Raw genomic sequence first — 103,215 nt, 5'->3', positions numbered from 1 at the left:
TTATGGCCAAAAAAATATGCACACAAGATCAGAAACCTTTTGAAATCTTTCATACTCAGAATGTCAAATCAAGTCAAGGAGGCTTTATCGTTATTTTAACCATATACAGTGCAGTACACAGTGAAGCGTTTCTCCAGGATCAACCCATATGATAAAAAAAATATTTTAAAATATATTAAAAACAATTTTTTTACCACTTTTTTGTATATTTCAAAAAATAATTAATTATATATATTATATATAATGTATTATTATTATAAATAATATATAGAGATTTATATATATATATATATATATATATATATATATATATATATATATATATATAATGTATATATATATATATTTAACTTCAACAAAAACTGGTTCTGAAAGTTTTGGGAATTTATTTAAGCACTTTTGGACTGAAAATGAGGCCAGCGGTGCTAAAAACAGTCGCTGTAGCAAATTCCCATACGGTAAACATATATATATATATATATATATATATATATATATATATATATATATATATATATATATATATATGTTTACCGTATGGGAATTTTCTACAGCGACATAAATGGAAAAGATACACAAGGAATTACACATAACTCAAAATTGCCATTACCAACAATAGGATTCAAAAAGCAGCCTCTTAAACATGCCAGAATTAAAAAACTAATCGGTAAAAAAACCATGTCCCAAAGTAGAAGAACCCTTAGTATGGACAAATAAAATAAATAATTTAAGATAAAAAAAAAAACAATGATTTGTTTTAAATTGGAATCGGAATCAGAATCAGTTTTATTGGCCAAGTGGGTTAACGCACACAAAGAATTTAGTTCCAGCTCTTTAGTGACTCAAAGTACAGACATAAATAAAACTATACATTCAGCTTGGTCTATACAAGACAAAAACAGACAATGTGAGACAATATAAACAGTATGAGTATTAAATAAAGATAGCTTTGAATTGATGCACCTCTCAGTCTCAGCAAAATCTTTATTTAACTTCAACAAAAACTGGTTCTGAAAGTTTTGGGAATTTATTTAAGCACTTTTTGGACTGAAAATGAGGCCAGCGGTGCTAAAAAACAGTCACAGGCAGCAGATGCGGGAAGGTGTTACGTTTTGAGTTTTAATCTTTAACAGAGTTGAATATATACTTATATATTGTACATATAATTAAATCATAAATGAAGTTGAGTAGAGAGGAAAAGTTGCTTAAATTTTGATACTCAGTAAAAGAAATATTTGAGTATTTACTCAAATACTTTACACCACTGCCAAGGCCTATAATATACTATACTATACTATACTATAATATGCTATTCGATACTATACTATACTATACTATACTATACTATACTATACTATACTATACTATACTATAATATACTATACTATACTATACTATACTATACTATACTATACTATACTATACTATACTATACTATATATCAGTCTAGTAAGTTAAAAGCAACAGACAACAGAAGCTCAGTCTCCCTGCATTCCATCTCCATCCATCCACTACATGCATTAGCGTTTGGTCCAGATTCTTCTTCTAAAAAACGTTCAACCTACTGTTAACCGGTAATTCAGCTCGCTCAGCTCGGAAACATGCCAACGATGCGATACATTAAATATACATACGGTGTAAACACATACTGCCTTGGGTGGGTCCTTGAAATTCTGGAGTAAGAACGGGAGCTTTGAGGATTGAAGTTAATGTCAACAGTCTGCTACATTGACTCAGGACTACAGTTCGCTTCTGATCACCATCACTGTACCCCACAACATTGAATATCTGTAATAAATGGACATTCGGTGCAACCCAGATGAGGATGGGTTCCCTTTTGAGTCTGGTTCCTCTCAAAGTTTCTTCCTTAGGCCATCTCGGGGAGTTTTTTCTCGCCACAGTTGCCACTGGCTCACTCATCAGGGACAAACTTACTTATAAAGAACATATTCACTTTTTATCACCACATTATCTGTGTAAAGCTGCTCTGAGACAATGTTCATTGTTAAAAGCGCAATACAAATAAAATTGAGTTAAATTGAATTAAAACAGCTGCTGATTCGATATGGTTCACCAATATTACTATGCAATTTGATCCGATTTCAACTGATCTGTCTAACTTTATCAATTCATCGTTCATCCTTTGTACCCTTCATTGATGTAAATCCAGAACATTGCTGTAGGTGACCTGTTTTCAGTCTGCCCTTTCCATATGCTAATTTCCCACTAAGAGGCATGTGGCATTTATTTAATCACAGTGGGGTACAGAACCGATCATTAGTGTTGTGCATGGTTCATGCACCCCGTATATAACTGCTTATCTAATATTGTGCCACCAAAATAGTTCTGACCCGTCAAGGCCTGGACTCCAAAAACATCTGAATGTCTGCTGTGATTTTTTAAAAATTGGATCGGATTTGTTAGTCCAGATCATCCAACAGATGTTTGATGGGATTAAGGACCATCAATCAAAGTCACTCAGTTTCTTCTCATCACCCATTATTTCATCTTTCTATACATCACAATACTTTAAGAACTCACTTTTCACCAGTCACTAAAAGAGTTCATTGTAACAAGATAATCAATGCTATTCACTTCACCAAAAACAAACCCAAACGACTCATGAATGCTTCCTGAGGTAAATCAGTCATCAAAGTAGCTTGATAGCTTTGTAAAAGATGAACATCGGGATGTCCGTGTTTTTTCTTTTCTTATATTGTAGAATTACTTCATTACCCAATTTCTTTTGGTATTTTTTTCCAGAATGCAATTTGGAATCCACGGAAAAACTTCAACATCATGAGAACTAACAAGTACTGTATCCCCGTCCACAGCACATGCATTTGTGCTCCCATTTTCAGGGCTATTTCTGGATAGCACACTGAATCTTAGATTGGGAGGATATGCACACAATGGCCTTTACACAAATGTAAAAGGAGCCGTATCAAAAGCGCTCCAACAAAAATGCTCTCTTGAAAGCGATGCAAAGAGCCTGCATGAATTAGAGCTAATCTCGGTCCAATTATGTAAATGTATGCTAAAGGATAACAAGAAAGATCATGTTTGGGTGCGCTACGGCTACGACGCAGAGCCGAGACCATTTCACATGCTTGGCTTGGTAGCTTCTACACTTTAAAGCATGGCATAATGAAGTTTTTCGTTTTTGTCATCCATCCTTTCACTATACATTCTCATCCCAGGGCAGTCACAAAGCACAATCAGATACACACAAACACTGCGGACAATTCAGAAAAACAGAATCTTTAGCCAGGGAGGAGGACGCAAGAATGCCCAGAGGAAACAGGGTGAAGATGAAATTTAACCTATTAACCCCTGATATATACAAGCCTGTTCCTGTCTTGTGTTCCTGTTGTCTATTTGTTATTTACTTTTATTTTAGTCATAACTAAACTGAATTCAGAAACTATTCTGGAATACCATGTTCACACAATTTATTGTAACCAGTCCGACCACTGAAATGTATTTGGCAGATGGGAGGAAACCTAAGAATTAGAGAACAAAAAAGGGTAATAAGTGAACTATGTATATTTATCCCCAATTAGCAAGCACAGATGTAGGGAATTAAATTGTTCGGACACCACTACGAATGTGTAACACTCCATATGTAGAAGATCAGGAACGGTTTCAGACACAGCATTGGTCTCACAATGGTCTTTCGTGGCTGTTAGTTTAGATCATTCTTAAATTTATGTCATATACATTTACAATTGTGGCATTTGGCAGACACCACTATCATTCCTACAACTGAGAAGCTATGGGGTTGAGTGGCAGCTTAGTATGGATGGGATTTGAACTCAAAACCTTTGGATAGAAAATCCAATGCCCTGTTTTTTGTCTGTGTTTTATAATTTACAGTATTTAGTCTTTGCTCTTACGTTCTTTAGGTTTTTTTTATATGCTGAAATGAATCACAACAGCTGCTCACTCACTGTGTAGGAGCTGTTACTATAGAAACTACAACATATCAGAATGAGCGCATTAATACAGTCAGGATTATGCCAATGCCTGGACTATGTTCTCCAGCATCAACTACGCTACCATATTGGTCACATGACCATCGCAATCCAAACATAACGAGCCCTGGTGTTTAGTCGTCATCGTCATTGTCTTGTGATTAGTTGTTTTGGTTTGGTTGAGTTCCATTGTTGAAAAAAACATGCACTTGCACACGGTTCTGAACGAATTTGAGAATTCATGGCATAAAGATCGCTAATGATAATCATTAATGAGATTGCATAAATTCATCCATCTATTTTCTTCAATGCTTATCCCTTAAAACAGAAGAACCTAGAGCCCTGGACATATTGCCAGTTTATCACCAAGCACAATCACACTCTACAGACAATATGGAAATGTTTTTGGTTTAGAGAAGGAAACTGGAAAACCCTGAGGAAACCCCTTGAAGCATAATTATGCGCATATGGGATTGGGCACCGGTTTAACCCCTCAATTCCTGTGAGGCAAACATGTGAACGTGAACATGTAAACAATATGATTATAATTGAAATGTTAAATAGCTGTTTCTTCTTCTTCTTCTTTCGGCTGCTCCCATTAGGGGTCACCACAGCGGATCATCCATACCACCCTGTCCTTTACATCTGCCTCTTTTACACCAACTACCTGCATGTCTTTCCTCACCACATCCATGAACCTCCTCCTTGGCCTACCTGTTTTCCTCCTACCTGGTGGCTCCATCCTCAGCATTCTTCTACCAATATAATTCATGTCCCTCCTCTGCACATGTCCAAACCATCTCAATCTCGCCTCCCTCACCTTGTCACCAAAACATCCTACATGCGCTGTCCCTCTAATAAACTCATTTCTAATCTTATCCATCCTTGTCACTCCCAACGAAAACCTTAACATCTTCAGCTCTGCTACCTCCAGCTCCACCTCCTGTCTTTTACTCAATGCCACCGTCTCTAATCCATACAACATCGCAGGTCTCACCACAGTCCTATAAACTTTCCTTTCATTTTGCAGATACCCTACTATCACAAATCACTCCTGTCACTCTTCTCCACCCACTCCACCCTGCCTGCACTCTTTTCTTCACTTCTAACACACTCTCCATTACTTTGCACTGTTGACCCCAGGTACCTGAACTCCTCCACCTTCTCCAGCTCTTCTCCTGCAACCGCACCACCCACTGCCCTCCCTCTCATTCACACACATGTACTCTGTCTTACTTCTACTGAGTTTCATTCCCCTTCTCTCCAGCGCATACCTCCACCTCTCCAGGCTCTTCTCAACCTGCTCCCTACTCTCACCACAAATCACAATATCATCCGCAAACATCATAGTCCAGGAGACTCCTGTCTGACCTCGTCCGTCAACCTGTCCATCACCACTGCAAACAGGAAAGGGCTCAGGGCCGATCCTTGATGCAGTCCAACCTTCACCCTGAACCAGTCTGTCGTACCTACTGCACACTTCACTGCTGTCACACTGTCCTCATACATGTCCTGCACCACCCTCACATACTTCTCCGACACACCTGACTTCCTCATACAATACTACAACTCCTCTCTTGGCACCCTGTCGTACGCCTTCTCTAAATCCACAAATACACAATGCAATTCCTTCTGTCCTTCTCTATACTTCTCCATCAACATTCTCAAAGCAAACAAGGCATCTGTGGTGCTCTTCCTCGGCATGAAACCATACTGTTGCTCACAGATGGTCACCTCTTCTCTCAGCCTGGCTTCCACTACTCTTTCCCATAACTTCATGGTATGACTGATCAATTTAATTCCCCTGTAGTTACTGCAAGACTGCACATCTCCTTTATGCTTAAAGATCGGTACCAGCACACTTCTTCTCCATTCCTCAGGCATCTTCTCACCTTCCAAAATCCTGTTAAACAATCTGGTCAAAACTCCACTGCCATCTCTCCTAAACATCTCCACGCTTCTACCAGTATGTCATCTGGTCCAACCGACTTTCCACTCTTCATCCTCTTAATCGCTGCTCTCACTTCCTCCTTACTAATCCTATCCACTTCCTGCTTCACCAACTCCACATCATCCAACCTTCTCTCTCTGATTTTCCTCATTCATCAGCTGCTCAAAATACTCCTCCACCTTCTCAACACACTCTCCTCACTAGTCAATACATTTTCCTCTCCATCCTTCCCAGCTCGGTCCCTCTGCCTGGCCAATTGGTATAAATCCTTTTCTCCTTTCTTAGTGTCCAACCTCTCATACAGCTCCTCATATGCCTTTTCCTTGGCTTTCGCCACATCCCTCTTAACCTGCTGCCGCATCTCCTTGTACTCCTGCCTACTTTTCTCATCACTCTGTCTATCCCACTTCTGTTTTGCCAACCTGTTTCTCCTTATGCTCTCCTGCACTTCCTCATTGCACCACCACGTCTCCTTGTCTTGCTTTCTATTTCCAGAAGTCACACCAAGTACTTTTCTTGCTGCCTCCCTCATCACTACAGCAGTATTTGCCCAATCATCCAACACCTCCTTAACACCACCGAGCCCCTGTCTGACCTCTTCCCCGAACCTCACACTACACTCTTCCTCCTTCAGTTTCCACCATCTTATTCTTCTTTCAGTCCTCACTCTCCTCCTCTTCTTCTTCACCTCCAAAACCATCCTACAGACCACCATTCGATGCTGTCTAGCTACAATGTCCCCTGCCAACACCTTACAGTCTCCAATCTCCTTCAGGTTGCATCTCCTGCATAGCACATAGTCCACCTGTGTGCACTTTCCTCCACTCTTATCGTCACCCTATGATCCTCCTTCTTCTTAAAATAAGTGTTCACCACTGCCATTTCCATCCTTTTAGCAAAATCTACCACCATCTGCCCTTCCACATTCCTCTCCTTAAAACCATACCTTCCCATCACCTCCTCATCACCTCTGTTCCCTTCACCTACATGCCCATTAAAGTCTGCCCCAATCACCAATCGTTCTTTCCTAGGTACACCATCATCCCTTCAACTTCCACCTTCACGATCATCACCCTATCAGAAACTCTCTTCACCTCCACTACACTCTTACTGTACTCTTCCTTCAGAATCACCCCTACACCATTTCTCTTTCCATCCACACCATGATAAAACAGTTTAAATCCACCTCCAATGTTCCTGGCCTTACTCCCTTTTCACTTGGTCTACTGAACACACAGCATATCTACCTTTCTTCTCTCCATCATATCAGCTACCTCTCTCCCTTTACCCGTCATAGTACCAACATTTAAAGTACCAACCCGAACCTCCACTCTCCTGCACTGCTCCTTTCCCTGCCGTCTCTGTAGACGTCTTCCTCCTCTACTTCTCCTCCTTCGGCCAACAGTAGCCCAATTTCCACCGGTACCCTGTCGGCTAACGATACCTGTGGCGGTCGTTGTTAACCCGGGCGACCGATCCGGTATGAAATTCTCATTTGTGATCCGCATATTTGATTTGGCACATATTTTACGCTGGATGCCGTTCCTAACGCAACCCTCCCCATTTACCCGGGCTTGGGACCGGCACTAAGAGTGCACTGGCTTGTGCATCCATAATGGCTGGGTTTTAAATAACTGTTTATTTTTTATTTCTTTTTTTCTGCAATGGCTGTCAGAAGCTTCTGCTAATCAATGCTTATGCGAATGGTGCAGCTGTGGCTGCAGTAAAAGGAGACTTGTTGAATTGTGTTCATCAATTGTTTCTTCCTTTAGTAAAGCCAATAATTCTGGCTGTAGGAGATTCCGGCCTGTGATACAGCGCTCTGTTACACTGCGTTTCTCTACAATATTGATGCTTTCTATATGCCGTGGCATCGTAGTTATGGTATTAAGAGGTACTTAACTCACCATAATTGCAGAATAAGTAAAAGCCCTGAATCACATGTTACCTAAAGTGGGCCTGGATGATAAGAAACGACTGTTGCAATGAACTTATCATTTAAATAGGATTTACATTTATGGCATGTGACAGACGCCGTTATCCAGACTGACTTACAAAAAAGAGGCAGCCGTGGCAGCTTGGTGGTGCTGGGATTTAAACTCACAACCTTCTGATCCAGAATCCACTGCCTTAAAACCACTAAACTAGCATCCTTGGCATTTTCTTTTAAATTTAGCTTTCCTAATGATGTTTGTCTTGAAGCCTTCTGCAATTTCTGCTTTTTTTTTATTTTTTATTTTTTTTTTTACCTTTTCCAAAATCTTTCCCAGCCTTGTTTATCTGCAGTTTTCTTTGCTAGGGATAGCGTTTGGTCTTCATTTATCGATGCACAGAAAAAAAAAAATGCGGCTGAAACTAGTGCAGGGGGAAAATTGGCACAGGCAAAAATAACACAAAAGTCAGTAAAATGGAAAGAAAATAAATTTCAATCAGTCTTGAAAATAAAATCTGATACGGAACAATCCACGGAGAAGATCTCAATGTTTGAGCTCTGAAAGCGATATACGCTCGATTCAGCTGCGCAGAATGAAAAAAATACAGTTGTGTTCAAAATTATTCAACCCCCAATGCTGTAAATGGTTTTAGGGAATTTAGTGTACATTTGTAATTGTATTCAGAATGAAATCCTACAAGGACTTCTTAAAGAACCATATGCAACTAAAATGACATCAATTAGTTTTGTAATACAGTAGTAAATGTTTCTTTTGTGAATTCTTCATTGACATAATTATTCAACCCCTTAAAGACTACCACTCTGAAGAACAGAGGTTCAATGAAGTGTTTTCAATCAGGTATTGAAAACACCTGTGGATATCAGGGAGCAGCAATAAAGCCTAATAAGCACCAATTAGGCAGCTTTAAAATGACTGTGATACTCAGCTCCTTCTAGACATTTACTGGTGTGGTTACAAACATGGTGAGGTCAAGAGAATGGTCCAGGAAGACAAGAGAACAGGTGATTACTCTTCACAGGAAGGGCAATGGCTATAAGAAGATTGCAAAGATGTTAAACATACCAAGAGACACCATAGGAAGCATCATTCGCAAATTCAAGGCAAAGGGCACTGTTGAAACGCTACCTGGTCGTGGCAGAAAGAAGATCCTGACTTCGACTGCTGTGCGCTACCTGAAGCGGAAAAGTGGAGAAAAGTCCCCGTGTGACTGCTGAGGAACTGAGAAAAGATTTGTCAGATGTGGGTACTGAAGTTTCTGCTCAGACAATACGGCGCACCCTGCGTAATGAAGGCCTCCATGCCAGAACTCCCAGGCGCACCCCCTTGCTGTCCCCAAAGAATAAGAAGAGTTGACTGCAGTATGCCAAAAGTCATGTGGACAAACCACAGAAGTTTGGGGATAGTGTTCTGTGGACTGATGAAACAAAATTAGAACTGTTTGGGCCCATGGATCAACGCTATGTTTGGAGGAGGAAGAACAAGGCCTATGAAGAAAAGAACACCTTGCCTACTGTGAAGCATGGCGGGGGGTCAATCATGCTTTGGGGCTGTTTTGCTTCTGCAGGTACTGGGAAGCTTCAGCGTGTGCAAGGTACCATGAATTCTCTTCAGTACCAGGAGATATTGGATGACAATGTGATGCAGTCCGTCACAAACCTGAGGCTTGGAAGACGTTGGACCTTTCAACAGGACAATGATCCCAAGCATACCTCCAAGTCCACTAGAGCATGGTTGCAGATTAAAGGCTGGAACATTTTGAAGTGGCCATCGCAGTCACCAGACTTAAATCCGATTGAGAACCTCTGGTGGGACTTAAAGAAAGCAGTTGCAGTGCAAGCCTAAGAATGTGACTGAACTGGAGGCTTTTGCCCATGATGAATGGGCGAAGATACCCGTAGATCGCTGCAAGACACTTGTGTCAAGCTATGCTTCACGTTTAAAAGCTGTTATAACTGTAAAAGGATGTTGTACTAAGTACTAAGATTGAATGTCACTTGGGGGTTGAATAAAACTGATAATGATGTGAGCTCAGAAAAGACATTTGTGGTTATTTCATTATAAATGTTATGTTATATTTGTCTGACCTACATGTGCCTCTTTGATTTAATTGTAAGCAGGATGACTGAATGATCATAATCAATGTAAAACCAACCAAAACAATCAATTTCAGTGGGGGTTGAATAATTTTGAACACAACTGTAAATAAAAATAATGTGGACCTCAGGACAGTTTTAATTATTGGCAATCGATCTCCAGATTCAATTAAACCTAACTAAAACCATCGAAGCATATCAATGAGTTTCCTATAGGATGTGGGGGAAAAAACCCTGTGACTGTAGAGTAGGATCCGTGTTTATGAGCCGATTGGCGCTCCATAATGAGCGAGCCTGTGGATTTTACTGCGTGGAGATGAATACTGAGTGAGAAAGAGAGAGTGTGTGTGTGTGTGTGTGTGTGTGTGTGTGTGTGTGAGAGAGAGAGAGCGAGAGAGAGAGAAAGAGGATCGACATGGAACTGTAGCATCCTCCTCACATGCAACCCACCGTTCCTACGTTCAGGGTCTTCATGCAATCGCCAGACATCCATCCCGACCACTGGACAATGTCTGGGATAAAAATCAGCCTTTACCTTCTGATTTCTCAGCTGTTCATCATGCATTCAGCAGGTAAGAAGCTGTGCATCTGGAATATACAGAGGTGAAGACGCAGGATCTCTGCCTTCAGTTCAATACCTTCATGCATCATTGGATCCACTTATTATTATTATTATTATTATCATTATTATTATTATTATTGCAAAAACAAAAAAAATGTTGTGTAATGCAGCTTAATCTTCAAACCTTCCAATCTGACAGGTTTATTTTATTTTTCTTAAAATATCATGTTTCATTTATTTTTAAAATTTTTTAAACAATGACATTTGTCATATATATATATATATATATATATATATATATATATATATATATATAAAATCCTGGTTGCACATCTTTTCCAACTTGTGCACATGTTCTATGTATTTTTTCCATTCGTTCAAATCTCTAATGCGTTTATTTTTGTTACTTCTTTTTTTTTAATTAATTTTGGAAGCTTTTCATCTCGAGAACATCCTGTAATTGAACCTGAACATCTCAATATAACAGCTTCCAGGTTGTCCTCGAGATCTGCATCGCAAAGCTTTACTTGTTCACTCGAGAAATGACATCACTGTAAATAATCATGCTTCCACTACTACTGTACAACTGTTGTTGTTTTTTGTGTGTGTGTGTGTTTTATAAATGAGGCGGTGTGTGAAAGCCTCCACGCTGCTCTCACGCCTGTATCAAACTGTTTGCATTGTATGTTCTTAAGGTTTTCCAGCTGTTTAATGTGTGGGATTGAAATAAACCTGTTGTCTTTGCCAGTGTTATGGACTGTTGCATGCTCAAGGGGAAAATCTGAAGTCATTTTCAGGAAACAAATCTTTTCTCATTATTGGCAAAAAAAAAGTTGAAAAATCAGCATACGGATTTGTGTATAAAATGTAGTATTGGTGAGTGTGAGCTGTTTTGTGCACGAGCCGATGACGTCCTGTCCAGCTGGCCAAATGTCAGCCGAGCCGCCAGTTGTCCCCTGACTTATAAGTTCCCTGACTTTAATGTTACAGGCAGTGTTTCATTCCAATTCCAACGTGTGGGAATTCCCGGCCTGTTTGTGCACTTTTGTTAGCGGAGGAAACAGTTATCTCTGTTCAGATGGATGTGCAGGTTTTCATTTGGTCAGGTGGCAGCCTGGGTGACAGCAGTGTGACCAATGAGAAAATCGCTGTCCGGGTCTTAAACCTATTTGATTTAGTGGCAATGGTGTGTTTTATTTGCCTGGTGGCAGGATCTCATAGTGTTAATGCCATCTGCTGGAATGAAGTAAAGCATCTGCTACCATCTGCTCATTAGTGTCTGCTATTAACACTTGAATTAAAAAAAAAATTGTGTCGTCTGAGGAAAAAAATCAGGTCAGTAAGAATATTCCGCTATCCGGATGTCTCCATTCTCGGCTTACTGCTGATTTGCCTGGTGTGGAAGACTCCTGATGGCAGCTGTGCTCTCAGTGTGTGTTTTCGAGCTGTCACATGGTCCCACTGTGTACACGGCTGCAGATTTATTATTCAGTGAACCATCGATTACACGGCCGTAGGAAAAGTATGAGCGAGAAGTATAAGGGCTTGGAAGGCATCATGGAGCATCTGTCTCACTGAGCACAAATCATGCCATGTTGCATTAGCCTGACCTTTTCAAACATTTGATTTTAAAGAGGAACCTGGATAATTCAGTTTGGGCTTTACTGAATGGGTTGGAATGGGAAAACCGGAGAACCATAACATGGATTTATCAGTGGATGTGATCTAGCCGCAGTGTGGGAACAGTTTTTCCACAAAGTTTTAAAAAGTCTACTTAAAAAACTGTGAAAATCTACATTTTAGGCCTTTAGGTCTGACGTCCACATAACGCTGCCTCATTGAAACGCTTTCAAATGTTTTTGTTTTGTTAGTTTCCATGATTTTCTAGTTCGTTCTTTTAGCAAATATACTTTGCTGGATCATGACTACAAATGAGAGCAACGTTCAACAGCCAATCGGATTTCAAAGGGCCTTAAATTGAATTTTGTGAAACCTACAGAAACCCTAATAATGAATAATGCGCTTGTTGCAGCAGTAATTTGCAAGCACTTTTAATGAAGGTCACTTACCGATGCAGCTGAAATTCGTGAGGAACAATCTGGAGGTGAATGACCACCCGTTATGGAGTTCACTAGAATTCTGCTTTAAATCGTATTCCGAGGTGAAGTAGGGTCGTACAATTACTGTACATTTAATTTGAATAAATTTTAATAAATAGTTATTAAACAAAGAGCATGCCAAATATTGATCATTTGTTCAGTCTGCCGCTATCAGGCAAGCGCTTTGTCAAATCTGATCCGGCTTAGGAGGAGCTTCTTCCCACAAGCCATCAGATTTCTCAACACAAAACTATCCCATAATTCTTCACTCTGCATTTGCACACCTTACATTGTCATAATCATTGCTACTCCTTTTGCTAAATATTACCTTATCGCTAATATGATATATTTTTTTTTTATCTTCTCTAACGTCATTTTTTTCCTGATATTCTCTCAGATTTTTTACTTAACGCACAATTTCTAATCGGCCAATCGGATTTACGTTTCACCGCAAGTTGTATTCCGCGTATCACTGTTGTTTGTGACGAATGAAAATCTTGCAATTTACATTCTTTTTCTTAAAAGAATTTACAGGCTTTTGGTTACTGATCGGAAAGTCAGGGGTTCGAGCCCCAGTATCGCCAAGCTGCCACTCTTGGGCGTTTGACCAAGGACCTTAACCGTCTGTGCTCCAGGGGGCGCTGTGGCATGGCTGACCCTGCGCTCCTACCCAAGCTTCGTAAAATCTTTGAGATCACCTTTTTTGTAGCATTTGGTAGACGAAATCTCGCATTTCAAATCGTTAAGCACCAAGCGACCACCTCACATACAGTAATGTAAGTAAGTACTAGTAATAATGAAGCTGTTGGTGTTAACTCCTTGTGCCGCTTTTCATTCGATTTCCCATTTGAACAGCCTTATTAGTTCACCATATTAGTTATATACCATGCCAAACATTTTTACTAATGACTCTACGTTACTATGTTTACCGCTAAGGTAGTGCATTCGATTCGAATGGTGTTTTAATGAAGCTACTCCTTCCAGCCAATCAGAATCGAGAATTCAGTCTGCCCACTGTATACAGGGTGACGAACCAAGCTAAATTTGTCGCACTCGTATTGGAGCGTTTCTCTCAAAGAAAGAGGCCGGATCTGATAAAGAGATCGAAAACGAGTGCAGTTTTCTGGCCTTCACATGCTCCTAAATGCGTTTTGGCAGCATGAAGCGAACATTCGCAGCCTGAAATAAACTACATAAGGAGAGCTTACGGTCGTATTCGGCAAAAGCAAAACAGGGGATACGGGAGACTAAGCACCGAGAGCATAGTAGCTCGTCTTATTATTATTATTAGCCGGTGCGAGAATGACCTGCCTTTACAATCCATGTCACCTCAACAGAATTTGATCGTCAGCAGCTCCGCTTGTAGATTTTGGATTTGTGATGGAAAATCATAAGTTCCTCCTCTGATTGTTTGAATGTAAATTGAAGTTTTTCCAGCCACAAATGACTAAAATATTGGCAAACCATGTCAGTTCAACACACCAATGATAAATGCACATTGCTTAACCCGGGTTTGCGTTTCAGTCGAGCTTTGCATTTGATTTCCCACAGAAGAGGCTTTTTACCCCGGCACTAGAAGCTTCATGATACCGATGAAAACCGACGTGCACTACATCTGTTGCCTTGGCAGCATCAACCAGTGTTATGAAACATGCTCTTGAATTTTTTAAATGCCATATTCCACACTGAGCAGCATCTCTGGAAGACCTGACACGGACCTAAGGCAACCATTTTTTTCTTTCTTTCCTTTTTCCTTTCTTTTTTTATTCCGGAAAGCCTCGTGCGCACAACCCCTTGTCGCTGGTTTAAAGTGCAGCGACTTGACTAAAGATAATTTTTTTCCTGCCTGAGAAATACAATCTGTTTAAATGGGAGCGCTCAGTCCGAACAAAGCTGGACAAGCTCTAGAAAGGCCAGCGGTATTAAATTCAGCTTCTGGCATATTTCCAGAACTTTGCATGCAGGGAAATATAGAGAGTTTTTTTTTTTCGTACAGAAGGCGTTCGATACGGAAATCAATTACTGTATATTTAATTGTAGGGTCGGACAGTATGAAAGTATTTGTACACTGTGACTGTATGTAATATTTTCTATAGTATCTGTAGTAAATATTTATAATTTTGTTGAGCTTTTTCTTCACTCCATTTAAATTTGTAATAATTTACAGCATGATAAAAAAAGCTTACAGTTCCTCGCTTCTTCGGAGTAAAAACAGAGCGTTAAATAAGGAGCTGTGGCCCATTGTTGTGGTGTGTGTGGGTGTAGGGTAAGGGTTCTTACTGTGTGTGTGGGTGCAACAGTAGAAGACTCTCTCCTTATAAAGGTCTAATGAGCAGAAGAGTGGAGAACTGCAATTAATGATTCAACCAGAGTTCTAATAGATCACTACTTTCATTTCAATTCAATATAATTGACAGTGACTCAAAGCAGCTTTACACAGATATTAAAAGAATGTATACATTTGTTCCTTATAAGTGTCAGTTTGTCCCTAATGAGCGACTAGAGATGGCATGCGGAAGAAACCTCGAGAGGAACCAGACTCAAAACCAAAAAAACGTGTAAACAGGACGATGTCTTTTTGGCACACTGACTTATGAAGGTGCCACCTGTGACTGTGCGTGCAGCCAGTTCGCATGTTATAAAACATATAATAATATAATATATATATATATATATATATATATATATATATATATATATATATATATATATATATATATATGGCATAGGTGGTATATGATTGTTTACTTCAGTAACTGTAGTAACTCTTTCCTGCAGTGTGAGTCCTCCTCCTACGATGTCCGTCAAACCGAGAACCAATCGGAGCTCCGAAACTGAGCTCCGAAACTGATCATGCAAATAGCGGGACGACTTTAAACCATCTCAGAGAAAAAGTATTGAGTTATGGAGGGAAAAGGAGTGTTCCGTAGGACGTTTTTATGATCAAGGCATGCCATGAACTAAATAAGCACCACAGATTGTTTTTGTTTGCTGCTAGCTAACATTAGCTACAACAAATTAGAGACAACGTGCCGCGTTCAGTAGACCTTCAAACATTATGACAACTATTATTAAAAAACTTTCTGAGGTACCAGCGATCCTGTCTTTTTCTTTTTACGCCCAACCTGACCACTCACTGTACCTGAGGATAGTTCTACATGAACAGCCCTAAGATCCATGAGGATACTGTAGAGGGTTTACCTCAGGATTAAGGTAGATTTGGACTGTAGTCTGCTACAAATGAATAGGTCTACAGTTGTCATGAAGAGTTTGGATTCAGTGAACAGTTGATAAAAACTCAATGATGGAACTGCAATAAATGGTCATTCCGTGTCACCCAGATGACAATGGGTTCTCTTTTGGGTCTGGTTCCTCTCAAGGTTTCATCCTAATACCTGGCCACTGGGTCACTCATTAGGGATACACTTTTAAGTGATAAACTTCTACGGACTGATTTACAAACTTACAATGATAAGAAACGAACTTCCTTTAGTAGCACTTTATCATTGTTGAAAGCACTGTACAAATAAAAGCGATTGAATTTATACAGTAAATTATAAATCAATTTTTTTTATAAAGCTGAATTGGGACAATTTTCATTGTTAAAAGCACCATAAGAATAAACTCAATTGAATTAAAATGGAAAAAAGAATGACAATTACTAATAATAGGGTTTTTTTGTGCAAAATTCAATCTTCATTGCAATTTAAACGCTTGAATGCAAAAAAAAAAGAAAGTTATTGAGAGCTACTTGACTACAGGAAGTTGTTCTGTATCTAAGTTTAACTGCTGACTGCTTGTCTTTGAGCGCTTTGGCACGAGAGCCTGGCGGGGTTAATGTCAGGAAGGATCTAGACGGCGTCTGTAAATAAGGACGTGTCACAACCTGTTCTCTTTTTTTTTATTTATTGCTAAAGTGATGGTCAAAATAATGCCATTTCATGAATGTAGTGCTTTCAAAAGCAAAAAAAAAAAAAAGTGGCCGGGTCAGTGAGACGTGGCGAACAATAGGTCTGTTACTAAGTAGTGAACCCAAGTGGAGGGATAAAAGGAAATCACAGAGGGGGCTGTTCTTGTGACCATGGTGATGGACAAGGCAGTGGAGAAAGTTCCAGTGGCAAAGCGCCACAACCGACCCTGTGTGTTGTCAAGGAGTTTCCTTTGGCATGTCCTGCATGATGATTAGAGACCTGCTCCCTGTCGGATATGCTCTGATAAAAAAGTGTTAAAGATCATCTGGTGCTCTTAAGTGCTGGAAGGCTCACTGTATATATATACACACACACACACACACACACACACACACACACACACACACACACACACTACTTCCACATGCTGACATTTCGGATGGCTGTTTGCAGCGTCAACTTTTTTTCTCCTTCCTGGAACGAGATGTTAAAAACTGAAAGTTTACCCTAAATAACACTGAAAATGCCAGGCGCTTAATCAAGCGCTTCATATACAGTATTCAGAAAGAAAATACCCTTCTATACATGACAACTCGATTTTTTTCCAGGGTCTTTTTTTTATCCCCTTCAAATCCGCCACACGGGGCATGGGCAACACTCGAGCGCGTGATTTACAGGCTTTAAGCCGTGAGAGCGAATCTAATGTCATGGTTTTTGAGGTAAGGGATCATGGTGCTGTTTCTAAAAAGTCTCACAGCTGTTATTAGGCGTTATCACTTTCAGCACCTAGCACCGCTTTCTTGTGCTTATTGGCTGTCACATGACCTCTGACACTTATGCTAACAGCTGGTCTGTAACGCATAGCGGATGTACATACTCATTCTCAATAATTAAATCACATGGTCACTCGAAAGGCTATCCATAGCACTTTCTTTTACACACACACACACACACACACACACACACACACACACACACACGCATACTAGAAAGGTTTTTCGGTTCCTGTGATGTGAAGCTTTTAAGTCCTTAAGCCAAAAGGCCGGTCTGTTAACCCTAATCTTAGGACAGAGAGGGACAGACAGAAAGAGAGAGCGAGAAAAAAAGAGAGAACATAACACCTTTTTTATAAAAGTATAAGGTTGTTTATTGGTCACATACATCCTCATACCAAAGTGCAATGACAACCAATTCACGTCCCTTTAATTGTATTTGTAATTGCCATTTATATCGTTTTGAATGTATCTGCATCAGACAAAAAATGATTTATTTATATATGATCATTAGTAGCTGCGCTATACTTCTTATTCACAAAGTGACCAATTATTTATGACCAATATTTGATATGTAGATCGATTTCTCTTCGCTAAACCATTTCTCAATCGTGTTCTCTTAGCGCCACCGCTGCTACGTGAACATGACGCACCGCAACTGCTACTATACACAGTGGTACACAGTACACAGTAAAAAAAAAAACGATACAATGTTCCTCCAGAACCTTGGTGCTACATTAAACAACATAGAGCTACAACACATAACATAAAGCTACATAAAGTGCATCGAGTGCAACCGAGTGCAAACAGTGCAGACGAAAAACAGTACAGACAAACAGTACAGACAGACAGACAACAGTACAGACAGACAGACAGACAGACAACAGTACAGACAGACAGACAGACAACAGTACAGACAGACAGACAACAGTACAGATGAACAGACAGGCAGACAGACAGACAGACAACAGTACAGACAGGCAACAGTATAGACAGACAGACAGACAGACAACAGTACAGACAGACAGACAGACAACAGTACAGACAGACAGTACAGACAGACAGACAGACAGACAGACAGACAGACAACAGTACAGACAGACAGACAACGGGACAGACAGACAGATAGACAGACAACAGTACAGAAAGACAAACAGACAGACAGACAATAGTACAGACAGACAGACAACACAAGACAACACAAGACATGTGGGACAATACACATAACATAAGATAGCGCCGACCAGTAAACCTACTGTATACTCTGAATATAAAAGACTATGAAGTATATAAGTTTATGTAAACAAACACAATGCGGTGCAAAAAACAGCAGTAGCAACAGTCAAGAGGTGAAAAAAAAAGAATGTAAACAGTGTAATATGGTCAAGTATAAATAATAAATAAATGATGGTGGAATGGATTGAGATGAGTAATGAGTGTGTGTTAAGTTCAGGTTGTACAGTTCGGTAACACACATTTGAGTGAGTGTGTGTGTGTGTGTGTGTGTGTGTGTGTGTGTGTGTGTGTGTGTGTGTGTGTGTGTATGAGTTCCAATTCAGTTCTGTGTATTGTGAAGCCTGATGGCTTGCGGGAAAAAGCTGTTACACAGTCTGGATGTGACGGCCCGAATGCTTTGGAACCACTTTCCTGATGGCAGGAGGGTGAAGAGTGTGTGTGACGGGTGTGTGGGGTCGTCCACAATGCTGTTAGCTTTGCGGATGCAGCAAGAATACAGATTAACATGGCAGAGGTAGAGCTGCATCTTCCTGCAGACAGAACAGGAAGGTTTCGTTTCTTTTTTCTATACCATGTTGAATTGCGTAGCATCATATTTTTTCATCGCAAAAACAATCGCAAAAACATCGCAATTCAATTGCATTGAATCGCAAAAACCTTAGTGCTCCAAATCTGCCTCCCGCTATGGAAATCCCTAAAGAGAAAAAGAAAAACACAGACGGGGCTGCTGTGGAAAAAAAAAAAAAATCTTTTGTTCGTAAATGATTAGAGCCATAAAACTAATCTTTTGAAACAATGGCGTTCAAAGTTTAAATACCTGCGCTTACTTCCCCTTACTTCAGTTCGCTGTGATTGGTACTTTCCTGAATGAGCAGTAAAGACGGACATGCTATCAGAACCTGTTAGGATGCTGGGATGCAGTTCTGATGCTGGGTTTAGCAGCATTTCATTGTAACGCCAGAGTGATTTTCTGGAAAGGGGTTTCAATGAAGACATTTTCCACAGAGTCTTTTTACAGCTTCTTCTTCTTTTTAATTAAAACGGATAACCAAAATTCTTTGTGCTTGTATCCATTTCCAGCACATTTGTATATCCGAAAGTGTCCTTGTGTGCATGAAGGCTCTTTGCTCACTATTCATTAGGACAAAAAAAAAAAATTCGCTCATCTCATCACGTTCTCTTCACATTTCCCTTCTGGTTTACGTGAGTACACGTTATACATTTAGACGCATAGTAAACGTTACGATACATAAAAGATACATATACAGCAACTACCCATGCAATGGGGTACGATCCCACCCTGTTACGATGGGGTGCGATCCGATTTCGATCGAAATGCGTTTCGATGCAATGAAAAAAAAAAAAAAAACAGCAATTCACTTCAATATGGAACAGATGTTTCACTGTCCTTAAGTGCTTTCTGACTTCTAGCACATGACCCTTTTACAAACAGGCCTTTGTAGTACAAAAGAAAAAAGAAAAAAAACCTTCCTGTTCTGTCTCCAGGAAGATGCAGCTCTACCTCTGCCATGTTAATCTGTATTCTATGTGTAGGGATAGTGTAATTTGCTCTCCCTGCCTTTGGAGGGAACTGTGTGAAACGCCTCCGTCTCCATAATGTTGGTCTGACATTCACGAAGCAGCATTGGTGCTTTTTTTTTTTTCGATCTAAATAGAAAATACCGGTCATAAATTATTGGTCACTTTCTAAGTAATAAAAGTATAGTAGCATCTACTAATAATTGTATATAAATACATTTTATTTACGATGCAAATATGTTTTATTTTTTCAAATCGATGCGTCACATTCCTTCTTTTCTATATTTATAAATCAATCATGTTCAATCATCGATTTAAACAATTTTTTTATTTAATTGGATTCCTTTTTATTTTTTATTTTGTATTTGTGCCTCTGTTGTCGCATGAGACCCAGAAATCGTGTCGACTGTTGATACATTGTAAGAGATGCATCGCATAAACAGACAGATATTAAGACTCTTCAGGGTGGATGGATGGATAGAAATTGTCAAAAGTTTGGATTAAAACTCTTTTAGACAAATAAAAGCTAATTAACAATAAATGAAATATTTTGATTAAAAGCCATGCGATCATAAATATGATATATAAATAAATAGAATTCCTTAATGACTTTACATTGGTCAGGGAAATGATCAGGAATTAAAGAAATTGATCAAAGAAGTTAGTTTGGCATAGCTTTTCCAAAGTTTAAGCCTTGTGGCTGAATTTACAGGCAGAAAGAAGAGTCAGTGCTGTTTCATTTAACGTTGAAAAGCTTCATACATTTGATGTCATTGAAAAAAAGGTATAAACTTAGATATGTGTATTTCTAATATAACTTGAATTTCACTTGCAGGTTTTCCAATTAGCTTTATTTCTATGGCGCTTTTAAATCATTTTACTGCAGCAACGAACCAGTAAACGGAGGCGCAGGAAAATCTCGCGAGTGCGTTTAATATTGTTCTTGATCTTTTTTTCTGAACGATTTGTCTTGAATTGATATTCGGGGCATATTAACTGGTTAAAAGAGAGGAGATATGTATTGATTCGTTACATGATTCATAAACTAGCACAACCTTTTTGTCACAACAAAGGTTTTTCGGAACGAATTTAGAAAACATAATTCAATTAGCTTTGTGGAAGCGTAGAGCTTTTTGGTCGCCATGTACAACAGGTGTTTCCCACCAACAGTGACGAAGCTTAAGCCTTTGGGTCACGTGCGGTATGAAGTCTGTGATATTGAGAACACGGCTTTTTGTGACTAATCCACACAATTACTTTAAAGCGACTTTCCTTTGAACAGCAGCAACCAGGAGCTGACTCCAGACTGGCCTTGCATTTTTCCAGTTCTGGTTCTGGTTCATGTTCCTGTTTATACAGTATGTGATTCAGCAATTGAATTCGAAGTTAACTGGGATAATTTCACAATCTTTCTTGTAATAAATTGAAATTAGAATCAAATTAAATGCACACAATGATCCAATGTTTACACAATGCTCCAATTCGGTTCGATTTCACTGTCAATTTCATGTGTAATGTGTAAAGCACCTTTTACTATGAACATTGCTAAGCGTGCAAAGCAGCTTTACAGAGATAAATAGTTGAAGAAAAGTAATTGTAAATGAATAAATTTTCATCATTTTATAAATCTCTATACATTTATTCAATGGTGTAAAGTTTTGGACTAAATGGACTTTGTTACTGTACTGTACAAATTTTTCTTACTTTCTATTTTTACTAAGTAGCAAAGATATGAGCAACTTGAACTCGCACCTTGACTACATTTCCTCCACTGTATTTGAATTGACATGGACCAATTTTGCAATCAGCTCTGAATATTTGCATAATTACATGATACTGTAATTCTATTGGTTAATTGAAGATACTGTTTTAAAAGATCGCTTTACCATTTTGTCTTTTTGTTGACCGAATTGCTTCATTCCTACATGTGAAATAGGCTGTTGTGTTGATCTAAATGTTGTTAATACAGTGTTTTAGTTGTATAATTTGATTTGTGTTTCATAAATCAATAAAATGTATACAGTTGTATACGTTCGGTATGAGTCAAATACTTAAGTACTGTTCAAATCAGATACTCAAAGACTTGTAATAAGTCGTATTGGAATTGGTGACAGTTAGGTATCTACTCTGCTTTTACTCCAGTATTATTTTGAGGTAATCTTTACTCAGTATATTCAGTATACAGTAGTCCCATCATTGTTGCAACATTGCAACATAACCTGAACCTAGGCTGACCCTAGATTGCCCTAAGACGTTCAGCATCACTGGACCATGTAAGTGAGCAATTTACCGTGTTGTCGCAGTTGTTGATTTCCAAAAATATTTAATACATGACTTATTTCATAAATCTTCACAATGCTAGCTTGGGTTCAGTTAGATTGTGGAAAAAACTTACAGATTTTTTTTTGGGTGCCAGTCATTGCAAATTTCAGTCATTCAAACATAGCAAAGACAAAAAAATAATTTATTCTGAACTGGGAATTAATGCAATTTTTATTCCTAATAATAGTGTGATATGTGAGTTTCTGGGTACTGACAACTGTCTGGGAACAAAGAATTATTGCGTAGATTGTGGGCGGAGTCTCGCTTTGTGTCTTCGATCGTCTTAGAAATGAAGGTGAAGGAGGTCGAATATTCAGTTTCTAAATACTGCCGATATTTAGAAATCAAAGCAGTTTATAGCGGAGATATGATGCCGAATTTTTGGCCCGTAATGTTTAGCTGATTTTGTTTGTTCTTTTCTTCATCTCATAGAATGAAACAGTTCATTAATAAGATGTGATACAGAAAATTGCTTAAATTAAACATTTATTGAACAACACAAGCATCTCAAGTCAGTGCATTTGTTAGATGGTATTGGTTTTAGAGTCTATAGCTAGTTTAAGGATCGCTAACAATACAGTTCTTAAAAGTTACTCTCATTCCCTCTGCAAAACTAGCATTATATTTACCTTAAAGTCTTAAAGCCCTGGAAACACCAAATCGGTGTTCGGTTATGTGACAACGTCCGGTGATTTTTAAGTATCAGTCAGCTTTAGATTTATGTTTCGCACCGTTGGCTCTAGTCGGAGAGCGTCAACTGTATTTCGACCGCTTTTGCATTTTTAATTGGAGGCGGAGCCCGTCAGCGAGAAAGAAAATTGGCTATTCAGCTTAGCGCATCAGCACGCGCGAGAAAAAAATCCACGAAAGCAAACAACGGTGGGGTGAAAAGAGAACTCACAAACACGTTGTCATTCATGTTCTTGTCTGTGCAACTTAGCAGAAATGATTGAAAAGAAACAACAGGAATCTGTTAATAACAATCAAGGCAGGTGTAAAGATGGCGAATGCAGACTCCTGCCACCTGGTGGTATAGGAGAGTTACGTTCTCTCACACAAACGTTTTGTTGCGTTAGACGTGCCTGGCTAATAATCAGCCTAATTTGCAGTACAAAATAATTAAAAAAATTAAATCGATCGGTCGAGCTCTAGATGTAGTCACCACCATCAGATACTAAATACAACAACCAATCAGCTGTCTTTAAACATTTAGTCAGCGAATGACCAGAAAACTGTACCAAACTGTAATCTCTAAAACAGTTTTATTGGTGTAATTGTTTAAACATGTCTTTTTTCTTGGTAGATATGGATAACGATTAAGAATGTATAAATAATTTTGAACCGGAGATCGAAAGAACGGACATTTTCATGATCTGAACCAAAGATTTTGAAGCAGTGCTTTGCATTTACACCATTGCTCAGTGGCCGAGGAGTGGCAGCTTGGTGTGTCTGCGATTTAAACTGAGTACCTTTAGATCCAGACGCCGTAAAAACACAAGTTACTACCTCCTCATCATCTCGAAAGAGTCCTTTTTTCACCCTCTGGTATATAATTCATCTCAAATCGATTTACAATTGATGCCACAGATTTCAGAACGATTGTTCTTTGCCTTTTGATCTCCATTATTTAATTTCTTCTTTTCAGAGTATGTCTTTTGCAGTCTGTGTGTGTGTGTGTGTGTGTGTGTGTGTGTGTGTGTGTGCGGAGGGTGTATGTGAGTGTACATTGAATCTGACAGTGATGTGTTTTTTCTCTGTGAGCTCGAGGGAGAAAAAAAGCAACAGGTCTCGTGGAGAATTGAAATGATAACGATTCATATTCGGCGTGTTCGTTTACACAAGTAATTGAAGTGTTGCTGCTGGTGGGAAGGAGAAAAATAAACAACTACTGGAACAATCTGGTTGCTTATTGTAACAGAATAAAGGAGTTAAACCGTGCAGAGCAAACTAATGAGGATTTTGAAGCTTCTATGTATGAGCCATTCTTAATAGCCACATCTGTGTATGTATATATATATATATATACCAAACTGTAATCTCTAAAACATATATATATATACACACACACACACACACACACACACACACACACACACACACACACACACACACTGATGCGATGTGATTCACCCCATTATGGTGCAGTGAGTCCGATTTCAATTTGATTCAACACTTCAATGCAATAAGATGCAATGGAAAAAAAAAAGATTCTATGCAATTCAATGTGGTACATTTAGTTTGCGTTTATTTCTTTGGTTCATACAGCAAATCAGCAATTATTCTTAAGTGCTTTCTGACTTCTAACACATAGCCTTTTCACAAACATGCCTTTGTAGCACAAAAAAAAAAGAAAAAGAAAAAAGATTCAATAAAACCAGATGTTGTTTTTCCTGTTCTGTCTCCACTAAGACACAGCTCTACCTGTGCCATGGTAATCTAATATTCTATGTGACTCTCAAGACACGCCTCGGTAGCGGTTCTGAAATCTAAATAACATATTGCGATGCAAATATGTTTAAAAACGATGCACCAATGCCGGCTTGTATCCGATGCACTCTTTTGAACATCTATGTTGTGATGTTCTCATTAACTTGTATGCCGATGCACTAATGTGATTTGGTGATTATTATATATACACATACATTCACTCAAATTTTTTCTCTTTCTCCTCTAGTGGGCTTTAGCAGCAAATACCTGAGAGACCAGCACAGGTTTACCGATGACGTGGACTGGTCCTACACAGGTCAGTGCTCTGAGAACAAATCCTCTTAATATCTTTAATCTTTTTCTGTTCCCATTCAGTGTCACTTGTATCTGTACTGCCTTTTATAAATATTTCCACTGTGAACGGAGATGATTGGGGATTTAAAATCCCAGATGGACACGAATAAATTAGGATCAGTGCCATGGCTGCTCTCTGACTACCGACCGAATGTTTCGAATCAGCTCCAGTTCTTCCTGCACATAGGATTAGAAAAAAAAGCACTAGCCTTTAGCTAATTCACTGGCCTGTTTTGTAGTGCAATGACCAAGAAAATGACAACAAGCAAAAAAACAGTGGTTTGCAGTCTAATAATAGACCTTATTAGACACTTTAATTCAACTCTATATGATTTTCACCTGTTTTCTTGTTTTTTTCTTTTATTGTTATTTGTATGAGGCTAGTAATAGAAGCATGACCTAAGTGCTAACTAGCGTTTTGCATCTAAAAGCTACAGTAGGGAGGAAAAAAGCTTGAGAAAGACTATTATTTCTTCTCTAAACGTAGAAAAAGCAGTCAGGCATGTCTTGTTCTCGCACAACTGCAGTCTCAACTTTAGGTTTGAGAACAGGGCAAGTTTTTCCTGAGCTTTTTGATGCCCTTTTTAACCTTTTTTCCGCCGGAAAAACCGACAGCACATAAACAAATGCCGTCAATGCAAAATTTAGACTTTTAGTTCATTTGGATTGGATATATAAAAGAAAAAACTCCATGAGATGCTATGAGGACCGTGCCTATGTCTACACAAATCCGAACAAATAGATTAGAAAACGACATTTTCAACTAAAAATGCTCCACGTCCACACTGTAGTTTTCAGTTGTTTTCCAAAAGTTGCTCATACACGCTAAAAACTCTCACGTCAGTGTACTGCATGAGCAAATTGTAAGACGCTTCGACCCGCGTCAATTTCGCCTGCGTTTAGTTAATTTCCAGTTTGTTTAATTGTTGCGGCAATGGTAAAAAATGTGCTATTGTTTTCGAAAATCTCCATTTTCACAGTTTGCTCTGCGTTTTTAATGAGCTAAGTTTTGTTGACTGAAAACGCCGTCACAGTGCGTCCAAAAGAGTGACAGAAATATGTGCTTTCAAGCGAAAATCTATTGTGGACATGACCTGAGTCTCAAAAGGGAATCCATCCTCATCCTCAACAACAATTGTTGAGGTTATCAACTGTTGACTGATAGACACTTAAATGTAAAGCTGTAAAAACAGGCCTAAGTCTGTGTAGCAGAACGTTTAGATTAACAACGGTCTAAATCTATGTTCATGGTTCCTGAGTTGAACCTCCTTCAGTAACTTTATGGTTGTTTAAGCTGTTAGTGTGGAAACATCTTTAGCTGCACAGAGTGGTCTCCATTTAAAGAGACCCCTACCTATAGCGGCACCATTTTAAGGCATAGGCAAACAAAGCGGTTGACTAGTTGCCAGTGAGCGCCCCCTGCCCTGCCGCCATCACCCGTTTAAATGATTTACCTGTTTTCTGCTGAACTTTAATATACCGTATATGTTTAAATACTTGAATACAGGCAATCTTGTAATGATTATTTAATGTGTTTAAAAAAAAATTTGATTGTGGGAGTGAAGCATTGTGGTGGGAGGGTGGATCCATTGGGGATTGACAATAGAAATCTCGCCAAAGGGTCCCAAAAAACGGCTAGAAATGGCCATGACCCAGAAGAAGGATAGTGTTTTTTGCCAAGCTGACACACTTGGGCCCTTCAGACAGGCCCTTAATGAGCAAGGCCCTAAATTTGTGCCCTCAATTCACATCACTGGGATATGCGAAGAAAGAGTTTCACTGTAATGTACATGTGACAAGAATGTGACCGATAGGAAGGTTAGCGATAAAGTACATTGTTGCTGATTATTTAGTAAATGGTAATGAAATGCATAGAATAATCACAAATTGATACGTGAATAAAAATGACTACATTAAAAAAGCTTTAAATTATGTGAATTGGAGGTGTTTATGGTGTTACATATGATATGTTCAGAGAGTCTGGAACAACACATTCCTCATCCCTGATTTTTATGTGATATTCCTAAATCCTAGGCTGGAGTTTCATGTTTCACGTGTGACAAATGAATACGGAATTGGCAATTATAATAGAAACAGCTTAAAGATCCGTGAGATTATTGCGGCGGGTTAAACATAGCGCTCCAAAGATGGATTTGGACTGTAATTAGTATAAACAGTCTGCTACAATGGCTTAGGGCAAATTCCTGGAACATGGTTTGCATTCATGCGTCCGTCAGTAAACAGCTGAAATTCGTAACAATGATGGAACTATAATGAATGGACATCCTGGGTTACTCTGAAGGGAACAGGTTTCCTTTAAAGTCTGGGTCTTCTTGAGAATTCTTCGCCACTGGTTTATTAGTGCAACAATTAGGGACAAAGTGTTTTATTAAAAATTTCTATTCATGATCTGTTTATTTCTGCAAATACAATTCAAATCTTTACAAAAAAAAATTATATCAGCAAGACTTGTACTTTTGAATACATTTACTTTTTGAATACATTCCAGTAATGTTTTAGAAATGTTTCCCTCTTTCACCATTTAGTTAATTATTTATTTTATCAAATGTGAGTAGATCAGGTGAGATCAGGAGAGATCAGGTGAGTTCAGGTGATCAGGAGAGATCAGGTGAGTTCAGGTGATCAGGAGAGATCAGGTGAGATCAGGTGAGATCAGGAGAGATCAGGTGATCAGGAGAGATCAGGTGACTTCAGTTTAAGTTGCTGTTTTGTTTAAGTATATTTAGTAGTTTACTATGTGAATTGGATCCATGTGCATTACAGAATAATAATTTTTTTGTGTCAACTGTTTTGTGCAATTTTAATTATGAAATTAACTTTATTTACTCAATCACTTTTTCATTTATTCACTTACTCACTTTCCACTTACTAATGCATTTATACACTCACTCACTTAGTTATTAATGCATTCATTTACTCATTTTACTCATTTATTCACCCCTGGCTATCTAATTGATCCATTCACTCATTCATGCAAATACTTCACTCACTCATACATTTTGTCACTCATTCACTTACTATACCACTCACTCACACCTTCATTTACTCACTCACATGTTCATTTACTCACTCACTCACTCACTCACTCACTCACTCACTCACACATTTATTTACTCACTCACACATTCATTTACTCACTCACTCACTCACTCACTCACACATTCATTTACTCACTCCTCACTCACTCACACATTCATTTACTCACTCACTCACTCACTCACTCACTCACTCACTCACTCCTCACTCACTCACTCATTTTACTCACTCACTCACTCCTTACTCACTCACACATTCATTTACTCACTCACTCACTCATTCATTTACTCACTCACTCACTCACACATTAATTTACTCTCTCACTCACTCACTCACTCACTCACTCACTCACTCATTTTACTCACTCAGTCATTCATTTACTCACTCACTCACTCACACATTAATTTACTCTCTCACTCACTAACTCACTCACACATTCATTTACACAGTCACTCACTCACTCACTCACTCACTCACTCACTCACTCACTCACATTCATTTACTCACTCACACATTTATGTACTTAATCACTCACTCACTTAAACTATCCCACTCACTCACTCACTCACTCACTCACTCACTCACTCTTCCTCATTCTCTCATATGCCCATTTTGCTATCAGTAACCACTTTTTTCCAATTCATCTTAGGAATTGTCTAAAACTTTGCGAGCTTACAGATTTTCCTCACACAGCAGCACCACAGCAGAACAAACATCCAACAAACAACAATATTCATTTTAATACAGTTGACTTTTTTTTTTTTAGTTTTGCCCACTGGCCAATAGTGTTTAGATCTTTATACAGTTACCAAGAACAGAACAGTCAGCTGGAAGAGTGAAATGACATGAGTACCACAGACGCTTTTATATATATTTATATACCTTACACACGACGTCATAAAGTTATATGTAGCCTGGAAAGTGTAACCCTGCATACAGGCGACGTGCCTTGTTTGCAGTAATGCTTTAGGCAAAGCTACAGCTCATGAGAAGGGGGAATTCATTGTTTAAGATGTTGGATTTCTGAACAGAAGGGTATGAGTTTAAATTCCATCACCGGGTCCTTAAATGGAAATGGAAAAAAAGAGAGGGATGAAGATGCTTTTATGAGATTGCATAAGTCAAGTCAAGTCAAGTCAAGAGGCTTTTATTGTCATTTCTACTATACACAGTGGTACACAGTACACAGTAAAAACGAGAAAACGTTCCTCCGGAACCCTGGTGCTACACTAAACAACAACAAACAAAACAACATAGAGCTACAACACAAGTTACATAAAGTGCATCGAGTGCAACCTGGTGCAAACAGTGCAGACAGACAGTGCAGACAGACGACACAAGACAAGACACAAAACCCAATATAGCACCGACCAGTAAACCTACTGTATACTTGATTATAAAGTACTGTACGAGAAGACTGTAAAAACTATACAAACTAAAAACTATACCCCAGAAGTGAGTATAAACAGAACAATGAAGTGCAAAAATACAGCAGCAGTCGAAGGTGCAAAAAACAGCATATAAACAGTATAATACAGTGATGAATGATAAATGTGCAAAAAAAAAGCAGTTAAGAGTGTGGTACAGTTGAGAATAATAAATAATAAATAAATGAATGGTGGTGGAATGGATTGAGATGAGTGATAAGTGTGTGTTAAGTGTTAAGTCCAGGAAAAATTTTTACAGTTCGTTATACACATTTGAGTGAGTGTGTGTGTGTGTGTGTGTGTGTGTGTGTGTGTGTGTGTGTGTGTGAGAGAGTTCCGTTTCATTTCTGTGTATTAAGTAGCCTGATGGCTTGTGGAAAGAAACTGTTGCATAGTCTTGTTGTGGCGGCCCGTTTTCCTGATAGCAGGAGGGTAAAAAGTGTGTGTGACGGGTGTGTGTGGTCGTTCACAATGCCGTTGGCTTTGCGGAGGCAGCGTGTGGTGTAAATGTCCATGATAGAGGGGAGAGAGACTCCGATGATCTTCTCAGCTGTCCTCACTATCCTCTGTAGGGTCTTGCAGTCCGAGACAGTGCAGTTCCCAAACCAGGCAGTGATGCAGCTGCTCAAGATGCTCTCAATGGTCCCTTTGTAGAACATGGTCAGGATGGGGGGAGGGAGGTGGTTTTTCCTCAGCCTTCTCAGGAAGTAGAGATGCTGCTGGGCTTTCTTTGTGATGGAGCTGGTGTTGAGTGACCAGGTGAGGTTGTCTGCCAGATGAACACCAAGGAATTTGGTGCTCTTGGTCGCTCTGTGCTCTCCTGAAGTCTACAACCATCTCTTTCGTTTTGTCCACTTTCAGAGACAGGTTGTTTGCCCCACACCAGGCAGTTAACCGTTGCACCTCCTCTCTATATGCTGACTCGTCGTTCTTGCTGATTAGACCCACCACGGTCGTGTCATCAGCAAACTTGATGATGTGGTTCGAGTTGTGCATTGCTAAACAGTCGTGAGTCAGCAAAGTGAACAGCAGTGGGCTAAGCACACAGCCCTGGGGGGCCCCAGTGCTCAGTGTGGTGGTGCTGGAGATGCTGTTCCCGATCCTGACTGACTGAGGTCTCCCAGTCAGGAAGTCCAGGATCCAGTTACAGAGGGAGGTGTTCAGGCCCAGAAGGTTCAACTTCTCGATCAGGTGCTGAGGAATGATTGTGTTGAATGCTGAGCTGAAGTCAATGAACAGCATTTGTACATACGAGTCCTTGTTATACAGGTGGGTGAGGGCCAGATGGAGGGTTGTGGAGATAGCATCGTCCGTGGAACGGTTTGGACGATACGCATAAGTATTGCTGTTCCAGTACATTTAAAGTGTGCTATATATATATATATATAGAAGCCGGGGTATTTTGTCGCAGTGGGAAACTCTTTCACTGTGTTAAAAAAAGAAAGCTGTATGGCTGTTTTCACGAGCTGGAAAATCTGTTTTCTGGAGTGGTCTGGAGGAGGAGGGATGGCTACCAGTGTGTATGTGCACCGAGCTGTGAATAAATCTATTAACATGTGAAAGAGTAAGGGCAACACAAGGCTAAGCTTCAAGACTCCTAAAGAGCAAAGGGAGGTCCACATATTACTCCAAAGCACAATAAACCCCCCCCCATTCGCCAAGACCTGAAACACCTCCTAAGTGATTCATTCCTTTTTCTTTTTTTTCAAAATACTAAAAAAAAACAAAAACAACATTGCAGCACGAAGGCTGGATTTTTCTTTATTTCATTACAAAAAAATTTATATATACACAATAATATAGATATGTATATAATATAATCCTCTGCATGCTAGCCTCCCCCTAAATGCCATGGCCATTTGTAACCATAGCAGCGAAGACTGCGGCTGATTACAGCGTGTCATCGCAGGGGCCAGACGAGGCTACGTAGCGCTTTACCTTTCCATCACAGCTGGTTGTACTCGGTGCTTTCGATCTCTGCGAAATACACTGGGACCTATTAGCATTTCCACCTGATCCATTCCGGTCATTCCGGATAACGTCGACCTCACACAGCGTACAAGCTTTCAGCAGCCTGGGAATGTGTTTAGATATGCGCTAATTATCTGTCAGCTTGTGGGCAGATTTAAAGCAACAATGACCTCAAGGCAAATAATAATCACAAAGGGTGGGGGGAAAGTGGGGAAATCTTTAAATTACGCTAACGTTTTTTTATTATAATTATTAACATTTATGAACAATTTACACTTTTTGAAAGAATAAAAAAAAATGCCTGCTTGGTTAAAATAAAAATAATATATTAAAAAAATTGGCTTAATCAAATAATGCTATAATTTTTTTATTATATCAATTCAATTAAGTAATCAATTAAATAGGCACAAATTAAATATGTATAAATAAATGGACGTGTTCCATAGTTTCCATTTGTTAGACCCCATTTGGGTAATACAAATGTGTGTGTTTTTTTTTTTTTTTTTACAGTTAATATTACATTTTTTTAAAATATATTCTACTCAACTGTTCTACTTGTTTCAGTGTATTTCGACGAATGGCTTCATTTAAGAAACACACCAGAGATTTATTTATTCAATCGATGTATTTATTAATAAATTCATTCATTCCTTCCCTTCTTGATTCATTCATCCACTTCTTTCAATTTGTTTCCCCCTTTTTTTATGAAGAAATAAAATGCAAAAGAATCCAGATCGCTAGATTGTCATAAAAATGTTGGTGGTGACATGAAGCGGCAGCGATTTTTGCGCATGGGCAGAACAAAATCTGAATTTTTGCACAATTATTTTATACAAATTGCGTTTCCGGGTCGAATCGAGTTGCCACAGCGACTACAATTTGATTCAGGCTTGAAACGCTGTACTGTAAATCTAAGGGGAAATATTTGTAATAGTATATTTTTGATCCATTCAGCCAGTTTCTTAGATTATATTACAGTATAGTGAATATCCTCATCCTTTACTGCTGCATGCTTTTTTTTTTTTTATTCTCAACCACTGTAACTCTGGTTCCATCGTCTCTCAGGGTACCGAGGAAAACATGCTTCCAGATTCTTCTCTGTTCTGGTGGTGGAATAAACTGTTGAATCAGGGACAGCCTTTTCTGATTATTGATCCATTTTTATGGCTTTATCTTTGACTTCTGTGGAATGCTCATTGTTACAATTTTTCTTCAGACTGACCATTAATCTTTCATAAATGAAGTTTATTTAAAAAAAACAAAAGTGATACTAACTCCAGCTAGATGCCAATGTGTATTCTGGTCTTGTTATTAAGGCAATTTCAACATCAGTGGCAGCTAAATTTAATCACAGGGGCTGATTCACAGGGGTAAATTTTTACAAATAAACCAAAAAAAAGTGTCAATTTACAACGATTGATTTAAAACGAAATATCAAACAGAACGCGATTTCAATTCAGTTTGAGTCAAACCACGGTCTTTTAACCTTCACCTGGAAAGATTCGGCATAGTAAGATTTGCGCCTGAACTGTCCCAGGACCATCGTTCCCACAGAAAGATTCATCGTCTCTTGTGCAATTTCATGACACGTTATGGATCGATTATCCTGGGTCAGTCGTTCCACATGCAAAATGTTAACAGGAACGACTGCTGTGGACTTGGAACCACCACAACCGTGATCGTTGATGGCAGACGTACAGCCATTTTTGCAATCTTATTGCAGCTGAGCGCCTCATCACTGTGCTTGAAGTCTTGAGTAGATATCTGAGGGTTTCTCGTCTTCGTTCACAAGAAACTTCTTCACCACATGCTGTTCCATGCACATGAATGGGCTCTAAAAACTTTTGCAAAGCACTCCGTATTCTCTCCAAACTGTTTTTTAGACTGGCTGATTTTTTAGTCCGTGTCCTATTGAACCAGTATCAGGATGTATCCATTGACAGAGAGTCTCTCTGGATAAAGGCGTCTGCCAGAAACCATTTACGTAATTGTAAATATAAAATGAAAGATGATTGCTATCATTTTGTTGTTTACCCATATAGATTCCAGTTCAATTGAATCACCTGGTAAACAAATATTCCCTCAAATGTGTCTTCAAAACAAGAAGTAAGGATGATCAGTAGGTTCAGTTTAGCAACCAGTCAATTTCGCTCTCAGAAGGCAAAATACTGCACTTCCATACACTAGTTTATACATTTATCATTTTATTTTATTAGATTGTTCACTTCAGGATGATTACTACCGTATATATTTCATAAGTCATTTATATATTTGTCCTTATTGCATAAGCCCCCCAAGTCATTTACTAGGAATGGTCAAAGTAAGTGGTTCAAATTATATACAAAATTAAATTTTTTCTCAAAGATCTACATGATGTTGGTGTGATTATGAATTTATATTATAAAATGTAGCAGAAGAGATTGTTTTCATGATTTGTAATTTTTTTATGGTGTAATATGACCGATCACTTCGGATCACTATGGTTCTATTAAAATCGTTTTTTTTCCATCCAAATACATTTTCTTACGGCATTTTCTTTTCTTCCAAAGAAGCCATGCATAATTTTTTTTTTCCTTTCACATTTTCTCGTTATCACAACTTAATTTTCTCGTGATTGCAACATAAGCGTAGTATCTTCATGATCAGTAGTGTAATCAGGCTGACGAGACGTTCTGTAGACAGCATCGTCGCAGCGTCATGAATGATCTCATTCACTTTTTACTTTGATCAGGGACTCAAACTAGAGATAAAGTCCGTATTTGCTGCGAGAAATGTGTAACTTTATTACAGAGATTTCAACGTTTACTTAATGATATACACCAGAAACATTCGAAAAAATTTTCTTGATACAATTCTTGTGATAATGAGAAAACAACTTGTTTAAAGCATGAGAAAACCGAGTCACCAAAAACCAAAAACTAACACATTTTGTTTTATTTAAATACAGTATCTCCTGTTTATCACAGTGGTTATATTTCAAAACCGCCCGCGATAAAAGAAAACCACGATAAACGGATGCAACCCCAAAAAAAATTATTGATTGTACCGTATTTTCCGGACTATAAGCCGCTACTTTTTTCCCACGCTTTGAACCCCGCGGCTTAAACAACGAAGCGGCTTATTTATGGATTTTTCCTGGGTTTTTCCCGGGTCATAAGCTTCAAGCCAAAAAACTGAGCCCCATAACATTAGACCAATGAAATTGCAGAACGAGTTCAGGTGAACCAATAAAACTCTTAAATCAGATGCATCCCACTGAATCGGGCCGCACCACATCATAAATATGGATGATGTTCCTCTGACGTTTGACCTGCCGCTCACTCGGAATGTCTACAGGAAATGTGAATCATTCATCACGCTGAAAACAACCGGGCATGAAAACACACACTTCACCTGTGTTCTGAGCTGCACGGCATCGGGAGAAAAGCTTCACCGATGGTGATTTTTAAACGCACGGCGATGCCAAAAGATAAATTCTCAAGAGAAATTGTTGTGAAAGGAAGGAGGAAGACAGTGAACAATGACTTTCTTGGTAGGCTACTGTTTAGATACAAGTCGTGTAACAGACACTGTCTCTCATTAAAGCCTGTGTAAAGTTCATTAGTTTCAGTGTAGACACCTGCGTCTTATAGACAGGTGCGGCTTATTTATGTTCAAAATAAAAATCTTTGTAAAATTCAGTGGGTGTGGCTTATATTTGGGTGCGCTTAATAGTCCGGAAATTACGGTATACAGTACTGTATTAACATTTCACTTCATTTTATAATTAATAATTATATTTTTATTAATCCATTTCATTATTTCAACATAAAACTCCATAAAAACAATTTTCTATAAGCTTTTTGGTCTATGGTGCGAGAGACCGGGAAAATCAACCAAACACATTAGTTATGCGGCTAGTTGCGATTCTGCAATAAACCGGGGATGCGAGATTTGAAAAGTAGGGGATTATATATATATATATATATATATATATATATATATATATATATATATATATATATATACACACACAGTATACAGTGCCCTCCACAATTATTGGCACCCCTGTTTAAGATGTGGTCGTGGACTTCAAAAAATTCTCCTTTTTTTTAAAACAACATAGAACCCAAATGCAAAAAAAGAGAAAAATCCAACCTTTTATTTAAGTACATTACTTTGGTGGTAAAAAAAATCACACATTTAGAAAAAAAAAACTTGAAATCATGTGTGCCACAATTATTGGCACCCTGATGTTAATACTTTGTACAACCTCCTTTTGCCAACAAGACAGCACTTAATCTCCTCCTATAACATTTCACAAGATTGGAGAACACAGAGAGGATTTTGACCATTCTTCTTTGCACAATCTTTCTAGATCATCCAGTGTCCTGGGTCCTCTCTTATGCACTCTTCTCTTTAGCTCGCCCCACAGGTTTTCGATTGGGTTGAGGTCTGGGGACTGAGATGGCCATGGGAGGACCTTGAGTTTGTGACTGCTGAACCACTTTTGTGTAGATTTTGCCACATGTTTTGGATCATTATCCTGCTGAAAGACCCAATGACGACCCATCTTCAGCTTTCTGGCAGAGGCCATCATGTTTTTATTTAAAATATCCTGGTACTTCAAAGCGTTCATAATGCCATGCACCCTAACAAGGTTCCCAGGGCCTTTGGAAGAGAAACAGGCCCACAGCATCACAGATCCTCCACCATACTTCACGGTGGGCATGAGGTGCTTTTCGGCAGACTCATCTTTTGTTTTACGCCAGACCCACTTAGAGTGTTTGTTGCCAAAAAGCTCAATTTTAGTCTCATCTGACCAAAGCACACGATCCCAGTTGAAGTCCCAGTACCGCTTAGCAAACTCCAGGCGTTTACGTTTGTGAGTGTTAGTGAGAAAAGGCTTTTTCCTTGCATGCCTCCCAAACAGCTTGTTGGCATGTAGAGAGCGTCTGATGGTTGTTTTGGAGACTCTGTGACCCCAAGATGCCACTCTTTGATGCAATTCTGTGACGGTGAGCTTGGGAAATTTTTTTACTTCTCTTACCATCCTCCTCACTGTGCGTTGTGGCAAGATAAACTTGGGACCTCTTCCAGCCTTGTTTGTCACTGTTCCAGTTGTTTTAAACTTCTTAATGATTCCTCTGACTGTAGATACCGGCAAGTTAAGGCGGTGGCTATTTTCTTGTAGCCATTGCCTCACTTATGAAGGTCGACACACATCTGCCTTACTTGAATGGTGTGTTCTCTTGTCTTTGCCATGTTGACAAATGGGTAAGAGAATTAGGCCTCTGTGTCACGTCATATTTATACCCCAGGAAACAGGAAATCATGAATTACTAATTAAAAGTCCCTAGATACCCTGACCAACCTTAGCAACTACAGAAAATATATAAAAAAAACAATTAAATTTTTCAGAGGAATTGTTAGGGGTGCCAATAATTGTGGGACACATGATTTCAAGTTTTTTTTTTCTAAATGTATGATTTTTTACCACCAAAGTTATGTACTTAAATGAAAGGTTGGATTTTCTCTTTTTTGCATTTGGGTTCTATGTTGTTTTAAAAAGGAGAATTTTTAGAAGTCCACGACCACATCTTAAACAGGGGTGCCAATAATTGTGGAGGGCACTGTATATATATATATATATATATATATATATATATATATATATATATATATATATATATATATATATATATATATATATATATATATATATATATATATATATATAAAAATACATGGCCTCTTAGAACTTTTTTTCCTTGAGTCCGTTTGTATTTACTTTAGGGGCGTTTTTTTTGTTGTTGGTAAATTACTGTTCAGTTTGCATTTAAAACGTTTTTAGCTATACTATGTTTTAATATTATTCAAATAAAAAAAGAGCTGGCTTGATTTCTAGATTGATTTTCAATTGATCTCTAAAAATTAGACGTAAATCCTCTCGTTTGTCCCTAATTCAACTCATTGCTATATAGGTTTTGGTGAGTGGGGAAAATCCATACCTATGGTCTTTCCCTGTGAAGTGCTCAAAGTCTTATGGAAAAGAAGCAGCACAAAAAATGTATTCTGTACAGGAAGTTTGAACCAGCAGCACTGGGTGAAGAAGTACCGCTCCTGCAATGGTGCCAGGCAGTCACCCATCAACATTGAGGAGAGCTTTACCCAGGTTCAAGTGCAGTACCAGGATCTGCAGTTTGAGAACTGGGAGCAGCTCATGTTCGATTCTACCATCACCAATGATGGAAAAACAGGTTGGTTTATTTTTTTCAGGTTTAGAAGCATTTAAGATCAAGAAAACAACATTAGAACAACATGCTAGGTGTGATTTGGGTTACTTATTCAAAATAAAAATGTGTGAGACTGTAGGACGTCAATGGAATCCAATTCAAATGGGACCTAATCTCAGTCTCAACCAATATCAAGTTTCATTTCGAACAGATGCATATAAGTTTTTCCTGAACCCATAGACCTATGTCTCTGAAGACAATTCAATGAATTTTCCAGTAAAATCCGCTATAGATACAGAATACGAAATAGCTGGCAATCATTTTAGGTCCAGTTATAAATAAAGACACCATGTCTTTTCTCACAGGTATATAAGTACAGAGGCCTCAATAAAGTAACTTAATTGCAAGTGTAAATTTAAAAACCGTGAAAGTGAGCGCAATAATTCCTCAATGTGTGTGTGTGTGTGTGTGTGTTCCTGCACCATACATGTCTCAGTGGTTATCAGTGTGAATGGGCAGTTCTTCATCAGTGGAGAAGGACTCGGGTCACGGCTCAGAGTAGCCAGGATCACGTTCCACTGGGGCCGCTGCAACGCTTCGTCGGATGGTTCGGAACACAGCCTCAATGGCTACAAGTTTCCTCTAGAGGTAGGACTTGCATCAAGTCTTTGAGGTTCCCAAATGCAATGTAGGTCCAAGAGATCATAACAGAGCTTAATGCAGCAATCCACTGCAATCCGAATAAAAAAAAAAAAATCTTTGGCATGGAAAAGTGAGACCGAATTTCTATTTGAATAGGAATTTCCATTTGGAAACTTATGTCTCATAACTTGGTCTCAATATTTTGTCTGAATCGTCCAATAGTAACACACAAACAAAACCAACAGAATTCCTTTTGCATCCATGAAAAAATTTGATTTTTACGTTTGATTGTGTTTAAAAATGTTTAATTTTTTGAAACACGAAGTTTACATTTGAAGAAGCAGATTTTGCTTAGTCATGCATACATTTGAACGCAATAATATTCCAGACATATCCCAGTTTGGGAATGGGACCAGAGCAATACATTTTCCCAATATTACAGTGTCCCTGGAGCAAGTTAAGGGCATTGCTCAAATTCCAACTTAACTTCCTTATCTCTGTAAAGCTGCTAAAACAATGTCCATAAGTGACAAATATGGCAATATTTATGAATTTTGAGTACAATGGATCTGCATTATCCACTGGTAACTATCTAGCAATACAATATATTACAGTCTCTGATGGATGACAAAGACCATTTCAGTTTCCTGGGGATTTGAAATTGAGGAAATTATGTTTTAGTGCAAATTCTTGAGGAATGGATAGAAAAAAAAAACGCAAATGTATAAAAAGGTTCATAAAAAAGATTAACAAGTGTTTAAATTCCTTTTTTTCTACAAAATATTTTTTTAGAAAATCTACAAACACTTCCCCATAATGACAATGTAAAAGGTGTTTGTTTAAATTTATTTAAAAAATAAAATAAAAATAATCAATCTCATGTACATTAGTATTTACAGCATTTGCTCAATACTTTGTTGAAGCTCCTTTGGCACCAATTACAGCCTCAAGTCTTTTTGAGTTTGATCTTTGTAGAACCTCTCAAGCTCCATCAACGTATAATCAGGTTGAAGTCTGAGCGCTGGCTGGGCCACTCAAGGACTCTGTCATCCCTTAGCCACTCCTTTTTTATCTTAGCTGGGTGCTGAGGGTCACTGTCCTGTTGGAAGATGAACCGTCGCCCCGGTCTGAGGTCCAGAGCGCTCTGGGGCAGGTTTTCATCAAGGATGTCTCTCTAGTCTCCTAGTTCCTGCTGCTGACAAACATCCCCACAGCATGATGCTGCCACCACCATGCTTTAATGTAGGAATGGTATTGGCCAGTTGATGAGCAGCGCCTGGTTTTCTCCAGACATGACGCTTTGTCCGAGAGTCCTTTAGGTGCCTTTTGGCAAACGGCAGGCGGGCTGTCATGTGCCTTTTACTGAGGAGTGACCAATTTACCATACAGGCCTGATTGGTGGAGTGCAGCAGAGATGGATGTTCTTCTGGAAGGTTCTCCTCCCTCCACAAAGTAATGCTGGAGCTCATTCTGAGTGATCTTCCTGACTAAGGCGCTTCTTTCTCGATAGCTCAGTTTGGCCTGGCGGCTTAGAGTCCTGATAGTTTCAAACTTTTTCCATTTACGGATGATGGAGGTCACATTCAATATTACAGAAATCCATCTGTCCCCTTCCACAGATCTTAATTGTGGGACCTCATATAGACAGGTGTGCACCTTTTCAAATCATGTCCAATCAACTGAATTTACCACAGGTGAACTCCAATCAAGTTGTAGAAATATCTCAAGGAATCACCTCAGCCTAATTTTGAGTGTCATGGCTGTGAATACTTGTGTACATGTGATTTCTTTCATTTTTTATTTTACATACATTTGCAAAGATTTCAAACAAACTTCTTTCACTTTGTCATTATGAAGTTTTGTTTGTAGACTTTGAAGGAAAATGAATCCATTTTGGAATAAGGATGTAACATTAAATGTGGAAAAAGCTGAGAGAAACTTTATCTAATTATCCCCCAAATGCTGCCCCCCTCACAGATGCAAATATACTGTTATGAGGAAAACGAGTCATCTATAGATGATGCTCTGAGGCGGAATGGCAGAATCACTGCACTGGCCGTACTGTTTGAGGTGCGTCAATTCTTTTAAATTCAACAGCAGTATTTCTTTCTTTTTTTTTGTCTTGTAAATCAGAAATTTACATGGTTTCACAGGAGAGCTTTAGTGATAACGAGAACTACGCTGCCGTAATCGATGGGGTCAACGCCGTCAGCCGTTATGGTACGTGCCGTTATTCTTCTTTTGCACTCGTTCTTTTTCCACCCCTTGTGTTCATTTATTCACACTAGGTTACGTTCGTTTTTTGTTTTTGCTGTATCTTCGGCAAAAATTTTCTGTTCAATGCTTTTGGATCCATTAAATGAGGTTACTGTGCAGCTCAGGAACTATGAAGATGGATCTGGTCAATATTCAATATGTTAACAATGTTAACACGACAGTGACAGATTCGAATAATAATAATAATAATAATAATAATAAAAACTTCAATATTCGAAAATGAAAAGGCCTGCGAGTTCATAGTGTTGAAATATTTTTTATTGGCAAACATCAGTTTTCATTTTAAATTAAAAATATGATTGATTAATTATATGAATTAATTAATATATATGATTAATAATATGAATAATTGTTACAATAAAATCGTATCATCACAAAGAGACATGGGATTTCTGTTCCAATAAAAATAATACAATAAAAAAAAAAATAATAATAAGTTCAGAGTTGAAACGTAACAACTTACACTGACTTGTGTGGTAATGGAGTAGTTTTTGTGTACTTGTAAAGACATCTTTAGTATGTTTTGTTTTAAGTTCTGTAGTATTGTTTAAGTACATTCAAAATGTGTACATTTTCGTTCTTAATTGGACAGAACACAAATGCATGAATGTACACTATATTGCCAAAAGTATTGTGTCACCTGGTCATAAGTACGGTATGTGATTTCTGAGCATTACATTCCACATATAGTCCCAATTTACTCTAATTCCCTCCATTCTTCTGGGAAAATGTTCCACTAGATTTTGGAGTGTGCTTATGGATATTTATGTTCATCAGCCACAAGGGTGTTAATAAAAGGCAGGTTTTAGACCCAATACTTTTGGCAATATACTGTAGTGTAGCTTTAAATGAGCGATATATTATATGTTTTGTACCCTTCAATTTGATAAAGTAGCTACTCATAATTGATCAATGATTCAACTTTGTATTTGATTTCAACCTTAAATATGTAATTGTTTTACTTCCTGTTGGATATGAAGGTAAGAGTAGAATGCTCGAGGCCTTTTCTCTGCTCGGCCTACTTCCTGAGTCGACAGCCAAATATTACATCTACAACGGCTCCCTCACCGCGCCGCCCTGCACGGAGACAGTGAGGTGGATTGTGTTCCGAGACACGGTGCCAATTTCTGAAACGCAGGTCAGAGCTTTTCTGTTCTTGGTTCCATTTTACACACAAAATGTCTTCAATAACTGGGACACTGAAAATATGTCTTTTTATCCTTTTTGAATCAGTACATCATAATAGATTATAAAATGCTTTGTATATGGACAAACGTTTGTGGACACCTGACCTATGTGCTTTTTGAACATTCCATTCTAATCCCTATTTGCTGTTATAAGAACCTCCACTCTTCTGGGAAGATGTTTCACTGGAGTTTATGGAGATTTAAACCCATTCTGCCACAAGGGTGTTAGTAAAGCCAGGTACAGATGTAGGTGAAGTGAGGAGGCCTGTGGTGCCGTCAGCATTCCAACTTCGTATTTTTAATCGGGTTAAGGTCAAAGCTCTATAGCAGGCTGCTCGAAATCTTCCACTTCAACTCATATAAGCCATATCTTCATGGAGTTATGAGGTCATGCTGGAACGGGTTTGGGTCTCCGAGTTCAATTTTATGCTTCAGCATCCAAAGACATCCTATACAATTGTGTGCCTCCAGTTTTGTGGCGACAGTGTGGGCAAGAATCACATACATTTTTGTCCATATATTGTATTTCTAGAATGCCAAATTATTATTTAGGTAAAAAAGTCTCAAAAATTAAATTAACTATGTATGCTATAGAGGTTTATGCTGTAGTTGTGTATTAACAGAAAACTGAATAAAAATAAATAAATAAATAAATAAATGTCTGGTATTTGAAGAATCCTGTTGTTCAATATTGCTGGTGCGTATAAGGTGGTATTAAATAGTTTTGAGACTAACTGGTGCTATTCTGACTGTGTGCGTTACAACGTCCGAGGTTTCATCATGGACACCAGGTCAGAACAAAAAGCAAACATGAAATTCTGCATGAAATCCGGCAAAACCGCCAACAAAGACGTTTGACATGACATACATTTGACGTGCTACGACAAGTGGTCCGAGGTGTTTTGGAGTCGAGAGACGGGAGATCAGGAAGACCTTCAACGAGCCCAACCTCAAAAAATTAACACAGTGATCGTTGGAAAACAATCATGACATGATCGCTATTCCACACCCGCCCAACTGGCCGGATTTGGCTCCTGCTGACTTCGCCCTCTTTCCAAAGAGTCTCAAAGGTCGCCGTTTTGACACCTTTCAGGACACATTTCACAGTGACACAGGACACAGTGGCTGGAACGCTGGGAGCGCAGTATTGCTGTGCAAGGGAACTATTGTGAAGGTGATGGTGTGTAAACGTTGATAAATGAAGTATTAGCCCAGTAAACAGGGCTAATCTCTAAACTTTTTTATACCATTTTGTAAAGGACTGTCCTTGGATGGAAGAAGGAAGGAAGGAAGAAAGGAAGAAAGGAAGAAAGAAAGAAAGAAAGAAAGAAAGAAAGAAAGAAAGAAAGAAAGAAAGAAAGAAAGAAAGAAAGAAAGAAAGAAAAAAAGAAAGAAATATGGAGAGAGAGAATTTGCCATAGAGAACCATAATCTCATCTTCCAAGGGGACAACATAATTAAGAAGAAAGCATTAACCTTGCAAAACCTGTTGCACAGTGAAAGCTGTACTGCAGTGGTACATTTTTTTAGATTATGCCCATGAGGAGGAGAAACTCCTGGTAAAGTGCATTTGATGGTAGGGGCTGGGCGTCCACCCTGTCTGTAGATCAAGTTGATGCTGGTCACTACTCACCACTGGGCCACTACTCAATGGGCTCGTCTCTGCGTAGACAAGGCAACCGCTCCATTATAAACTGGCAGGACAATCCTGAGACTTTACAATAGGCGAAGCAAGCTAATGTCGAGTACGTGGCGCTAATCATTTGCTAGCAAAAAGACAGTTTTCAGACCATTTCTGATGCAGGCATCTTATTGCAGGCAAGAGGCATCTTATTCTGGCTTTACCAGAGACCAAAGATCCAGAAATTTCAATAATGTAACAATTGGACTTCTGATCAGAAGGTCTCAAGTTTAAAGCCCAGCACCATTGAACTGCCACTGCTGGGGCACTTGAGCATGGTCATTAACCCTCCAATCTCGACACATCAGGCATAACATTATGACATTATGAGCAGTGAAGTGAATAACACTAATTGATCGTGATGGCTACATGACTGGGTCAGAGGATCTTCAAAACTGCAGCTCTTGTGGGCTGGTCCAAGGAAGGAACAGTGGTGAACCGGCGACAGGGTCATTAGCGGCCGAGGTTCATAGACGCACATGGGGAGCAAAGGCCGACTCATGTGGCCCGATCCAACAGACGAGTTCTTGTAGCTCAAATTTCTCAAGGTAATGCTGTTAATGCTCAACAGGTCAGGACTGTTTTGACCAACGCAATATTAGGCAGGTGGTCATACAGTAATGTTATGCCTGATCATTATGGATAAATGAATAATGACAAGTCACTGGGTTAGAACAAGTCTCTATTATGTTGCCCCGGCATATACATCATTAATTTCAGCATGATGTCTAGCACCGGGGTCACTAATCTGCTATTTTGTGAGTATTTGGGACTCCATATGGCGTACATCTTCATGTGGTGGTCTGACGTGTAGGAGGTGAGAAGAAGAATGGCTGTTTACTATGTAACGTTAAATCTGTAAAAACAATGCCTACTGGGTCCTGCGATAAAATCCAAGCACTCGCAATACAGTTTAATTAAATTGGTGTGTATTCTCTATTTACATTTATGCCTATTTGTTCCTTTGCGCTCCTGCAGCTGGAGGTGTTCTGTGAGGTGATGACCATGCAGCAGGCTGGATATGTGATGCTTACAGATTACCTTCAGAACAATTACAGGGAGCAACAGCAGCAGTTCCTGGGGCAGGTTTTTTCATCATACACTGGCACCGAGGAAGTTCTTGCTCCTAGTGAGTATAACATGCATACACACACATATACATAAATACATACACTATATTACCAAAAGTATTGGGCATTCCACATTTAGTCCCAATTTGCCCTCCTAATTCCTTCCACTCTTCTGGGAAGATGTTTCACTAGATTTTGGAGTGTTAATGGATATTTGTGTTTATCAGTTATTCATTTATATTATTCATAGTGATGTAATGTGGGTGGTACTGAAGACATGGATGTGTGAAGTGGGTACAAGTGTGTGTTGAGTCCAGGTTGTACAGATCAGTCACACAGTTGTGTGTGTGTGTGAGTGAGTTTCAGTTCAGTTCTGTGTTGAGAAGCCTAATAGCTTGAGGGAAGAAACTGTTACACAGTCTGGATGTGACAGACTTCAGAACCGCTTCCCTGAAGGCAGAAGGGTGAAGAGTGTGTGTGAGGGGTGTGTGGGGTCGTCCACAATGCCGTTGGCTTTGCGGATGCAGCGTGTGGTGTAAATGTCCATGATAGAGGGGAGAGAGACTCTGAATATCTTCTCAGCTGTCCTCACTATCCTCTGTAGGGTCTTGCGATCCGAGACGGTGCAGTTCCCAAACCAGGCAGTGATGCAGCTGCTCAGGATGCTCTCAATAATCCCTCTGTAGAACGTGGTCAGGATGGGGGGAAGGGAGATGAGCTTTCCTCAGCCTTCTCAGAAAGTAGTCGCCCGGTATTCGCGCGTGTGTGTTTATTTATATATATATATATATATATATATATATATATATATATATATATATATATATGTGTGTGTGTGTGTGTGTGTGTGTGTGTGTGTGTGTGTGTGTGTGTGTGTGCATAATCTTTAGAGGTTTGCTTCAGTATCTCACACTCTGATGATGCTCTTCAATTGTATGAAAAAAAAACAAAAAACACTGGCAGCGAGTTAGGCGTTGCTAAGTAACATCTTTTCCCCTCAGCATGGCCCTTCCCTTTGTTCCCTTTTTCAAGTAGACTTGCACTGAACAAAAAAAAAAAGTTTGGTTGGTATGTGTATGGCTTTTCGGGTGCATCTCTCCCTTTTTTACATAAAAGACATTCCAAAATGTTTCATGATCTATTCAGCTACTAATACACACACACACACATACACACACACACACACACACACACACACACTTCAAATATGTCAAAACGGCATTTGCCGAACTTCCAATGTTTCATCGGAATTTCTAACGCGTGGTGGTGCATCTCCTCATGTCCTGTTTTACTGATTTTTTTCCCCCAAAGCTGTGGGGGTGGAGGGATCAGAGTTATTCAACTGCTAGAGGGCCTCGTTCTTTGAAACGCTCATCCACAAGCTCTCCCCCATTGTCCTGACACAAAACCCTCATTCAAACACAGCCATACTTTTCCCCATTGCATTTTTTCCCATTTCGTGTTCTTTGTGATATTGTTTTAATGAAAAGAGACCATAGCTATGTTGTTGTTTTTTTTTTTAAGTACTATATGAAAAAAGAACTCCATTATTAAAACAAAATATATGGAAAAACGTTTGTGGACACCTGACCATAAGACCACAAATGTGCTTTTTCACATTAGTCCCACATTATTATTATTATTATTATTATTATTATTATTATTATTATTATTATTATTATTATTAGCCTCCACTCTTGTGGGTAAATGTTCCAGTAGTTTTTGGAGTGTACTTATGGATATTTAAGCTGCAGTCAGCGTTCCAGTTCAGATGTTTGACAGGGATAAAGTAGGATCTTTCACTCCAACCCATGTAAAGCATATCTTCAAGGATCTGGATTTGTACACAGGGGGATTATCATTGAACAGGTTTAAGTCTTTCGATTTAAGTGATAGAGAAAATTTCATGCTGCTGCATCCAAAGACGTCCTATAAAATTGTTTGCCTGGAACTTTGTGGGAACCGTAATCAGAGCACAAGTTTAAATCCCAACACAAACAAGCTGCTACTGCCTGGCTCTTGAGCATGGCCCTTAACCCTCAACTGCTCAGTTGTAGGTTTCTCAGGATATGGGCGTCCCAATACTTTTGTCCACATAGATGTACAGATGTAACTGATTCTGATCAAACGTTCTTGTCCTCAGTGTGCACCTCGGAGCCAGAGAACGTTCAGGCGGATCCGCAAAACCACACCAGCATCATGGTCACGTGGGAAAGGCCGCGTGCCGTCTACGAAACCAGCATCGAGAGATATTCCGTCACTTACCAGAGTCTACAGGGCAAAAATGCTCCAAAGCGACAGTTCCTGACCGACGGGGACCAGGATGTTGTAAGTTGGGTGTGAAGTTGAAATGAACAATTATAGATGATTAGTTTGGATTCATAATATTAGTAATACTTAAATCAACAATACTTTATTAATCAAAAACAATGATTGAAGATAATATAGATATAGTTATAGATTTTCAAGCCACACTTAGATATTGTTATCTTGTGCAGTTATAAGCAATATTTTCAGTGCAATAATAATCTTTGTAGTCTGACTTTTTTGCCATCTGTTTTACTACTGCAACAAATTTCATTTAATTTAATATAAAACAATATGTAAATTTATTTAAATATTCTTTATTTTATTTTTTTCTTACATGAAACATTAACTTTTTTTTGACAAAAAAAGTTTAAAGAAATATAAAAAGAATGTAAATGTAGATATCAATTGTGAGAAAATACAAATATCTCCATCAAATGTTATTACTTGTTTTTTTGCTCTGGGCCACGTGAATTCCATTTGCACTTGTGTTTTGCTTTGTGTTACAGGGAGCCATTATTTACAACCTGCTGGCCAATAACAGCTACGTTGTCCAAGTGGTGGCGCTGTGCACCAACGGCTTGACCGGTCGCATGAGTGATCAGTTTATAGTGGACATGCCTCTGGAAGACCCCGGTAAACCCTCCTTGCTCACTAATTTACGCTTAGCACACGTCAGTGAAGTTTTACGCAGAAATGAATCGGGGAATCTTTAACGCTTATTCGACAGAAAACGATCCTGATCCATCGGCTGAATCAACCCAAGTAGAAGATTTTCCTGAGGTATGATTATTTGAAAACGAAAAAAACACATCTGTGATCGCGCCATGAGTGATTTTTTTTTGCTTATTTCAGGAGACCTCCCAGCCCACTGTATCTGCGAGTAGGACAAGCAGCAAACCAACAGTTTTGCCTGCCCAGACCTCTTATTTCAAGAGCGCCTTATATGACACCACATCCACCTACAATCAACCAGTAGCCCTTTTTCCAACAATCAAGCCAACCACATCACCACCACCACAACATAGGCTTACAGTAGAATCTCAAACTTTTTCTTCAGAACAGACAAGAAGCCATGAACAACCAACAAGCAGCCACATTTCTTCAGAGGACGAAGACACCATGCTGGTAACTGAAGTTCACTTGAAATCTAAGACGACTTCGTCCAGCCCGAATGAGGAGCAGCTCAGTCTGCCGACACTCATAACCAGAGGGGATCGAGATCAGGGGCAAGTGTGGTGGACCAAACCTCGCGTCACTTCTGTAACCTCAGCTCCAAATGCAGAGAGCAGAACCATCTACGTCACCAGTAACACTTTGTCCGTCTCGGTGAAGAATGTTAACGAACCCACTCGGCCGTTGTTTAACGGTAAGTATGAGAATATTTACAGTTTAAAAACACTAGGTTTCAGCAAACAAAAAAAACATGATCAAATTGGTTCTTTGGAATTGGACACAAAACATACCAAATGTAGAAATTCATTCAATATCTTACAAGCTACAAATAAATACACACTGGATACAATTCAAAAAGACAGAAAAGCAAAATTTTTCTATTCAGTGGTGGACGAAGTACCCAAACCATGTACTTGGGTTAAAGTAGAGAAACACACAAAAATTTTACCTCAGTAAAAGTGTCCCATAAAACAAACAAAAGTATTTGCCTTCAAAAATGTACTTAAGCCTCCAAAGTACTACGATTTATTATGGCTATAATGCTCCTATTATTATTTTTCTCACTCAGTTTATGTGAAAAGACTTCAAGCACAAGCAGCTATGAATAAAATGATATTAATGAGTCAAACACTGATTGAAATCAGTGTTAAAATATTAATATTATCATGAGCCCAAAACGTTCTTTTCAACTACTTCAGAAAAACCACGTAAACAAGGTCACAGGTGTTGTGGCGAGTTCAAGTCAGGAGTTTCTCCCATCATTTGTTCCTCTCAAAATGTTCTGCTTGCTGTTGAACTGGCGTTGAACCGTATGTTGGTGAAGTAGACACCACCAACACAATCCTGATTGATGGCGTGCTGCAAATTCGACCAGTTAAGTTTCATAGATAAATAAAAAAGGGCCGACTGATTTTGCAAAATGTAGTGGAGTTTAAAAGTACGAGATCTGATTTTGAAATGTAGTGAAGATAAAATCAAGGAAATACTTCTGTAAAGTTCCAAACTAAAAATCCCCCACAAGTATAACTCAGGTACCGAAGAATGGCAGGTCAGATAAAAGTCTACAATTCTTAATCTTCTTGGGAAGTTAGTTGAAGTTTGGAAGTTGGGAAGTTTGAATTATAGTAATACTTGGATGGATGAAGCACAATATCTTCATCTATGACATCAAGACTACACTCAACAACCAAATTATTAGGAATCATGCTGTAAATAGTAATTATTTGCAGTTTAAAATTAATTTTCATGGACACAAATGGTGGAATATTGTAACTCTTATAAAGTGGGGGGCACCCAAGGTGATTAATCTCCTTATCTTACATTTTGAGCAAATCTGACAAAACAATTTGATTATGTATCAATTTAATTCAAATCGTCTATGGAAGTTGAGAAAAGAAAAAAGAAAAACCTAAAAACTACCTCTTTAGGAAATGCAAAAAACTATTGAAAGAAGGTCATAACAGAAAATCAAGGCATAAAACTGAAACTTATACCAGGCAACCCAAAGAAAAGACAGGAGACTCGGGGACTGGACGATTTAACTCGAGCCAAAGACAGCCGCAAAAAGGGGACTTGAATACACAAAAGACTGACAGACACAGGTGGAAACAAAAGACGCTAATGAGGGCCTCTGGAAACACTCTGGTGACATCTAGTGGGAAAACACCAGGAAACACAAAGAAATTAAAAAAAAAAAAAAAAAAAAAAAAGCCTAGCTGGAAACCCCCCAGAACTTGACAGTTTTCCCACATGTTGTCTGCTAACGAATCCCTGTGTGGTGCTTGTTGAGGTGATATAGTATTTAGTTGCTTCCTGCTCCATCCTGATGCCCTGCTTCTGGATGAAGTAGACCATAAGCTGCTACTGGTTCCACATAAACAGCCTGAAAGATCCCTGTCTGCAGTGGTCAGGATCTATCAAAAGGAACAGTGGTGAACCGGTGACAGTGTCATGGATGTCCAAGGCTCACTGATGTTGATGTTGTAGCTCATATTCCTGAAGAAAAATCAACACAATATTAGTTGTTTTGTATTGGTGCAACTCCCCCTGCAGGGTATGCATTGTTGGTCATGTGCAATTTTCCTGGACCACTTGGAAATTGTACACCGAGCAAACAATTTCCGACTGGTACACGCTGATGAAAGAGCTAAGTGTGACATTGTAGAGATACAGATTTTTACCTTGAGAGGAAAAGCCATGTTGAGGGAGGAAGTACAGATTCTAGAAGTGCAGATTTTCCCTCGGGAGGAGGGTTAGAGGGATCCACGAACCTGTGAATCCCAGAATCTTTAAACCCAGTGTCGGATGTATTTCTGAATTTCTGAATTTATTTTGTGACTTCATTCTAATAATTCATATATGCAAATATTGCTATGTCCGAAAGTAGTAAATCATGGTGACTCATCTATGGAAATTTCATTCACGCAGTAAAAAAAAAAAAAAAAAGTCCAAAATCCGGACAGCAATACTCTGGCTTTAATCAAATTTGTGTTTTCTGGACAGAAGCGAGCAACAGCAGTCCACAGTCTCGAGTGGGAATGGTGGGAGGGACGGAGCGAGAAAAGAGGACAGTGGTGCCACTAGCGGTGGTGTCTACCCTTACTGCGATCTGCCTGCTGGTGCTGATTAGCATCCTCATCTATTGGAGGTAATACGAAACACACACATGTATACACACTTCAGTACTAAATGATACATTAGATGGCCAAATTCTACTTATATATTCAATTCAATTCAATTAATTTTTATTTGTATAGCGCTTTTAACAATGAACATTGTCTCAAAGCAGGTTTACACAGATAATGTGGTGATTAAAAGTAAATATGTTATTTTTAAGTAAGTTCGTCCCTGATGAGCAACTGGGGCAAGGAAAAACTCCCTGAGATGGCATAAGGAAGAAACCTTGAGAGGAACCAGACTCAAGAGGGAACCCATCCTCATCTGGGTTGCACCGAATGTCCATTTAAAGCAGATATACAATGTTGCAGGGTACAGTGATGATGATCAGAAGCAAACTGTATCCTGAGTCAGTGTAGCAAACCGTCCCAAGCTGCACAGAGTGGCCTCCAGTCGAAGAGAACACTATCCAGAGGCAGGCCTGGACGAAGTGGGAAGATCCACGGAGGGGAGAGGGCAGGAACAGTGGTCACTGAAACCTCAGGAGCATGTTTAACCCGACCGAGAGAGAGAGAGAGAGAGAGAGAGAGAGAGAGAGAGAGAGCAAAAGCGAGAGAGAGAGAGAGAGAAGAGGGTGACAGGAAGAGATGGATATGGATTATTAAGTGTCCTTATTGTTGTATGAAAGTAATGTCACTGTGCAGTTTGGACTCCGGCAAGACTCGCTATGGCAGCATAACTAAAAGGGAGAACCAGAAGGTAACACAGACATGAGATATATGTGCATATGTGCTCCTGAAGTGGATGATCTCAAGTGTCCTGCATAGAGATCTGACCTCCTCAACCATAGTACACGCATTTAGAACGAACTGGAACACTGACTGAACCCCCACCACCTCACAAAACATGTCTGATCTTACGAATGTCCTTGTATCTGAATGATTACTAATCATCCAGCAGTAGCTCAATAGTTAACGGTCTAGATTACTATTTGGTAGGTCAGTAGTTCGACCCCTATATGCTCTAAGGCAGCGGCCCCCAACCTTTTTGGCGCCACAGACCAGTTTAATGTCGGACAATATTTTCACAGACCGGCCATTAAGGTGTGGCGGATAAAAACACAATAAAATGATACAAGCATTAAAACGCTATTTTCTCAATATAATAATAAACGTGTATCCACTGTGTTGTTGTTTGTTCATTTTGTTTGCTTGGGGGTTTGAATTTAGCAGTAATGTATTTTGTGTTAGCTGCCGGAGCATTAAGAAGGTAGCGGATGGAGGTAAGACATGATCGAGGCATCATGACATGCATTAAGAGTGAGTCATAGACAGATGTGGTGGAGAGAATCCGGTAATTTCCTAAATAAATCATCGTTCAGAATCAGATAATAAATAAAACAGAAATAAGTTATGTATTCTTTCTGTGTGGCCAATTGACCCGGGGGGTGGGGACCACTGCTCTAGGCGGGCTGTATGTTGGCTGACCTGAACAAGCTGGGATATTAAAAATACTCTTATATTCCCACAGCAATCCCCAAAATCTAGATCAAAATCTTCCTAGAAGAGTGAAAAATTACTAAATTATGGAAACATTTATGGCATCGGTCTAGAAAAGACCCCCTTTTCTACTCACAACCGAGCATTTGAGGGTTAAGGGCTTTGCTCAAAGCCCCTACAGTGGAAGCATAATAGTACTGGGATTTGAACTTCTGACCCTCCAATCCAAAGTCCAATGCCTTAACCACTGAGCTGCCACCGAATTCATCCCGTTGTTTGTCAGTTTCACATCAATTAATGATTAAAAATAGGAAAATCGTTTGATTATTTATGTGAATTATTCAACAAACAATTGACAAATATGTTAAAATGCTGGTTTCGAAAGAAAAAAGCGTAGCAAAATTATCTTCCCTTTATAGTTTTATTTAAAAATGTACCTTGTATATCTTGTAATTTTTTATTATGATTATTACACTTCTCTAAAACAATTAAACTAAATAATTAATTTGTCAGGACAATCATCCACAACCTGATATATAAGGACTCATGATTTAGTATCTTAGTTGATATTACTCTTGGCTAGCCCTTGATTTCTGGATTTGTGATAATGCTGTGACTTAAATTTATCTCATTCATACAACTGAGCAGATGTGAAGTTAAGGGCCTTACTAAGGGGCCCAGGAGTGGCATTACATTCCCAGACATTACACTCATTCACATCACACACTCATTAATGATTTATGAGGTTCACGTGTAGTATCGTGCTATTCCCTTGGCTCACCTGTTACGAGAATGGATTGTGTCTGCTAAATGTTTGACTGTTATTTGGTTAGAATTCGTTTATCATTTGGAATCTTAATAACCATAGACTTTTACAGATAAGGATTTTGTTTAATTGGAAAAACAATGGAAGTCATAAGAGGCCTGCATTATAATCTATTTTTCTTTCTCGTTTTCTTGTGATCACAACATAATTTTTTGGCCGAAACAGAAGTTGTTATTTCATGATCACGACTTTTCTTGAGATCTCAACAGGAAATTGTATCGCTGGAAAATCTCGCACCTTGTGATTGTTTCTGGTGTATTGTATTTCACGAGTTACGCGTTGGTGTCTAAAATCTCTATTATAAAGTTGCTAATTTTCTGCAGCAAATATGGACTTTATCTCTCCATTGAGAGAGAAAGAGAGAGAGAGATCTCAGAGGAGACCATAGGAATGTAGTATGGAGGTTAAAAGCATTATTTGCCTTATTTCATTTATAAAGTCAAGACTAGTTGTCCCTCTGCTTCTGTCAGCCTTTGAATTTTTATCCACAAGTGTGAACACAACAATGGTCTCTGCAACTAGATTGGATGACATGGAAGGACCAAGGAAAGACCATGGAGTTGAAGAGAATGTGGCTCTTTCTTGTGTTTTCTATTGTTACAAATTTTACATCGAAGTCCATCCTTTTGAGTTCATGAATTTAGTAAAACCTTTATATATAAGGACCTCCATGCCTGAGGAGCTAGAAGCTAGAAGCTAACCCGGTGTTCTACATTGTTGATAGTTTTCATACTTCAGCTGTGAAAGGAACATTTTTAAGAGCTCAACACAACAGCAGAAGCCACTTTAGTTTTTGACTGTGAATATATTATTCAGCTTGTTTTGTTATTTATTTCAGAAATCCTTGTGATATATTCAGTTTGTGCTGGTCTGACTTTAATTAAATAGTGTTTAAAAATTACTCTGTGTTTAAGTCAGTTTTGTGTTTGTATAGACCATAACGCATAAAAGGGCATTAATGGGAACATTAAAGAAGGTTCTTTAAAAAAGTAACTAAAAAGTTGCTTTTAACAGTATTACTTTTTGGTGTAAGTAATCAACAAAGTAACGGAGTTACTTTTTGAATGAAGTAACGAGTAACTGGAACTAGTTACTATTTTTTAGTAACAAGCACAACACTGTATGTATATATATATATATATATATATATATATATATATATATATATATATATATATATATATATACTGTATATATAGTTGCTTATGTGACACATCAAATAAAGAAATCCAACTCAATATGAAGATATTACATATATTTGATTAAAATGTTGTGCTTTTGTGTGTGTGTGTGTGTGTGTGTGTGTGTGTGTGTGTGTGTGTGCAGGAAGTGCTTTCAAGCGACACATCTCTATGTAGAAGACAAAGCATCTCCCAGAGTCATAACAGCTCCATCAACACCTCTTCTCCTCAATACAGGTAACTGTATACACACACACACACACACACACACACAGTTTCTCTTAACATTTTTCAGCTGAAACAATGCACACTTTAAGTGCATATATATATTACACAGTCCTGAAATTTTCATGCTGTTGCAGAAGAACATGCAGCACTTCCAGTGAAAGAATTTGTCAAGCACGTCGCAGACCTTCACTCCAACAACACGTTCTCGAAGGAGTTCGAGGTACTCTGCGTTTTCTGTCCTTTTTGCTCCGACAGCTCACTTTACTAGATTCTACTTGAACTGTGAAATATAACAGGAAAGATTTCCACTGGAGCTGGACTTGGGCACGTGCAGGGATCGCACCCTGAGCATGCTCTGTGCAAGCAAATTCGTCTAGACGAGTCAGCAGCATGTTAGCAAGAACACACTGCGTCATGCTCGAATGGGTTTTACGATCAGCCCCTTTAAGAGTGGTGTGAAACATCTGAATAACCCTTTTGTGTGCCCGTATGCTGAGATCTTGAAATATTTCTGTCAAAAAAACAACTATTCCTTTTTGTTTTCTCAAATTTCTTTCAAATCCTGGGCTACATTTTATGCTTAATAAAGCTAGCGGCTTAGCAAGTTGCAGCTACAGTCGAAGCTACAGCTTTCCTGTCCTCAGAAGATACAGTATAAATATCATTCTTTGTCATTCCAATAACATTATGAGCACTGTAGCATCCTCTGTGTTTCCTCTCAAGTGTCCCACGTTCTGTCATATCCTGCCAGTAAGCTACTAGCTTAGCTACTAGCTGTTGCCAACATGTAATACTTTGTTTACTGATGAATTTGCTTTTCTTGGCTACGATTTGCAGCTCTTTGGTATGACATTCTCTTTACACAAATGTCTGCGTGTGGACGCATAGTCTACACTTTAAAAGTAGACAGTCACTACTGTATGTTTCATTTGTCCATTCTGGTACTGTCTGAGTCTTTAGGAAGACAATAATGAGAATAAGTTTAGTACCAATTAACTTGGAGCTCCCAGATTTTGACATCATTAGCATGTTGCAGCACGCCCCTGAATGCTATGAATGCTGTTGTTTGCATTTCAAGCCCTTTCTAGCTGCTACGTAGCATTGTTTCCGCAGGTCTATAACTGTCAGTATTCATACGGTTCATGGTTCACGGTCCACGACAAGGTTCTCTAGAAAGTTTGTGGAAGGACACATGTTGTGAATACTGCATCATTTAGTCTCATGTGCACGAAGGGTCATTCAGGTGTTACACACTTCTCTGAAAGCTGCTACAGGGTTCACAGAACCACAGTTACACAATAGCTAGCGCTTTATGTATCAGCACTGGCTGTTCACTGTTTGTCCTGGACTCTCATTCTTGTTATTTTTTTTCTGCATTTGTTTTTCTCACTTCCCCATCCCCCCCCGATTAGAGCTTGAAAGAGTCTTATGAGGTAAGACACCTCAGTCTTGTGTTCTGTCAGTCATTCTTCATTCTAACTATAGTTATGTAGTCTCGATAAAAGCACCATTGCACGCACGTTGCATGACTGATGTGTAAAATGTGATGACACCTACTGTAACCTACTAAACTTGGATTCGTTATATAATGTAATGTAGAAAAAGGGTCTTTTTTTCACACAAGTGTGTGGATTATTTACAGGAAATTCAGTCCTGCACTGTGGACATGGGGATTACGATGGACAGTTCAAACCATCCAGACAACAAAAACAAGAACCGATACATCAACATCCTGGCCTGTAAGAGAAGCAGTTATTCCTTACGACACAAACATGTTCATTTTGCAATTTTTCATAATTAATTTTTTTCCTCAGATGATCACAGTCGAGTCAAACTCAATCACAATGCAGAGAAAGATGGAAAGACTGGAGACTATATAAATGCCAGTTATGTGGATGTAAGTATAAGAAGTTTGCTCAATGCTCAATGTCTTTAAAATGTCTTTAAAATGTCGTAAAATCCTTCCCCAGGGGCCAGACCATTGATATTGATTTTTTCTGCCAGGTTTTAAGCCGTCCGAGGGAGGACATTTGGTACCACCTACAATTGTTTACAGCTTTTTACAGCTTGGGGTCAATCATTAGAGACTTATCATGTATTAGACAGGTTTTAAACTAATCAAGACCATAGCATATAGCATCTAAATCAAGACCATAGCCTACAGAGTCAGTAACAAGCATCTCAGCAACTACTTGGTACTGGTTGGAACATTCCCCTCAAGCAAGACTGACACTGTGTACTTTTTCTTTTGACATTGTTCTAGGGCTACAAACATTCTAAAGCTTACATTGCAGCCCAGGGTCCACTCAAGACAAGCCTGGAAGACTTCTGGAGGATGGTGTGGGAGCAGAATGTTAGCATCATCGTCATGATAACCAACCTGTTGGAGAAGGGTCGGGTGAGGGGATGCTATGCTTTATGATAAGATCGTTCTTAATATTAATCGGATTTGATGGAATTTAGATTTGAATGGAAACTATGGTGATGGTTGCCATTTTTTTTTCAATGTTCTCTAAGAAATGTTTGCCAAATATCAATGAAGAATAAAATCACAGGACAAAACAAAGTACATACAATACATATAACAAGTCTTCTTGCCCACAGAGAAAATGTGACCAGTACTGGCCAATGGAAAACCAGGAGGAGTATGGGAGTTTTCTGGTCACGCTGAAAAATACTGTAACCTTGGCCTACTACACTAAGAGGACCTTCACCCTGAGAAACATCAGCAACAAAAAGGTTCATCATCATCATCATTGGTTATCAGTCTAACCCTAAAAACTGTCGTATGTAAGAAAAAGACACAGTTTATTGTTTTTTGGTCTGTGATATAGGGCTCTCTGAAGACTCGAAGTCAGGAAAGAACCATCGATCAGTACCATTACACTCAGTGGCCAGACATGGGCGTTCCTGAGTACACACTTCCAGTGCTCAAATTTGTACAAAAGTCATCTGAGAACCAGAACGCTGACTCAGGCCCTGTGGTGGTGCACTGCAGGTAACTTACTGGACTCACCATAAAAAATCTGTGTGTGTGTTTATTAGGGATGGAAAGATTTGATTTAATACAATTTTGATTTGATTTAACACAACGCGATTCAACGCAATATGATGCAATGAAGAAGAAAAAATTCTATGCATTTTAATGTGGTACTTTTTTTTCTTTCATTTCTTTGTTTCGGACAAAAATCATACATTTTTACTTAAGTGCCTTCTGACTTCTAACACATGACCCTTTCACAAACGGGCCTTTGTATTGCAAAAAGAAAAAGAAAAACGATGTAATAAAACCAGATGTTCTTTACCTGTTCTGTCTCCAGAAAGACACAGCTCTACCTCTGCCATGTTAATCTAATATTCTGTGTGACTCTCAGGACACGCCTTGGTCTCAGTAGTGTTGTGATACGTCATATTCACGTAGAACGCGCTTAAGAACCAGTTAAGCATGGAGTGTAGCACATCTACTAATAATTATATATAAATTTATACCAAAACACACTTTTTAAATAAATGCACCAATGCGAATCTTACTATCCCTAATATACTCCTGTCAGCCAATCAGAGTTGAGTGTTCAGCCAATGCTATAAATACTATTACAGTCGAAATGATGTCTAGTTTATATGCTTTATGTATGTGTTTAGTGCTGGAGTGGGAAGAACAGGAACCTACATTGTGATAGACAGCATGTTGAAACAGATAAAGGCAGAGGGAACGGTGAACATCATGGGCTTCCTGAAGCACATCCGGAGCCAGAGAAACTATCTGGTGCAGACTGAGGTAGAGGCACCTTTCAGTACAAATCTATTCTGTTATACACTTGACCTCATGCCTCAATGTACCTGTCCAAAATTTGAGTAAAATTATGGGAGAAATTACAGAAAAATTATGAATGGTACATTTATGTTGTTCTGGAGAACAGAAATGGACATATATATAGAAAAACAACTTGATATTCATTGCATTGAAGTTTTAAACAAACAGACCACACTAGCTAAGGACTAACTTGGAAAATTTCTTTTTAAGAAATAGTATAAAAGTAGTAAAAGCAACAACAACAACAAAAAAAACCCCTCTGGATCAAATGATTTCATTGCTGGCTGAAAGAAGGAGTGAGATTTCCCAATTAACTTGATGAAATTTGGATTATTTGAAGGTAGACTGCTAATTAGTAATGGATGTACAGTACTTGATAATAAGGGAACTGATGTAACATGTGAGGAAACTGGAGAACCAAATCAACAAAAACTTTTAAACTTCTGAATCCAGATACAACCCCATTACCACAAATAGTCATCGATCTTCGATGCTGAACGATATATACAGGTTTTAGAGCAACAAATGCTTCCCTCTAGAAAGTTTATTTTTCAGGGAAAACCACGTTGACTGCATACAATAGCAAGACTTCGCAGTAGGGGTTCTAAACTGGTCTGCCTGCAGTCTAGAGCTTTCACCATTTGAAAACATTTGGCACATTATGAAACAAAAAATACAACAAAGAAAACCCAGAACTGTTGAGTAGCTAGAATTCTGTATCAGATACATATGGGACAACATTCCTCTCCCAAAACTTCAGCAATTGGTCTCCTCAGTTCCCAGATGTATACGGACAGAAGACCTGATTCTACAAAGTGGTAAACATAACCCTGTCCCAACTTTTTTAAGACCTTTTGCAGTCATGAAATTCAAAAATAAAATTTCCCTTAAAATGAAATAGATTTTCAGTTAAAACATTTCAGATGGTTTTTGTTTTATCGTGAATATGAATTTGTGAGATTTGCAAATGCAGTTTGTATTTTTCTACATTTTACCTAGTGTCCCAACATCTTTAAAATAGAATTGGCATTGTCCTTTCTAATTATACTGGTTTTAGTATTAATAATAATATCTCGTTAATAGTCCGCATTCTTCTTGCTCTTTGTTGTCAGGAACAATATGTTTTCATTCACGATGTCTTAGTAGAGGCCATCAGGACTAACGAGACACAAGTGTCAGCCAACCACGTTCATGCTTACGTCTCGCATCTTCTCACTCCCGGACCAACAGGCAAGACCCGTCTAGAGAAACAGTTTAAGGTAGGATGATAACGTTTGATGACTTTGCTTTTGGAAATCAAGGACCGAACAATGAGCTGATGTCTTTATTTTATTTTGTACTTTTGTTTATGCATTGAAGTTGACTAGCCAGAAGTGTGCAAATCAGGACGACTATGTAACAGCACTGAAAGAGTGTAACATACCAAAAAACAGGACTTCCGCCCTCCTGCCAGGTGAGTAGCACTGCGTTAAATGCCGTATCAAATTGAGAACTTCAGGAAGGTCACACAATATGATGTAACACTATTCACACTATGTATACCATTAAATGGCATAGAATAGTGCACGTACTGGTACTTGTACCATTTACCTTGCCATTTTTGTTGGTACCAGGTGGATTGGTTTGAGTATTTTTTGTCAACAGTCTGTACCCAGAATGGTAATGTGTAGTACAGAATGAGTTGCAGTTCTGCACTGCAAAAAATAAATGTCTAAATATAACAAATATATCCAGGGCAGATAATACACTTCAAGATAATTATACTTGAAATATAGATCAATAAAAAAAATCTTTAAATATGCATTAAAACAGTGGTCCCCAACCTTTTTTGCGCCACGAACCGGATTATGTCGGACAATATTTTCACGGACCGGCCTTTAAGGTGTGGCGGAGAAATACAACAAAATAAAATTATACGACCATAAAAACTGGTATTTTCTAAATATAATAATATAGGTGAATCCCCTGTGTTGTTTTTTGTTCATTTCGCTCGCTTGGGGGTCTGAATTTAGTGCTATTGTATTATGTGTTAGCGGCTGGAGCCCCTTTAAGAAGGTAGGGGATGGAGGTAAGACATGTAACCGAGGCATCATGACATGCATCAAGAGTGAGTCATAGACAGATGTGGCGGAGAGAATCCGGTAATTTTTCCAAAATAAAACATTGTTCAGTGTCAGATAATAAATAAAACGGAAATAATGTAAGTTATGTATTCTTTCTGTGCGACCCGGTACCAATTGACCCATGGTCCTGCAGCCCGGGGGTTGGGGACCACTGCATTGAAACACATTCCAATCGATTCGATTTAATCAAATTAACTTGAAATTAGCTTAATAATTTATTTGAACAATTTGCTTTTCATAATTTGTATGAAAAGATCTTAAATAGAGATTTACTGTCAATTTACGAATCGTCAGCATGATATCATTGTTAAAATGAAACAAAGCATTTAAATTAAAAATAAGATTCCGTTTCAAATCAATATCACACATTCATGCGTATTGTTGACAATTATTTTATTCGGATAAAGAGAGTAGGTGCGATGCAAAAACAACAAAATCATTACTCGCTGCTTTGTCACTGTTCAACCCTGAAAGATATTCAACATGAGAAACTGAAATCAAACTGCAGATCAATTGAGTAAAAAGCAATAAGTACTTTGTATAAAGAAAAACTAATGTGTTGGTTTAGACATAAAACAAGCATTTGGAATAAATAACATAAATAAACAAGTCATAAGTGTGATTGTTGAGCACAGCTTTACAACCAGTTCTTACAGTTAAAATCAAGGGTTAAAAGATACAAGGCTGGAACTCAAATGATGTCTCTGAAGGTCAATTTGCAGGTAAAGTAACTAACTTTAAGCTTTCTCAACTTTATCAACTAAGTAAGAAAAGAAAATCCTAAAGCAATCATAATAATCCTTCACAATAGGTAGCATTTTATTCTTAAAATAAGATCAATGCGATTTTTATGGCTGGAAATAAGATGGTAAGTCTTGACTAAATGAACAGTTTTTGCAGTGTTGTGGTAGAAACGCATTGTTGAAGAGAGAAGTAGGTTAGGAAAAACCACGCAGCGGCGAAACAGGTCGATGGGCGAAAAACGGTGCGCAATGAGAAGAAAAATTACGCTCGTCACTAAATGGATTAAAACTGAAAAAACAAGGCTGTTTTGCAAATGTAAGTAGAAACTGCAGATATTTGTGTAAAAAGTGTAATGTTTGAAAGTAAAATGTTGGCGGAAAAATAAATAGTGAAGTATTGATACCTTTGTTACTTCCCACCTCTGGATCTACAGTAGTAACAACTCCTACTGTATAATCACTCTTTACATCCATGGTGAGCAGAAATAAATCACCAGTGTTGGGCAACATTACTTTTAAAAGTAATGCATTACAATATTGAGTTACTCCCCAAAAAAGTAACTAATTACGTTACTTAGTTACTTTTTATGGAAAGTAACACGCTATATTACTTTTGTGTTACTTTTGCATTACTTGTATCTCTTTCACGCCTTACAGGTGTAACAGGTGTAATATAGATAATTGCCATTAAGAAATAAGTTATATTAGGGCAAAAGACGTGTGGGCTGTACACCGGTGATGTGGAGGGAGAACATACCTTTCGCTGTCATCTCATAAAACTTCGTGCAATTCCGTAAATATGACCTCTTTCTCGTCTATATCATTCTCTGCCTCATCATCAGCTTGAAACATTCGGAACGCTTTTACAAAGTTTGCGCTATTATCAGTGACCGTGGCAGTTTATCTTCCCACAAAGAGCAAACGAGCTGTGAATTTGCTCACTATCTCCGCTGTGATGGCATCGTACATGTGTCTCCCACGGAAAACTTTTATTCTAAACAGTCAATAGATCTGCTGTGGTGGAAAGTCGGCAAAAGTTTTTTATAAATCTGTCTCCATTTCCATATATGCAATATTGCACAATGTTGCATATATTCAACATTATATACAAACACACACACACACACACACACACACACACACACACACACACACACACACACACACAGTAGTGCTGTGCTTTGCATGCAGATGTTTTTTTTCTTTTTTTTTTAGTGGTATTTTTTGCAGTTGACAAGAGCTTTTCAACAACACATAATCTACACTTAACCATTATTCCTTTCTCCTTTTCCTCGAGTATTTCAAAATAATAAGAATACTTCCATCACAGTAATGTAATGCTCTGGTTTGCCATCTCCGCTTCTGACCAGCTTCTGTTCCTGCGGCTCTCACGTATGAGTGCGCGATTCTACGTGACTACGTTCATTTTAATTCAGTATTTATTTTTTTTATGCAAAATAGTTTAATTGAAAAGTAACTCGCATTACTTTTTTAAAAAAGTAACTCATATATTAATGTGTAAATTTATAAAGTAACGTGGTACTTTACTCGTTACTCCAGAAAAGTAATATTATTACGTAACGCACGTTACTTGTAACGCGTTACCCCCAACACTGTAAATCACCAGCATGCATAAAGCTTTGAAACATAAAATCCAAAAGCAACAAAACCCCGTCAGGTTCCTCTCCTGTCAGCCAAGAACAGGATTCTGAGGCTATCCGAGGCTACCTCACTTGGATGTAGAACATCACCATGATTTTGTCAGCTTGCATTTTTATGTGTAAAACCCTCATTTTTGTAATGTTGCTGAAAAACCCACAGTTTTTTCCCCGGGAAGATTCATAAAAAAGTTTTTTCCATGCCCTCATTCAGTCAGGAAGCATCTGTCATTACACTCTCGCTCTTGGCATGGAGAACAACCCCGAAAGAGGAAATGTATGTCCTAAAGTCTGCCGCTGTAGTCATCACCCCAGGAACTCTATTCACAACATGCTAATATGAATGAAATTTCAACAAACGTGTTACTGTTTGCATTTCCTCGTCCACAATCGTGTACTGTACTGATTCTACATCCCACCACCCAGTGTTTTCAAGAAGAGGATGTGAAGAGGGTTTTGAGTCTGGTTTATTTTTTCTTTACTACGTTTATTGTGACGTTTTCCTTTTACTTTATTGTTCCTCCACATCGTAGGCTGCTATAATAAGATTCTCTGGGTTTATTCTGTTGCTAATCTTGAACTCTCTGCATGGTACATATGTCTTTGCTAATGTCGGCCTACGATGCAAAACCTTTTTTCATGTTTGATTCCTGCTGCAACAACACAACAACAATCACTTAATTTCTATTAGGTGGAGGAGACTTGTGTCAAATGCCCCTGCCTCTGCAATTCAGCAAATGTACTTAAAATTTTAGGTCTAAGGAACTTACTGAGCCTGCTGCAACAACGCAGCAAAGGTGCTAACCACTAGGGGTGCAACGGGTCATGTACGAGGTGGTATCAAAATGGTTCTAAACTTATGGTGCTAACTGGTGCTATTCTGACCATGTGCGTTACCACGTCTGTGATTACACCATGGACAGCAACTTCAAAGAGCAAACATGAAATCCTGCGTGAAACTGACAAAATCTGCCACAGAGACGTTTGACACGATATACGGCGACGCTGCAGATCTCCGAAGGGTTTCGAGCGGCAGGCACGCTTCAAGAGCAGGAGAACGGAACGAACTGAGAGATCAGGAAGTCCTTCGACAAGCTCAACCCCCAACAATGTCTAAAGCATTCAGCCACTCGTGCATGATGTTAGTCGGAGAACAATCAACATGATCTCACTTTCGCATCTATCCTACCCGCCTCCCGCGGACTTCGCCCTTTTCCCAAAGATGAAGATCCGGCTCAAAGGTCACCGTTTTGACACCATTGTGGAGATCCAGCGCAAATCGCAGAAGGTGCTTAACACACTTCAAAAAGAAGACTTCTGGGAAACATTGCAGAAGTGGCAGTAACCCTGAGAGCGCTTTATTGCTGTGCAAGGGGAATATTTTGAAGTTGATAGTTTGTAAAAGTAGATAAATAAAGTACTTTCAGAGCGAGTCTCTAAACCTTTTGATAACACCGCGTATTCCAAACCCGAGTTCCTTCAAGAACATATTAAGTGGCAGACCTAACAAATGTTAATCAATTTAATTTGTGCCTATTTTATCGAAATTACTCAAATGGATCAGTCTGATAAAAAGTGCATTTCATTCGTTTGATTTATTGAATTTTGTTTTATATATATATATAATGTATGTAAATGTATATATGTGTGTGTGTGTGTGTGTGTGTGTGTGTGTGTGTGTATTTTCCATTTATTTAAACCAAGCAGGCATTTTTAATTAAAATAGTTTTTAGAAAATATATGCAGTTGTTGTTCGTAAATGTTAATTATAATAAAAATTATAATAATAATAATAAAAACGTGATTTTATGTTTTGCATTTCTTCCCTCAAACTGTACCGAAATTGAACCCATGACTTAAAAACCGAGCTACGCAGCGAACCGTGAATTTTGTGTACCCCAACAAACCATACCACATGAGGTCACTGTCACATGACTTTGTTATTTGTACTTGGCCAAGGAAATGAGCTCTGGCTGTGATTTCCTGAATGTACAAGAGTAGGCTTTATTCAGATCAGGACAATTACATTATTGAGTCTAATCTTGATCTCTGTGTGCAGTGGAACGATCCAGAGTCAGTTTGTCTCCGACCGGTATGGATTCTTCCGACTATATTAACGCTTCTTACGTCATGGTGAGAACTGTTTGGATGTGGGTCTTTCATTGTAGTGAAATTACATTATTATGATGATTATTATGATGGACAATTTTCGGGTTTGTTCTGTTTGCAGGGTTACCATCAAAGCAGTGGATTCATCATCACTCAGAGACCCCTGGCTAACACTATACAAGACTTTTGGAGGATGATCTGGGACCATAATTCGCAGATCATCATTTCTCTGCCAGATATGCAGCGCCTGGTCTGTCATTACACACAAGCACACATGTTTTGAATATATACTATTTTATACTAGAGGTCGACCAATTTTACTAGAGAGTTTTACAGATACCGATATCTAGGATGGCTCGTACTTGCCGATAACGATAATCAACCAATAGTTTTTGAACGGATACTGTATAAAAAAATAATACAAATATTAACACTCAGTGTAAAATTCTGAACTTTATTCCAAAAAACCCAGTACTGAATCATGAAAATGTGCTAAATGAAATAAATATGAATATATTCATTGTTTTAGTAATATAAAACATTATAAGTTACATCCAAAATAAATAAAAAAAAGGACCATTCAAATAATCGGCATGTGTCGCCAGTGATTAGCCTCTAGAGGCCGCTTTTGTGCTGTAAAACGCAACCCGGAAAAATTATCTGTATGGATTTTTGCGGATATCAAATCAATCAGCAATCAACTATCAGTGCTGATTAATTGACAAAACCGCTAAATCGGTCAACCTCTATTTTATAACACTGATATTAAAACAACTCATTGGTCTTGCTGGTTTACAGAGCGAGGAGGAGGAGTGTGTTTACTGGCCAACTAAAGAGCAGCCAATCAGCTGTGAGACCTTTACAGTGACACTAGGAGAGGAGGATCATCTTTGTCTATCTTATGACGAGTCTCTGGTGGTGCAGGACTTTATTTTGGAAGCCTTAAAAGTAAGGAAATCACTTGCTTAATTTAATTGGATTTAATCTGTGGATGAAAAAGTACATATTGAAGTTAACTGAAAAAATTATTTGAATGCTAATAAACGTTGAAAATAATTTTGATGGTAAGATTTGGTTAACGATGTAATGCATCGATTTTAAAAAGTGGGCATTGGAGACAAGTTGGCATTTGGCAAACTTTTATTGTTATTCATATATAATTGTAAGTAGATGCGCTATACTTTTATTATTTAGAGAGTGACCAATATTTTGTTACTTGTTTCCTTTTTAGAAAGATTTACATTTTATTGCTGAAATTGCAAGAAGAAAAGTCCGAATTGCGAGAAAAAAACTAACAAAATTGGAATTATCAAACTTTTTATTTATTGTGGCGGCAACAGGCTTCCATATGAATCTTCACTTCGGCCCTCAATGTTTTTCCCCCTGTTCCTCCATTTTTCTTTTTGTGCAGTGTCTTCTGCGCAGTGCTCTGTGTGTAGTTAAATGGACTAAACAAAGCATAAAAATAATTCACCTAGGTGAATTTTCGTAATCAAGTTACTCTAATGTAACGTATCGTTGGCTGAGAAGCGAATCACAATCAGTTATGGAGATGCAGATCCCTAGTATTCTCCACCACCTCAAATCCTTCAACACATCGGAAACAAACTAACGTCATTAGATTAATTTGCATATTAGATTTTTTACATTTATTTTATACAATATTTCTATTTTCAGAAACGTATAACTTACTTTTGCGACACAATGTTCGAACAATATTGGGGAACCACTTTTGGCTGCATTTTTCTTGGCTTGAAAAATAGCTTTGTACATAAACGTAGAATTGTTGTCCAATCACCCAGTTTCAATCCTACAATGCATTGTACGTACACTGGAACAGATTTTCCATCCAACTTGCCTTAATGCTGAAAAGTCTTTCCGAAACACAATGCTACCACCACCACTATGCTTCAATATGTGGATGACATGCTGATTTGTTTAGTACTGGGTTTCTTCCAAGTGTCACGAAAGGCTTTGTTACATGGACAAATCATTTTTCTCACATCAGAACTGAGACCTGAGAACTTTTCCCACTTATTCCACTTATATACGGATGCATTTTATTCAACAAACTCCAAAAATGATTGGATAAACATTTTATTCTCAAGGCTTTGTAAGCTGGGGCCTGGTTGTTCTTGTAATCAGCTTCTTTAAAATGAGCTTTTTCTACCTGTTCTTTCCTGATTTGGACTTTTGTGTCTCTGACTTTTGGTGAACGACATGCTTTAGACATAGATGTGTGCCATATTCTGACATTTTATGGAAAATAAAGTATAAGTTGGATGCTTTTAAGTGGTGCAAAATTTTATTTTAGGATATTTTTTAATACCCAAGCCAAGATAAATTTCCTAGAACCTTTCCCCCAGACTTGTTTTGATAGATCCCTGGTCATCATGACGCTGTTATTTTCTAGAACAAAGTTTCAGAATCTTTGTAGCTTCTGGACATTTAAACGCAAGTTCATTTCAGTTCCAAGTTGTACCACTACAAAAAAGTGGGAATTTTCAATGAAAGTAAATACTTATAAATACTTAAACAATACTTATCTTAGGTACTACACACCATGGGCTTATTGTGCACCCTGATAATTAAAGTTATTACTATCTGTATCTCTGAATAACAGGATGACTATGTGCTGGAGGTTCGCTGCTACCAGGCGCCACATTGGCCCAATCTAGACAGACCCATCAGCAACGCCTTTGAGCTCATTAACATCATCAGGGACGAGTGCGCACATCGGGAGGGAGCTATCGTGGTCCATGATGGGTAGGTGTAGGTGGTACAACCTCAAGAATTATTAATCTTCTTCTTCTTCTTCTTTTGGCTGCTCCCATTAGGGGTCGCCACAGCGGATCATCTGTCTCCATACCACCCTGTCCTCTACATCTGCCTCTTTTACACCAACTACCTGCATGTCTTCCCTCACCACATCCATGAACCTCCTCCTTGGCCTACCTCTTTTACTCCTACCTGGTGGCTCCATCCTCAGCATTCTTCTACCAATATAATTCATGTCCCTCCTCTGCACATGTCCAAACCATCTCAATCTCGCCTCCCTCACCTTGTCACCAAAACATCCTACATGCGCTGTCCCTCTAATAAACTCATTTCTAATCTTATCCATTCTCGTCACTCCCAACGAAAACCTTAACATCTTCAGCTCTGCTACCTCCAGCTCCACCTCCTGTCTTTTACTCAATGCCACTGTCTCTAATCCATACAACATCGCAGGTCTCACCACAGTCCTATAAACTTTCCCTTTCATTTTTGCAGATACCCTACTATCACAAATCACTCCTGTCACTCTTCTCCACCCACTCCACCCTGCCTGCACTCTTTTCTTCACTTCTAACACACTCTCCATTACTTTGCACTGTTGACCCAAGGTACCTGAACTCCTCCACCTTCTTCAGCTCTTCTTCCTGCAACTGCACCACTCCACTGCCCTCCCTCTCATTCACACACATGTACTCTGTCTTACTTCTACTGAGTTTCATTCCCCTTCTCTCCAGCGCATACCTCCACCTCTCCAGGCTCTTCTCAACCTGCTCCCTACTCTCACCACAAATCACAATTTCATCAGCAAACATCATAGTCCAGGGAGACTCCTGTCTGACCTCGTCCGTCAACCTGTCCATCACCACTGCAAACAGGAAAGGGCTCAGGGCCGATCCTTGATGCAGTCCAACCTTCACCCTGAACCAGTCTGTCGTACCTACTGCACACTTCACTGCCGTCACACTGTCCTCATACATGTCCTGCACCACCCTCACATACATCTCCGACACACCTGACTTCCTCATACAATACCACAACTCCTCTCTTGGCACCCTGTCATACACCTTCTCTAAATCCACAAATACACAATGCAATTCCTTTGTCCTTCTCTATACTTCTCCATCAACATTCTCAAAGCAAATAAGGCATCTGTGGTGCTCTTCCTCAGCATAAAACCATACTGTTGCTCACAGATGGTCACCTCTTCTCTCAGCCTGGCTTCCACTACTCTTTCCCATAACTTCATGGTGTGACTGATCAATTTAATTCCCTTGTAGTTACTGCAAGACTGCACATCTCCTTTATGCTTAAAGATCGGTACCAGCACACTTCTCCATTCCTCAGGCATCTTCTCACCTTCCAAAATCCTGTTAAACAATCTGGTCAAAAACTCCACTGCCATCTCTCCTAAACATCTCACGCTTCTACGGTATGTCATCTGGTCCAACCGACTTTCCACTCTTCATCCTCTTAATCGCTGCTCTCACTTCCTCCTTACTAATCCTATCCACATCCTGCTTCACCAACTCCACATCATCCAACCTTCTCTCTCTCTGATTTTCCTCATTCATCAGCTGCTCAAAATACTCCCTCCACCTTCTCAACACACTCTCCTCACTAGTCAACACATTTCCTCTCCATCCTTTACTGCTCTAACTTGCAGTACATCCTTCCAGCTCGGTCCCTCTGCCTGGCCAATCGGTATAAATCCTTTTCTCCTTCCTTAGTGTCCAACCTCTCATACAGCTCCTCATATGCCTTTTCCTTGGCTTTCGCCACATCCCTCTTAACCTGCTGCCGCATCTCCTTGTACTCCTGCCTACTTTTCTCATCACTCTGTCTATCCCACTTCTGTTTTGCCAACCTCTTTCTCCTTATGCTCTCCTGCACTTCCTCATTCCACCACCACGTCTCCTTGTCTTGCTTTCTATTTCCAGATGTCACACCAAGTACTTTTCTAGCTGCCTCCCTCATCACTCCTGCAGTAGTTGCCCAATCATCCAACACCTCCTTAACACCACTGAGCCTCTGTCTGACCTCTTCCCTGAACCTCACACTACACTCTTCCTCCTTCAGTTTCCACCATCTTATTCTTCTTTCAGTCCTCACTCTCCTCCTCTTCTTCTTCGCCTCCAAAACCATCCTACAGACCACCATCCGATGCTGTCTAGCTACACTGTCCCCTGCCAACACCTTACAGTCTCCAATCTCCTTCAGGTTGCATCTCCTGCATAGCACATAGTCCACCTGTGTGCACTTTCCTCCACTCTTATACGTCACCCTATGATCCTCCTTCTTCTTAAAATAAGTGTTCACCACTGCCATTTCCATCCTTTTAGCAAAATCTACCACCATCTGCCCTTCCACATTCCTCTCCTTAAAACCATACCTACCCATCACCTCCTCATCACCTCTGTTCCCTTCACCTACATGCCCATTAAAGTCTGCCCCAATCACCAATCGTTCTTTCCTAGGTACACCATCTACCACTTCATCTAATTCACTCCAGAATCTTTCCTTCTCCTCCATCTCACAGCCCACCTGTGGAGCATAGGCACTGATGACATTTATCATCATCCCTTCAACTTCCACCTTCACGATCATCACCCTATCAGAAACTCTCTTCACCTCCACTACACTCTTACTGTACTCTTCCTTCAGAATCACCCCTACACCATTTCTCTTTCCATCCACACCATGATAAAACAGTTTAAACCCACCTCCAATGTTCCTGGCCTTACTCCCTTTCCACTTGGTCTCCTGAACACACAGCATATCTACCTTTCTCCTCTCCATCATATCAGCTACCTCTCTCCCTTTACCCGTCACAGTACCAACATTTAAAGTACCAACCCGAACCTCTACTCTCCTGCACTGCTCCTTTCCCTGCCGTCTCTGTAGACATCTTCCTCCTCTCCTTCTCCTCCTTCGGCCAACAGTAGCCCAATTTCCACCGGTACCCTGTCGGCTAACGATACCTGTGGCGGTCGTTGTTAACCCGGGCCTCGACCGATCCGGTATGAAATTCTCATTTGTGATCCGCATATTTGATTTGGCACATATTTTACGCTGGATGCCCTTCCTAACGCAACCCTCCCCATTTACCCGGGCTTGGGATCGGCACTAAGAGTGCACTGGCTTGTGCATCCATAATGGCTGGGTTCAAGAATTATTAATGATTCTTGATAATGATTCTTGTTATGATTATTGTTTCTCTTTGACATTTTGTCCAGTCATCTTCTGCAAATTTGGCTCATATGATCCTTGTCCGTTTAGTTCATGTAGACTCATGAAGTCAGAGTTCATGGTTCATGAAGTCAGAGAATTTCAACAGTGTCCATGATCTAAACATGGAATTATCACTATTGTATCCTTCTGTCCAATGTTCTGGCTTTGCAGTTGGATAATTGCTTCTAAAACAGAGTTTGGGTTCTTGGGTCCTAAAATAGGGGGAAGTGGTAACTTAGAGGTCATCGGACCTTGGATCCGAAGGTCGTGAGTTGCAATACTAGCTACACTGAGCTGCCACTTGCGGGCCCCTGAGCAAGGCCCATATAGCTGCTAAGTTGCATGAATGAGATAACTGTAAGTCACTCTGGATAATGGCGTCTGCCAAATGCCATGGAAGTAAATGTAAAAATGTTCTAATTATTATTTGTGCAGGTATGGAGGCTCCAATGCTGGGATTCTGTGTTCCCTGATCACCCTGACTAATCAGCTAGAAGACGAGAACATGGTGGACGTCTATCTGACAGCCAGGATGACCAACCTGATGAGACCAGGAGTATTCAGTGATATTGTGAGGACTTTTAACTTGCCTTGTTTTTCCCTTGATTATTATTGATATTTTCACAATATACAGGAGTTTGTGGTGAAACCCTGAGGTAAAAAGTTGGTCATCTGTACCTTTTTTCCCAGGAGCAGTATCAGTTTCTTTATAAAGCGATCTTAAGCTCGGTGAGCAGCAAGGAAGATGAGAAAACGCTGCATTGCACGGAGAACAACGGAAACATCCTGGCCGGCTCCGCGACCATCACCGAGAGTCTCGAGTCTCTTATGTAATGTATAGAGAGATACCATCTTTCAACTAAGATTCCAATGATCACTGAGGGTCTCGAGTCTCTCATATAATGTATAGAGAGATACCATCTATCAACTGAGATTCCAATGATCACTGAGGGTCTCGAGTCTCTTATAGAATGTATAGAGAGAGATACCATCTATCAACTGAGATTCCAATTATCACTGAGAGTCTCGCGTGTCTTATATAATGTATAACTCTTATAATGTATGTCATAAGGTTTTGACGTTTTCCAATGTACGAAATTCAAAAAAATGTTTACATTGACATAAAGTAAGGCCATTTTGGCTTTATACACCCCCCTCTTGCGAAAGTCCCCATTCTGGTTACAGGATGCGATTTGGTCTTGACTTGTGCCTTTTTGTAAACCGTGTAACTTTATAAAAAAAAAAAAGAAGCGATTTATTGTTGGAACTAATGCCAAAATTTCTACTCTTTTTCCGAATGTCTGACTGCCGCATTGCTAGTGACGTCTATTCAGTTTCAAATGTAATATTTATAAATTAAAAAAAGAAATAGATATACGCAGATTTTATAGAGACATAAATGTAGCTCAAGTACATCGTGACACAAAGAAACGTTGCAGATATACGACTGATCGCACCGAAAGACCAAACCCTATTTGTATAAATAAATTTTCTATTTTACTACTTTGGTTTAGCATATAAATTTAACCTTTTTTTTTTTTTGGGATATACAAGTACACAGTTAAGTGTCTGTAACGGTTTTTTTTTTTCCTCATCCGTGTTCCGTTATTTTGACGCATGAATTTACGTACAAAAAAAAACCAAACAAAAAATGCAACAATTAACGTGTGTGATGTCTGTAATCAACGCCTGTACGTTTGTGATTTTGTGTTTCTAACTGCTGATGATGCGACTATGCTGTGTACAAGTGAGTCAGGAAGAAACGCTACGACCTCTGAACTTGCCGCTCGCACGGATCGTGTACGTCCCGTCGGAATGTTCACGTTTTAACACGTAAATCAGAAAAAAGAATTAATAATAGAGGACCCAGTATTAACAAACATTCCACTTTTCCCCTAAAAGTACAATGAGGTCCTCGGTATTCTGTTATTCTACTGGGGTTTGATGATTTAGTTGGTTTTATATATATAAAAAAATCACTTACAGAAATTGTTCTTGTGTCAGTTTTTGTGCAAAACACTATATAACAAACTATAATATATATATATATATATATATATATATATATATATATATATATATATATATATATATATTACAGTTTTTCTCAGTTGTTTTCTTGTTTCTTAGATTGAAACTCTCACGTAGTCAATTTTCGTCGCTGTGAACAAATTGCTTTGGTCCATTCGTTGAATTGATCGTGTTTGCGGTTTCCTACATTATCGGCTCGTAGTTAAATTGATCCACAAAACATTATTCTGGTTCTCACATGAATCGTTTTAAACCCCCAAAACAAAGTATTAGTTGCAAAATGGTTAATTAATTAATTTTTTATTTATTACATTTTATTTGTAAATGCATCTTGAATTGATGACTTGTGCAGACGAATCTTGGATGTCACTAATGAAGGCGAGTGGACGGCGTCGGCTCGACCGACGATCGACTCGTACTCTAAATAAGGTCCGAGGTGTATCCCGTGAACCTTTGATAGGCGACAAAAAAGCAGAATTTCAATTTATAAAAAAAAAACGCAACCAGGAAAACGAACGAACACTTGTACAGTATAGTAAAAGTGTGAAATTCATAGATGTCGTATTGAACAAATTCAGCCGTGTGCATTTTTAATCATTGTAATCTGAACCCTAGTTTACGCCAGGAAACGCAAAAGCAACCGAGATACACTGTAATACAGCCTCTATATACGCTATATTGTCAAAAGTATTGGGTCACCTGACCTTTCCTGCTATACGTGTTTGTTTTTGTTGTGAATTATGTATTCACTTGAACTTGGAAACCCAAACCTGTTCCAGCATGGTGATGCCCCTGTGCACAATGTGAGCTCCTTGAAGATCTGGTTTAAGTGCTTTGGAGAGAAAAATCTTGCTGCTATAGAGCTCTGATCTCATCCCTACTGAACACCTTAGGGAGGAATGTGATCACTGACTGCACCCCAGGTCTCCTCACCTACATCAGTACCTGCCTTTCATAACACCCTTGTGGCCGATGAACACAAATATCCATAAGCACACTATAAAAATGTAGTGGAATACCTTAACAGAAGAGTGGAGGGAATAAGAGCAAATTGGGACTAAATGTGGAATGCGATGCTCAGAAATCACATGACCAGGTGACCCAATACTTTTGGCAATATAGTGAATGTGGATTAAATCAATATTTTCGGGTTTCGTTTCAAAAATCAAGAATCCTTCACAGGGTTTGGACAAGATACATATAAGATTTATTGTTTTTTTTTTTTAACATAAATAAACCTCAATTCAACTGAAAGCCCAAACAGTACGGACAGGATGAACGGAGCCGTAACGCGAGTTCAGACTGGCCATTTCCACTGGTTCGGAGGGGCGTCTTCGATCAGCGGTTCCCATGGTTTCCATTCTGCCATCTTTCTAGACAAAACCAGCTCTGCTTCTGCCTACAAAATATTACAGATACATCTTTTAAAAAAAAAAAGGCAGATTTTCACAGATCGGTGCCGGTGCGTCTCTGCTCTACTCACTTGTGCGATGACCTCCTCGATCTGACCACAGTTCATTTTCTTCTCCAGCTTTTCTACGTCGGGTTCCTTTTGAGAGAACGTCCCAACATGAGCATCCACAAGCCAGTGAATTTTTAAACCATGCGGTTCATGCAGACCAATCAGTTCATATTCAGGCAACAAAATTAATCGATTCTTAATGACTGGCAATCAAGACAACAGTGAGAGAAAAAGTGGTTTTGTTTTGCATAAGCTAGTAAGCTAATGTGGGTAATATGCTAATATGACTGATATTCCCAGACAACAGTCCTGCTTTTCTTCATCATAGTCATAATCAGGTGTGATCACTGAATCATTGCTTTCTAATTTAAGTTGTGTATATATAAATACATAAATACAATTGTGTATATATAAATTAAAACCTTTAACGCAACACACTTATTCATGACGTTCTCTCTTTACTCGGATATAAAACACAAATAAATACACTCCACTGAAAAATTCTAATCGCAAGACATTTGTTACTGATGCGCCAAGTCTCAATCTGAGCACTGAAACCCGCCATGATGCGCACGTCCGGCAATTAAAACCGTACGTGTGGAAACGTGGCGAAAGTTCTGTGATGGTTTACGTCATTCGAAACATCTTCATGCTCTACGTTGGGTTTGGTTTCACTAATAATAATCATTTGCATTAAGTATCTGTCTGTGTTGATTAGAGTATTAAAAACTTGTATTTATTTAAGGTACATTTAGAACATTTGACTTAATGCGATTAAGTTGCAGTTAATCACGAGTTCACGCATCAATTTGTTTATCGTGATTAAATATTGAACATGCGCAGTATCTCACAAAAGTGAGCAGTGGATTTACTGTCCTCTGAACTCAACGTACAACTGCTATTGTTTAAAAAGCTGGCAACAAAAGTGAGTACACCCTAAGTGTCATGTTATGTAGCACTGCCTTAATTCTCCTGGGTGTGGAATTCACCAGGGCTGCACAGGTTGTTCCTGGGATCCTCTTCCACTCCTCCATAATGACATCACGGAGCAGCTGGTATTCACGATATGTATGTATAGTGTGTAGAGTAGCTTACAAAAGTAAGTACACCCCTCACATTTCGGCAAACAGCATTGCCAAAAGTATTGGGTCACCTCATTATTCCAGCCATATATAGCCCCTCACTGAACTTTTTTTAGGATGGCTTTAAATGAAATTTTCCCTTCACCTGAACTAGGAGGCTTGAACCTTCTCCAGCATGACAATGCCCCTGCGCCTTACGCCAGCTCCAGCTCCATGAAGACATGCTTTACATGGGTTGGAGTGGAAGATCTTGAGTGGCCAGTTTATGAGCTCTGACCTCAACCCTATTAAAAACCTTTGGAATGAAATGGAATGCTGACTGCATCCCAGGCTTCATCACCTACCTGGGTTTACAAACGCACTTGTGGCTGATTGAGCACAAATCTCCACAAGCACACTCAGGAATCTGGTGGAACATCTTGACGGAAGAGTGGAGGTTACTATGGCAGCAGAAGGCAATCACACTCATGTTCACATCAGCAGAGAGTGTGCTTATGGATATTTGTGTTCATCAGCCACAAGGGTGTTAATAAAAGGCAGGTACTGATGTATTTGTGGAGACCTGGGGTGCAGTCAGCGTTCACATTCATCCCAAAGGTGTTCAGTAGGGATGAGATTGGAGCTCTACAGCAGCAAGATCTTCCTCTCCAAAGCACGTAAACTAGATCTTCAAGGAATAATATAAAATATAAGGAATAATGCAAAATATTATTATAGTGCCATCTGAAGACGTCCTGTACAATTGAGTGCCTCCGGCTTTGTGGTAACAGTTTGGAAAAGAACCACATAGAGCAGGAAAGGTCAGGTGACCTAATACTTTTGGAAATATAGTCTATCTATCTCGTTATTTGAGCATGTAATCTTCTGCCATGTCGATCATATGCCCAATCTTTGAACAGTTATATTGTATATCACAATATATACCAGATATTATTACCCCCCTCCCCCCTTCTGTTATTTATTGTAAATAGGCCACTTATGCATTTCTGGTTAGATGCTAACTGCATTTCATCAGCTCTGTACATGTACCTTGCACAATGACAATAAAGTTGAATACAATCTAATCTAAATGGGGACCAAGTGTGCACATGCCAATCTTATGGTGAGGTGTATAAACTTTTGTCTATATGATGTGTACATTAGATTACACACAGACACATTATATTGACTGCATGTGTGAAAAATATCTCTCGATATACCAAAGACCCCTGAATGAAGGATTTATGCTGCTCTATGGAAACCTTCCATACCAACTTGACGTGGTCGAGTCGCTCGGTTATCAGCTGCTCTGTGTACTTCCTGTAGGCGGCATCCCGGGGCATGGCCTGGACGCAGCCCAAGATCTTGGAGTACAAAATCCGAAGACGCTTTGGGCAGAGAAATGGCACAGTTCAAAAGCTGTATATCTATAATTAAAAATCTACAGCTGCTAAACGAACCTACATTTACCACCCAGATGTGTTCCTGTTGTTTTTTTTGTTTTTTTATATATATATAATACTTATGAACATTAAAGCGGCTGACTGAAAAAAGAAAAGAGGGAAAAAAAACAAAAACAAACGGCGACTTTACCTCGTGCGGGTTCACAGAAACGGCGAGACCCACCAAGCCTGTGGTCTAAAAGGAACGAACAACGAGATTACTGCACTGTTTTTTTTATTAAAACCTTGAACCTGCTTATAAAAGCCTGCTTTTATTAAATATAATGTTTAGAAACACCTAGTCCATGCATGTGAAGGCAAAACCGTACAGAAATTGGACAGTAAATGACTGGAATCCCCACAGTTTTGGAGCAGGGAGGGGAAAATTATTCTGGGTGAAAGAAACCAAACATGGCAACCAATCCATACTTCAACACCACACTGGACTGCGGTTATTTAGAGAGCAAACAGTCATCTAGAGTGATAAGGATCATGGAACTGCCCAATCACAGCACCTTAGTCCTATTGAACTGTTCTGGGGTGAACTGGATCAGAAAGAAATCTCCAACTTTGGCAAAGTTTTTACCAAAGACATTATCTATAAAGCTGTTATTTGTGCTAAGGGAGGACTTTTTAGTGAAAATCAACTCTGTACATTCATAGATTTGTTTTTGTGAAAGTAAATCTTTATACCATTAAATTATTGCATAGAAACAAAAGTCTCCTAAAAACCATGAACGCCTTTGTGTTTACAAACTTATATATATATATATATATATATATATATATATATATATATTTTACACACACATACACAGGCGATCAAAATTAGAGAACAATTTATTTTTATTTATTTATTTTTTTTTTTTACAGTATAGTGTCCCCGTCACTATACTGGGGTGTTAGGACCCACACAGACCACAGGATGAGCACCCCCTGCTGGTCTCACTAACACCTCTACCAGCAGCAACCTGGTTTTTCCCAGGTGGTCTCCCATCCAAGTACTGGCCAGGCTCAACCCTGCTTAGCTTCAGTGGGCAAGCTGTCTTGGGCTACAGGGTGATATGGCTGCTGGCAGAGAACAATTTATAAACAATTGAACAATTCTGAAATAATGTCATCTTCACTGCTCAATAGTTGAAGGAGTTTTTGTCCTGTCTATACCATGCTACCAGAACACCTATTCCACAAAATAACTAAGGCATTTAAAAAAAACATTATTTTCCAGAAAACACACTGATCAATATTAGAGAACACTTTCAGATACCTCCCAGTTATTGGTGTTAATCTGGCACCTGGTGCTAATTTCCTTGATTATCTGTCAACCCCTATTTAACTGGCAGCCTAATTTCCAGTTTCACTGACTCTGCAAGATGGTGGGCCGTTCTAAAGTGACTGAAAGGCTCCGGCAGCAGGATGTCCAGATGAAGGCCAAAGGGATAACCCTATCAGCCATAGCAAGACAAGTTGGTCATTCCAAATCTGTGATTTCAAGAATATTGAATCTTTACAACATCACAAACTCTTTCAAGTCCGCCAAGAAGGCTGGTCGTCCACGGAAGACAAATACAAGAGAGGACAGGATATTGCGGAGGATCTCAAAGGGCAATCGTTTCCACACTGCAGCTGGAATTACTCACCAGTTCAGCGCTGAACAGGTTAAGGATCTGTCTCGTCATACAGTGTCTCGGCGTTTAAGAGCATTTGGACTGAAAGCCCACACTGCAGTGACCAAACCTCTCATTAGCAGAAAGAATCAAAAAGCTAGACTAAGCATGTTGTGTAAACAGAGGAGAACTGGTCCAAAGTTCACTTCAGTGATGAAAGCAAGTTTAATTTATTTGGGTCCGATGGGAAACATTATGTTCAGCGACAAACTGGAGAAAGACTGAACCCAAAGTGTGTAAAGAAGTCAGTGAAAAGTGGAGGAGGAAGTGTCATGGTTTGGGGCATGTTTTCTGCAGCAGTAGTTGGGCCTCTTATACAGCTACATGGCAGAGTGAATGCAAATGTTTATCAGAACCTTCTTCAACAACATATGGTTCCTTCCATGCGTTCATCACCCAATCAGCCCGCAGTGTTCATGCAGGACAACGCTCCATGTCACACAGCAAAACAGGTAAAGCAGTTCCTTGAAACTGAAAACATTGAAATAATGACATGGCCTGCCCAGAGTCCTGATCTCAACCCAATAGAGAACCTCTGGAAAATCCTTGGTGACAAAGTTATGGCCAAGAAATCCACTACAGTCACCAAACTGTGGAGGAGACTGGAAGAAGAGTGGACCAAAATCACACCAGAGCAGTGTGAGAGACTAGTGCTGTCCTGTGGCCGCAGATGTGCTGAAGTCATTCAGAGCAGAGGTCTGTACACTTCCTACTAATTGCTGACTGTTGTAACCTTCAGAAAATCTTGTTGTAATCTTTTTCTATGCTACAGTCATTGTTGTTCTCTAATTTTAATCAGTGTGTTTTCTGCAAAATAATGTTTTTTTGGAAATACCTTAGTTATTTTGTGGAAAATGTGTTCTGGTAGCATGGTATAGACAAGACAAAAACTCCAACTGTTGAGCAGTGAAGATGACATTATTTCAGAATTGTTCAATAGATTACTCTAATGCCTAAACATATATATAATCATAGAGTAACAAGTGACACCAGTGATGACATTTCCTGAAATGGCTCTGTTCAGTACCACTAATCTGTGGATAGCGAATGTATAGCAAAAAAAAAAAATGCAGTGTTTTTCGCTTCCAATGAACATAATCCTTCATCATCTGCTACCTTCCAATCATAACCAAAGGTCGACCGCTCTTTCGGATCTGGCGATTAATCGGCCCTGATAGTTTGTTGCTGGAACTATCGTTGAACAGGTGTATTTACATTTATGGCACATGGCAGATGCCTTAATAAAGAGGGACTTACAGTTATCTCAGCTATACAGCTCCACATGAGGGGCCCTTACTCAAGGCCCCAGTAGTGGCAGCTTGGTGGTGATGGGATTTGAACCCATGACCAAGTACATCATGTTATTCACTGAGCTACCATTCAGGTGTATAAACAAATGAACTCTGTTGTACAATGAACGAAAATGTTTCCTCAGTTAAACATTTTTTCCAGAATATTTGGTAAATGGAAACAAATTTGCATTAGTGTAAAGGGCCATGTTTTCCATGCATTTACTTTGAAATATTATGAAATCATATATAAGAGGAAAAACATGCCACCTGTCCTACAGTTGAGATTCAGTTTGAGTATAATGCAGCATGCATGTATTTAGTCCCATTTTATTTCTGGCCCTTTATAGAAAAAAGTTTTGGCACCCCTGATCTAAAGGAAGCACTGGAAATGCATTTAGATTGAACATAACTCGCATCCAAAACACACCTCTAGATTTGTCCCCACACTGAACACCCTCCACCCCAATATTCCTGCAGAAAAAAACCAATGAATCCTACATCCACAATCCAGTGTTAACGGCTGCTATAAGAAGGAATAAAAATGACCTCCACACGTACCTTCTTGATCACACCAGCCATCTCTCGCCTCCGTCCCAACGTCCTCCCGGCGCAGAAAGATGACGTCAGAAGGCCCGCCTCTATATAGTGTTATAGCGTGTATCGAACGCTGATCATATCTTTCTCTTATGCAATTTCTCCAAACTATTCTGGATATCAATTCAGGACTGGCTGATAGACAAAGAGGTGGTTGTTGATAGTTTTGTTTTATCTTTACATCATATTTTATTTGGAGTACCTAAAGACTGTTAATTATTTTTTGCTTAATAACATTGTAATATTAGCAAAATATTTCATTCATAAATGTAGATTCTTTAAATCCCCCCCCCACACACTTATTATATTCAAAAATGACTTAAAATGTTTTTTCCAAAGCCCTTAATAAGATGAAAGGTCAGAGTGCTATGAAGCTGCTTTATTTATTGACATCATTTAATTTATTGTGATACTGCCCCTAATATTTATCTTTATTTAATTTCTTTTTCTTTTACTCACTATGTTAGTTCATGTAAATTATAATTTCAGATTTCTATCTATTTATTTTCTTTATTTTTTCTAAACAATTTATTAGTTATACTGTGTATACTGTGTTGAGCCTGTAATACTTATCTACACTGTAAATGTATATTTGCCTTTGTTGTTTATATACTTTTGTATTCAATAAAAAATAAAAAATAAAAATTATAGCGTGTATCGCATGGATTGATTCAAAACAAGAAAAGTCATAGATTTCTGAAATTTTTGATCATTATATTTGTAATGTTACTGCTGTATAAGTCGTTCCTCTGTAGTTGGTTGTAATTTTGTTTTTCATGTGTATTTATTTAATTTTATATGTATTTTTATCTATTATTTAATGTTGTCTGTAAGCTATTATTGTTGTTATTATTATTGTTAATATATAACAAATTGTTAATTTGTTAATGTTTGTTTGTTTGTTTGTTTAAAGCATTAAAAAATCGCTAATGTTTTGCACGAGCAAGAACCTACCTAAAAATAAATATAAATGATAAAAAAATATAATTTACATTTATATAAATATAATTCAAAATAATATATTGAAGTGTATATATAAATATTCACAGATTTATTACTTCAAATTAGTAAAATTATGAATAATAATTGTAATAATGATAATAATAATAATAATACGACATTGTGATGTTTTGTATTTCATGCAGACAAAGACCCCCTAGTGGACGACCAGTTACATCGCTGCTTCAACAGAATACAGATGGTCGCCGAGTTACGATTTTTCGATCTTTCGATGACGGTAGCAGTACAACCAAGCTGTAAAAACATTTTAAGTTATGTGCGGTAGTCAAATGTAACAATGTATGCTCCACTCTCCAGTCATGAACTTCTGCCAAATATTAATTATATTAAAGTTTATAAAATTGCTCTGTCTTGCTAAATTATTAATTATTAACATATTACAGTATACTACCCCTGACTAATCACCATTCTTTAAGACTTCTGGGTAGGCTAGGCCGTGTCTTGACTTATTTCTAAGTTACGATGGAGTCAACGCATCTCCATGCGCATCTCCAACATAAGTTGGAGACTAACTGTACTGTAAAAAGCGATCCAGGATTCTATATAGATTAATGAACAAATCTGCCTTCTAACCTTTCTGAGTCCTGACCCCAATCCTCACTAACACCTTTAGGATCAAATGAACCTCAGACCCCCTCATCGCATCCTCAACATCAATATCTGATCTTTCATTGGTTTCCACCATATGTGATCAGTAGCAGGCCATGCATTTCACCCCTAGGCCTTCATTGATGTCCTTAATACCATCAGTATGATGCCACGGCAATAGAAACTTTCTACGAGCTCAACCCCCGAAAATATCAAAACCATTCAGCTACTCGTGCATGATGATCGTCGACGAACAATCAACATGATCTCACTTTCGCATCCATCCTACCCGCCAGATTTGGCTCCTGTGGGCTTCACCCTCTTCCCGAAGATGAAGCTCCGGCTCAAAGGTTGCAATTTTGACACCATTAAGGAGATCCAGCATGAATTGCAGAAGGTGCTTGACACACTTTGAAAAAAAGACTTCTAGAACACGTTCCGGAAGTGTCAGGAAAGCTGGGGGCGCTGTATTACTATGCAAGTGGATGTTTTAAAGATGATAGTGTGTAAAACCTAGATAAATAAAGTAGTTTCTTGTAATCAGAGCAGACCTTTTTATACCACCTCGTATATTGATCCAACTGAGATGCTTAAGTGTAGGAAAGGAATGGCCTAGGATTCCGAAATATTTCACACCAAGTGATTAAATCATTCACAGAAGTCAATGTGTATTTATTAGCTGGTGCAAATGAAGCAGATGATCCCTTCAAGATGAGTCCTCTTGCTTGCTGGAATAGGGGTCAGGTCTAAATATAAATCAGCATTTGTGTAACCACATAGACTCTTAACAATCTCCAGAGCCTTTCCTATCACATTACATCAGGCGGCTTTTATATCGCCAGCGTTTGGAACCTACGTTTGTTTACATGTTGTGCAGTTGCTTGTTGGGAAAATGGCAGAGAGACTGACTGAAGAAGAAGAAGAAGAGCAAGAAGAACAGCTGGTTGATTTTGCCATCCAGAGAAGCCTCCAGGACATTGCTTTACCCCTGAGCACAAAAAAAAGGTGTGTAGATTCTGCAGTTCAGATCAAATAGCGTTTCTTTGTAGATTTACCTCTCCATTCTTTCTTTTAAGTATGATGGAAATGGCGAGCGAGGACAGCCTGAAGATCCTAGAAGCTATAGATCAAGGTACGTCCAACTCCAGGTACAACTGAATAATTGTTCCACATACATACACATAACATGAGGCATAACATTATGACCACCTGCTTAATATTGTGTTGGTCCCCCTTTTGCTGCCAAAACAGTCCTGAACCTTAGAGCATCAACAGCAATAGCAATTTGATCTACAGGAACTAGTCTGTTGGATCGGATCACACAGACCAGCCTTAACTCCCCACTTTTGATAGAACATCCCACAAGAGCTGCAGTTTTAGAGATGTTCTGACCCAGTGGTCTAGCCATCACAATTTGTCTGACTCGCTCAAATCCTAACGCTCGCCCATTTTTCCTGCTTTGAACACATCAAATTTGAGCACAAAATGTTCCCTTGCTGCCTAATAAATATATCCACCCACTAACAGGTGCCATGATGAAGAGATCGTCAGTGTTATGCACTTCACTGGTCAGAATGTTACAATGTCCTAATGTTATGCCTGTTCAGTGTATACGGTGTAACCTCGATACGTTCTACGACCCCTCGCAAGTAACAAAAAATCGCGAGGTTTGGACTCTCTCCTTTTGATGGTTCAAATTGTACATATACAGTACTGTTAACTAAACAAACATTGTGAATTACATGTCATACATTTTTTATTTACTACTTGAAATGAATAATACAATAATAAAATTGTTTTTCAAACATTAGTATGTAATTTATTTGTACAAACTCCGAAACTCCGATTTTCTATGCAAGCTACTCTTAGTCCGGTTTCAAATGAAAAGTCGCAAACTATCTGCTCCAGGTGACTTGGCCACTTTGCATTCACTGCATGGGAAAACATCTGGCTTTACCGAGACAGACAGAAGAGGTTATCTTCCCTTTCACAGAGCCTCAGTGCTGCCAAACCTACAGATTCTTGATGCTGTTCTACTCGGTGAGTGAAGATTTCATTATTATTACAGATTTTTTTTGTTTACAATTTAGTATACTTTATTATTTCTTCGCAATATCCAACAATGTAGGAAGCCGCGGTCAGCTGTGATACAGCACCCCTGGAGCACAGAAGTTTAAGGGCCTTGTTTAAAGGCCCCAAGAGTGGCAGCTTGGCAATACCAGGGCTTGAACCCCTAATGTTCCGATCAGTAATCCAGAGCCTCACACATATCCCCCCCAAGTCGTTCCAGTCGTTTCACAAGGGTCAGCTTGACTGAAAAACCCATAAAAACCCGCTGGAACATAGACGTTTCCCAATTCAGGAGAACGTACTGTATGTCCATGAAATCAGCTCATATTCATGCAATCTTACGAGTCAAGGGCAGACTAGAGTGAGGTCATATAATCAAAAAAAATGGACAAGATGTTGGACTTTTGAGCAGAAGGTCAAGAGTTCGAATTCCTCCACTATCACCATCAGCTTCCATTGACGAGCACTGGAGCAGAAATATCTGGTCTGGTCTGGATAAGGGCATCTACAAAGTGCCATTAATTTCAAACAAAAATCAGAACTAAAACAAAAGATATTGGGGAGAGAAGCCCAGATACCTTTAATTGCATTTAAACACACAACAATGAAAGCTTAAGTATAATAATGTGATAGATAGATAGATAGATAGATAGATAGATAGATAGATAGATAGATAGATAGATAGATAGATAGATAGATAGATAGATGGATAGATAGATAGATAGATAGATGATAGATAGATAGATAGATAGATAGATAGATAGATAGATAGATAGATAGATAGATAGATAGATAGATAGATAGATAGATAGATAGATATTTTTATAAAATTATCTTATTAGGCTGTTGGACTTGCAAGTGTGTGATTATGTTCGCTCGATCAGCATCCCGCGAGTTGAGCATGGAGGAGGTTACAGCAGACGGGGAGACGGCGCTGACTCTCGCTGCCAAGGCTGGACATGTGGCGAACGTAAAGGTGCTACTGCAGCACGGCGCATCTCCTCACAACACCAACAGCAAAAACGAGTCCCCACTTCTGCTGGGTAATTATATACATTTGCTCATAAAGTTTTGTATATAATTGCACACTCCTGGGCCAAAAACGTTTGCACCAAATCACAAACATGAATCTTTTATTAGTCTGAGTAACAAATCATTGGTCAGAAAAGGAGCTAAAATGAAATTCCTGACACTCTCTGGTGCCCCATTTGTAAAAGCCTTTGTGATAGTAGAATGCTGATATTATGAGGTCTGCACAAATCGCGTCATTGCCGGTTAGGACGTCATGATCGTGTCCCGTCTGCTCATTTTGAGGAAACAGGTCCAGCCTTTAAAAAAAAGTCCCCAGGTGGTGGAACGGCCCTCACACTAGTGAATATGGAGGCTCTTCGAGCTGCCATATTGAGCTGATGAACCCATGTTGTAATCACATGACCAGACGGGACACGATCATGATGTCCGGACTGGTAATGACTCCGAAATTCCCTTTGTGCTGCACTGACACTATCACCATTCTTGACATTTTTTCAAAAACATTAATAGCAACCAGATCGGCTATTTTTTTTCCAGGAATGTAACCATGCCATGGGCATAAATTTCAAGGTTTGCCATGGCTCTTTAATCTCTGTGTTTTCCTCCAAAGGTATCTCACAAAATATTTCTTTGACATCTAATCATCCATAAATAAAGATTATTAGAAAATAACGATTTGATATCCATGTGGAATTTACTCTTCTGCAGCGGTCAGGATCGGCTCCTATGACATGGTCCTGGCGCTGATCTTAGGTGGGGCGTTTGTGGAGCAGGTGTGTCTGAAAAAGTGGACGGCCACCCACGAGGCAGCCAAGGTGGGCGGCGCTGATATCCTAATGCTGCTTCTTAAGCACGGCGGCAAGGTGACAGCACGAGACGGTCACGGCGTGACACCGCTGGGAATTGCGTCCGAGTTCGGCCACAGCGACATCTTGGAAATCCTCATTCAGCATGGTGAGAGGCGTCACTAAGACTGTCACTGTATTCGCTATATATATATATATATATATATATATATATATATATATATATATATATATATATATATATATATACAGTGGAACCCACTTATCTCGACCTCGGTTAACTCGCCAACCCTATTAAGTCGACGTTTTTGAAGTGAAACCGCCACATTCTCGCTTTGTCTTAGCATTTTTTTATCCGTTATGTCGATTCTTTTATGTCGACGAACTCTAATATCTCAAGCACAAGGGGGGGCAAATTTGCCACTTTGCGTCGGTTATCTCGATCGGCATGACCAATCGCCTTCTTTTGCCACGTCACCATCTCACTACCGTATTTTCGCATATATAAGAGGCGTCTTATAGAAAGTTTTACATACCCCTCACCTAGGGTGCATCTTATATACGCGAAAATACGGTAGTGAGACGGCACTGTGCAGCCGCAGAAAAACTCACGGAAGTGGCGGAAAAATCAAGCCTTACAGATGCTATAGGTGTCGGATACTTTTTGGAGCTGTGTCAGAGTGAAATGACTCGAGAATTTAATGTTGACACTGGTTAGCTTTTGGTAAAAACGAACTACACCCCGCACGTTTTGTGTGGTTTTTGGAGCGATCTTTGTGTTTGCAGTGTTGGAGAATATATTAAAGGTTTGTTTTGAGAATCAACGGTGGTTTTGAATTGTATACTGGTAAATCTCTGCTGTTAGTTGGTGTACATATGCTTTTGGTGTAAACAAACATGTATGTACATTTTTATAGCATGCCTTTATCAAACAAATCGCGGCAACGCTGTTGTGTAAAAAAAAACCTCCAAAAACACGTGCATGCACATTCTCATTTATTAACGCACATCATGTACATAAAGAAATTTCAAGCACGTTAATATATTGCCGCCATATTGGTTTTCATTTATCTCGATCATCAGTTATCTCAACGCTTTTTGGCACACCCCTATGCCGGCGACATAACCGGGTTCCACTATATATATATATATATATATATATATATATATATATATATATATATATATATATATATATATATATACACAGTGTTGTGCTTGTTACTAAAAAATAGTAACTAGTTACAGTTACTCGTTACTTCATTCAAAAAGTTCAACTTAGTTACTTTGTTGATTACTTACACCAAAAAGTAATGCGTTACTGTTAAAAGTAACTTTTTATTTACTTTTTTAAAGTTTAATGTTCTTTAATGTTCCTAATTATCCCTTTTCCCTTATCCCTTTTATGTGTTATGGTCTACAAACACAAAACTGACTTAAACACAAAGTAATTTTTAAACACTATTTTATTTAAGTCAGTCCAGCACAAACTGAATATATCACAAGGATTTCTGAAATAAATAACAAAACAAGCTGAATAATATATTCAGAATCAAAAACTAAAGTGGCTTCTGCTGTTGTGTTAAGCTCTTAAACATGTTCCTTTCACAGATGAAGTATGAAAACTATTAACAATGTACAACAGAACACCGGGTTAGCTTCTAGCTTCTAGCATGGGGTTCCTGGAGGAGCTTCAACAGAATGGAGTTGCTGTTTATCCCAGTAGATACGAGCTTTCGAACCAGAAAGACACAGCTTACATTTAATTTAATAATCCGGTAATCCACCAATCCTACGATGCGTCTCTGCTGTAAATAGGTTAGACTGTAGGCTACATTTCAACCGAAATTCATTACAAAAAGTAACGGGAAACGCACCATACGGTAACGGTAATGGAGCTAATGGAGTAAGTTTATTTTTAAAGTAACGCGTTACTCCCCAACACTGTATATATATATATATATATATATATATATATATATATATATATATATATATATATATATATATATATATGTGTGTGTGTGTGTGTGTGTGTGTGTGTGTGTGTGTGTGTGTGTGTGTGTGTGTGTGTGTGTGCGGTATGTGATTTTTGAGCATCGCATTCCACATTTAGTCCTAGGTTGCCCTTCTAATTCCCTCCAATCTTCTGGGAAGATGTTCCACTAGATTTTAGAGTGTGCTTATAGATATTTGTGTTTATCAGCCACAAATGTATTTCGAAAGGCAGGTACTGATGTAGGTGAGGAGGCCTAGGGTGCAGTCAGCGTTCCCATTCATCCCAAAGGTGTTCAGTAGGGATGAGATCAGAGCTCTATAGCAGACCACTTAAGATCTTCCTCTTCAAAGCTTGTAAACCAGATCTTCAAGGAGCTCACTTTGTGCACAGGGGCATTCCCATGCTGGTACAGGTTTGGGTTTCCAAGTTCAAGTGAATGCAAAATTTTATAAGAGCGCCATCTTAAGATGTCCTGTACAATTGAGTGCCTCCAGCTTTGTGGTAAGAGTTTGTAAAAGAACCACATCCAGCAGGAAATGTCCGGTGACCCAATACTTTTGGAAACATAGTGTACACAGATCATAAAGTTTCAAGACTAGTTTTGTAACACGCCAACAGATGGCAGCAAAATGCACAGTGACAGTGAGCACTGACCTTCATAAATCAGTGTGCCAAAAAACATTACGGTACTATTCTGACCATGAGCGTTACCATGCTTACTATTCTGATCACGTGCACAGTCACTGAGCTCTCCTCATACATTAGTTTTTCGCTTGAAATAACTTTATCTCACTTCCGCTTCTATACATATATATACTGCTGTACCTAGAATATTCTGTTTAGGTGAACGATTTATACAAAAAGAACAGTCATACTGATCTTACACACAGACACGCTCAAGTGGAATGTAGTAACCAGTCACCTCCTTCGATTGGATGGTCAGTGAGCGCATTATTCAGAGCTTTCAACCCGCATCTGTAGCAAACTGCACAAGCTCGAATATATCCGTGTGGATTTAATAGCTGTTTTTTTATTCCACAATTGCTAACAGAGGAGGAGAAATTGATTTGGTTGCAGATACACTTACAAAGACATTTACAAGATGGACCTTTCAAGAAAAGCTGGACATGGCGAGGAAAGGTCGACCGAAACGGTTCAAAAACATTTATGATTTTTTCATGAACCGTTTATACTTTTGCGTTTACTTTCTTGTAGAATTTTCATCCAAAATTTGCCTTCATTTCAAATTCCCAGAAAAAAACATAATGCACTTAACAAATGCACAAAAATGCATGGAAACCTGGGGTTAAGATCGTTGCTTCTGCTAGAGATGATGTATGCATGCGGTGCATTTGTGGCTGCGGTGAAAGAAGACTTGTTGAATTGTGTTCATTGGATGTCTTGCTTTAGAATTCATCCTTGCTGCATGAAATACCTGTCTGATATTGATTTCCTTCTATAGTTGTGGCATCATGACGGTGAATTGATTCAGGTACCATTGAAGGCCTTGTTGTGATTTGTTTTACAGTGACGATAGAAAAAGCCAAGTCAAGTCAAGTTTATTTCTATAGCGCTTTTCACAACAGACATTGTCTCAAAGCAGCTTTACAGAAATTTAACAGTTAAGGTGAATGATGTGTATTTATCCCCGATGAGCAGCCGTGGTGACTCTGGCAAGGAAAAACTCCCTTAGATGACAAAAACCAAAAACCTTGAGGAACCAGACTCAAAAGGGGAACCCATCCTCATTTGGGTGACATCAAGAGTGTGATTATAGTCTTTAAACAATACAGAACACTGGAGAGTGAGAACTAACATGAGCACTGGAGTGTGTGATTATGAGTAATGTCCTTTCTACAGTCTTATACAGTCATTTGTGGTTACAGAACTAGGAGCTACTGAGCAACTCATAAAATAGCTCAACATCCTCACAGATCCAACACCAGCTTCTCCATGCTAAAAAGCAGCTGAATTTATGGCATATAGTAATGTTATATACAGTAATAATATTTAAAAAATCGGTATCAGTATGAAAAATAAAGTTCTCATAACCCAGGTTGTAACCCTGTTAATGGTGTGGCGCATGAGAAAATCTCAAGCACTTCCCAAAAACCAAAGTCTGTAGATGAATCTGCCATACGTCATTGTATTCTGGATTAAAAAAAGCCAAATTTATGATTTTTTTTTAATGGGCTGCTTCTCCTCTCCACTAGGAGGTGATGTTGCTGCACAGGCCACCAATGGAGATACAGTGTTATATGATGCAGCAGGCTCGGGAAACCTGGACAGCATCCTCTTGCTGCTTCAACAAGGTGCAAATCCAAACGTGGCCAGTTACGCCTTTCAGCTTCCCATTCACCGTGCTGCATATGAAGGCCATTATCTGTGAGTCCTAAAGCACAAAAGCATCACACTACTCACTGACAACTGCTAGTGTGCTGTGGATTATAAAACAGGTGATGAGAAATGGTCGGGGTTGCAGGTTTTATGACACACTGACATAGTTCTAGAGATATTTTTGGAGAATTAATCTAAAAATAGTCTAAAAACAGTCTCTGACTCTCAGATGTCTATTGATATGGAGTTGATATACTTTTGTAGAACAGCTAAAAAAGGGATAGTGTGATTAGATAATAATAACATTTAGGCAGTGGTGTTTCAGTGATTAAGGGTTACTGATTATAAGGTTTAGGTTCAAGCCACAGAACTACCAAGTTGGGCCCTTGAGCTGTTGGGCACTTGAGCAAGGCACTTAACCCTATCTGCTTCAGGAGCAGTATTCCATAAATGACTCGTCGCTCTGACCCCTGCTTCCTGACCAGCTGGGATAAAAAAAAACCTGGAGAATTGGTAGCTCAGCGTTTTCAAGGCTATGGGTTACTGATGGGGGTTCAAGCACCGGTATCGCAGAGCTGCCACTTTTGGGCCTGTGAACATGGCCCTTAACCCTCTGTGCTACAGGGGTGCTATAACATGGCTGACCCGTTCTCTCATCTTTAAATCAACAGGGCCCTGAAAACATTGATCCCCATCACAACTAAGAGGGCTATACGCCACTCTGGGATGAGTCCGGTGCACTCGGCTGCAGATGGAGGTCACGCATCCTGTCTGAATTTGCTGATCGAGAAGGATTTCGATGTCAACTGTCTTTTAGGTGACCACATTTCCAGCAACTACGGAGACATGAGGAAGACGGCTCTGTATTTTGCAGTGTGCAACAGTGACGTGACTTGTGCCGAGATGCTTCTAGAGGCTGGGGCAAAGCCTAACCTCGACCCTCTGTTCTGCCTCCTTGTAGCTGTACGAGCCAGTCATTATGAGCTTGTGCGACTGTTGCTGTCCTACGGCGCTAATGTTAACTGCTTCTTCACAGCCATCATTGACACAGTGTTCCCCACAGCTCTACAGTACTGTCTTCATGACGAAATAATGATGCGATTATTGCTTAACAACGGCTATCACGCCAAAAGCTGCTTTCAGTGTGATCACAACTGCGTATCGACGCACAGCTGCACAACGGACGAGCACACTTCTGGCTACTTCAACAAAGTGACAGTGAGTTCAGGTTCTCTTTCAGCTATGGGTATGGGTGTTTTGGCTTTTGTTGTAATTATAAACAAACACTCTCGGTATATGGTTTATTGGCTGGTGTATGCTCCTCAGTAGAGTAGTTTTTTCCAACACAGTTAACACTAACCAATCAAAGATTGTCTAGAAACATAGCTATTGACTACTTACGCCAGAATGGCCTACAAACATGGCCACTAACTACAACTCCCAAAATGGCCTACAGACAAGCCCCCACCCCAAAAATGCAATTTCCAGTACAGTCTACAAACATGACCACTGACTACAATTCCTTAGAAGAGTTACACACACAGCCATTGTCTACAATTCCCAATAAAGCTTACAAATATGTCTACTAACTACAGCTCCCTATGCGGCCTACAAACATGGCCACCATAGAAACATATCCGCTGACTGCAACTACAAGGACGACATACAAACATGGCCACTGACTACAACTCCCAGAGTTGCCTAGAAACATGGCCACTGATTACATCTCCCAAAATGGCCTACACACAAGTCCCCTCGAAAAATGCAACTTTGAGTACAGTCTACAAACATGGCCACTGACTACAGATTTTTAGATGAGCTACACACATGGCCATTGTCTACAATTCCCAATAAAGCTTACAAATATGGCCACCGACTACAGCTCCTTATGCAGCATACAAACATGGCCACAAACTACAACTCTCAGAGTGACCTACAAAATTGGCCACTGGCTACAATTATCAGAGAGGCCTACAAACATGGCTATCATCTACACCTATTGGAGTAGCCTACACAAATGCCCACTGGCTACAACTACAAAAATGGCATACAAACATGACCTCTGAGACCCCTGGCCCACCAACAATTCTTAATAGAGGATACAAAGATGGCCACTAACTCTAGTTACTTGTACATATTACATTTATGGCTTTCAGCAGACACCCTTACTCAGAGCAACTCTCAACTTAGCAGGTAAATGTTACGGGCCTTGCTCAAGGACAGTGGCTGCATGGTGGGGTGGGATTTGAACCCAAGACTTTCCAATCCAAAGTCCAATCCCTTAACCAATGAGCTACCACCTCCCTATTACAAACCAGGCATCAACTACAATATCCAGAGGGGATTTCAAACAAGGCCATTGTCTACAAATTCTCAGTACCCTAACCCTAACCCTAAATTCTTCATACAGGCTACAGACATTGCCACTGACAAATATTTCTAGTAAAGACAAGATACAGGCAGTAGTAAGGTTTTATGCACTCAGAGCCATTGCAAAAGACAAAAATACAATAAACACTAACCAGGACATACAGGTACAAGACACAGAGCATGTACAATGCAATATGGATGCCAGATGTGGGCAGTCAGTAGCAGGGGTGCAGTGTTGTGCTAGTTACTAAAAAATAGTAACTAGTTACAGTTACTTGTTATTTCAAACTTAGTTACTTTGTTGATTACTTACACCAAAAAGTAATGCATTACTGTAAAAGTAACTTTTTAGTTACTTTTTTAAAGAACCTTCTTTAATATTCTCATTAATGCCCTTTTATGTGTTATGGTCTATACAAACACAAAACTGACTTAAACACAAAGTAATTTTTAAACACTATTTTATTTAAGTCAGACTAGCACAAACTGAATATATCACAAGGATTTCTGAAATAAATAACAAAACAAGCTGAATAATATATTCACAGTCAAAAACTAAAGTGGCTTCTGCTTTAGTGTTGAGCTCTTAAAAATGTTCCTTTCACAGCTGAAGTATAAAAACTATCAACAATGTAAAACACCGGGTTAGCTTCTAGCTTTTAGCTTCTAGCATGGAGTTTCTGGGGGAGCTTCAACAGATTGGAGTTGCTGTTTATCACAGTAGGTGCGACCTTCGAACCAGGAAGACACAGCTTACATTTGAATTAAAAGTTTTTGTCTTTATACTCAACTAAAGTGAAATAATGAGCCTATTTCCACTTTGAGAAACTCGTCTTGCTCTCGCCTCAACTCTCCATTACTGCCACACAGACCTGAATAAACGGAGACACGCCCACAGCGCGTCTTCTTCGTGTATACAGAGGGTAATCCACCAATCCTACAGTTCGTCTTCTTCGTGTTTACAGTGGTTCATCCACCAATCCTACAATGTGTCGCTGCTGTAAACAGGTTAGACTGTAGTCTAAACTTCAGCCGAAATTAATTCATTTAAAAAAGTAACAGGTAACGCACTATACGGTAACGGTAACGAAGTTACTTTATTTTTAAAAGTAACGCTTTACAGTATTAGTTACTGTAAAAAGTAACGCGTTACTGCCCAACACTGCAGGGACGGATCTACTAAACTTTCTTCCGGCTTCTCTCATCAGGGGTTTGCTACAGCGGGTCAACCGCATGTTTGATTTGGCACATGTTTTTTTCGCTGGATGCCCTTCCTAACGTAATCCTCCCCATTTATCCGGGCTTGGGACCGGCACTAAGAGTGCACTGGCTTGTGCAACCCTAATGGCTGGGGTTGGTTCCCTGACCGGTGATCGAACCCGGGCCGCAGCAGTTAGAGTGCCGCATCCTATCCACTAGACCACCAGGGGATGGATCTACTAATGTATGAAATATAAATTTAATCAGTTTTCTCAACCAATTTACAGCAGCGGGGCTTCAATGGGATAACATAAAATAACATATTAGATTGGATTAGATTCAACTTCATTGTCATTGTGCAAGGTACATGTACAGAGCCAATGAAATGCAGTTAGCATCTAACCAGAAGTGCACAAGTGGCCAATTTACAATAAATAAAGATAAATAGAGTATGAGGTCCAGATACACAGGGATGAGGCTGATAATGTACAGAAGGTGCAGTAGGTAATAATATATGGAATATATAGTAATATACAATAATCTGTTTAAAGTTTGTGCATAGATATATATGTCAGAAGATAATATACTCAAATGACATGATATAGTTATGTACAAGTATGAATGTATGTATGATACAGTATAAATATGGATGCAATGTAATGCAAATGTTATGGGTGGTGCAAAGAGAAAATGTGTTGTGGATAAGCAGTGCAAAATACAGTGATAATGCAGTATTCAATCAGCTGTTCAGTGCATTAACAGCCACGGGAAAAAAGCTATACTTCAGTCTGTTTGTGCATCTCTGAGCACCTGTAGCATCTGACCAATAGGAGAAGTGTGGATACATTCGACCCTGGTCAGTAGGAATTTGATATACTGTAGTTTGAGATGACTCTTCGGTGCTGTAATCCTTATTGGCTATGTCTGTAGTCTATTCTGGGTTCTGGGGGTTTGTAGTTTGGCCACCAGGTTTATAGGCTGGTTTGTGTGAAGCAATGCTGAATATCGAAACGACAGCAACAGTCCACAACATACAAAACAAGCCAAATGAAAATAATTAGCCTATGTTATATGGATTTCAGAAGCTAAAGTATCTTATTACTTGAAAATAGCTACTAAATACGATTCATAGGCTAACTGGGTCAATCCGATGAGTACAATTGTAATACGCTACATCTTCTGTGTGTGCTAGTTTTGTGATTTTGTCAGTGTGAGTTGGCTGAAACACCTGGTGGGCCGGCTTGTACGAATTCTCCTAGACTATGTGATTCACGTTCCTATCTGCCCCAAGCTGCAGAAGATCTTAGAGATGCAACAGGAGTGGTCTGAGATCCGTGACATTCTTAGTAAGCCACAATGTACATTCTTAATCAGTGATATCATTTAGCATAAATATGAACAGTAACCATGTTGTGCCTTCTTAGGAAACCCACGCTGTCTGCAACACCTGTGCAGGCTGGTTATAAGGAAGAAGATGACCCCAAGAAGACTGAACAACCCCAGATATATAAGCGAACTTCCTTTCCCTCCAGCGCTAAAGAACTATCTGACTTACAAGGAGTACGATTTGTATGGAAGAATGGAATTTTGAATTGGTATATAGATAGAATGTGTTTTGTTAGCTATTTTTTGCTACTGTTTAGTGTGATTTCATGTATTAAAGACACATCGGTAAAAGTTGAACAGCATTGTGTTTTTTATTAGTTGTATTCAAATTCCATGGTACTATAGACAATTTCAAAAAAGTAAACAATTAAGCATTTCTGGTCCTAAAGCATTTCCTGTCAAAACAAAAAGACTAGCATGATAAATTACTGATGGAATTACTACACCCCTTTAAATCAGACATTAAGGCCACAACTTTTCACTCAGAATGTAACATTTTTACCTCAAGTAACATATCCATACATGTATCGTTATCTGGTTGAGACCGAGTGCATCTACAGGAGAGAAGTGAGAGAGAAGTAGTCTGGATGCCTACAATTACTTCCTTAGCAGGAAAACATTTGGTCTTACAACGCGGATGACATGTACCTTGTTTCACTAGGTTGGAGCAAGAAAAACATTCAATACAATTGAAGAAAAACTCAATACAATGCTGACACCACCGTGCTTCACAATTGGTATTGGTGGGGAAGGGGATCCTAAAAGCCTTACACTTTCATCTCTATATAAAATTCCAATATCATTATAACTAGGGATGCACCGAAATGAAAATTCTTGGCCGAAACCGAAAACCGAAAAAGAGGAAAGCAAGGCCGAAAACCGAAATACCGAAAGAAATTATGCCAATTATTATTACCATTGCATTTATGTCTATGACTGTACTAAACTTACTAAAATCAAGGCATTTCAATTGCATGAATTAATATTAAAGTTTCAAAGAATAAATCAATTACAAATTATAAAAATATTTATTTATAGCACATTGCAATAATGCACAGGATAAAATTTATTTAAAATTCAAACTTAAATGTTTAACTTACAGTTTTTCTCAATTGCTAAAACACTAAACCCTATTGTTTGAACCAAATGCTCAGTTGCCTGAACCCACTGATTGAATCAATCACTCTTTTGGCAAAACCATAAGCACTTTTCACCTGTTTAGACACAACTTTCCAACACATTTTCATTGTGATGCACCCATGCTGCATAATGGTGAGCACAGGTGACAAAAGTCAAACACAATTAAAGCACAGGTGTCACTGCTTTAACACATCAACTCAAAATTGATCACACTTGTGGCTAATGATGTAAGGGAACATATACAGTAAGCCAGAGAGCACTGGTTTGTGAGACCCTACAATGGATAGGATTCTGAGAGGAAGAGTTTGTGTGAGAGAAGGTCGAGGTGGTCAGCGAAGACAAAGAATAGTAATATCTGATGAAATCAGAGATACTGTGATTGACCATGTTCTTGTCCGTGGTATGAGCATGAGGGAGGCTGGACAAAGGGTACAACCAAACATAAGTAGATTCACTGTGTCCACCATAATCCGAAGATTTAGAGAAGAGAACAGGTAATTACCTTTTTTTGACATTATAGAACAGTATGTAAATGTTGACAGCAATTACTGTATGACATACTATATACTATACCACAGTATACTGTAAGTAAATATATCTTTCAGTACATCACTGTACCAATGTACTGTAGTATTGTAATGGAGGGTTGGTCTAACTGTTTGTAGGCCTAGTATTCCATGTATAATTTTTGTAACTCCTTGTTCTCTTTTTGTAGAATTGAAAGACTGCCACTTGGGGGTGGGAGGACAGGTATGTTCTCCCCACACCAAGAGATATGCCTTATCCACCATATCCTTCTCTTCCCGTCACCCTCACCCTCTCTCTCTCTCTCTCTCTCTCTCTCTCTCTCTCGGTCGAGTTAAACATGCTCCTGAGGCTCCAGTGACCACTGTTCCTGCCCCTCTCCCCTCCGTGGATCTTCACACTTCTGTGCAGCTTGGGACGGTATCTCATCAACACCTTGGGTGGTTCCATGTAATTCCGGAGTAGAACGGGTGCTTTGAGGATGGATTGGACTGTAGTTGGTGTCGGTGGTCTGCTGCACTGACTCGGGAGTGCAGTTTGCTTCTGATCGTCATCACTGTAACCCGCAACATTGTATATCTGCTTCAAATGGACATTTGGTGCAACCCAGATGAGGATGGGTTCCCTCTTGAGTCTGGTTCCTTTCAAGGTTTCTTCCTTATGCCATCTCGGGGAGTTTTTCCTTGCCACAGTTGCTCATCAGGGACAAACATACTTACAAAGAACATATTTACGTTTAATCACCACATTATCTGTGTAAAGCTGCTTTGAGACAATGTTCATTGTTAAAAGCGCTATACAAATAAAAATGAATTGAATTGAATTGAATATGTTCCCTGAGTGAAATTCAGCAGAAGATCATTGAGGACCATGTACATTTTGAGGGTATCATCAGTGTCAGCCTCTCTACTGTTGATCGTGTCCTCAAGCGCAACAGACTGCGCATGAGAACAGCTATACAGAGTGCCCTTTGATCGCAACTCAGACTCAGAGTCAAAAAGCAAAGATTCCAGTATGTACAGGTTGGCGTATATCCAGACACATTCAATGTTGATTACTCTAAATATTGTAAGAATTGCAGACTGCCTCAATCCAGATTCCACCCGACGCTATATCAAATTCAGATCATCCTCAAAATGGCTTAAAATTGATAAAAAGTAGTTATGTAGTTTGATGTAGAATTTCAGTTGTATCAATCCTAATCATAGTCTTGATTTTAATCTGTCTGGGAGAAGCAGCAAGCCATCAAGGACTATCTCTAACCAAAAGGTATCTGAGACCATGATTATCATTTAAACAATACCCCACCTGACCTGCTGGGGGGCCAGCATCAGCAAAGGTGTGAATACCGGTGATTACCACCTGCTGACCTCCGCCAAGAGAATGGTATCCCCCAGCCTTTTGTTTCCTCACACATGTCCTATATCTAATTTACATTTAAATAACTCCGGTCTATACTTCAAAGGGAAGAACAATATAAAATATCTGGGCAGAGTTTGCTCTGGGTTCTTTCTGACTCAGATTAACCCAAAGTGCTTCGTGTATTTTGTCACTGCTACGCTGTTATAAACTTCTTCATTACAATCTTCGTTGTCCTCATAATTTTTTCTTACAGTAGTGATTTACTGTAGTGGCCTAAATCACTTTTTCCGTATCACTTACAAAACTATATTTATTTCTACAGAGTGTTCTTCAACTGGATGCAATGGAAAGACCCCATGAATACGTGTACATGGATGAAGCTGGGTTTAATCTCACCAAAAGGAGAAGGAGAGGCCGTAATGTGATTGGCCATCAGGCCATTGTTGTTGTTCCTGGGCAGCGTGGTGGCAATGTCACATTATGTGCCCTACAACACTCACCAGCTCCTCATTTTCCTCAATCACACACGAGATGCTCTGTTAGGGCAGCAGGATGAGCATCCCATCTATGTTGTTGTTTGGGACAATGTGAGTTTTTACAGAGCCCTCCAGTTTAGTGAGTGGTTCAATATGAACCAAGGTTTTATCAATCTTTGCCTTCCACCGTACTCCCCTTTCCCAAACCCCATTGAGGAATCCTTAATCTCATGGCGTTGGAAGGTATATGAATGCCAACCTTACACCAGAGTACATCTCCTGCAAGCAATGGGACTTGCCTGTGGTGACATAGGTGTGGAGGCATGCCAAGCCCAGGCTCCACACCTATGTCACCTCAGCCACAGCCTCATGTCTCCGTACTGGGTCAGGCCACAGGACTTTATCCACATCACAGGCCACATTTTGTCTGGCCAGGCAACGGGGGAAAAACACTGGCATGCCGTATCCAGTTATCCACTTGTGTATATTTTTGTACTTTATTTTTACATGGGCTTACTGTACACAAGTGGCAAACGCATAAGATTTCTGTTTGTTTTTACAAGTGCTACGTGTAAATGCACAAGATTTCTGTTTTGTCTTTTTGTACAAGTGCTAAATGCACAGGTTTTTTTTTGTTTTGCAACATGCATTTAGCCTATAGTGAACAATAAACATTTATTTCTACAGCTTCATGTCCTGAGCATTGTGTTTGCTATTTTTCTACGTAGTGTTTAGTGACTGTTCCGTATTGATTTTAATTTTGATTGACTTGGGGCATGATTTGACAACATAGTTCAGTTTTGAGCACAGATTAAACTGTTTTGAGGTGAAAGTTTGGTTTTGCAAGAAGAGTCTGAGGTTTTGTGAATGCAGCTTGAGAATTGGGTTTTGTGTTCACAGTTTAGAAAAAAAGGAGAGCAGCTTTCAAGGAATGTGTCTTAGCAATCGAGAAAAACTGTAAATGCACTCATGTGTACATTAAATAATAATGTACAGACCCTCTGGCCTGCTAAAAGGTTGTAAAATTGAATATGTTCTTTCATAAAAACAAAGTGCATTCAGAACAAGTGCAACTGCTTAAAGATACAACAATATCACTGGGAAACTTCTTGCCTTTTCAAAAACGTCCGCCACAGACGGAGTGCGCGTGCTCGGAGGGGTTTTGCTTTTTTGTGCTGCATTCCTCTCATATTCAGCATAGCGATCGGGATGTTTGGATTTTAGGTGATAAATTAAACCCGACGTGGAGAAAGTCTTTGCAGACGCACCCCCTTTTGAAATTCGGCATTACATTATTAGCAAATCGCTATCCGTGGGTCTTTCTCATATATACTGAAATACATCCACACTGCAGACATGTTGCTTCAGACAAGCACGTGCAGGCCGCAGTTTCTGTTTGCGTCATCACAACAAACTGTTTCGGACGTGTTGTTTCGGTGATCAAAGTCTTTCGGCCGAAAATTTTTAGTGGCCGAATATTCGGTGCATCCCTAATTATAACCAAACAGTCTAATTTGATTTTATACAACCAGAGAATACTCCTCAAAAAGTTGATCACCTGAGAACCTGGATATTTTTATGCCAGTTTTGGTGTAAAGAGCTTTTCAGGCCATACAGGACTCTCTTAAGGGCACTTTGGTACCTGAGGCGTCTAACTTCTCCAGTTCCTTTGTCGTATTCTTGGGGTTCACATGTATCTTTTGTACCATAGTTTACTTACAACCAGGTGGTTAATTTGTACCTGGTTTCTAAACAATGAAGTGACTGTGTGGCTTAAGTTTTTATATTTGAATGCAGATTTTCCGGTATGAGGAAAGAAATTGGTCTCTAATCATCTGGTATAAATGAGCTCCAAGGTGAACAATTGGTACCCCAACTGCCTTTTTAATACAAATATAAAGCAGAGGTGACAAAAGTATACACATCCTTTGCTCAAGTAGAACAACAGCTACTCATATTTTGAAAGACTCGAGTAAAAGTTAAAGTACTGACTACACTTTTTACTCAAGTTAAAGTGAAGAAGTTTGTGCTCTGACATGTACTTATATCAATATATTAATAAAAAAAATGAATGTATCCAGGCTGAACAATCGCCATATAAAATACAAGCAGAGAAACCTGATCATAACTATGGTATGTGATATTTGAGCATTGCATTCCACATTTAGTCCCAATTTGCTCTTATAATTCTTTCCACTGTTTTGGGAAAATGTTCCTCAAGATTTTGGAGTGCACTTATCGATATTTATTATGGGTACCGGGTTGTGGCGCCTGTAGACAGCTGTAAAAAACTGAAAAGTGGAGAACAAAAAGGATGACACAGAAAGGCTTGCCTTCATTAAATTTTTCTCAGTTATCTTTATTGACATGTTATTCACTGCACTGTAAACACTGTCCATTTATCCAGTTTATTTCACTGTTCATATTCAATGTCCTCTTAGATATATTGGAGTGTATTTAAACCATGACATAAACCACACAAACTCCAAAAATAAACACATTCTGTTACAACATCATTTTCACTTCTCTACATCACTTTTCAGATTAACATGCTGGTTACTTGTAACTACTTGTAAATACGTCCACACCGCAGACATGTTGTTTTAGACATGCACGTGCGGGCCGCGGTTTCTGTTTTCATCATCACAACAAACTGTTTCGGCGCGTTGTTTTGGTGATCAAAGTTTTTCAGCCGAAAACTGAAAATGCACTTTTGGGCCATTTTCGGCCGAAAATTTTCGGTGGCCGAATATTCGGTGCATCCCTACTACAAATGTATAGTTAGCCAAGTTAAATGTTAGAATACCTGTATATGCTTTTTTCAAATTTGACGACGAATTCTTCAAAGCCAGCACTTTATGTTTTTTGACTTGACACATTTCGCAAACGCATTCGCCAGGAATCCTTTTTGACGTCGATCATTTTAAACATCTCCCTCATATATGGCCATGGGTGTTCAGGAATGTCTTTGTTTTTATTAATTTTCACATCGGTGACTCCCTCAGAATTCACTAGCCATTTAGCCATTCCTCTTGTTGCCTTGCTCATTGTTAGCTCTGCTAGCCTACGTCTACGTCTAAAAGCCTGGAAATAATACACCAGTGATATGGTGTAAAAGCCGCGCATTCATAGGTTGATAGGCTGGAAACGACGCTCAATTAAAAGAAATAATACTAAAAGTAACGAGGCTGTTTTGAAAATGTAAGAAGTTGAAAGTACAGATATTTGTATAAAAAGTAAAAAGTTGTATTTGTAAATTTTTCTTCCACCTCTGTTGTAACGTATAGAAATGGTTAGATTTACTGATTTGCATCAGTGCATCAGATACAAGTTGGCTTTTTTTTTTTTTTAATCACAATGCATAATTTTTTGAACATATTTGCATTTGTAAAAAAAATATTTATTTATATATAATTATTATTTGATGTGCTATAATTTTATTATTTAGAAAGCACAATAATTTGTGATCAATATTTGATATCTAGATTAATTTCTCCTCACTAAACTGTTTTTCAAATCACATATAATATTAGATTAACATGGCAGAGGTAGAGCTAACCTATTTACACACGTGATATGCAAACATGAACCCGGCAAGAACAGGAGCCATTTTATGAAGCGTGGAGGTAAAGGTGGTAAAACTTTCTAGAGCAAGAGCATCAGTATATTTTATATACACCTCGCAACATTTATGGTTGCTTTGGTAATTTATAATATGTATCTTTGGTTATTTTAAAAGTAGATGTGCGTGCTTCGTCTCCACTATGCATAAGGATTCCTTTAAGTTCGCGTTTACACAAATGCACAAATATTAAATACATGCGTGAGATTTTTTCCTTTTTTTTTTAAATGTCCATGCAACATATTTTTTGACCCAAATGCATGACATTGGAGACAGTAATGCTTCTCTCTCTTACCATTTCCTGTTGTTTAATATTGTTGTTTTTGTTAAACATTTTTATTATTCATGTCCATCTTTCCACGCTGCAGCAAAACCCAAACAAAAACTTTAGGACCTTGTAAAAAGCACAATTTACAATATATCTATTCTCTCTCTCTCTCTCTCTCTCTCTCTCTCTCTCTCTCTCTCTCTCTCTCTCTCTATATATATATATATATATATATATATAAAAATTGTTCTATAAATGTGTTTTTACACTTTTAATTGGCTACTTAAATACATTTATTGAACACCAACTTGTCATTTCAGTTTTTCCCCTTCTTCCTAGGGCACAATGATGTGGTCATGCAAATTTTGCAGCTCAGTTTTCTATAAAAAAAGCAGACCTACTCAAACATAATAGATTACATGACCGTCTAGGTCGACATAGATATTGACCATGTTC

The 103,215-nt window shown here is 39.0% G+C and overlaps 3 protein-coding genes across 5 annotated transcripts; 2 read left to right on the top strand and 1 right to left on the bottom strand.

Moving 5' to 3' along the window:
- The first annotated feature begins 10,303 nt into the window (after window positions 1-10,303).
- Window positions 10,304-72,998, top strand: ptprz1b (protein tyrosine phosphatase receptor type Z1b). Of its 3 annotated transcripts, none has more exons than XM_046874072.1 (30): window positions 10,304-10,545; window positions 25,090-25,158; window positions 37,615-37,890; window positions 38,363-38,514; window positions 40,486-40,578; window positions 40,662-40,728; window positions 41,766-41,923; window positions 44,632-44,782; window positions 46,867-47,051; window positions 47,540-47,666; window positions 47,761-47,813; window positions 47,898-48,399; window positions 50,709-50,853; window positions 54,474-54,565; window positions 54,691-54,776; window positions 55,969-55,989; window positions 56,199-56,295; window positions 56,371-56,453; window positions 56,820-56,954; window positions 57,161-57,295; window positions 57,391-57,554; window positions 58,199-58,334; window positions 59,483-59,629; window positions 59,730-59,823; window positions 64,954-65,027; window positions 65,125-65,253; window positions 65,802-65,951; window positions 67,627-67,769; window positions 71,445-71,580; window positions 71,700-72,998. In XM_046874072.1, exons 1-30 carry the CDS (start codon window positions 10,413-10,415, stop codon window positions 71,841-71,843), a joined length of 4,077 nt encoding a protein of 1,358 aa, XP_046730028.1. In that variant the 5' UTR covers window positions 10,304-10,412; the 3' UTR covers window positions 71,844-72,998. The 3 variants fall into 3 exon arrangements, with proteins under 3 accessions (XP_046730028.1, XP_046730027.1, XP_046730029.1); XM_046874071.1 differs by having other exon boundaries at window positions 10,305-10,545; window positions 47,886-48,399; XM_046874073.1 differs by having other exon boundaries at window positions 10,307-10,545; window positions 37,714-37,890; window positions 47,886-48,399.
- Window positions 72,999-74,224: 1,226 nt separating this feature from the next.
- ndufa5 (NADH:ubiquinone oxidoreductase subunit A5) lies at window positions 74,225-80,646 on the bottom strand. The gene is made up of 5 exons (XM_046874086.1): window positions 80,523-80,646; window positions 77,157-77,201; window positions 76,835-76,951; window positions 74,524-74,589; window positions 74,225-74,439 (listed from the first exon to the last, which is right to left on the bottom strand). Exons 1-5 carry the CDS (start codon window positions 80,541-80,543, stop codon window positions 74,338-74,340), a joined length of 351 nt encoding a protein of 116 aa, XP_046730042.1. The 5' UTR covers window positions 80,544-80,646; the 3' UTR covers window positions 74,225-74,337.
- asb15b (ankyrin repeat and SOCS box containing 15b) lies at window positions 80,619-95,646 on the top strand. Its single transcript, XM_046874080.1, has 11 exons — window positions 80,619-80,708; window positions 81,704-81,795; window positions 83,044-83,171; window positions 83,243-83,298; window positions 84,075-84,206; window positions 85,121-85,279; window positions 85,977-86,222; window positions 90,287-90,458; window positions 91,082-91,628; window positions 95,173-95,326; window positions 95,405-95,646. The coding sequence occupies exons 1-11, from the start codon at window positions 80,651-80,653 to the stop codon at window positions 95,569-95,571; spliced, it is 1,911 nt and encodes a 636-aa protein (XP_046730036.1). The 5' UTR covers window positions 80,619-80,650; the 3' UTR covers window positions 95,572-95,646.
- The last annotated feature ends 7,569 nt before the right edge of the window (window positions 95,647-103,215 follow it).

The sequence above is a fragment of the Silurus meridionalis genome, chromosome 18 (assembly GCF_014805685.1).
Source record: "Silurus meridionalis isolate SWU-2019-XX chromosome 18, ASM1480568v1, whole genome shotgun sequence".
NCBI lineage: Eukaryota > Metazoa > Chordata > Actinopteri > Siluriformes > Siluridae > Silurus > Silurus meridionalis.
The sequence above is the reverse complement of the archived record's forward strand: the minus strand, read 5'-3'. Positions and strand labels throughout refer to the sequence as shown.

Coding starts and splice junctions, on each gene's coding strand:
- ptprz1b (XM_046874071.1), top strand. CDS start 10,413: ATGCAACCCACCGTTCCTACGTTCAGGGTCTTCATGCAATCGCCAGAC. Junction 48,400..50,708: donor CACTCGGCCGTTGTTTAACG/GTAAGTATGAGA, acceptor TTTTCTGGACAG/AAGCGAGCAACAGCAGTCCA. Junction 50,854..54,473: donor AGCATCCTCATCTATTGGAG/GTAATACGAAAC, acceptor GTGTGTGTGCAG/GAAGTGCTTTCAAGCGACAC.
- ndufa5 (XM_046874086.1), bottom strand. CDS start 80,543: ATGGCTGGTGTGATCAAGAAG. Junction 76,952..77,156: donor TTTCTGTGAACCCGCACGAG/GTAAAGTCGCCG, acceptor CTCTGCCCAAAG/CGTCTTCGGATTTTGTACTC. Junction 74,590..76,834: donor GACTCGACCACGTCAAGTTG/GTATGGAAGGTT, acceptor TTCTCTCAAAAG/GAACCCGACGTAGAAAAGCT.
- asb15b (XM_046874080.1), top strand. CDS start 80,651: ATGCAATTTCTCCAAACTATTCTGGATATCAATTCAGGACTGGCTGAT. Junction 85,280..85,976: donor CGAGTCCCCACTTCTGCTGG/GTAATTATATAC, acceptor ACTCTTCTGCAG/CGGTCAGGATCGGCTCCTAT. Junction 90,459..91,081: donor GCATATGAAGGCCATTATCT/GTGAGTCCTAAA, acceptor TTAAATCAACAG/GGCCCTGAAAACATTGATCC.